The sequence below is a fragment of the Perca fluviatilis genome, chromosome 8, assembly GCF_010015445.1.
Source record: "Perca fluviatilis chromosome 8, GENO_Pfluv_1.0, whole genome shotgun sequence".
NCBI classification, from domain to species: Eukaryota; Metazoa; Chordata; class Actinopteri; order Perciformes; family Percidae; genus Perca; species Perca fluviatilis.
The window spans coordinates 7,393,260-7,518,937 of NC_053119.1; the positions used below are offsets into that span (position 1 = coordinate 7,393,260).

General features: G+C 41.3%; 1 protein-coding gene across 1 annotated transcript; it reads left to right on the top strand.

Moving 5' to 3' along the window:
• The first annotated feature begins 5,927 nt into the window (after positions 1-5,927).
• Positions 5,928-121,159, top strand: cttnbp2 (cortactin binding protein 2). Its single transcript, XM_039808509.1, has 23 exons — positions 5,928-6,300; positions 16,365-16,472; positions 63,432-63,662; positions 72,574-73,981; positions 78,212-78,499; positions 83,918-84,026; positions 86,943-87,093; positions 89,319-89,519; positions 91,919-92,036; positions 92,605-92,895; positions 97,844-97,939; positions 101,943-102,022; positions 103,160-103,246; positions 104,900-104,999; positions 106,302-106,478; positions 107,329-107,501; positions 107,989-108,167; positions 111,391-111,620; positions 111,906-112,097; positions 115,304-115,355; positions 115,518-115,617; positions 116,823-116,921; positions 119,662-121,159. The coding sequence occupies exons 1-23, from the start codon at positions 6,172-6,174 to the stop codon at positions 120,016-120,018; spliced, it is 4,956 nt and encodes a 1,651-aa protein (XP_039664443.1). The 5' UTR covers positions 5,928-6,171; the 3' UTR covers positions 120,019-121,159.
• The last annotated feature ends 4,519 nt before the right edge of the window (positions 121,160-125,678 follow it).

Consider the following 125,678-nt stretch of genomic DNA (forward strand, 5'->3'; position numbering starts at 1 on the left):
TACTGTACAGACAACCCAAGCCTAAATGGGAACTCAGATCATAGTATGTACTATTTTGCACGTGGCTGCATAATTTTGAGAGTTTTTATGCATCCTAAAGTCCTCAAACACGTGTTAGTAAAATGAAAATAAACGCACGAAAACCAAGATGGCCGACTTCCTGTTAGATTTTTATCACAGGAACTTTATCTGAACAAGGGGGTGCATTAGGGGGGCGCTATGGAGCCCGCTGGTCACGCACAAGCACAATCACTACAGGACTTTGCAATTATCGCCAGGTCTGACATAAGTTTTCGAGTATCCTAAGTCCCTCAAAAATGCGATTGCACAGCAGAAAAGTAATAATAATCCCTACAAAAACAATAGGTTCCTCGCACTTTCAGTGCTGCCAAATGTGTATGCAGTTATGTGTTCCCAACCCAAAAGGCAATGACTGAGTACTTTAAAAAGATCTTAATAAATACTAGTTTCATAATTAGAAATGTAGGCGGCCAGATAGCTCAGTTGGTAGAGCGGGCGCCCATATATAGAGGTTTACTCCTCGACGCAGCGGGCCGCAGGTAGGACTCCGACCTGCCGCCCTTTGCTGCATGTCATTCCCCCTCTCTCTCCCCTTTCATGTCTTCAGCTGTCCTGTCAAATAAAGGCCTAAAATGCCCCAAAAAAATAATCTTAAAAAATAAGAGGAAATGTGACTGTCCCCTTCTCACGATTGGAACCAAGAAATTTGAACACGACTTCAACCTTCTGAAGACTCTTTTACCTGCTGATCAGATTGCATTCACACAGGTGTGCATTACCTTATTATGTGTCTACGTGTGTGTGAGCAGTGTTTGGCGTGACAGTCAAACAACAGACAGCTTGTGTTTCTGGCCCAACTGCTCATGTATGTTTCATGCGCTGTGAAGGATCGACTTCAGCAGCTGCCACGAACTGCAGACCGAGAAACCTACTGTGTTGCACAAGCATCGACAACACACACAACAAGCAGTGTGACTTTGATAAAATGTTTACTGTGATGGGTTGTCCGTCTCAAGATGGTTTCTAGTCAGTGAATGTTTATTTTTATAGTGCACAGAAGGCAACGAAGGTTGGGAATGAATCTTAAAAGTCATAATGGCATGGTTTGGAGAGTTTAAAACAACCTGTGTTTACATTTTCCTGACAAACGGTTGTGGGAATAATGACTTTCCTCTCTTAGAAGCAAAGACAGATGCAGCATGACGTTGTTTAACCTCCACAAAACCCTGGAGATTGGATGCAAAATGTTTGACTTTAACACCAGAGAGAGAATCTAGCCTGCAGCAGAAATCAGGAGCAAGCTCTAGTAAGCTCACTTCTCTCTCTAGCTCCACACCTCTTGATGTGTTGTTCATTTTCTAACTTGTAGTCTCCAGCCCCAACAGGCTTGCACCTTTGTCCACACATGTACATGCACAGTAGTAGCACTCCCCAAGACCTGTACACAGACTTTGATGTGTGAAATCAGTGGAATTCCCCTTATAACCAGATCAGAAAATGTTCTCCAATACAAAGAAGGGGTTGAGATCTCCACTTTTAAGCAAAATTGAATTTTTGGTCATCAAACACATAGTTTTCTGCATTCTGGTGTTTTTTCTGCAACACTTTGTGCCATTTCTGCATCAAGTTATGGTGCAAATGTCTTTATTTATGTAAAGAAAATGATAATAGATTTCTAAATTACGCCTATGCCAACCGCCATCTACTGTGGGTAACAAACTGACTATGGAGAAGTACTACACTTCAAATATCTAAACTATCTCTTTAAGGTCACAGGCAACTTCAACTGAGTAGGAGAGGTGGAGGATGAGGTGGGGGTCGTTGTTTCCAAGCCACATCATCCGGAGCCCCCCCCCCCCCCGTAATCACTGGCTAATGACGAGCTTTCTTTCAGAGGGGGAGGGATTATCTCCACATGACAGCTCCGTCTCTGTTGATCTGTTTTCAAATGAAGAAACAGGTTTGGAATTTGACACATGACAAGACAGTAGGGGAAAGCTAGATCTCTGTGGGAAAGACGTGAATTCACGTCTGGAAATCCCCCTTGTGGATAACAAACAACTGAATGACAGCCTTCTGCAGATACGATGTTTAAGGAGAACATGAAATACCCAAAAATAAAGGCTTTTTAAAGCACAGTGGTGTAATGGTTTGAGTCACTTTCAGCTATTTACACCCAAAGCAGACATATATTAACACATCTGTGTTTCTAATTTTCAATTTTTTCCCCCCATTGCTGATACAATTCAGCCGCAGCAGCTCAAACTGCTTTGTTCGTATTCAAACAACTGTGGATGTCTAAATCTGTCCAACAAAGTTAAAACATCTTTTCTTTTCCTTTCTTTTTTTGAGACAATTCTCTTTATTACTCCATAATCCCAACAGTTTTACCTCTTTCAGCAAAGCAAATGCATTACATGTGTTTAGAATATTGCTTTTTATGAATTTAACAGGTGTATTTCAAAAGGCTTTTTTACAATTTCTTCATGTTTTTAAAATTGTCATGTTTTCATTATCTTCCCATTTTTTAAATCATTTTTGCTGCCACTTATTGGGATGTTGCTTTTTTTGTGTAGAGGTTGGGAAAGTTGTTCTTAATAGAATAGAAATAGAATAGAATATATGTAGAATATATCTTTGCATATTCCTGCAGCTTTTTTAGTTTTAAACAGCTACATTGTACATATTTTAAAATAGTATTTTTTAAATGTTTTATTGTATTTTTCTTTCTACTTTCTATTTAAAAATCCCTTGTATGTGAAAACCTACTTGGCAATAAACCAGATTCTAAATCTGAAAGGAATTTAATCAATTTAAGCTAAAAAAAACAACAACAAAAAATGTGGAGAAATATACATCGCTTAAGTCATCACACAGTTATATGTTTTCATTGTAACCATGTCAATCGTGCAACATTTTGACCTAAATAGGGATTTAATAACCTCATTCTGGATGACCAGGCTGGATCAGCGTCCGTTAATCCTAAACTCCACATCTGGGAGCTGAGAGGGCCCCACATCCTCTCTCTGCTTTTCTGGGATAAATAGACCCAGAGCTGAGAGATTTCCACTCTGAGCATCAACTCTGTGTAAGATTAACATTTTGGTTTAAATCCTTTGCTTTTTGGTTTCAGTTGATACATGTAAGGCCATCAAATAAAATGACCTGCAATGTGAGTGTTTGTTCGTCAAAGGTTGTATTTTTAGAGAGCCGTGGAAACCTACGTTGTCGAGCTTTTTACAGTAGGTTCATTATGTGCAAAGAACGTAATGTGTAGCTGTAATGGGGGGATGACAGAGGGTGCCAGATTCCTTCATTTGAAGGAGTTAGACCACATCTCATGAGCCTTTGGTCAAAGTTAAGATATGTAAGATTGTGAGAAAGGTTTTGAGTTTCTATAATAAGCACAGAGGAGGAAATGCTCTTTGAGCTTTGAATAAAACAAACTCATTTCTCAGTGTGATGTTGACTCTGAGTTGAAATGGTTGAAACTACCCAAATCCTCTGGGAAAAAAAGACTCCTGTATGCTTAAAGGCGCTGTACTGTATGTAACTTTCAGTTTGTGTTGATTCTAGCGGCCGCTTTGGACAAAAGCGGTAGTGTTTTTACCACACCTGCTGTTGTAAAGGTCTTTTCTTTACGGTGCTGTATTTTCCACTGTATATTACTGAGTTAGCGTTACCGGGAGGTCATATAGTTGCGATGAATGTTTTGCTCAGACAGAAAATCATTAATTTACAATAAGAGAATAGGTTACAGATGCATTGTTGCATTTCAAGTGTTGCATACGGTAACTTAGCCTACTTTGGATGTCTCGTGAGCTAAACCGGGTAGCACTGTCACTGTGTCACCTGCCAAAGCATTATGAGATTGTTGTAGCAACCAACGTAGTAATAACTTAGATTAATATAGCACATTTCATGAAACCCAGGGACTCTTCACACTAGTAACGTTACAGGAGGACAAGCGGAAAGAAAATAGTAAGCCAACACAACTGTAAATACAGACATACATACCTGAGGGCCAATTCAGGGTTTTGAGTCATTTAAAATCCCGTAATTGTCTCCATCTGTTGATAGCCCGATCGAGTGTGACTCACCTTATCGTTGTCTTTCACTTTCCCGTTTAGCTTTTAGTTCTTCGTTTAATTTCCTTCTTTCCTGTGATGGTCCTGCCCCAGTATTAGCCATAACTACAGCAGATAACTTGTAAAATAACAATTAGGCCTATAAAGATCTGCTTCCTTTAGCTGGCTCAAAAGGATGGATACTTTCCGATGTTACAAAGAAATCTGTGACATCAGAATGTGTTACTGTAGCGCCGTCTACCTGCCGCAAATCATTCTGTGACTTCAGGGGAAAAATCGGACCCGGGCAGAGGACTTACTGAAAACTATATAAAAATAGCGTTCTTTTCAATGTTAGTCTCATTTGCTGTTACAGGTCATTTAACACTGTTGTATGAAAAATGACCAAGCTTCAGAAACATTAAAAAGTTACATATAGTCACTTTAAGTACAATTTGAACATACTTGTAAATCACTTAAGTATTTAGCTGTCACACTGCATAACACTTTTATTCCACTGGAAATATTGTGGATGTTTTACTCGACTTTGTTAATAAGAAATGTGTGGCCACTAGTTGATTTGAAGACTAAAATTTGACATACAAACCATGTAATCATGATACCAAAATATGTTGCATTATTATAGCTTAAAATATCCCACAGCATAAGTTAAAGTTAGCTCCACCTCAAGAACGTTAAACATTGAAATATTGCTTACAGCTTGCATGAATGCATCCACAATAATAATCCAATATATCATACTTTACAATAATATAAATATTACATACAATAGCATGCTTAATATACATACAAAACACACAGGGGTGTGCTTTTATTTTAAAATATATTTTGCTGATAAAACTTCTGTAAGTAAAACATTGATGGTAATACTTTTTAGAATTTTGTCAAACTATGGAATCACTGCTTTTTACTTAAAGTGCTCATATTTTGCTTTTTGGCTTTCCCCCTTTATTGTGTTATATATCTTTTTTGTGCATGTAATAGGTTTACAAAGTGAAAAAGCCCAAAGTCCAGCCCAAAGGGACTTACCATCTCCAACAGAAAACACTGTTCACAAACTGCTCCAAACAGCTCTACTGTAGTCCAGTCTTTACTTCAGAGACAGACATGGTCACTTTGTAACACAGAGATGCTTCACTCTGTAGCTAAAACAGAGAGCTCAACACAAAGGATGAAAAGAGGAGCTGTAGCAATGTGCAGTACAACAAATATATGGTGTTTTCTGAAAATTAAACAACATAAACCTATTCTGGTACAACCTCTAAATACAATTATGAAGTTGAAAATGAGCATAATATGAGCACTTTAAATAAAATAAATGTGTAATCTTCTTCCAACTCTGTCTGGAGACGGACATGCAACAAAAAGCCTCAAACGCAGCCAGAGGCTCCTTCCTACTGGTGCTGGAACTTGTGGAAACGTATAGGTAGGCTATTCATTGAGTAGCTTGTTTGTGGAGAAAGGTTACAAGTTATTAATGGAACTGAGCCATCAGTTTGTTTTCTGCGGTCATGTATTTCTAGGCCCTGCATGGTTTAGTAGGCCCCATGTATCTTTAAATAAACCAAATACAATGTTATAAAAAAAACTGTGTGAAAAAGGTCTCTTCAATATTAGAATCCAAAATGTTAATTTTTTTTTTTTTTTTTTTTTTCTTCATATCTTTATTCACATTTTATTGAGTATAACAGGTTGCTGCAGGTCCAAGAACCTCAGTTTGGAAACCACCCACTGGCTTATTTTATAGCTTCAGAGGCCGACAAATGCTGTTGTCAATCACGGTGTCAGGATGCACCTCCTTTCCAGTCGGGAGCGTACCGGGGCTTTGCATCTGGATTCTTACGCGTCGGTCGGTCGGTCCACGCCCACTAGACTGTCCGCTTCTCCCGCTGCGGTTCGCACACACTCGGCTGAGGGATTTTTCCCCCCCCCCCCACAGCGAAGACCTGCCGTCCTCTCCCCCCTTTTTACATCTCCTTCAATTAGTCAAATCTCTCTTTTCTTTTCTTTTCTTTCCCATGGCCGTGCGTGGCGTGATTTGCACTCAGCAGCGCAATAGTTAATGAGTGCCGGATGCGCCCTCACTCCAGCAGACCGCTACAGTACGAAGATGGCGTCGGAGGGAGCCAGCGGAGAGCAGCCTCCTCCGGTACAAACACTGGCAACCGCCGTGCTGGGAAGTGTCGACACGGTAAGACATGAGGGTTTAAGACAACACTAGCTAGACGGCAGGGTTTATTTGTATTTTTTTCATCTGTGTGGCGTTGAAGTGGCTGCGGTGAAAAAGAGGGAGAAATGCAGTGCGCATCTACTTCGCACAGGCTCGTGAAGCAACAGCGGTGGCCAGCCGGGAGCCTCGCGACAATGCCTGGAGAAAAAAAAAACCAAGGGGTTCGTGCTCGGTATAGGGTAATACATGAGTCAGACGTGCTCAGTCACGGCTCCCAAAACAGACAGAATGTGATGTTTTCTTTACAACTGAACGTGAAAGTGTATTGTTTTGTTCGCCTCTACCGGCTGCTTTCAACATTTATCCCCGCCGTTGTAACGTTATCCTGCCTTTTGGTCGAGGAGAAGTCGTCGCTGGCTGCTCGGGTTGTTGCTCAAATATATCACGGTAAATGTGGTTAATACGCAGAGACTAAAAGCAAACAGTTTGGCTGGCTGCAGGGGAGTTAAATCTGAAAATAGAAGCTTTTTTTTTAATCGAGGTTGGTGGTTGATTTGCTCCCTGAAAACATTTTATTTCACCTTTTTTTTTTTTTTTTCATTTATTGTCAGTTATTTTCACCTGGCCTGCGGAACTGATTGTGGCATGAATAAGGTTATTTACTGAAGTGGTCCTCCACCAATCAGTCCTACATGATTCCTCACAGGCTTCCATAGCTTGTAGCACCTCACTAAAGCTTTGAGAGTCTTACTCCTGCCACAGGTTCACACTGATTGTCAGACCAGATTCACTCAAGAAAAGTCAACCAAGACAAAGTATTTCTTTAAAAAGTAGTAGTAGTCTTTTTGTTGAGCTCCATTTGTTTACACACACACATAGTTGTGATTTCTCACACAGGTTGCAGGATATGTGCCAGGGCTGCAGCTCGCCATCCCTCCAGCCTCCTGTGCAAACTTATCAGTCTGTTTCTCTCTCCCCCCCCCCCCAGAGGTCATGAAACCTTTTTTTCCTTCGCTCATCTGGCTCCATGGTTGTTTTTGTTGACCTGACAACTAATGCAACATGGGCAGCGGTGCTTTTGCCACTTGAGTTTTTCTGTCCTTGTTCTGTTTTTATTGAACTTGGAGTACCACATCAGTCAAAAATCTGGATGTGAGATTGAAAAGGGTAGGCTGGTGGAAATGTGTGAAGTTGCTGGAATAGAAAGCAGCCACGGTCCCTGAGGTCTGTGGGTGGTAGTGTGGGTGTTGAGGTGGGGGTGGCTTTGAGCAGGCGCTGAGGAGATTAGGGCTGCAACTAACGATTATTTTCATTGTCGACTAGTCTGTCGATTTGTTTTTCTCAATTAGTTGTTGGGTCTATAAAATGTCAGAAAATGGTGAAAAATGTCAATCGGTGTTTTCTAAAGCCCAAAATGACATCCGCAAATGTCTTCACAACTCAAATATAATTAGTTTACTATCACAGAGGAGCGTAGAAACTAGAAAATATTCACATTTAAGAAGCTGGAATTAGACTTTTTTTTGTTTTTTTTTCATGAGAAATGACTCAAACAGATTATCAAAATAGTTGCCGATTAATTTAATACTTGACAACTAATCGATTTAATCGTTGCAGCTCTAGAGGAGATGGTAGAGAAACAGGGTGGGAGAAGCGCTGCGGGGGTGGATGGAGGGCCGAGGCAGCATGTCGGAGGAGGGGGAGTGGAGGCCCTGTTCACCAGACACCTTTCTAAATTGGTCTTAATTTCAGTGACTCAGCTGGAATAGCTGGGAGTACCGTGTCAGCCAGCCCTCCTTTTCTGAGCGCGCTCAGAACGGCCTCGAGGCTACTTTACATTTAGCGTTGGGAGGTGAACAGGTGCTCCAGAGACATGGGAGCCGGGCAGCCTCCTCAGCTCGCCCGTCGCTCTGCCAGCACACCCTTCCTTCTTCAGGCTGCAGCCAACGAAAGGAGGCTTCCGCCTCCGTGCCCTCCCACTCCCCACCACCTCCACCCATCATTCCTGCCTGCCGTGGTTAAATAAAGCACTTTGCTCTTTGCTCACCCCTGTCAGACCCTCTGTTGTTGGCCCAAGGTGGGGGGAAGTTTCTCGTTTGTGAAGACTCTGAAGGCCCGGCCCTCATGGTCTTGAGAGGGGGGTCAGAGGTCAATTAAAAGCACTCTGCTGGTCACCCCCGACTCATTTACCATAATACATGTTAGTTTGGCACACAGCGCGTTTGCCAAGTGTTGAAGTTTAAGGAAAACTGATTTTGTAGATAATTAGTCGTGTAGGGCTGCAACTAATGATTATTTACATTGTCAATTAGTCTGTTGATTTATTTTCTCGATTAATCGATTTAGTTTTTGGGTCTATAAAATCTCAGAAAATGAGAAAGATGTCGATCGCTGTTTCCCAAAACCCAAGATGACATCCTCAAATGTCTTGTTTTATCCACAACTCAAAGATATTCAGTTTACTGTGACATAGGAGTGAAGAAAGTAGAAAATATTCACATAAGAAGCTGGAATCAGAGAAATGTTGAACCGATTTTATCGATTATCAAAATAGTTGGAGATTCATTTAATAGTTGACAGCTAATCAATTCATCTTTGCAGCTCTATAGTTGAGTTTTTAAAAAGTTGATGACCTCTTTGGATGCGGCAACATCGTAAGTCCAAGAATCACGAGCAGTCAAATGATAGACATTTATTTGGTTTACCCTTCAGTGTTTGCAAATAACTAAAGGCTAAAATAGCTACCTGTAACTCAAAGCTGTCTAATCACCTGTTGTTGGCTAAGAAGGCCACGTTTTGCATTATCCGCTGGATCTCGCCAGACGTCGGCTGCTCTGCTCAGCTGGAAGCTCTGTGCGCTGCCACCATGGATGTATTGTAACACCTGGATGCAGCGGTAATGGTGGAGTCCCGTTCATTCCTAATGAGAGTTGCTCAGTGGCGCATCCGCCAAAAATCTCTCATTGCGAAGAAACTGTGTGCGCACAACTACGGTAAGCACAGTAGGTCAAAGTTGAAGCAGGAAGTCGAGCTGCAAAATCTAAGTCTTTATAGAACTGCTGTGATTTCCTGACAGCTTGTGTTCCTTGTCCTCTCGCACGCAGAAATGAAGTTCATCAATAAAAATTATCATAATAGATGGGAATGATGGCCAAGATGAGCTATTTATTTTTCAAATGTCAGCAAGCTCCTCAGTTCGGCCCCATCTTCAAACCTTGCTTTAATGTCTGGCAGGACTATTATGTAAGTGAAGCCTGAGAGTGGTTACCAGTGGTTATGTGGGACATGCTGCCATGTTGGAGGAGTGCCATTAACATAAGTGGCTGTAATGTCATCGCTTCTTCTCCCTGACAACAACATTTCTGTGCTCTGACGGAGGGGGGGGGGGTTTCAAATTACCCTGTAAACAAGTTGGAGAGGTCATCAGAGAAGATCAAGTATAATCATACAATTTAGTAAAGGGCCATTTCACTCAAATCACAAAACAATGTAACCATTTTTGGTTACATTTTTTCCAGGTTTTGAGCTATACAATGGAGGTGAATGGGGTTTTGTTTGTGGTGGTCCCTGCCAGAGTTGCACCGGTCCGATGGATTGGTATTTGTGCCGATACTAACCTGATTAAGTGGATCGGTTATTGGCCATGATGTGATCGATTTACGAGCTTTTACACTATCGGTTACATTCATTCAGTCACAGCCAGTTTCAGTCCTTAATTCCACGGTTATCCCTGGTCTCATGTTATCTTACGTACAAATAATTCTAATGACTTCCACTCAGTGAGATATAAACATAAACATTTTCTAAGTGTGTGGCGTGTTACTTGGCATAATCCACAGTAGAGCTGAAACGATCGATTTGTCGATAGACCGAAATGAACCGGCAACTATTTTAATATTCAGTTGATCGTTTTAATCATTTTGTAAGCAGAAATGCCCAAAATTCCTCCTTCTGGTTTCTCAGGAGGATTTACTGCTATTCTTTTGTTTTATGCGATAGGGAAGTGTTGAATACCTTTTTTTTTTTTTTTGGGGGATTTTTGAGAGGGCTGCTTGAAAAACAAACAAGCAGTTTTAAAATGTGACGTGTCATCATCTGTCCCTATTTTGTCACATTATTCTATGAAGATCACCACGTCTCCAAACTGTGATCTCTGCCCACTTAATGTCCAGGGGTCTTTCTTGCATGTTTATTGGGAGTGCCCCGGCGTGATTAGATTCTGGAAGGAAATATCTCTCACTTTAAGTGACATACTTAAGCTCAGGATCCCAGTTTCCCCAGCCTTACTTCTGCTTAATGATGACTCTTCTTTAAATCTGTCCCTGCAGCATAAATGTATTCTATGGGCCGGTCTCACAGCAGCCAAGAGGATGCTGGCCCTTAGGTGGCAACCGCCACATTCCTTGGCTTGGCAGCACTGGGCCAATTCATTTCTTGAAATTGTGCTGATGGAGTGGTCCGTTGCCCGTATGCACGGGGCCAGCCATGAGACTCTGCAGGCATGGGAGGCAGCATACAAGTTAGTTAAAGAAAGGGTGCAGCATGGCCGACCTTGATCTTTCTGTTGTATTTTTATTTGGGGAGAGATCCTGGGTGGGGGGGATTATGGGGAGTCGCCTTGGGGTGTGGGGTGTTATAGGGGTCCTAATTCTGTTACTTTCCTAATGATGTGCAAAGGACTTTATTTCTGTTGGATGGTTAGGAAAAAGGAAAAATTGTGTATATGATGTGATTAAATATATTTTGTAAATTTTTCAATAAAAAATGTATCACAAACGTCGTGATCAAAACTGTCCACATTGTTGGATACCACAAGAGGTAAATGTGAAAATATATTTCATGGGGATTTCATTTAACTGACCTTTTTAGAGTCGGTGTGATTCCTTCAACATCATGGCATTTTATTCTTTCGCAGTCATCGGTAACCCCTAACAGGCATCTATTTAAAGGCTGTCATATCACACAATTTGGGCTCGGAGTAACGGGACAGAAGTCTGTGAGAAACCTACAGGCCTTAACAACCTTTAGCTCAACAGAACGCTGTGGAGGAGGAACTTGCTCGGAGCGAGCGGTTTCTGTCCCTCGTGGCTCAGGGTGAAATGACACAGGCCTTATTAAGTCGACCGGGGCTAACGGCGATCCTCGCTGCCCGTACCCTTGGCGCTGAGCACACAGCTCATGGAACAAATTAGTGTTCGCTTCCCTCACCTGCTCACTGTGCAGAAATGCCAGAGAGAAGCAGCCGTCCAACGGAGGCCCCCGTGACAGGCCAGCCCGGCTCAGGGTTGCTGTCCATCAAGGCTCCCTGAGTCGTCTAATTCTCTGAGTGGTGAATGCTGCCGGGAAAAACGGGGAGGTGTGGGGGGAAGGGAATCGATTGGAAGGCTCGATGAGAATGAATCAATCCCGTGGAATCTCTCCTGCTCTTATTTCCAGGCTTGCCGTGATGGCATCAGAACTAAAAACGTGGTTTGACTAATCTGAAACATGTGAATTGACGCAACACTTTCCAGCTCCCTGTTCTGAAAAGAAAGAGGCTCTTATTAGGGTGAGCAGACCCAAAACTTCCTTTGTCAAAAAAACTGATTTCTTGATTCACCTGGGGAGGGCTATTTCACAAAACCTAGATAGCGGATTAGGCCGGGATTTCCCAGTTATCCGGGCTCAGTTTAGCCTCGACTCGGTTTCACAAAAGCAGAGGCACCTAATTTATTATTTACAGCTAGCCTGCTCCTGACCATGCTAACAGCCAGGATTTATTAATCCTGGAGCCTTTTCTGATCACTCAGCAGTGGTTTTACCTTATTGTTATCAGCCTGCATTAAAACACAACAGGTGCATGTTGCTGTACAGTTAGGTACTGTTATTATTTAAAGTTGTGACCATTATTTTCTATAATCATGTGTATTCATCGTTACTGTTACATTGCTGTATATTATATATATTGCTGTTCACATATTGTTGTTAGAAGTTTGATGAATATATTATGGCAGTTGTTGAGATAGAAAAGGCTGATAAAGTTACAAATGTGTTTTTAAATGAAGTCTGTTACTAAGGGCAATACATAAAATGCTGTACATGTGTGTTTCTATAGTGGACCAATGCACCTTTTTAAATGATTTTAGTTGATACATTTTTCTGTATTCTTTAACAACGAAGGATCATGTTTGTTCCTCTTCCATGTGCATTGTATTTGGCATTCTTAGCACACAATTTGTGTTCTCCAGTAAACTGGGACTACAATTTGGGAGGATTATACAATTTTAAGAACATATCCTAATTTTACAATCCTCCCAAATTATAGTCTTTATTTCACTGGACCTATATAGTGTTGTAGGCTACTGATCATTCATGTAACAGGGAGAGGACACCTCAATGGTTTTTAACCTTATATTTTGTTTGTTGGGGGGAAATAACTGATGAATATACTCGGTTCCATTCATGTTTACAGTGTGCATGGAATTTCTCACTTAATTATCTTTATAGTTTCTAGATTTTAGAGTCCAATTTCTTCAGTGTCTTTCTTTTCTATGTCCATATATACGAGGGAGCAAATCATATAATATGTGGAGAAGGAAACTTGGCCTCTGTTTATAAAAAAACAAAAAAGTGGCAGATATTAGCGGACCGACTGAATGATATATCTAAAAATATACATTCACAAACTACTGCTCTTAACTGAAACCATTCAATGAGTCACTTGTCAACAGTTGTGCACTTTGCATTAAAAGCGAGCAGTGGAAGTTAATATGACTTAGGTTATTTATATTTTAGAGAGAGAGAGAGAGAGCAGAGAGAGCAGAGAGAAAGATATTTATGCATCATATTCTAGCGTTGTAGAAAGTTGATCTTCGTGGTAAATTTCCTGAGTGACATTATCTTCTGCTTACTTTTAAGGCAAAGAGTACAACGGTTAATTTGTGCAAATGATTAGTGGCCTAATCCTTGGTATGATTATGAGGTTTCAATCCAGAGCGGTGGTCAGTTAATGTATATGTTTAGGCTACATACGCATTCAGTCAGTTTGCGATCGTCTGCCACGCTTTCTCTCGCTAATATGTTTCACGTTATCTTACTTCCACAAGAAGCTGCTGCTCACTCTGTATAACGTATGTACAATGTGTATTCTCCATTTTAGCATCAGTAAATCTGTGATCGACCTCGCGGTCTGTTAAGGAAAGCCATTAATGCGCCATCCAATCCAAATTACTTCAGCCTGGCTCGACCTAGTCGCTCCTCCTCAGCCTGGCTCGGCCGTCGTGAAACGCACCACTCCAGGCTGCACAGATTAGACTAGGTCAAGCCTCGCTTTACCAGTTATCCTGGATTTATAAATTCTGCTTTTGTGAAACAGCCCCTTGAGCGCCTGTCTTGAGAAGGGGTTTCTAGCTTTTAAAGGAGCGAGTGTTTAGCCATATGGATTTATTACCTCTGTTCCCCTTGTCTAAACATGAAGTTTTCCCCCTTGATGGTGAAATAAACCTCTTCGGAGCATAAAAAAGACACCTAGAAGGCGGCAGCTTGTTGAAGTCTTACACCGACCTGTTCAAAGTCATATTCTATGCGAGGGACCTCTGAAAACGGGTAGGTCTTCCTGATGAAATGGAATAATCCTGGCCGAGGTTTTTGATGTAGGCTTGTAAATTGGGCTTAAATGGCCGCCTGACAACTGAACGTCACAGGAATGAGCAGGTAGCAATCCGCCGTCTGTGCACCAGAGGCCGAGGCGCCCATCGCTTCCTCCATTTCCCGCTCCAGTCTTTGGTTTATTAGGGTTTTATTGAACAAATAGCCTGGTGAAAAGCTCCCAGATATTGAGAATGCAGCTGGATGTGGCTTTCTCAGCAGATGGTTGCAGTTGTCGCCAACACGGTATCTGGAAATTCTTCTGTCACCGGCCTCTCTGTGTGAAGTTACATCATTTGTTTTGGACTCCAGCCAAGAATTTCACCTATTTTCCTCACTCAGGTTTTGCTTAGAATGGGTACAATCCCTTTTTAAGGTCTCTTAACACAACAATGGCCTCTTGGTTTGTTGTTGAATTTTACAGCTTAACTCAAGAAAGATCAAGCTTCTGTCACATTTCTGAGGTTTTGAGTTTCTACTCATAAATGACCCCCGGTGACTTTTCTTACACCTAATTTTTGTACAAACCATTTTTATTTTTTGCTCTTTTATTCCTTAAATTAACAACAAAACGCATACACAGCAACCCAGTGATGAAAGAAGTGCTCAGATGCAGACTTAGGTAAAAGCAACAATGCATTACAATATGTGACAAGTTACAAAAAACATATCCTCAAAATGTATAAAAAGTAGGAATTGACCATGTAGACTGGCCCCTTCAGAGTTGTTACTATATTGTAGATTAGGGCTGCAATTAATACATATTTTTGTTATTTGATTAATCTACTGATATTTTACCGAATAATACTTGTTTGGCCTAAAAAATGCCAAACTGCTGAAAAAGAGTCCAAGGTGACTTCTTCAAATGTTTTGTTTGTCCCATAAATCTTCAGTTTATAAAGGTATAATTCAGAGAAAAGCAGCAAATCCTTACAATTCAGAAGCTGAAAACGGAGTTAGGTTTGTCTGGTTTTTATAAGGAATAATTGCTGTATTTTCATAGCACGGACGATGTGATTCACAGTTGGAAGAAGTAATAAAGTTGGAGATGAATTTGACTATACCAAAAACAAGTCATTCCTTCGTCCTATGAAAAGACTAGACAGAGGCCACACACACACACACGTTGCTGTTTTGCTTTTTATAAGTAGACCGGAAAAAAGCTTTTAATTGAGATGAGGGGAAGCATGAAGTGTTTCTGGTCACTCCCAATTACAGTCATCTCCGTTAGCCCCGTGGTCGCTACTGACCAAATTAGAGCTTAATGACCTAGCTAAATGTAATTAGACCTTAACAGCTTTGAGGTAGAATGGGACATCTAGCCTGATTTGAGGGCTGCGCTTAATAAGACCAGGTGGAAGCTGGGAGTGGCACATTTGTCATATAAGCAACTTTTTTTCCCCCTACCGAAATCGGGTGCAATGTTGGACGAGATGTCAAATCTTTGGTTGTACTGATTTTGTGCATAATACAGCAGTAGAATAACCTGTTCATCACGTACAGTGCATACAGATTGTATGTGTGGTGAAGACACTTGACTTTGCTGCATGATAGCAAGTAACAAGCAGCAAGTATCTTCTAAATAGGTTTTTTTTTTCGTTTTTTTTTAGCTAGTGTCATGGCTGTAGGGCTCCTGGTTGGTTAGTGGGTTAATGGTCTCACTTTGCCAGACTTTCCTCCACAGCGCTGCAGAGGAGGGTCTGGCTAGTCCACACAGAATTCTGGGATGGGAGAAAACGTGCTCTGGTTTATTGGCGTTTCTTTAAACCAATCGCAATCGTCACGGGTGGCGCTAAGCGGCGGACAGAGCCACGGTGCCGCTGCAAAATAGCCTCGGAAGGGACTTGTTGTGGTGTACGTGTACATTCATAGGTTGTTTTATTCGTGCAACAGAAAACTCAGATTGGACAGTCTAGCTAGCTGTCTGGATCTACCCTGCAAAGATCTGAGGAGCAGTTAACCATAGTCCTCGCAATCCTGGATATGGAAAATTGTGGATGTGGACTAGTGGGTTGATGATGGTCCATACGTTTTGGGCCAAAGTGAACCATGTTTGAAACTGTTGAATGGATTTTGGTAAACATTTCATCCATCCAGTTCCTTCCTTACTGTGACAGTCACTTCTCTTTCGGATGCTTCTCTATCGTTGTCCATGGACGGGAGGAGCGCCATCTCTCGCTCCTTTTTTTTTTTTTTTTTTTTTTTTTATAAAAACCAAACCAAAAACTAATGTAGATTCGGGTCTTAAGCATTAGGGTAAGCCCTACTCAACATAATGGTTTAACTAAAACAATATCTGGTCAAATCATTTGAGAAACCTTTTTTTTATACTCATTGTCATGAAATCATTGAGTATAAGGTATAAATTATAAGGGTCCAATACCAAGCCCCAAATTTGAAAATGAATTGTTGATTGTATTGTATGCTTCTGACATGTTTGTTTCTGACCTGTGTTGCAGAAATGTGAATTCAACATGGATAACTTGAGCAAGCCAGAGCTGCTCACTCTGCTGAGTATCATGGAGGGAGAGCTGGAGGCCCGCGACCTGGTCATAGAGGCCCTGAGGGTGAGTCCAGACAACACACCAACACACTCCTGCACTCAATAGCTTAGCCTCTGCCATCTTAGCCATTGTCGGCTTGAATCGAACACACTCTGTCGGAGCAGACTGCTTTTGTGAGAGACTTGAGATGAGACGATAAGTTGTAATTGTGACCCAGAATTGAATTGGTATCACTCGGTTTAATAAGTGATGAATGGTCACGAATGCTGCTAAATGAATGCGGTATCACACAATCTGAGTCGGTAGCTTTTTTACCCCCAGAAAATGTGCAGAACACTTGTGTGATCACGAGGGAAGACTCTGCCCCATGGTTTCTTTCCTTGCTTTGTAATTACCCGCTGATAAGCGGTCTCTCTAATTGCGTTTGGTGAATGGGAGCCGGCTGAGCGACTGGTTAGCACTTCCTGCCAGAAAGGCCAGTGTGATCAAACCCTCGTGTCCACCCAGCAACACCTGCTTAACTATTAATATTAGACAGATGGTTGAAGTCACTGCTTCTGGTTCCTTTGTGATTATGGAAAAAAACAATTAGGAAGATGCAGTTTGAGTAAAGTTGTCTATATTTGCTAGTTGAAACTGAGGTTGAAATGCAAGGAAAGGTCTCTCGTGAACACTGCCAAACTATGTATTTAATGAATGTGGAGAAGTACCGGCTCCATCAGCTAGTTCGCAAACAAGAGAAGGATACATAGGGTTTACTTGTTACCTCAGGATTGCATTTATTTCTTTATTTGTTTTAGGACAATCCTGGTTTTTGTTTCTAAATGTTTTTAACATTTTGATCTGTCTCGGTGGGTTTGAAGAAGGTGATTTGCAGAACATTGTATGTCCTATACCAGACGGTACTCTAAATAGTTGAAACTTGGACAACATTGTTTGGGCACACATTTCTGCACAATCTTTCCAAAATACAATTAATTGATCTTTACAGAAACTAAGAGAAGCTAAAAGAAGGGGGACTTGGAAAGGACAGATATTGGCACTTGAACTTGTTCTTATACCCAAAGACAACATTCCTACTCTTTGATTAGTTTATGTTGCACAAATACCCATAGGACACTAGGTCATTATCCAATATCCTAATTAAATCACTTATTCCTTGACCTCCAAACCTAATTAACTTCTTTGGTAGGGACACCAATCGGTAATCTTCCAGCAAACCTGTAAAATATTTAAGAAATTAAAGTACATGTGATGTCTGAAGAGCTTCCAGTAGTCATGCGTGTCAGATCAGTGTATGTGCTGTTGGAACCAAACTGTAGGAGATGTACTGAAGCAGTTTACAGTCTGCAGGTGGATGACCTGCCATAATACTATAGCCTGCTCAGCGTGGTGTGATCTGCACTTCATTTAAACAATATGAAATAAGACATAAGCTGCTGTTACAAAAAATGTAAAGTCCTAAGATGTTTACTGTCCTTGGTGATTTGAAGTTATTGTAGTCTCGCTTTGCCAGACCTTCCTCCACAGCGCTGCGGAGCGGTGGAGGGTCTGGCTAGACCACACAGCATTCTGGGATGGGAAAAAAACGTGCTCTGGTTTATTGGCATTTCTTTAAACCAGGGGTCTTCAATGTTTTTTCAGCCAAGGACCCCTGAACTGAAAGAGAGACGGATCAGGGACCCCACTTCAACATATATTGTATAAGATGAAGTTGCATATTAATCTGGTCCTACAATAACTTGTATTAAAGCATTTATAGATACCTTTTTTGCATAGAATACAAAGCTATTCAAATAATATTGTTGGCATGATTTTATAAATCATGTTATAATGTTAACCCTTAAATGTGAAACGGTCAATCCTATGGGATGAACTGTATCTGTGGCTACACCTTAGAGACTACATTACCTATAGGCCAGTAAGCCTACCATCAGTGGGGATTTATATTTGCTAATAATATGTTGGAATCATGTTAAGACTTTTTAATTTTTGAAAAAACTTTCAAAAATTAACAATAATTTGGAGGCCCCCCTGGATTGACTCGGAGGACCCCCTGGGGGTCCCGGACCCCCTGTTGAAGATCCCTGCTTTAAACTAATCACAATCGTCATGGATGGCGCACGGAGCCGTTGTAAAATAGTCATGCGAGAGAAAACTCCGATTGGACAGATAGTCTAGCTAGCTGAAATGCATGCACCAGGCGGAATTTCCTGCAGCACCGGAGCAATCCCGGAAGTGGAACGTCAAGGATATAGACTAAAGTTATTGTGATGTATTTATATTGATTATACTGCCCACGTTTAAAGCAGAGCAATGAAGGTTGGGACGTGTTTAAAATGGGCACGTATTGATTTGCAGTTACTGAACACTGATGCTGCACAGACGATGACTTTGTGGCGTCCCGGACGACCCGCCTCACCTTCGAGTTGGAGGTCATTTACGAACAAACGCTTGCATCTCTCTCTCTCTCTCTCTCTCTCTCTCTCTCTCTCTCTCTTCTCTCTCTCTGCAGCTCTCTCTCTCTCTCTGCAGCTCTCTCTCTCTCTCTCTCTCTCTGCAGCTCTCTATTTAGTTCAGAATTGGCGCCTAAGTTTATCCACGCTCTACTTTAAGCCCTCTGTGCAGGCATTTTTAATAAGCTAAGCTTAATGTGCAACTCATTCACAGTGCTGGGTCTCCAGGGAAGCAGAGAGACGTTATCAAACGTTCAGTCTTAAGGTTTGCAGGTGATTCTCCAAAACAACAAACCTATCCTCGATGACCTTTTTAGTTGCATAGCAGCTTTCTGTAGCTGTTGCTGTTGTGTTATTTTGCGGTGGGAAAGCTGTTTTCCGTTCATCTGTGCAGAAATATATGTCATTCTTTATAGTTTGTTTTTTTAATCTTAGCTTCAACTCTCATCTTCTCACTTTCCTTACGACTGTCTTGTTACTCTGCCTCGTACTACTCTCTGTCTCTTTGTGTTTCTGGTATTGGTTGCTTTTGTGTTCCACCCTAACCGCCACTTCACCCGTGTTTTCGGCCGGCATTAAGAATCCCCACTGGCCCCCATCTCCCCTGTGGATGGATATCCTATCCAGGTTTGAATGAAATAAGCCTCCCCTCTGCCGCCCTGACGGCTCTCGTAAAACACAATGAGCCTGTTTGTTCTGTCGCTGATAAGCCCCGTCCGAGAGAGAGAGAGAGAGAGAGAGAGAGAGAAAGAGGGAGACGGACAGAAAAAGGCAGGGGGAGGAAGAGGGAACGAAGAAGGGCGAGAGAAATAAAAAAGCTAAAGAAAGATATTGAGTGAGAAGTCCAGATCGTCGGTTTGAATCAGAGCGGATGAGATGCATAAGGAGAGAGTGAGAAATGGAGCCCTGATATTGTCTTTGACAAAGCAGGACAGTGTGACAGAGAGGATTAAGCCAACTCTTCCCCCCCCAATTCACTCGCTTTCCAGTTCTCTATCCAAATCCCCCCGAACAGCCAGAAGAAAAGCATCATCTGGCCACCAGCTGCAGGGCTATCGATATCGCGGCCCAATCAAAGTACACATCAAGCTAACCAGTGTTATTAGTGTCAGCATTTCCAAAGCACCTTGCAGAAGCACAGTTACAAAGAGCTGCACAGGAAACTGGACCCTCGGTCCTGGCAGTTTTAGTACAGCTCCTCTTATCTACATAAAAAAAAAATACTACATACAACCCACCGTACCACTTTACTGCTCCCACTCCAAAAGCTTGGACCGAACTTCCACGGCTTGGCACGACTATAAAAAGATTGTTTGTGGCATTTGGGTATTATTAAGAGGCTTTGGTGCCGCAGATTAATTAGCGTGTGGCTAAAGCTGGCTGAGCTGCCGTATCAGGTTTCATCCTGGAGAAAAAGAAAAGAGGCTGTTGGCAGATTAGCCAAACGACAGCGATATCACATGATTAGCGTGGCTGGCGGCTACACAACTAGCCCATTCTTCTGCGCCAAGAGCTTTTCAGAGGGCATTTGGAGAGTGCATCTTTACACAATCCTCAGAGTAGGAAGCAAACGGTTTCCTTTGTATTGACAAGTCACAGGTGTAAGGTGCATTTCCAAAGTGATGAGAGCTTTTTTCACTATTTTACAGACGGTAGATTGTAGAGTAACGGCTGAGTAGCCAGAGCCTAAACACATAAATAGTTTTTCAAAAATGGTGTTGATGAGAATGAAAGTAGAAAATATCAAGGTGATTAACGCCCTTTTTAATGTTCTTGATATTTCAAAGACCCTCTGCCATTCCCACACTGACAAGAAGTAAATGTTTATGGGAAATGGAAAAAAATTTGGCCACCAGTGACAAGGAAGTGGTAGTATATGATAGGGCTACACAATATATTGTTTCTTTATCGTCATCGCAATATCAACTGGTGCAATAAACGCATCATGAAAGGCTGCGACACATTAGTGAAAGTGATTATCAGTACAAAACTGCACTTAAAATGTAACTGTCACTCTTTTTAGTGCTGCCTTTTATATTCAGTTCATTGTTCAATTTGTTATAATATAAAAGAATGTTGGAAATGATTTCCTTTCATTTGTTTTAAATTCAAAAAGCTATTTCCCTCTTATCGTGCAGCCCTAGTATATGAGTAGAAGAAGATGCAAATGCTTTTATCTCCGGTTTGCTCTCTTGAGAGACTTTTTTTCATTAGCTGCTTATGTTTAAATTTCTTTAAATTTGTCCTTTATTTCCACTCTCAGCTTTGTCCTTGCTGGGCAGGTAGGTTAGTTGTCTGACCTGACATAATTAATAAAAAACCGACATTGATAATTTAAAATGAATCTCAGATGAGGCTCTTTGAAATCTGCTTTTTATGAGGTCATAACAAGAAGGGTTTTTTTTTTTGTTTGCCCCGAAGAGGGGGGGGGGCCAGGGGAGGGGGGGGGGGGGGGGGGAGGGAGGGGGGGGGGGGGGGGGGGGGGGGGGGGGGGGGGGGGGGGGGGGGGGGAGAAAAAAAAAAAAAAAGAAAAAAAAAAAAAAAAAAAAAAAAAGAGAGAGAGAGAGAGAGAATATTTTTTTTTTTTTTTTTTTTTTTTTTTTTTTTATTTTTTTTTTTTGTTTTTTGTTTTTTTTCCCAACACCTCCATCCCTCACCTACTCTCCTCCTCAATAGCTTCAGACACAGAAATGACACATCCTAAGGAAAGCTCATTGTGGGACTGGCTCTAGTGGCTGTAGTTCTGCACCAAAGCTGAATTTCGGGAAAGAGACTTCAGATACAGTATTAGGGGACCACTAAGGTCTATATAAAAGCATCCAAAGAGCACCATGTCATGGGACCTTTAAGGTTGTACCATAATAGGTTTACATGGTTTAATTTTCAAAAAACACTATATTTTTGTTGTACTGCACAGCTCTCTCTCACTGCTGCAGATCCTCTTTTCACCTGGTTTCTGTTTTAGCTACAGAGTGAGACCTCTTTTCTTCTTCTTCTGTACTATCTTTGATTGCACTTGCACATGCTCAGTAGCTCAGATGTAGCTCATGTCAGCTAGCTAACTCTAGAGACAGTAAAAGAGAGCCTGTTTCTCCAACTTCAGTCAGTTACAAGGCAGGATTAGCTGGGAGACTTCTAAATGAGGGCGCACATGTAAGTAGTTCTTTTGTAGATTATGGTGAACTTGTGTGTGTTGTAGCAGTGCTTTGCTATTGAGAACGAGGTAGCATGCTAGCGCTAGCATGCTAACGGCTGTGGTTAACCAGCTCGTTTCGGCTAGTGATGTAGAAAGCCGTGCAGATTTTGACCAACTCACCCGGAGACTGAAGCCAGGACACATTCAGAAACCGTATCTCACTCAAAACACCATGGATGGATTTTTTTTGTCTAACTGTGTGTCAATCACTTCTCATGCACACACATTCATTCTCCCTTGTGGGGGGAGGGGCTTAGGAGACCGTTTTGGGCTTTAGCAGAAAGGGGGGAGGGACTGCGAAGTTGTCGATGTTCAAATCTTTTGGCTAAGTCTTGGATCTTCCCAATCCTACCTACAGCACCTTTTTAATGCGGGTGTAACATGCAGTTACATCCTGTCCTGGACAGTTGGGACAGTTTGTCAGCCAGTTTAACTGTTGGGCAGTTTTGTTCTCTGAGCCTTGGTGTCAGCGGGAGAGAAGGATCGTACAGACCGAGCTGTCCAGATTGGACAATCTGTGCTTTTGTGAAAATAACTTGTTATGATTTCACTGGCAAGGAGTGCTCGGTAGAAGGCTGAAATGGTCCCTACGATCCCAGCCGGTGAAGCGGTCTGTAGACGAGTGTTAACAGTGCGTTCACATAAAGATACATTCCTCTCCATGAGCTTGATGCTTTGACTTGAGCACAGCATTTTCATACACATGGCAGTCCTCTTCTTACTTTGCCTGTTTACTGCTGTGCGATGAAGTAGTTAATTTCCCGAGTGATGTGTTTCCACGCAGAACACAACACATGCCCCGAGCCATCAGGCTTTCTCCAGCGTCATGTTATCTCTGACCATCTAGCTATTTCAGGCATGCCCTGTTGCTGGGCTTTTCCAACTCTCCCTCCTCCGCGCACGCTCACACTCAAAACACACTCAAAACACAGCAATGTCTCTTCTATATCTCTGTTCATCTCCTTTTTGTTCCCGTAAATCTTTGTTTATTCCTATCTCTCTGGGCAGACAGTATGGCAGCTCATTACTCACCATTACTGTTTTTCTCACCGTCTCCCTCCTTCCACATCAATCTTTGAATTGCTGTCCTTCTCTTGCTGTACCTCTGCCTCTCTCTGGGGTTGCACAGCTAATCCGAAATATATTAAGAAAATCAAAGTCACACTCCCGGAGCCGCAAGATGGAAACGGGATGCTTAATAAAAGCTTCTCCCCAATGACTTCAATCATGTTCTTAAAATTCTGTGACCCTACATATCAAGAGAAATAATCTTTTCATTTTATTCAAACCAAACAAAATACTAAAATGATCCCCACCTGACCCATCTTTTTTGTTGGAAGGTTTTGTAGATATTGAAAATGAAATTGGGATGAGAAAGCCCTTCAACCGAGAAAAGTCGTGTGTGTGTGTGTGTGTGTGTGTGTGTGTGTGTGTGTGTGTGTGTGTGTGTGTGTGTGTGTGTGTGTGTGTGTGTGTGTGTGTGTGTGTGTGTGTGTGTGTGTGTGTGTGTGTGTGTGTGTGTGTGTGTGTGTGTGTGTGTGATTTTCAGTCGAAACAACTGTAGCAAAGGCAGTTTGCCAAGCAAATTTGTATCTTTTACACAATTTGGAACAATTTTAGTTTGGAGACCTGACACAAAGAGCACACAGTTAGCAATTTCTGTGATGTCTGATTATGCAAATATAATGCAAAATATTTAAAATTCCGTTGTAGCATGAAGGACAACCCTTTGTCTGTCGTTTTCCTCTCTCCTACACAATCCAAAACCAGATCTACACTTCTTGGGTTAACCCTCTCACCAGATACATACACACACCAATCAGCATCCGGCTCTGATTGCTCTGCTGCTTAGCAACCAGACCCCCCAACCCGGACCCTTCTTCACAAGCTCCCAGGCTCGTGTTTCACTGACATGACACTTAGGAATGAGGGTAAAAAGACTCAGCCCCCATTTCAGGGAAAGTGGCACGACCTGTTTGGACGTCTCCAGAGTGCCTGTTTCTTATGACAGTCTTTCTTCTTTTTTTGGTGGGGTGGTTTTTGAAGTGCTGTCAGTCAGCGCAGAAGACGGGACCACTCCCAAGGGGGGTGGACTGTCTCACAGTTGAAAGAGCATGTCTGAGTTTTTGTGTGCATGTATAATGCATAAAGAACTGCAACTAAGGATTATTTTTCATATCGATAAATCTGTCAATTATTCTCTATATCTATATCTCTAAATATAAATATAATATAAATTGTCCAAAAATGTATTTATTTTTTTTTTACATTATTTTTTGGGGCTTTTCCGCCTTTTAATGGACAGGACTGCTAGGTGAGAAAGGGGAGAGAGAGGGGGAAGACATGCAGGAAATTGTCACAGGTCGGACTCGAACCCTCGACCTCTGCGTCGAGGCATCAACTTCTATGTAAATGTGCGCCTGCTCTACCCACTGAGCCAACCCGGCCACCGAAAATTATATTTTAAAAGCTTTTAAGTCTTTAGTTTGCCTCTTCAAATTGAATTTTCCATTCCTATTTGGATTTGCTTTGCTTGAGTAAGGTTTTAAATGATTTATTAAATCAAAATAGTTGTTAATATATTTTTTTTGTTGGTTGTTGTTACAGCACCAAGGTCGCGTTCTGACAACAGCCCCCTCTATCATGCATTGTCTTCCAGCTAAAAAACAAAACAAAGGTTTGTCTGACAGTACAGTTGAACCTGGATTATTGCATCAAAGGATATGGAAATTATCGTCACAGTGATAGCTTAATAACTTTGTGTCTGATCAGCCTTCAAGAGAAGGGCTGGGCGACGTGGCCAACATCTTTTCTCTCGATATAGGTTAATTCATATCTCGATGACGATATATATCACGATATAGTAGGGCTGGGCGATATGGAGAAAATCAAATATCACTATTTTTAACCAAATACCTCTATTGGTACCACAACGATATTGTAGTGTTGACTAATGGTGCTTTCAGAAAATATTTACACAGAGATTTTTGATGAATAATCATCAGTAATGGGGATATAATGACTAAGTGGGTAAAGGTGAATAACAGCTACAACAGTCTGGTAAGTTCAGAAAATGACATAACTTTACTGTAATGCAGCCTTTAAAACCAGGAAAAGACACCACTTCGTCTTAGACACCACAGTCTAAGACGATATCTAGTCTCCTATCACGATATCGATACATTATCAATATATTGCCCAGCTCTACGCTATAGCATGTATTCTGGCAACTTGATTACATAGTCTGTATGAAATAACCACATGGTAAAGCCTATTTTTGTAAACTCCTGTGTAAATGAAATACTTGACAAATGTACGGAGTATGTTCTCCTTTTTATTAAGAGCGTTGGTGCAAAATGAACATGGCGTGCAAGGATCTGAACAAAAAGTGTCGTCCAAATGACCTAACTATTGCCGTAATGCAGTTTGGCTGCTGGTTTTTCAACATCGAGATAGAAACGATACAGAAAAAATACATACAATAGATATTCTTTCATTGTTTTGGCAATTTATATATTGTCACATCGCCCAGCCCTGTTCAAGGGTCATGAATCTGTTACTCAAACTGCACTTCCTTGAACAAATTTTATTGTCTCAACATGCTTCCAATAATGCAGCCTCTTGCATTGTTTTAACGTTGTTTTCAGAGTGGCCAGTTAGTGTATGTTAGGGCCGGGACACATCAGGCCGATTATCGGCCGTGGGACAGTCTGGCGAGGTCAGTGACTCAAATCTGTTCGGTGTGTCCCGTGCCTTCGTCCGTCTGGGGGGCTGTCGGCGTTCATTTTTGCCGACCTGACATGTTCGGTCGGCGGAAGGGAAGTCGGGACTCACCCCGAAATGACGAGCGCAATGAGATGACTAGAGTCTCTCAAAATCTGATACAAATCTGTTAAACTGACCTTTGTTGAGCTGAAATGAAGACAGATTCAGCAACTGCACGGCCTATTTCTCTCTTCAAATGTTTTCAGAAACACGTTTCAGTGAACTATTTTAGTACAATATGAGATCGTATTCTGAATGGCCGCCATGACAGTCTGGCTTTCAATTTCCGGAGAAAACAAACCCATGTGACGCGTTCGTCCAATCAGCTGCCGGTTTTCATTTCTTGGGCAACATTACAGATTAGCGCCGCCTGCTGTTATAGAGATGTATTACGTCTCGTCTCCTCTCGTCTTTTTGGTCTGTTCTGTGGCCGTTTTTTGGACCTCGGGGACGCGACTGATATCGACGGGTTTTCTGTCAACGGTCGGCCGTCGGCTATATGTGTCCCGGCCATTACAGAAAAGTCAAAAATCCGGGAGAAAAAAGGACAAGAAGTCTTTATTCAGTCGGTTGCAGAGGGATTCTCAAATGTAATGCCTCTGTATATCCAGGTTTGAGTGAACACATGGACTATAACAAATATTATTCATAATTACAAAGATGAATTCTTAATTGCACCTTTTCTATTGGGATTCATCATACGGCATGATATTGGATATGGCTCTTATTTTAATGTGCTCATTGTATTTATATTTCAATAACATTACGTATCGGATGTAATCCATCTGTTTTATTAGACTGTGTGGTTGAAACTGGACGGCATTTCCAACCATTATTATGCCTGACTGAATAAAGGCTTTTAAATAAGTCGCCCTTTCTCCTCACTCTGTGTAACCGTGCCTGCAGAACATTTATTTTCTGTGATTCCTTTTTTTCTTCATCTTAACAATTTCTTTGAGGTTCTTTAAGACTACTTCTAAGAGTTCTTTTTGTGCTTGTTGGATCACTAAATGTACGCATTTAAGCACTTTTCTCCACGGTTTGTCTCCTTTCTGTGTACTTGGAAGTCCTGTTTTTGTGTATTTGTGTCCGTGCCATGTGTGTGTTCACCGTGTGTGTGTGTTCTGTGCATGCTAAAAATCTTCACTGTGAAACCCAGCGATTGGTGAAGTGCTCAGGAAGTAGGTCATGGCAACCATCTCTCTCTCTCTCTCTCTCTCTCTCTCTCTCTCTCTCTCTTTTTCTCTCTCTCTCTCTCTCTCTCTCTCTCTCTCTCTCTCTCTCTCTCTCTCTCTGACTGTAACCCCCCCCCTCTCTCGTCCCCTTCGTATAGGCCTATATTTCACTCTTCAGCCTCCCATCTCTCTCCTCCGTTCTTTACATAATTATATAACGCGTGCCCTTCGGTGGAGGCTTTTATCTTAAGTGCCTCACAGTGCTGCGAGCGCAAACGTCTATAACATGGGTGGCCCCAGTGGGAATCGAACCCCCAACCCCGGCAGTGATCGGCCTGTTTCCCCCAAACAGGAATTGTGGGATGTTCTTGTGAAGTCAGAAACCTGACTGTATGTTTTTCTGTTTCTGGGTCAAAACTAAAATTATGGGAAGAATAAAGTGTATTTCTGGCTACAGCTGTTAGTTCCAGTATTTACTGTATGTGGGAGGGAAGGAGGCAGTGATGGGATTTATCACCGTTAGGACTGAAACTCTTCCTTTAGTTGATTATCAACTAAATAAATGATTAATTGCTTAGTCTATTATAATATCAGAAAATAGTGAAACATTTCTTTTTTTTTTTTCTTTTTTTTTATCCAAAGATATTCTAATTTATAAGGATATAAAACTGAGAAAAGCACCTCTGTTTTGTTAATGGTTAATGCCTTTTTTTTTATTGATGGGGATAACCGTGATGTATCCTGGGATTCATTCAAAACTTTTTTTTATAATGCAAGTGTTTCATGAAGCAGTTCAGTCCAATATCCACACTGTTCCACTTTTCCTTCTCGACCTCTTTCACCCTCTCTCGCTCTCTCGCTCTCTGGGTCTCTCGGTCTGTTGATTTGATGACATGGCTGCTGTTTGATGTGGGCTGAGAGCGTTACGGACTCACACACTCGCACACACAACTTGCACTCAAACACACACTCCACGTGATGAGAAATGAAATGAGAGACTGTGATACAAACACAGAACTAGTTCACTCTGCTTGTCTTACCTGATCCTATATGAAGGAATTATTGGAGCAAAACCTCTGAGCACTTGCACAATAGAGTTTGGATGTGGAACAAAGTGTGTGTGTGTGTGGTGTGTGTTGTTGTGTGTGTGTGTGTGTGTGTGTGTGTGTGTGTGTGTGTGTGTGTGTGTGTGTGTGTGTGTGTGTGTGTGTGTGTGTGTGTGTGTGTGTGTGTGTGTGTGTGTGTGTGTGTGTGTGTGTGTGTTCTAACACACATTCATGTTTCTGTTGGTTGGTCTGTCAGGAGTTGAAGCAGAAAAAAAAGAACCACAGGTGGTAATTGTAACATACATACAGAGAGTTCCCGTAGAAGATAGCCACATGATGACTACAGATGTTGTAGGTTCTAATTAACTCGCTGATCTTCCCCGCAATGTTGCAACATGCAATGCATTCTCATGAATGGGTTTGAATGATATCGTAAAAAAACAATGTATGCACAACAATTTGTATAAAATTCTACGAAATTATGGCGAGCGCCGGCTGGTCATGTGACAACGGTCTTTACAGTTGAATAAAACTGAGAAAAGGTGACTGAGAGCCGGGTATAGAGCACCGCGAGGCCCCGGGCATTTAAGCGGCCATTGCATTTAAAGGTGCTGTAGGTAGGCAGGCCTCCAGACTAACTTTTTGCCTTGGTTGCACTGGTGCGCCTAACTTTTTTTTTTATTTAGGTTCACCAGCACAAAATTTAGGTTCATCCAAATTTTTCCTCGCGTTGCCGTTAACGCCACAATTTCTAGGTCACCTTTTATCACTAAAAAAATATAAAATAAAAAAAATATAAATATAAAAAAATATAAAAATATATATATATATATATATATATATATATATATATATATATATATATATATATATATATAATGTCAATTATTTTAAACAAGAATAAGGAGTTGGTACATTTTTTTTTTTGAAGCACAATTATACTGTACTCGTCTAGTCTTATAGCGGGTCCCCCTTTGCTGTCTAATGCCCCTCAGATGGCCAACACCTGTAATTTGGCCTTCTTCCCCTTTGGCCTCGGCTAAACCAGCTTGCCACATTCCCTAGCATCAAAATCCTCCAAGCTGGGCCCCTCCACACTGATTCTTATCAGATCTTCCACTAGTCCAGGACTAAAAATCATATCTCTGTATTATTTGTGTGTGTGTGTGTGTGTGTGTGTGTGTGTGTGTGTGTGTGTGTGTGTGTGTGTGTGTGTGTGTGTGTGTGTGTGTGTGTGTGTGTGTGTGTGTGTGTGTGTGTGTGTGTGTGTGTGTGTGTGTGTGTATTGTGTGTGTGTGTTTTTATAATGTATATTTTTTTTTAAAGTGGACTAAATGTTCAGTTTTAAGTCAAAGCCACTTTTCACAAGCTCTTTTATTAAAACAAATGTGATTAAATGTGGTTTCCTTCCCAATTTGAAAATATACAGCTGCAGCACATGTAAATTATCTGAAATAAATAGCCTGGGATATATTTAAAAAATATATATCTCTGAGAAAGCTCCTTCACTTGTTTTCAATAACAGACCCGTATAGCCCAGTAGCTCATATAGGGAGAGAGGGGGAGTACGATGGACTGAAGCTACTCACAGAGGGACGGCTGACTCATTATGAACGGGTCCTGCGCGGATCGAATGCGGGTCAGCGGCGTTGCACACATCTTGTGTAGGCTATGAAATGTCTGTATCGTCACTGCGCTGCATTTTTATGAACTATGATAATGTGGCCATGGGTCACATCTCTCGCCCAGGTCCAGCAGGCTCCGTCTCACACGCTATTATTCAACGAACTGAAGTTAGTTCCGTTTAATAACTTCTAATGTGTAGAGAGTTACCAGCAGAAACACTGGTACCAATACAGATTTCCCTCTCATACTTAACAATATACAGCTGTGTTAATAACAACTAAAACTGTAGACAAATGTCAGCATGTGGACCGGCGGCGCTGTGTCTCTCCATGTTGCAGGTGAGCGGTGTGTGTGTGTGAATGGGGGGGGGGGACTGCGCACAGGCACGGCTTTACAGAAGGAATGGGTCATGTAACGTAACATTAAACCATATCCATAGAAACAACATCGCTTCGTTAGTGGAAAGGCAGCGGATGCGCAGACGTTAGGTGCACCATTGCGACCTAGGAAAAATCTTAGTCGCACCTTTACAGATTTTGGTAACATATGCGACCAAATTGGTCGCAATCTAGAGCCCTGGTAGGATTGTGAAGATCCAGGACTTAGCCAAAGAATTTGAACATCGACAACTTCTCAGTACCTCCCCCCTTTCTGCTAAAGCCCAAAACGGTCTCCTAAGCCCCTCCCCCCACGAGGGAGAATGAATGCATGAGCAGTGATTGACACGCAGTTAGACACCCCACCCCTAGCCCTGATGGGTGCATCGGAACAGGGACCGGTTGATTTTTGCTAATTGCACTACAGGCTGTAGGTGGAGCCAGAGGAGCCGGACTTCATGTAGTTCTACTGGAACATAGGGTCCATTTCAGCAAATATGACAGAAAGTTAGTTTTTTAAGTTGTACCTACTGCATCTTTAAGTTTAGCTGACAAAAGGCGATGACGACCGTTAGATTTAGACACCAAAACGACTAGTTAAGATTAGAAAAAAAGATTGTGGTTTGGGTTGGGAAACGAACACCCGTTTCCTGGGTGAAAGTCTTATGTTTTCTCCTTCTTCTTCGGGACTCAAACTCCACTCCCCTGCTTGAAAGCCCGTTTGCGTTTTTTGTTTTATGTGATGAAGTCATTTATCAACCAGAAAAGCCCCAAACTGACTTGCTGCAGTTTCACAAATGTGGGAACCTTCTGACCTTCTATTTGGGTTTTAGACAGTTGGTTGGACCTAACATCACTACAAACTACAACCGCAATGAAAAACATATAGGTAAAGTGTCAATCAAAACATGAATGGACATTATTAGGGTTGGGCATCGTTTGGATTTTAACAATTCTGATTCCAATTCCTATTCTTCCTTTCGATTCCAGTTCTTATCGATTCGGATGGAATCGTAATTTTTGGATCAATGCCCGATCCTAGACATTATCTTTGAAAAGGTCGACTTTATGGCTGAGCCGTTGTATTGGATTGCATTAGATTTTGCAGGTGTACCTAATAACTCACATCGCGTAGTGTATGTCCTCATATTGCTTGACCCCTGCAGATGCTATTTCAGTTAACTGGCATTTTGTTTAGCTACTGTACATGTGTGCGTGCGTGTGTTTTTAATAGTGTGGGTGTTCAGCTGGAGCAGAATGAGAGCAGCAGCTGTGAGTGGCCGACTTCAGGTTAGCAGAGAGAGCGAGACAAGAGAGGAGCACTAAAAATATGAGCGACCCTGTTTAATTTTTTTCATCTTTTCAGCACTTCTATATTTCTCTACATAAATAACATTTGTGGTTATGTGTTCAGCCTGTTAACCTGCTTTTTCTCCCCTCCTGCTGCCCTTGCTGCTGTACCCGGAGGCAGCAGAGAGGAGCGTGGGAGTTTTCCAGCTGCAACAGGAGGACGAGAAGCTCAGGCAGAACACAGCTATAAAACTTAACTGCTCTTAGCTATTGTGGAAATGAGAAAAAGAAGCATTCAATACATAATCACAAAACTAGAACACCCGCTATGACGCCATGTTTGTAGCGGTGTCACTAGTGATGGGGGGGGTGGGGGGTTAATCAATGCACCTAAAATACCGTATGACTTTGTGTTTAGTTGAATCTTTGAACGATTCTTTTTTTTGTATTTTTTTTTTTTTTAGCTATTCGACAGCTCAAAATCACATTTTCCTAATTGAAGTATACATAAACTAGCCTGACGTGGTCCTACTCAGATTCTAGTCAGAATGTGAGTCTGAAACCGCTCCATTGGGCTGTGATTATGGGGCGTGTTCCAACTGAACCAGATAACCCTGATAACCATGTATTTGTGGATATGTTTTTTTTGTTGTTGTTCTTTTTAGATTTTTCTTTTTTTTAACTCTCAAATGTTGGCCTCAAAAATTCAGTATTGGTCTGGATGTAATTACTATAGATGAAGGGTTTATTTTTATTTATATTTTATTTTTTTGTTAGTTTTTCGTTATAAATTGCCATTTTGATTTAAAGGGAATCGCCTTATGGCACAAAACCAGACGAGGAGGCTCTTTCTACCAAAGTAAAGTTTTAGGTAATGAAGCCACACTTTTAGGACCAAAAAGTTGATATGCTGTACAATCGCTTCATGTTTATCCTTTTCAGTGACCGCAAATGAGGATGCAACATCCTTTTTTATGCTGGGACTCAGCAGGGTTTATGAGAAATTGAACATGGCCAACACTGGCAATACAGGGTCATTTATACCATGTTTTTTTTTATTTAAAAAAAAAAAAGAAGCTATTTGCCAACAGTTAAAGCATTTTTGCAAACCATTTCATTCTTTTGTGCTCAGAAATGTTTATCTTTTAATGATTTAGTTTAAAGTGCCCATATTATGAAAAAATTCCTTTTTCTGGGATTTGGGGTGTTATTTTGTGTCTCTGGTGCTTCCACACGCATATATAAAAAAAAAAAAATCCATCCATGCTGTTTTGAGTGAGATACGGTTTCTGTATGTGTCCTGGCTTCAGTCTCCGGGTGAGCTGTTCAAAATCTGCACGGCTTTCTACGTCACTAGTCGAAACGAGCGATCTATACTGCGCATGTGCGAGTGCAATCAAAGATAGTACAGAAGAAAAGCTGTCTCACTCTGTAGCTAAAACAGAAACCAGGCGAAAAGAGGAGCTGCAGCAGTGAGAGAGAGCTGTGCAGTACAACAAAAATATGGTGTTTTTTGAAAATGAAACCATGTAAACCTATTCTGGTACAACCTTAAAATACAGTTATGAACCTGAAAATGAGCATAATTTGAGCACTTTAATATGCTATAGGTAGAGTCTTAAACATAGACAGGAAAAGAGTCCTGTTGTAGGTAGACGTCAGGGTCTCTCAGCTTGCAGCTGTTATTGAACAGGTTAATATGTATAGGCTTATCCCTGCTGAAGTACCCTTGGCCAAATGAACTGAACCACCCACCCATTCTCAGTGCAGTCTAACACCTCAGCTGAATGTATTGGATGTGTTTTGAAGGGGGTTTTGCCAAGAAGCAGATTTGTGTGTGAGTGAGGTGGCGACAGAAAGATGGCGACTGAGTCTTTAACATGTGTGAAATGATGGGAGGAGGTGTGTGAGAGGCTGTGAGTGAAGAGACGCTCTCATCTAAATGTCAAAGAACGGCTCTGAGTCATTACAAAATGGAGGCCAAGATGTCAATGGTGTGGGATTCTGGGCTGAAGCAGAGTGATCACAGGATGTTAGAAAGACGGCACCAATTAAGTTTTTTCTGTCGGTTGGTTGGTCGGTCCACCGCTTTGGTTCAGACTAAAATGTCTCAGAAGCTATTCGATGGATTGTCATGACATTTTGTACGGACATGTATGTTCCCCAGAGGATGAATCCTACTGACTTTGGTGATCCCCTGACTTTTCCTGTAGCACCTTCATCATGTCAAACTAGTTATTTGACTTGTCCAATACTTAAAATTGACACCAGTCTCAGCTCTGCTTTGTGTCTACTGTACTGCTGATTAGCAAACTTTTGCTTGCCAACCTGCTGCACTAAGACTGACATTGATAAGTAGGCCTATACCTTCTTAGCACAAACGGCTGCATCAATATCAGCATGTTTGCATCGTCAAGTACAACCTCACAGAGCCGCCACACCCACTGTAGACTGGAAGTCTTGTTGAATGACAAATGCAGATATTGAACAATCCTTCACATCTTTATAGCATTCGATCCAATGCCAAAATGAACCAAATTAGGTATATTACCCCAAATATGTAATCTCTTAAAATGCCAATATTTGTCATAGAGCCTCCCCCAAATTTCTTATTGGTTAAAGCATATCCAAAATGTATTGTTACAATCCCCAAATCTGGTGTATGACCCCCAAAATGTATTTGTGATGATACCAAAATTGGTATGCAAAACAGGCGCAAATTCGCAATAGCTGCTACGACATATGACAGAGTGAGCTATAGAGCTGCTAAAAAAAGCTAAAAAAGTTGTCATATAGGGCCCCTAAAATGTAGTGTAGCTCCTTGGTTAAAATCCATATATTTGTTATAGCAACCCCCAAATCCCACCCACTAGCCTCCCATTTGGTACAGTGCTCCAAAAATCCAACAGTCTGTAACACTGCCCCCTTTTTATTTGGTCCACAAATACCAAATGAATAGAGCAAAGCATGTAAGCTGATAAAAAAACTGGTTGTGTGAATTACTGAAACTGTGCAAATGGGGAATTGAGCACAGTTATAAAAAGAAGAGCCGCCAGTCAAAGGGAAACCAACAAATAAATGTTGGAAGTTTATAGCATATTCACCATTGTTTTTAAGCATCAAAGCGTGATGTTCCTGAGTGCTGGAGGTTTTAGTTGAGTCAGTGTGGGAATAAGGGCCTCTACCTCCTATTCCATTTCAGCCATTAATCGATTACACCTCCCTCCAGCACGACTTACTCTCTCCCTATTGGCTTCACAGTAATGCATTGCAGCGAAAGCAATTAAATTTACAAGCATTCAGCAGCTACTACAGCGCTCCCTATGCGTTTTTTTTTTTTGGCTCTCCTATTCGCCATTCCCTCTCCAAGGCAACGGCAGTAACAAACACCCTCCCCTCCGTCTCCACTTTAATGTTCTTCACGGTGTGAACTTCATGCTATTCTTTTGAGGCGGGGGGCAGGAGTGTGCGCGGCCCTGGGGGCTGGACGTGGTGTCGGATGTGGGCGAAGAAAGCGCTGTCGAGGGGGTCGTGAGTTCTGCTTCAACACAGCTCCTGCTTTGTCTAGGCGTCGAGTTCTTGAGACACACTGGCTGCTCTGTTCTCGCCCTCGACAACGATTTCTGGTCAGATCAGCAGAAAACAAGGTCTGTGTGTGGAAAATAATGGACTTTTACATGTTGGTTGCTTTTCATCCCGAGGCATTTTGTATCTGACATTAGAGACGGGGGACATCGGGTCACACCTGTTGGACGATACAGACCAGGGTTTTGTTTCTGAAAAGTACCCAGAACAAATTATATATACAAAAAAAGTAAATACATTAACACATTGCAGATGTTGTCGCCATGCCTAAGTGAGAATCAAACTCTTAAAGGTCCTATGACATGCTGCTCTTTGGAAGCTTTTATATAGGCCTCAGTGGTCCCCTAATACTGTATCTGAAGTCTCTTTTATATAGACCTTAGTGGTCCCCTAATACTGTATCTGAAGTCTCTTTTATATAGACCTTAGTGGTCCCCTAATACTGTATCTGAAGTCTCTTTTATATAGACCTTAGTGGTCCCCTAATACTGTATCTGAAGTCTCTTTCCCGAAATTCAGCCTTTGTGCAGAATTCCAGCCACTAGAGCCAGTCCCACAATGAGCTTTCCTTAGGATGTGCCATTTTGAACGGTCGACTCGGTACAGGTGTTATTAACCCCTAGGTTCATTTTGCGCCGGATTTGTCCTTTTAACAGTACAGCTGAAAAGCAGGCTGGTCAGCACACACAAGACAGCTATATGAGGATAACCGGGAGGAGAGAGTACAAGCCCATACAGAGCCTGTACGAGCAAGCTGTCAGAAAACAAGCGGGAAAAACACTGCAGACTCTTAGCACAACAGAGCAAAAGTGCAATAAATCCACCAGCACTTTTTGCACTTTAATTATTACAGTCACTTAAGATAAGATGTCGTATTGTCTGTACAGTCATATGTGTCCTTCCTTTATGTCCTATGATGCTTCCTTTAATCTGTTCTAATATGTTTGTTTTAATGTTGATTTCATGTCGATTTTAGACTGTTTTTTTTTTTGGTTACACATTTGTGTTGTGAAGCAACAGATTGTAGCACTATGCCCAAGACAAATTTCACCTTGGGGACAATTTAGTGAATTCTATTCTATCCATTTTATTTCTATGACTCCACTCTTCTGTGCATTGGTTCTCATCCTGGTGCAATTGAGGTCTGACTCTATACTGTGTGCAGACTATTATTCCATCCAGCTCATTTCACTAATTAGTTTGTCCTCCCTGGATGAAGACTTGCTAATCAGTGGAAGCAGCCACTGTGGTGGTTTGTTTGAGTAAAAACCTGCAGACTCCTGGGCCTTAATGGCAACAGGGACAGAAAATAACCGTTTTAGAGAGTGCCAAGTCTTCTCTGTACGACAGGCACAGATTAGAGGGCGTACCTGCTGCTTCGGCTGCTGGTGTGCCAGTGACCCTCTAGTTTCACACCAGAACAGTCTCTCGCCTTGCTAACCGGCTGCGTGGCAGGACGGGACTGTGCCAAAGCTGGTTTGGATGCTCAGGTCCTGGCAGAGGAGAAAACCCCAGCCTGCAGAAAGGATGATTCTAATGCACCATTATGGGTGGACTACTTCTGCCCATAAACACTTTTGGTTTAAACTGGAAAATGAAACTCATAATATCCTGTCAGATTCAAACAATTTCATCCCGAAATGAGATAAACACTACCAGAAAAATGTATAAATATACTTTAAGATACTTGTTGGCAGGAAAAAGGGCAGAAAGTGCACATTAGGGCTTGCTGTTAAGAATCTGAAGTCACCTCGGGAGCTTTGTTTACATTTTTGGGGACGTAATTGTCTTATTTTTATTTTTTTTTGATAATTCTGTTGGAATTAAAGCCCTCCTTTTGAATGGAGTAGTTGGCATCAGTAAGTAAGTAGTATACAGGAGATGACTGAAAATATCACTGGGAATTAGAGAAGTAAAGGCACCAAATAAGCGCTGAAATGATAAAGTTTTCATCTCAATGTTTGCTGTTTTTCTATTTTATATGATTGTAAATTGAATATCTTTTGATTTTTAAAGATAATATTTTTGGGGGCTTTTTCTCTTTTGTTGTGAGTGACAGTAGATAGACAGGAAAGGTGGGAGAGAGATGGGGGATGACCCGCAGCAAAGGTCGGACTAGAACCTGGGCCGCTGCAAAGGCCTCAGACTACATGGGGCGCACGCTCTTACTGGGCGAGCTAGAGGTCTCCCCGAATATCTTTTGGATTCTGACTGTTAGTCAGAAAGAAATAAAAGTTTACTGACGTCACTTTTGGCTGTGGGTAATTTTAAATGGCATTTCTCAGTTTTTTTTGACATCCTGAAGACTAATCTCCTAATTGAAAACAATCGACCGATCAGTCGATATCAAAGAAAGTAAACCTTTCTTGCAGCCATACACCAAATGCCCTGTGTAACAATGTCCATTCAAAGCAATTCCAATATCAAACACAAACCCAGATTTAATAAAATAGTTTTCCAAGTTTATTGTTTTCCATGAAGCTGAATACTGGAGAAGACGTTAAAAACAGTTTATGGTCAAAGCCAACGCCTTTTACTGCTCCGTTTACACCACAAGCCTTCATCATCGGGGTTGGTTTTATTCTGCCCTTTCCAGGCTGTTTTAATTTGGCTCTGAGAGATGTTGTTTTTAACGGTGCCAGGAGGCACCGCGTCATTACAGCTTGGTCTCTTTATGGGAAGCCCTGGAATGTACATTAGAGGTTTTTTAGGAAGGGAGGAGGCATCAGAAAAGGGTTTTGGGGGTGTTTGGAGCTTAAGTTTGGCTGATGTTGAGTCACCAGGGGTTGTTTTCTGTCTGTGTATTTCAATATTTCTATCTTTCTGAGGACCAATTTTGGGCTTAACCTGCAGTGTGGAGATTTTTGTTTTGCAAAGTGATGCTTGTGTGAATTTAGTAATTGAAACAGTCAAGTCAGTCTTAAAAGTATTTAATAACTATTAAATTTAATATTCTAAAAAATAAGGCCTTAAAAGTATTGAATTTTGTTTACAAAGTAATACATTTCGTTTACACAGGTCTTTTTTGTGTTGTGTTTGTAGGATTAAATAATGACCGTAATGTTATAACTAAATATTTTGTGTGTGTAACCTTTTTTATTTACTTTAGTTTGGTGTGACTGGGATGTTATACAATCGTACAGGTACTGTTTACGCGCCTGCGCGACCCGAGCTGCAATGTAACCTAATGGGGCAATTGTGCACCCTCTATTTTTGTCTTCTAAAATTATAATTTTTTTGCTACTGACAGGCTCAGATTGTTATTAAAGGTGTCTGACAACATTATGTTTTGTCCGAAGACAGAGGTGTGGAGAGTGGAACGCGAGTCGTGAAAAAGGCGTTTCGGGAGTCTGTTGTTTCGGAGTAGGCTACAGAAATGATAGGCTCCGGTTATCTAAAAGCTTGGCAGTGCCATGGCTAAATATTTAAATGATTTTGACTACGTGGATGAGGTCGTTATAATTCCATGACCACCTGTATTGACTGTCGGTGGCAAATACAGTCGCTTTTAGTGGACAAAAATCGAGGGTGCACAATTGCCCCATTCGTCACTGCGTTCTCGCTCAGTACTGGAGCAGTTTCAAAGATTTTAGGTCACATCGGTCTATTAGACACAAATGCATTGAGGAAAATGGGATCCAGGTTGAGGAAAAAAAAAAATCTAAATTACTAGGGGTGGGAATCACCAGAGGCCTCACGATACGATATCATCCCGATACTTATGTCACGATACAATATTATTGCGATTTAAAACATATTGCAATATTCTGCGATATATTGCAATGTATTACATTTTTTCCAACTTCAGATTTTACCCAATTTCAAATGATGTCCCGAAAAGGACAATTTTGTCAACATATGTTTTATCTAAAAAGATAAATTTCTCTGTTTGGTCATCTCAGTTAAATTTTATTGCTGCAAAATGTGATTGTCAAGCAGACATACTGACCAACACATATGTCAAAAGATCGATACTTGGCATCTGTGTATCGATACAGTATTGCCACGAAAAATATCGCGATACTATGCTGTATAGATTTTTTTCCCCCATCCCTAAAAATTACCTTTTTGAGCTCTTAACCGTGGAGTTTGCCCGAGGTTGTAATCCCTGGCTCTGACACGAATCGGCCAATTCAATTCAATTTTATTTATAGTATCAAATCCTAACAGGAGTTATCTCGAGACACTTTACAGATAGAGTAGGTCTAGACCACACTCTATAAATTCCAAAACCCCAACAATTACAGTAATTCCCTCAAGAGCAAGCATTAGCAGTGGCTGTTGCGACAGTGGCGAGGAAAAACTCCCTTTTAGGAAGAAACCTCTGCAGACCCAGACTCTTGGTAGATGGTGTCTGACGGGCCGGTTGGGGGTGTGATGAACGGTGGCAATAATGGTCACATTTAAAGATAATGGAACAGTGACTTCGAAGGTCATCGTGGAAGTTCATGTCATAGCAGGGCACATCGTGTCATAGAGTAGTGCAGTCTCCTATACCGGATCCTGACTACTCTGTGCGTATGAACATCGCAGCAGGGCGTTGCGGATTGTAATGTGGCGCTGCAGAGCACGGGTGGATGCGGCGGACGCAGCAGGATGCGGCCGGATTGCAGAGAATCACAGAGCAAAGAGTTAGTGTGTGTGTGTGTGTGTGTGTGTGTGTGTGTGTGTGTGTGTGTGTGTGTGTGTGTGTGTGTGTGTGTGTGTGTGTGTGTGTGTGTGTGTGTGTGTGTGTGTGTGTGTGTGTGTGTGTGTGTCACTTTATGAGCTGCTGGAAAGGAAATTGTGACCTGACTAGCATGCGATGGTATGTAGAAGTGATGGTATAGTCTTTTTCATTATAGAGAAGGCAAGAAAATCTTGGTTGAGCATTAACCTTTTTAAAGTGCCCACACTGATTAGTAGTTGAGGAGTGGTCAACCACCAGTAGTTGCCACTTTAGGGAGCCTGCAGTCAGCTGTAGCACCATGTGGTTACTGACTGAAGTCCATGTCTTCACTTAAGAGCCATACACGCTTTACAGATTTACAAGAAAATGTGGGCTGACGTCTCCTGAACTCCTGCGAACGTGTTTATGTGTGTAATTTTAAAACGTGATGTTGCGTGAGTGCCCACACTTAATTTATCTGAGTGGGCAAACGGTTAAGGAGACATTCAGTTATTATTTCAGTCTTCAGCCCACGATACGCTGCTGTTTTTCTTTTCTCCTACGTATTGACTACATTTAACAGGCAGTCCAATGATCCCTCTGTAGGACTGATTTTAATTTCTGAAGACTTAAAAAGCTGGAAACTTTCACCCAGCCAATAATCTGAATTCCTTCCCTCCTTTTCCTTGCAACTCACAGAAAAGCAGTGAAATGTCATAGGCTGGTAGAAGATCCTCCAAAATAGCTGCAAGGGAATGATCCAGACGCCATTTCTTATTTTGTCTTTCTCTTACTACAAAGTTTCTTGGTGAGCCTAAATTCTCCTTTTTTGTATTACATTTTTACAGTTTTCTTCCACCCTCCCTCTTTTCCTAACCTTTACTTACTGCACTGTGTTGAGCAATGATTGAGTAAGCTTTAAATTTTAGATTGCTGACAGCCATCATTTGTTGAATAAATGCCTACCTGTGTTTGTAGAAGCACAAAGAAAAGTTATATTTTGAAGGATTTGCTAAAGAAATTCTCTCAATTTTTAACCTTTAACAGTTTAATGAGGTCCAGGATGGATTTGTATTTGCCAACTTCTGCAGAGGTTTATTATTGAAGTGCTTAATTTATGCTCATTTCAGTAGGGCTGGGTAATAATATATAGATAGATATATCGATATCGTGATGAGACTAGATATCGTCTTAGATTTTGGAAATCGTAATATCGTGATCACATGAGTGTTGTCTTTTCCTGGTTTTAAAGGCTGCATTACAGTAAAGTGATGTACTTTTCTGAACTTACCAGACTGTTCTAGCTGTTCTATTATTTGCCTATTATGTCCACATTACTGATGATTATTTATCTAAAATCTAAGTGTGAAGATTATTTTGTTAAAGCACCAATTATCAACCCTAGAATATCGCCGCAATATCGACATCGAGGTATTTGGTCAAGAATATCGTGATATCTGATTTTCTCCCTATCGCCCAGCCCTAAATTTCAGGTTCATAATTGTATTTAGAGGTTGTACCAGAATAGGTTTACATGGTTTCATTTTCAAAAAACACCATATTTTTGTTGTACTGCACATTGCTGCAGCTCCTCTTTTCACCCTGTGTTCAGGTCTCTGTTTTAGCTACAGAGTGAGGCATCTTGACCAGCTCACCCGGAGACTGAAGGCAGGACACATTCAGAAACCGTATCTCACTCAAAACAGCATGGATGGATTTTTTTTCAAAGTTTGTATGTGTGTGGAAGCACCAGAGACACAAAATAACACCCCAAATACCAGAAAGTGATTTTCTTTTCTTTTTTCATAATTTGGGCACTTTAATTCAGGAAATATTACATCCAATAATCAGTAAACACTAAGAATTAGTTTTGACTTAAATCAAAATGCTTTCTCAGTTTCCAGCTTCTGATATGTGAAGATTTGCAAAATCTTCCTGATGAAGGTCTCGTACAGACACGTCTGTATTACTCTTTACTTTTTTCTTTTAAGTTAGACAGTGTGGGGGAGTTTGTTTGCAGCTTTGACCCACTCGTCCCCCCTCCTACGCACTTGTCTCATGGAATAGATGTGCCAAGGTTCGGTTATGTGAGGATTTGCCATTTTTTATCATATCTTTTGGAGTTTTGGATGGTTGTTTAGACAAAGAAAGAGATAAGAGACCTTTTTACCCAAGGAACTGCACTTCTTTTTAAATGTTCTAGGGTTGGAGGGTGAAGGTTTTCTTTTTTTCCAGAAATTGGTTACTGGAGAATCGCCTCTCATTACATCGTGGGTCGGAGAGAAACGTATTTTCAATTACTCTGTATGTCTGGCACATATTGCAGAATTGACAATAAAGTTGACTTGACTTGACTGTGCGTGCGTGTGCGTACGTGCATGCGTGCATGCGTGTGGGGTCAGGTGTCCAGGGTTGCTGAGCTCTGTGATTTTAAACTGATGTGTGAAATCAGAGGAGCTGTTGGACACGAGCCCTTTGGCTTGTCCCTCCACCTTTTTTCACCTCGCCTCTCTTGCCAAGCCGCTGGCAGAGATGTTCACAAGTCATTTTTTTGGAAGTCCAAGTCAAGTCTCAAGTCTTTGAGGGTCAATTTCAAGTAAAGTCTCAAGTCTTTTGCCACAAGTCCAAGTCTCTTGCCATCTGATATGTCCCTAACACTGTATTGTTAAATCTTATGAATTCAAAGCATGTCCTGTAGCTACCATCCATACAGTACAGTATCCAAATCAGTTGTAGGATAACTTTATGGGGTCTACTTAACACATCCCTCTAGCCCTGGGACCGGGTGAAATATTAAACTAAGTCTGTCACATCCTATGGATACAACTATGAAGATACAATGTGCCTGTTCCCAGCATTAGCATAACACTTTGCGATGGTTAGCTTGTTACCTGTGACGATATATGCTAAATGTAACGTCGCTTTCACTCAAAAAATTTTCCAGTTTTCGCGTGTGTGCGTGCTTGCAGGATTTTTTCCCAGCATGGGGTTAAATCAGCTGGATATAATGTGCTGACACACATTTAATCAGAAAAAAGATATGCATGCACATGACTGCACACACACACACACACACACACACACACACACACACACACACACACACACACACACACACACACACACACACACACACACACACACACACACACACACACACACAGTAAGTAATAAACACACTTAAGGCCCTATCAGATGTTTGGGGGGGGCTTTTTGTGCCTGTGCCCGCAGGGACTATGAGGTTTAATCAAGCAGCAGGCCTGTGTTGGTTTACTGTGGCATTAAGGATAAAAATAGGCTGCAAGGAGCTGACTCTACTGGGCAGCATAGCCCCTCCACACAGCTGCAAGTCATGCTCTGTGTGTGTGCATTATCTGAAATGTATTGTTTGTGTGCTCACTGTGAAAGCGTTTGCCTCCGTACGTTTTGTTTGAAGTTTTATTTCCTGCATATGTTTTCAAAAACAACATTTGCATATAGCTAAGGGTGTGTGTGTGTGTGTGTGTGTGTGTGTGTGTGTGTGTGTGTGTGTGTGTTGTGTGTTGTGTGTGTGTGTGTGTGTGTGTGTGTGTGTGTGTGTGTGTGTGTGTGTGTGTGTGTGTGTGTGTGTGTGTGTGTGTGTGTGTGTGTGTGCCTGAACGGCAGATATGCACGAAGAGATTTATTGGCTTTATTTGACCTTTTTTTTTTTTTTTATAACTGGAGGTCAGAATTTGTGTTTTTGTTGGAGTTGCGCTTTTATCCAATAACATTTTTTTAATGAAGCGGTTTGAATTTTACTGCTGTATTTTATTTACGGTCACTGTCGTCTTTAATAAGTAAATCTGAGTTCATACCAAACTGCTCAATGCATTGGCATTAAAGGATTAGTTCACCTATTTGAGAAATAGATGTATTGCTTTTCTTTCTGACAGTGAGATGAGAAGATCAATATCAATGTCCCTGTGTTAAGTACAGAGCTGTTGTCGGGTAATGTTTAGCATAGCATAAAGCCTGCAAGCAGGGGTAAACGGCTAGCCAGTCTTTGTGCTAAGCTAATAAGCTCCATACTTGAGGACAAGGTTGGTATCAGTCTTCTCATCTCCCTTTTGGAAAGACCGATCATAAGCATAATTCCCAAGATGTTGAATGGTTACTTTAAATGTCCTGGAAACATTGAAATCTCACTTTTTACTCTGTGGGACCTTTTAAACATTACACTTTAGCTGAGTATCTAGTAATTAGTCTGTGTTTTTGCCGAAATCTGACTTCACGTCAGGGTGGAAAAGCCTTTTAAACAGCATTCACACCATCATCTTACGCTCTCTTAAAAAAAACAAACAGACAAATTAAAACCTAAGGCTGGAGCTATTGAAAGACCAAGACCATTCAAAAGATTGAAATTCCTCTTAAACTGTGGTGAAGGAGGAACCTCCGTCTCTAAGTCGGTGGGTGATTGGCTGCTGTCCAGCGTAGGGTTTCACGGTATCGACAAAATGTGATATTGAGATTATAAATTATGAATATTGCGATATAGATATTAATTTTGATATGTTTAAACGTATGTAAATTTACAAACGTTATGGGAAAACGCATCAAAATAGATTCACAACAATACAGTGCACACTGAGACTTATGGACGGCTCCGTGGTGCGGCTGGACCACAGGTCGGTTGTGGATGAAAAATATTCAATCTGTCTGACTCCAAACTCTGCCTGCAGAGCCTTCCTGCACCGTTTCTAAAGTTGCGGGATGGGGTTACTTTTGGCCACTAAAGTTTCCTCTTCAATCTCTATTTTGTCATGTGTTTCTTTCTTTTGCTCCACTGACTCCCTTCGCTCTCTCTTTAGGTCCTTTTCTTTCGCTTCTCTGATTTGTTCCATTTTTTTTTTGTGTGTCTATCCATTTCTTCACTTACACTGTCACTCTGTCGAAATACGCACTCCCGTCCCGTGGTACGCTCCATAGGGTTTGTCACGTAGTGGACCCGTGCGCTGACATGCACTAACTGGCCTATGAAACGTGATCATTGTAGCGTTCAAGCGGGCTCTAAATGAAACACAACTAAGCCACACAGTCAACGGACGGGACACATCGCTCCACAAAATATTGCATACTTATTGCACACTTTCGATATATAATATTGTGCAACGTCATATCGCGATAACAATATCGAGTCGATATATAATGCACCTCTAATCCAGCTTCTCATAGAATTGATTGTGGCTGTTATATATTGTGTGTTTCATTGTTGATTTAGAATAGGAGCGTTAGGAAGTTCTGGGAATCGTGATTTTCATCGGTTACCGTGTGTAGAGAGTGAGAGACACTTCACATGACAGTTGAAGCGAGTCTCTGTGCTGGTTCACATGAGGATTATTTATCATTAGATCTAAAGCTACTCTTTCACACAGCAGATAACTCAGCCGCAAGCTGTGTTGTGTGTGTGTGTGTGTGTATTTTCTGTCCCCTGTGCGATGTTGTTGCGTTTTCCTGTGCGTGCGTGGGTGCGTGTGCACCGGCGGGCGGGCATGGGGGCGTACAGTATCTAGGGCTTCATCAAACTTTCATTGAGTTTATCAGCTGATCTCATTATACACGAGTGAAGAAAGCTGTCACCGCGTGGGATTCTGGGAAACGATATCACCGCGTTGGGCTTTCCCTCAGCCTCTAGTCTGCATAGTAACACATCAGCAGTGTATGAGTGTGTGTGTGTGTTTGCACTTCTGTCTTTGGCAAACGTTCTCACAAAAGGAAAAGCCCTTAAACCTCACAGACGGACACTTTGCAGCCAAACATAGTTCAGACCCACAGAAGATATTCCATTCAAGTGGAGATCCCAAAGTTTCCAAGGATGCCAGGCATGTCGGGCTGAATTTGGGGGGAAATTAGTCTAAAAGAAGAAAAATAAATCGCTTCGGAGAACTCCACACATAACGGTCATTTGGTTCTCATTTAAAACAGTTGCTCATTGATAGTCAAATCTGTCAGCACTTAAAAAAATAAAACTTTCTTTCTATTGCTGCCATCTTGTCAGTCTTTTTGTTAAATCGTCTCCTCTTTTTCCAGTTACTGTACTTGCATGTGCTGCCCATTGTGGTTGCGTTTCCTTTCCTGTCTCTGTTCTCATATGTGTAATTTATCGGTTTTAATGTGCTGTATTGTAATGTTCTGCCCGCATGCTTCTATTATTATTTGCTTAATATTCTGTTCCTTGCTTCATGTGTTTTATGCTTTCTAACGTCATTATTTGTCTGATGTAACGTCAGTTTTAGAAATGGTTTACCTCGAGTTGGTGCTTTCTCCCCATTTCAGTATTTGTCTTTTATCTTTACCTTTCCTTTGTTTTGTTCTTTTACTTTTAGGGAGTCTAGTATAGCATCTAGCTATGATCTAGAGATGAAAACTAGCCTTTTGGCTAATTCTGGCATATTTTTATTGTGATTTTTATTAATATGCACAGTTTTATTTTATTTTTTTGGGGCTTTTCCACCTTTAATTTTTGACAAGACAGTTAGGTGAGAATGGGAAGACATGCAGGAAATTGTCACAGGTCGGATTCGAACCCTGGACCTCTGCGTCGCGGCAAAAAGCTCTCAGTATATGTGCGACCTGCTCTACCACTGTTCAACCCGGCCACGCCTGTCGAATAAATATTTGTATTTTATGGAATGGTGTAGGAATAAGAAAAAGATGGAGCCATGAGTTAAAATATTTCACTCAGTGTACACTTCTTAAAGCTCCAAAAACGGGCTGGAACAAGTTGATGAGAGCAGCAACTAATGATTCTTCTCCTTATCGTCGATGATTCGCGCGATTGATCAAGTGGTCATGGTTTTGTCTGTAAAATGACAGAACATTATGAAAGGTTATTCGCTTTACAATGAAAGAAAAGAAAAAAAATCCTCATCTGACCAGCTAAAACCAAAACGTGTTTAGCATTTTTGCGTGAGAAATAACTTTGATACCTTTTCGGTCTATTAGCTAATCGACTCATCATTTCAGCTTTATCTTCCAAGTTAAGGAGATGAGGCGGCTTCTCACTTTGAAAAGGAAACCATTTTAAGGGTTCTTTTGAAGTGACCCCCTTTTCAACAAAACTAGGGGCGTTGAAATTAATCATTGCATCGATGCGGACCTGGACGATTCTGCATCGATACAGTGACAGACCATAATCGATTATTGCCTACTGATGGTACTTGTTGATTTTTCCGGTCACTGCTTTTTTTTTGCCTTTTTGTCTGCGGTGTTCAGACTTTTTTTTTTTTTTTTAAGAGCAGATACAATAAAAAGGGGAGTTCCTTTTAAATCTGATGGCTTGAATTTGTTGATAAACCATGTGTAGCAATATAGAATATTTAGGAGGTGATGCATCGTGATATTGATTTGAATTGTTGACCGGATGATCATCATCTAATTGAATCGTGAGACCCGTCCAGATTCACAACTCTAAACAAAATCATGTTCTCTAACTGTTAAATATGACAAATGAAGCAGCAACCCTCTGATAAAATGATTCTCTGTGAATTGAACAGTGATGGCCATCTTTAATTCTGCTTCTCATAACTGCCTCTCATTAAAGTGTCAAAGTCCCAGTTCTGTCCTTGCCCTTTGTTGGCTTCTAAAGCCGAAGTACAGCTGCAGACACCAGGAGCTAACCATTGCTGTCCTGTTGGTTATATAAGAATGGCCTGGCTCCTTCCTGATGTCACACTGATGTAAGCCCTGCGCTTCTGTGCTGACAGCATCGACGCCCTGGGGGCAACACAATGAACAAACACCCCCCCCCCAGAGTCAGAGGGAGATAAATGAGTGATGGGTTTTGGAATCACTTCCACAAGTCGGGCCGATGAAGTTGAATAGTTTGCAGACATGATGCCACAAGCATACACAGAGGTTTTAGCTTGTACAGTACAACCATCAGTCTGAAGCAATCCTTTTTTAATAAGAAGAAGAAGAAGAAGAAGAAGAAGAAGAATATACTTTATTAATCCCGCAAGGGAAATTGCACTGTTTTCACGCTGTTATTATGAGTTACATACACACATGCTCAGTACCTTTTACATGCACTAAAGAAGAGATGTCAGAGTAAGGGGGGCTGCTCATGGAAAGGCACCCTGAGCAGTTGGGGGTTCGGTGCGTTGCTCAAGAGGTGAACTGGCACCTCTCCAGCTACCAGTCCACCACCATACTTTGGTCCGTATGGGGACTTGAACCAGCAACCCTCCGGTTCCCAACCCAACCTCCCTACTGCTTCGCTTCTAGGATTTCTGTACTTAAGCCGGCTAAATCTTTGTATCTGTGTCTTCAAACAAAAAAATGTTAAGCTAGCAAGTTGTACAAAGCCAAACTGAGCGCTAAATCTTAGCACCAGAGCACCTGCTGTACACACATCCGTTTCCCAAAAGCTCACACCCTCATTGTCGGGGGATCCATCAATACCACTTTTCCACTGCCATGAGAGCACGCTGTGTTTTGCCTGTCTGTCAATATGGCACATTGGTGTGATCCACCGCATTGATTACAGGGATAGTTCCCCATTGTATTTGATCTAAGGTCAGGATGAGGTTAGGGTTAGGTTTTTGACCATATAAGTCAGTTTGGGGAAATGGAAAACAAGTGCGTAATGCATCACAATGGAGTAGCAGAATGTTGTTTTTGCAGCGTTTGTATGATCTTAAACTCAAGAATGTAAAAGCCTTGAAGCAAAGAGATGATTATTCACCTGTATTGTGAAGCAACTGAACTTAACTGAACTTGTGACTGGTGTCTTTGTTGTTGCTGTTTTTTTTCAGTGCATCACTACGACGGTAAGCAGCTCCAGTGTTTTAGTCTGATGCACAGAGTAGAGCTGCAGGCACTGATTGTGGTTTTAGTGAACCTCAAGCCTCCGGAATTGTTGTGCAAACGTACACACCTTCATTATGTTTGGGTGTTTTACTTGTCTTGTGTAGCTCTGAACTTTATTTATAGCAGCCAAAAGAGGGCACTGTAATTAAAAGTCACTATTCTGATTCAGCGTCAGAGGCAGAAAGTAAATATGGTGCACTGAGGATGAAGATAGACGATCTGTATGTATGTAGTATATCCATGTTGTTTACACACTAAAAAAATCGCGGTCTCTGTCTCAACAAAAACAACCTGCGCCAACTTGTACCACCAAACATAACAAACAGCGTTCCAGCCAATAACCGACAAGAAGGATTTGGGGGTTGGGGGGGTTAGTGCGCGGAAGGGAGGGGGAGGGGACAAGATCAGGAGGAGGGAGGGGCGAGCTAGCCTCGTTTTGTTTGACAATACTTCGAACGTCAACAAGAAGTGACATCACCCAACATCGCTTAGAGCACCTTTTTAAATGGAAAGTCATTTAATTTTTTTTATTTATTTTTATTACTTTATATATTATTATTATTATTATTATTATTTTTTTTTTTTTACAATCCATTAATAAAGTGGTTGTAAGAGTCATTTATCAAGTCACACATTCCGTGGATACAGCTTTTTAAATATCTTTCGGTTTGTTTAATTGTGGCTCAGCAATTAATAATGAATTAGAAAGAAATAATCAACCCATGAATAAATATAAGGATAACTGTTAGTTGCAGCTTTCTCGTTGAGCTGAAGTAGTTGCACGCAATCTCCAGCCAGGAATTCCCGACTTTATCGTCTAGACTGCCGCCTCTCCCACAAGATGAAACGAAACCCGATCGCTGCGTTGGACGAGTTTGGGGGTGATAAAAAGATGATGGCGTTCAGGCTCAGTGACACCTTGAACCGTCAACACGTTGCATAACTGTGAGGGGGGGTCTTAGCCGAGTGTGAACGCAGCCTGCCAGAGGAGGCAGTAAATCGTCTGTTTTGCTCGTTCTCGCTCTTTCTCGCTCTTTCCCTTTCATCCTTTCTTTCTCTCGCCCTCTCCGACTCTACACCGGGCCTGTTTCTCCGGTTTCCCCTTAATTTTCTCTCTCAGCCTCTCTTCTTCCCTTTTATCTCGGTCTAATTGGTCCTGTTCCTCCTCCACCTCCTCCCCCGTTCGTGCTGTGGCTCTGTTATCTGTTTCTCTTCGTCAAATCAAATCCTTTTGGCTCATATTGATCCCTCCAGCGAAGTGAAATCCCACGTGATTGCAGGTCATTGAGTGTCAGATGCTCTCTCTCTCTCTCTCTCTCTCTCTCTCTCTCTCTCTCTCTCTCTCTCTATGTCTCTCTCTCTCTGTCTCGCTCACTGCTGGGATAGTTACAGTTGCCACCAATCATCACTCTGCATACTGATTAAGATTTATGTGCTGTGTGCGTTTTAAATGTGAAGGGTGCCCCCTCAAAGTGCTTTCCACCTACGCTTTACCTACATTTGATCATAAATAAATGTGGTAAATACACTTTTTCTACTTTTACATATTTAAAAAAACCTGTAAAAATATCTGTAATATCAAATCTGGCAGTTAAGAATGGGGAATAACTCGATGTTATCACTACTACTACAGTGACTTTTACGGTCTGTGGAATTGCATTGTGGTGATAGACAGACATATATGGCCTTTTTAACCTGCCATTGGTTTCTGGGGCAGTAATGAGCTGCTGTGACCCTTTTGACCCAGGAGCATATAATAGTAATGTTAGTCTGTTGCGGAGGTGTCTCAGCCTCGTTGCTCCTTCTAGGCCAGAGGGTTTCAAACTGTAAGGAGGAAGAGACCTAGGACAGAGATACCGTGTGGTGAGAGAAACGGGTGCATGCCAGTGTCATGAAAACAACCACAACTTTCGTTATTGTAGTTTGGACCCCCCCCCTGATTCGGACCCATTTACCAACCCAGTCGGCCGTCTTTCTCTCTTTCTCCGTGAAATAATGCTGCATTCAAGTGCGGTCAGGAATGCCGGTACAGTAAAGTCCAAAGTGCTTCACATCAGGAACTAAGAATAGACAACATATCTTGCAATAAGAAAAAATGAAACGTAGAAAACAGTAAAATCATAAAAGGTTACATAGAGACAGGAAGAGGAAATTGTCACACCACTACTGCGTATTAAAAGCCATTCTAAACAAGTAGGTTTTGAGTTTAGACCTGAAAAGAGCAACATCTGTAGTAGTGCGAATATCAGGAGGTAACTTGTTCCAGAGTCTCAGGGTAGCAACCGCAAAAGCCTGATCACCCCATCGTTTGTACCTTGACCTTGGGACTTCTAAAACCAGCTGGTTAGAAGACCGAAAGACCGGCTGTGCTCACGCAGGGTTAAAATCTCAGATAGGTACTCCGGGTCCAGGCCATTAAGGGCCTTAAAAACAAACTAAAATCTTGAAATATGACTGAAATAATTAGTTTATTCAGGAATGTGGTTTGTTTCTGTGGTCATTAAATGACTAGAAGCATTACTAAATGCATTTGAATATGATGAATATAAACTTTGATTACAGTATATATTTAGTTGTTTTCATTAATTTGGCAGCTGTTCTTGGCTAATTGAATGATAAGGGTTACAGCATCCTACTGGTGGAACTGCGCAGTCACAATCTGGCCCTCAGGTAGTGAGGATAACATTTTTGTGGCCCCCTTTATCACAAATGTTGCCCATCCCTGTCGTAGCTGGTGACCTTTAGGTTCAGTTTTCAGGTGCCACCTTGTTAATCCTACGTCTCGCAGGTTTGTTTTATGTTCCGCGGTTTATTGGGTTTTAATGTCTGCGGCCACTTTAGAGCTCATTGGCTGATAATTTGGGAGAATGCGCGTTGAAGTGCAGATGGGTTAATTGGGGTGTGTGTGTGTGTGTGTGTGTGTGTGTGTGTGTGTGTGTGTGTGTGTGTGTGTGTGTGTGTGTGTGTGTGTGTGTGTGTGTGTGACAGATGGGCCTCAGGATCGCTGCCATCATCCCCAGGGTCAGTGCCTCCCATAGGACTATCTACTCCCCACTCTCACACACACACTCTCAGAGAGTCCTCCAATGTTTTGGAGGCTTCCATATCTCCAGAGACCAGAAATGGATCCAAAAAGGTTGCACCCCCCTCCCACTCCCACACACACATTCTCAGCCAATCCCGGCTCCGAATGCGCTCCTCGCTCGATGCGGTTTGTCAGCTCGCCGCCGCTCTGACCTAGAAATCCAAATTAGGATTGGAGTCAATGAGGAGGCACCTCAGGATGGAACTTAAATCAGGTCGGTTCTCATGCAGAGAAGCTGATAGAAATGTGGATGTTATTTCCCACATTTGTACTTTGAAATTTCTTGCGGCCACGATGGCACAGATTTGTGTTGGCGAGTATGTGAAAGGAGGCTCAAAGCAACGTGGAAGTCTGTAAATTCAGTACAGAAATAAGGGTACACTGAATTTAATTCTTTATGTTAGACTACGCAGATAATTTTTTTTTTTGCCAATTTTTCAACTTCAAGGAACCCACATTCCTTTTTTTTATTAACTCCGAAACATTTTGAACAGAGGAGTGTTGAGTTTTAGTTTTTGGAAACCCCCAAAAAGTGCTTGTTCTAGAGGCAGTACTGCTACTTTTTAATCAAGCATTGGTCTAATCTTTTTATCAATACTAGTGCTCAGCATCACACTGTGACAATATGAGCTTATGATTTTTGTTTCTTGATGTCACGAACTCCGATACAAACCAAACTGTTCGTACACATTCAGACTTTCAAATCTAATTGAATACTTTCCAAATCCGATTCAACCTCTCGCCTACATTCACTCCACTCCTCTTATTCTTGGTATCAAACAAATCCATAACATGAATCCAGTCTCACGAAGGCCACTTTCTACCTTAAATTGTATACATGAACAAAGAGAAATATACTATAACACAAACTTGTTTGTTAACTTGAAATGCAAGGTTATCGGTCAGGCTTTAAGCACATAATTTGCACTATTGCAAAATCGTACATGACTCTCTCTCTCACACACACACACACACACACACACACACACACACACACACACACACACACACACACACACACACTAAACGTTATCAATTTGTTTGAGTCAAGTGTATTTGTACACTCTGTAGTCATAGTAACTAAGTCAAAGAGTGTCACCAAGCCATGTTGAAAAGAACACCAAGTAAAAATCTCTCATGAAGGAAATGGCACAGAACAAACTGAATAATAGCACTTGAGCGGACATTCAAATGTCAAGTGTCCCTGAGCGCCGCTGTCACACACCACATCAGTCACAACACATGTCAGAAAGGGACCAACGTGAGCGCTGCTCCAGCTTGAAGGTGGAGGCTGCACTGAACAGGATGCAGTTGACAACCACGCTGACCCGACCCTGTGGGACTGAAACGAGAGCCCGCGGAGGGGAAGGTCGATATATTGATTTATGGCGTTACCGGCAGCACGGCGACTGACAGGAAGTGTTGATTAAAAGCCCGGCGGCAGGAAAACCGGCACCACTTATGACTATTTGCACGATAAAACACTTCAGTAGCGGTTATTGTGCTCCTAAAGGCTCTTTGTTTATTCTATACGTTTCCATCATCTTCAGTGCAGATGCTCTCTGCATGATTGCACACAGAATGTGTAGTGTGAAAGGACATTTACAGGTTGTTGAACAAAATTCAAACTGGGTCAAAATGTATGTTCTTAAATGTATTAAAATGTTTCCAGTACAGTTGCTAGAGAACAGCTTTCTCCACAATCTCTCCGCAATTAAATTCTCTTTTTGTTGAGGGCCATCCAATATACAACCTTTTGTGCTCAAGACTGTCTCTTTTAATATTATCACAATAACACAAGTTGGACTTGCATCCCAGCGTTATAACATTAGTCAGTATCTAGCTGACAGAAAAGGGTTTTCACCGGCATTTTCATAGAGTTTTTAATGTCTTTCAGGCAACCGTATTGACTTTTTTTGCTATTGTTTTAAAGCACCACTAAAGAACTTTTCTGCTTCGGAAAATGCAGTAACAAAAGCGTGTCAATAAACTCTCCATGTCTGGCCCTTGGTGTGATTCTCTCTTTCCAGTGTGGCCCTTTAGTGAAAATGAGTTTGACACCCCTGCTTTAAGGTTTAACTTGGGCTGTAACTACTTTTTATTTGCATTATTATTAATCTCATCTATTAACCAGATTTAAATTTAGTCCAAAACCCAACAATATTTAATTCACAATGATATCAAATATAGATGAAACTGCAAATCTTCCCATTTAAGAAACTGGAACCAGAAAGTTTTGTGGTATTTTTGCTTGAAAAATGATTTGAAACGATAAATCAATTATTAAAATTGCTGTTAACTTTCTGGTGATGTGCTATTCTTAAATCAATGAATCATTCCCGCACTAGTTTTAACATGATTTAAACTGAAGTGTGCTTAATTTGAAAGTGCAGTGAACTTGCTGCTTTAAATTAGGGGGGTTGCCTTTGACGTGGCACCTCCTAGATATACCATGACCTGTAAGACATCCCTCATCCTACATCCACATCACCATTTGAATTCTTCTGTACATTTTCTATACTCAGCGTTAATGAATACTGTGATGAAGACGTTGCTGCTGGCAGTGAGAAGCAGGGAGCTGATGAAGAGTGTCCGTTTGGAACAAGACGCCTATTAGACTGAGTGCATGTCCGATAACGACAGTCTTTATGCTTCCTGCGAGACATCGTGAGAGACGCTCTTAAATGCAACGTTTCCTTTTCTCATCTAATTTCTTAATTAGGTGTAGGGTCGGTGACTTGCTCCAGAGCCCCTCGACAGGAGCGACAGACAGACGGGAGTCTCTCTCTCATTCACTCTGCCTCTCCTGCATTTTACTGTCCGACGTCTCCAGGTCGGTTGGTTGGTCGATGGGCTCTTGTCCAACCAAGTTGTAATTGGTCGGACAATCACTGGTGTTACTACTTCTACTTAACCAAAGTTGAATATTCTTCAACTCTCTGCAAACGGAACCAAAAAAAAAAAAGTGGAGCACTCAGCCCAGAATAGACTCTTCTCTTCACTCTGCTGGTGTTTGTAGCATTGCGTGAATATGCTGCGCTTCCATTGCAAAGCATGAAAAACGTATAGTGGTCTCAGGATAAAAAACACTTTGATGGACCACAATGCTACCAGTTACAGTGCACTGTGGACGATTTATTTAATATAGAGATAACGTGCAGATTTTCCCCCCCATAGACCAATCCATTGGTTGAAGAGTAGGTAGGCTTTTAGTCGACCAAGCTTCTTTGGTTAAATCCTCGATTCAAGGTTTTTCCCAAACACTTCCAGCTCTTTCTTTCTTAAACCTTCTGCTGCTGCACTCTGAACCGAGCAGCACCTCGAACATTTGACACTTGAATGAAGCACCCTCAAGCGCTTCCTGCTCTTGTGATCTGATGTTTGCTTGTGTATTCCCCCCGACATGAACGGCTTCTCTGTTTTGAACCGATGATTTCTAATATCCGAGCTGGAGATTGGCAGACGGCCACCGACTGGTTATTCACACAGTCCTGAATGGAGTTAAAATGAGACACTTGAAGACATGCTGCTCTTTTCTCCACCATGTAAAGTTTGGAGGGCCCTCTGCTTCTTTCTGCTGAGGGCGTTTTTGTGCCCCAGTTCCTAGGCTTCACTGCTTGCTCTCTCGCTGTCTCTCATTCTCACTCTCTCTCTCTCGCTCTCTAACTCTTTTCTATTTTTTTGTTGTTGCTCCTGTCCTTTCCTCGCAGCGTTTGTCATTTCCCCACCTCTCATCTGTCTTCTACTCTCCTCCAACTCCTCTTGCAGCGATCCATCTCTGATTCTCAGCTAAGACAAATTCTCTTCCTGGCTGTGTTCCCTGAACCCTCTCACCCACTGAGTGCAGCATGCCTGTAAAGGTTGATGCTAATAATACTGAGGTCTCACTCAGAGCCCTCCACCACTGCTTCACTTGTAAATACTATAGTATTACTGTTACTCCTCTTGTAAATACATTACCCCCCTCCAAATCAGTAGGTAAACATCTTATTTAAACCTTAACTGTTTGCTGGAGGTCTCAGTTTGTTGAAATGTAAACCGGTTGAGTTTTAAATCTGGCCTCTTTGCCTAACTGTGCCTTCAGAGAGATCTGTGCCAATGAAATGTATAGTATCTTAGAGTTGGCTTTGATTGAGTTGTTACTGTTCTGTCATCAGATGTGACGATCCAAAACAAATGTGAATGAATGTGATAAAATCGCTGCTTTTCTTGAGTGTCCAGATCGGGGAAGAGGACAGTAGCATATTCTCCCAGGATGCCGTGCGTCAACCCACATAAGAAATTATAATCGCAGATGTAATTTCAGCAGTAGTATACTTCATGTTAAACATAAATATATACTGATTTGATTACAGCAAAGACAACATCGGCAGTATTGACGGCAAAATCGGCTACAGAATATTTCGCTCTGTGTTGACAGGTGCAATATTTGAAAATCGTTTTTTTATTACATTTATATCTGCATTTATGTCAAAACCCAGAGACTTTCAAACATCAAAATGTCATTTATTAAATGTGTTTGTGTCAAAATGACATATAAACATCTTTTCCTATTCTATTTTCCAACATGCTTGCGTGTCGTGTGAAAAATAGGCGTTGGTCCTATTTCTAGCATGCACGTGTTTTTGAGACGTGTGTGCGTGTCACGCAGGCAGTGTGCAAGCTCTAACCTGTTACCATGGGAGCCGAAATAAAAACGGACATGCCACGCAGCTGACACGCTCACACCACACAGCCATTGTGTAGCCGCCCTTAAGCGTCTGTGTATGATAAGCATCAGGCTCTCAGCTATCTCCAATTTAAACCCATCCGCACCATATTAGACGCTTAAAGCAACTGACGTAGTTTAAAGCGTGAGAAAGTTCACGTAGATGCAGATGGGTCAAACAGACTTTCACCCATGAGGCCGCTTTTTGTGTCCCGCATAAAACCAAAAGTCAACGCATTTTAACCCAAACCGTGATCTTTTCCTTAACCTAACCAAGTTAACCTATATCGGAAAGTTCTTTTGAAAAGACACTGTATGCATGTAACAAGCAGAAATTGGTTCCTGTGAACACAGAGGTTTATTTTGAAAAGATACTGTCATGCCGGCCCTAGTCCATATCCACGACGTTCCACTTCCGGGATTGCTCCGTTGCCGCCAGAAATTTCGTCGGATCTCGCTATTTTCGCCCGGTTGTCCCCTTCCGCTTCCTTTTGTGTTACCGTTCTAAACTCCGGTGGATTTGTGAGGACTATGGTTAACTGCTCCTCAGATCTCTGCAGGGTAAATCCAGACAGCTAGCTAGACTATCTGTCCAATCGGAGTTTTCTGTTGCACGACTAAAACGACTTTTAAACATACACGTGACACAAAAACAAGTTCCTTCCCGAGGCTATTTTGCAGCGGCACCGTGGCTCCGTCCGGCGCTTAGCACCGGCCAAGACGATTGTGATTGGTCTGAAGAAATGCCAATAAACCAGAGCGCGTTTTTCTCCCATCCCTGGAATGCTGTGTGGACTAGCTAGGCCCTCCTCCGCAGCGCTGTGGAGGAAGGTCTGGCAAAGCGAGACTATGCAGTCCCTGACACAGAGGGGAACCTAGAGCGTTATAGTTTGAGGCGTAGGGAACCTGACCAAGTGTCAGTATTTGATGAGTTGGGATTGAGAATGTCGTTTTTCTTCAAAAGTAGTTTCAAAGGCTTTACTGCCCTGAAAGTGTCAAATTCTGACTCAGTAAAAGTAAGCAGACTCCATAAAGAAAAAATTATTTGATTGAGATTGATTGGTATCATAAGTTAGTACTATCTATATTGTGTTTGATCCTACGCACGTCAATAAGACGTTCCAAAGTGATTGTGATTAAAAATAAGAAAATTAAGATACTGAATTATTATATAAAATGTTTTCTTTTGGAAGCTTCAGTCTAAAAAAACATCGGTGTCTCCCTCCAGAAGCTGCGCTGGTCAAACTCTCCTGTATGATGTACTGTAGCTTTCCTCTAATGACAACCAATGGATCTCTGGGATCAATAGAGCCTCAGGGGAGCTTAGCGTTCCACAGCTGATGAGATCTCAAAGGATTTGGCTCTGACCCGGACGCTGTAATGGATGACCCATGACCCCCTCACAACCAGCAAATATTGACAAATCTTTTCATAGCTCCAAACTCGCCAAGCAGAATGAAGGGGAAGGTTTACTTGTGCAACAATAGTTTGTTTAGTCACTGGCAAAAGAGGTTAAACTCTTTGCACACTTTTTAAAGATGATTTTTTTTTTGGGGGGGGGGGGCATTTTAGGCCTTTATTTGATAGGACAGCTTAGACATGAAAGGGAAGAGAGAGGGGGGGGAATGACGTGCAGTAAAGGGCAGCAGGTCGGAATTGAACCTGCTGCGGCGAGGACTGAGCCTCTGTACATGGGTCTAATGCTCTACCAGATGAACTACCCAGGTGCACCTAAACTTAAGAACTTGTTTACAAAATGTAACAATTAGATTTACATATCCATTTTACACCACTCATATGTTGTAATACTGACTTGTGTTAGAAAAAGAAAGTCTGAGGACGGGAGAAGCAGAATATTTCACTCAAAATTGCACAAAAACTTCTTCCAGATGAGTTTAGTTGGCACAATGAAACACTTAATTAATCATATAAACAATCAAAATAAAGAAGCAGGAGCGAACCAGGATGTCGAGTTGTGGGATACGGCAGGATTTGAAATGTCTTTTTACTACTTTCTTCTCGATAAAAACTAACACAGGAATACACGTTAACAAATAAAAAAAAAACTTCAATCTGATAAGTAATGATGGTAATGTGAAAGTGAAGAGCTGCAGCAGCAGCAGCTGCCTGACAGAGCTGTAATGGTCTGGTTCTGTGTAAATATTTACAGCAAGATCCTGGGAGTATAAGGGCAGTTTAAAAGGATGGCACAGCATCGCTGGCGATTGATTTACTTACCGATGGATTCCCTTCAGACGGTGCATTCACTGCTGCTGGGTATTTCAGCTGTATCCGTTCAGCTTAGAGCTCAGTAATTGGAAACTTTCCTGACAATTTCTAAGTCATTTTCCCAACAGACAAACATTATGGTTCCCGCTTCTTAATTGGGAGGATTTGCTGTTTTTGTTTTTCCGAAAAAGAACAAAGGAGACCACTGTATTAATCCTAAAAATAGAAATTCAATAAAAACACACACACACGCACACACGCACAGGTCCGAAATACACACACTTGCACACAGGACCTATACACATGCATTAAATGGAGAGATGTCAGAGTGAGGGGGTTGCCCATGGACAGACGTCTGGTGCCTTGTTCAAGGGCACCTCGGCAATCATTTTGGGGGTTTTGAGCTGTTGATTGGACAAAACAAGTTATTTAAAGACATCTGCTTAAGTGTAACAGGCATTTTTCGCTGTGGTTCACATTTTATGGCCCAAATTATTAGTTTATCTATCCAAAAGGGTTAGTTGCAGCCCTAGTTGACTTCTTGATGTTGACTGAGCGGTAAATGTAGGCAGCAGATTGATTGCAGGTAACAAAAAGTGACTAATGGTTGACCGTGAGGAGAGTTAAGGAGCCAAGGCCGAAGTAAACGCACACTGCAGAGAAACGTGTGTGTTTTTGTGTTTTAGATGTTTGGAGATACATTTCAGTTCTCAATTTGAATACCCTTTTCCTTATCTTTCTACACAATTTCTTTTTTCATGAACATCTTCTGAATGATTTTATCTTTTTATTGTTTCTGTTACTCTCTCTTACACACAGACACACAGACACACACACACACACAGCTCTCGAAGCTGATGGCTCACTGTGAGCAGGCCAATATAAACTGTGTGTGTGTGTGTGTGTGTGTGTGTGTGTGTGTGTGACTCTCCAAACTCCATCTCCTTCTTTGGCCAAGCATCTCACAAACACCTTCCCGTCACCGGTTCTCCTCTTTGTCCCTGCTGTCTGTTTCTTCAGTCTCTCACACTCTGGGCTCTTTGTCTTCTTCTCGCCTCCACGTTTCATTGAAATGTCCCTCGCGCCCAGTTATTAAATTTTCCTCCCTCACTAACCTGCTGCTGCCAATAGGTATGAATCATGACTCTTTAAAATACAATCTTCTTCACTTGTGGAAGAGAAAGCTGCTCACATGTTTGGCCTTCACACTTGACTCGACTGAAAGATTTTATAGAATTTGAAAACCTGCAGCTCTGGTGGTTATTTATTTAGCCTACCTTTTTTATAATAGTTAATCTCCATTTTAATGGTTTACAGCTTGCTGATTTATTACTGTGTATTTCTGTATCGCCATCTAATACTCTAAATTCTGCATCTCTGTTTGTGTGAATTAGTTTCTGGATGTTTCAGTTATTCTCTCACCGCGCCTTATGTTCAGAGGGTTTTGGCCTGTGTGCAGCTGCTGTTCTGCAGCCAAGTGCGTTTTGGTCGGGTATTACTTGACCGTTGGATTACTGCATGTGGTCATTTGGTTGCGGTCAGAATGATTTAAGAGCAGGTTTGACAAGGCTAATGTTACTGAACTGTACTCGGGGCCAACCGATGCCAGCAGCTTCTGCTTGGAGCAGCAGTTTGGATAACACTGGATTTTACAGTGACTTTATCCCATTTTACTAATCCACAGGATCTGATGGAACCATCTCTGGAGTGGGAGTTTGGCAGAGAGCAAATATGTTACTGACAAACCAGTGTCCAACATAAACTTTTTGGAGTGCCTTCCAACAGCAGACCAAAATAATGATCGTATTTTAACATCTTTCACCATAAACTCTGATCTGTACCAGCAACTAGAGAGTAGACATATAACCGTACTGCTGTAACTGTTTAATGTACTGCATGCAAGTGTAAGCTTTAGTTACTTTACTGCATTTGTTTTAGTATGGACCCCAGAAAATGGCGGCCGTGGCTCAGGTGGGAGAGCGGTCGCCTACCAATCGGAAGGTTGGCGGTTCGACACCTGGCCCTGCAGTCCTATGTCAAAGTGTCCTTGGGCAAGACCCTGAACCCCGAGTTGCCCCCGATGCTGAAGTGTAAACGTGTGTGAATGTTTATCTGAGGAGCAGGCGGCACCTTGTACAGCAGCCTCGGCCGCAGTGTATGAATGTGTGTGAATGGTGCCTGGTGCCTGTACTTTGTAAACATACTTGCAAACTTGTCGCTTTTCGGCGAAAATCGCAGTTTTGAATGGGAAAATGTCATCCACATGAATCGTGTAGATCCGAAGAGTTTTTATTTGGGGGGGGGGGGTTTGAGACCCGGTGCTAATTCGGCACTGGTGCCTTAACGACGGTGGGAATGATGTGTCACCTTTTTCAACCCTTCTGAGTTTGCAGGTATGATGTAAAAGCGCTTTGAGTAAGTCGTTAAGACTAGAAAAGCACTATATAAATACAGTCCATTTACAAAATGTAGTTGTTGCTGAATTAACAACCAAAGGGGATCTAAAAACAAATCCTACATCCGCCTATTTACAGTTTTGGGTACATAACACAATTCAGTTTAGGTTTATTGTCCCCATATTTGCAAACAATAAAACATACACTCATGCATCACTCCTTGTTTTGCATCCTGTTAGAAAGTTTAAAATCTTAAAGGTAAAAGAAGAGTGATAAATAGTGAATGAATGAATAAATGAATAAATAAAAGAAGATGCTGCATATACAAACCGTAAACTTGGTACTAGACGATCCAGTGTTTTAAGGTTGAACTTGCTCATTCGATCCACTGTGTGTATCTGTATTGTCAGTTTTTTTTTTTTGTTTTTTTTTCAGGTGTCTCCACATGGGAATGACGTAAACGTTGACCCAAGTGTCAGCATCCAATCATTTGAGTAACAGGAGGAAATGTTTGCACGAGTTCTGATGCCGCTGCTTTGTGTGCAGCCACTTGGCTTCCTGTTTGATACAGAGCGGTTTCTTTTTGCGTTAACTTTATTTATTGGTTCCAATATTGGCCAGTGTGGCTAATAACTCTTATTCCAAAAAGCATGTAAGTGCACAAGAAAGTTAGCATTTATACAGATTATTTCTACCACAAAAGGTTCTGTGCAGATTGGTCTGAAATTTGATGTCAAATGACGTTTTCTTTGTTTTCGCTTTTTTTTTTCCCCTGCCGTAACCATTATGCAGCAGCGTTCATGTGCTGTTTGGAAAGCTCGCCATCTTGGGCTTCCGATTCATCTGCTGAACGTCATCACTCTGTTTACATTCTCCTGGATTTCAAAGCTAGAAGATGAATGATAAACATTAGAGGCTGCAGCTGTGCAGCTGAAGAATTTCTCAGCCATGATGGCAGTTTGCAGTCAGTCGAGGCTCATGTAGTTAAATTATCCACCAAAAGGCAATTTGTTTTAGCATTTGGCAGGTCCTCAGGTAAGGCCAAGTATGAAAACCGATTTATACCTGGTCTGGCTTCGATACCCATTTTCCTGTGATCTAACCACGGGCCTCCTGCTCTCACCTCTGACCGGTCAGAGGACTCCATCTCCATCTGTCGGTGTAACCTGAGAGCAGCCGGGCCTGCTGCAGTGCTGAGTGTTGCTGGAGTCAGGCAGGCGGGCTCACAGCGGTCAGGGGCAAGTGGTGGTGGTGGTGGGGGGGTGTTCAGGGTCCACAGCGCGGCCTGACAGACCGGACTTCCTCCTAAACAACAGGGGAGGGGAGGGAGTGGAGGCCTGGGGAGGAGGGCGATACAGGGGCTGGGTGCTGATGCTGCTTGGACTTACAGTAAAAGAGTAGTAGCACCATTAAAGCTGTATTATAACTATGAATCAATGAATGTGGTTGCTAGTGCTGGGCAATCTATTAATATTATATCCATAACGTAAAATCAGACATGATATCGTCTTAGGTTTTCGATATCATAATATTGTAATATGGTTTAAGTTTTGTCTATTCCTGGTTTTACATTTACACACATCCCTGTCGAAGTTCAAATATTGTTGCTTCTTTAACATTAAATTCTTTATAAGTAATACTCCCTGATGTTTTCCCCCCTGTGATTTTCGTGAATATTTAAATGCTGAAAACTAGTTTTGAGGGACTTTAAAATGCAGCAGTGTCTCCTTGTCACTCCTCATCACAACTTGTGTGTCTTAATTGGAGCAGTTCAGCTAAAGAGATTTTTCCTTCTTTGTTTGGTCGTCCATTTGAGAAACCTTTCACAAGAATCAAAGCAACAATTAGAAAAAGTTCTCACAAGTTTGCTTTTTTGAAATCTGCTTTCACAGTGCTTATTTAGTACTGGTACCGGTGACTAAGTGATGAACATGTTTTGAAACATAGTGCTTTTGACAAATAATTGATCCTGCTTAAAGTGCTCATATTATGCTTTTAGGCTTTTCCCTTTCCTTTATTGTGTTATATATCTTTTTGTGCACGTTTATAGGTTTACAAAGTGAAAAAGCCCAAAGTCCACCCCAAAGGGACTTACCATCTCCAACAGAAAACACTGTTCACAAACTGCTCCAAACAGCTCTATTGTAGTCCAGCCTTTACTTCAGAGACAGACTTGGTCACTCTGTAACACACGTTATAATGCTCGCCTAGCTGCTAGCGCGGCACACCCTCATACTCTGCTTCTGACTGGCTAGTAGTCCTTACCTAGCTACTACGCATGTGCGACTCCCAACAAAGATGGAACAGAAGTGAGATGCCTCACTCTGTAGCTAAAACAGAGAGCTCAACACACAGGGTGAAAAGAGGAGCTGCAGCAATGTGCAGTACAACAAATTTTTGAAAATTAAACCATGTAAACCTATTCTGATACAACCTCTAAATACAATTATGAACCTGATAATGAGCATAATATGAGCACTTTAAATGAAAACCCTGCAACATTCCAGTTTCATTTTAACATTCATGATCCAAATGGGGTCCAGTGTTTTTGATCCACATATTGAACAAGGTAAATAATGTTTTTTTTCCCCTCCTCCTCTCTTGTCTCCAGGCTCAGAGAAAGGAGGTGTTTCTTCAAGAGCGATACGGTCACTACAGCCTGACTGACCCCTTCCTGGCACTTCAGAGGGACTTTGAGCGCGGGGTCCCCGGAGGAGACAAGGAGCGGCGGCCCCTGGGCTCTAGCCCCATCTCCATCCTGGAGGCCGTCATGGCCCGCTGCAGGAAGATGCAGGAGCGCATGTCAGCCCAGCTGGTCGCCGCCGAGAGCCGCCAGAAGAGGGTAAGACGACAGAGAGGAAGGAGGGGAGGAGGAGGGTTTCTATAAGTGGATGATGTTTGAGTTGGGAACGAAAGGCTAAATAATCATTAGCCTTGTGATCAGTGCTGTGCTTGTCGCGTCAAAAAGCGGTTATTAGCTTTTACCTTTTTTTTTAATTTTATTTTACAAATACGCTTTAGGTTCAGACCGGAGCACACATTACAATCGAACCAAAAATGAATACGATTCTTCCCCTGTGGACCATGAATGTTTATACCAACTTTAATGGGATTCAACAACCACAATTCGACAATTGTATGCCATATTTTTCTCTCTATTGGACCAACAGATGAACCAACCTCACCATCTTTAGTGCCATGCAGCTTCAGTACTATCCCATTCTCCAAAGTGCCTCCTTTGTGACCTTGTGTTTAAAGAAGTTGAGTTTAATTGCTGTGAGTCACATTGAATGAAGGTAACTGTTTAGATCAGCAATATGTGGATCACAGATTTGTTCTGTTTAACCACAGATTGTGTTTATTTACACACGACTCAAATCTCTGTGGCTGAATTTCTCCAGAGGAAGAAAATCATATGCTTGCACTACTGTTTTTGGTGTAGGCTAAATATTTTGTGTGTGTGTGTGTGTGTGTGTGTGTGTGTGTGTGTGTGTGTGTGTGTGTGTGTGTGTGTGTGTGTGTGTGTGTGTGTGTGTGTGTGTGTGTGTGTGTGTGTGTGTGTGTGTGTGTGTGTGTGTGTGTGTGTGTGTGTGTGTGTGTGTGTGTGTGTGGCCCTGAAAATGGGCCAGAATGGCCCTGTCCCGTTCTCTCTCTCTGGATCTGTGAAAGTGTTTGGATGATATGCTGGCAGAATGAATGTGGGTGAGTAATAAAGAAAATACTGTATGAATGTGTGTGTCCTATCCCTGACCTTTATTATAATAATAACAGAGATGATGTAGTTAAAATGGAACATTTAAACACACGCACGAAGACGAGGTATGGAAGGAGTGAGTGGAAGGAAGGGAGAGGTAGGAAGTGGTATGTTTTGACAGGAAAGCTGGTTAAATAGATTTTGGTCCTGTGTTTTAAGGTGTAAAATAACTGTTTTTACTTCAGTGATTTTTTTTTGCCTGATTGTGATCACCTATCACACGACTTTGACTTTTAACTTGCGGGGTTTTTGTTACCTTAGTTTGGACATTAATCCGTATGTAAGAGGTTTCCTCAAAGGTGCCCTGCCACACGTATGTCATTACTTTGTGGTGATGTCTGAAGTTCTACCATGGACTCTGTAACATTTTTTGTGGAAAAACTGCCTTGGTTACCTTGTTTCAAGCCATTCTAGCGTGGTATAGAAAGCCTGCAGGAAGACTCAGCTCAATTTCTGCCAGTTCTCATTAATATTCAACAAGCTAAGCTGTTTGAATCTGATTGGCTAACAACTAGCAAATGAGAGCCTGGCTATCAGAATCATTTACCCAGCCCAACTGGGCGAACTAATGAATAGTAATGAGCTTAGGCAATATGATGTCAGACTGACCAGCTTTTGTAATTGGCCTGATTTCTCCGCTTATTTCTTTTCAGTGGCTAGAGCTGACAGAGGAGGTAGCAGTTCATTTTCACATTCACAACATAACATACATATTATATATAAAGTAAAAACGGTTTTGTATGGCAGGGCACCTTTTTTAAGTAAAATGTATTCTAAAGTTAAAAGAAGTTTCCTAGAATACTTGGATAAGGAAGAAGGATCAAATAATAAGTAAACAACCCCAAAAAGACCAATCCTTCAACACCCACTTTTAGTACTTAAATGCTACGGACACATTTCAGTCGATGCAGTTATCGGAGGAATGTTGCAGTGTGGACCGTGTTAAGGTGTTTAGATCACAATGATTGGTCTGACAGACACTACATTTCTGGATATGGAAAGTTCTTAACTGCTACACTGGCACGGCAGTTATATCTTGATGAAGCTTGGCTGATGGATGAGGATGAGGTACATCTCAAGGTTTCAGTTGATACATTTCTGTGCGCGATGGAAGCGAGTTTAGTTTGAAACACAGACACAGTTCAAATGGCTTCACATTAAGGGACAGAAATGCATCTCAGTGACATTTAAAAAATAGGGAAATCAAATGCAGTGTTAGGCTTGTGTGCAGAAGCTACAACAGACATTAGGTCATACATTATATCTTTTTCTGATTGCCTTTGTACCGGCTGACCTTTACTCAAGCCATGGGATCTGATTTAATCCCATCCACCAACTGTTTTCCTGTCATAGATTGATTATAGTTCACACTATAACGGTGACACAACATCTCTTCTCTTTTTGATCTCCGAAAAAAAAAAAAAAAAAAAAAAAAAAAAAAAAAAAAAAAAAAAAAAAAAAAAAAAAAAAAAAAAAAAAAAAAAAAAAAAAAAAAAAAAAAAAAAAAAAAAAAAAAAAAAAAAAAAAAAAAAAAAAAAAAAAAAAAAAAAAGAGAGAGAGAGAGAGAGAGGGGGAGGTGTCAGAAAGTTAACATTTCTGCTACTTCAACATGCCTGTGAAAGCGGTGTTTTGAAAAGCTTAATTTCCTTCTGTCAGCGTTTTTGATTTGGAAAGAATCTACAAAGTGGCGTTCTGGGGCGTTGCAAAAAATAATGTATTGTGGATTGAAGGCAAAAAAAAAAAAAAAACGGAGAGGAAAAAGGATAATTTAGTTTTACCTGCATCAGTGTGGACATAGCCTGGGTCCTGGGCTGATAGGAAACCTGACTCAGATACAGAATAAGTTGTGAAGTTGGAAACCTTCCATGGGAAATAGCAGGAAATACAGGGAATACAATGGAAATCTAGGAATTATTATAGGTGGTATTAACCATATCATATACAGATAGAAACTTTTTTTACTGTGTCAAGAGCAGACCTAATTCTAAACCCTTGTAATATAAATGAAAAAAACAAGTTTGGTAATGAACTTTAATTAGATAAGTTGACTCATTTAACAATATATTGAACAACAAACAAACAAAACACCCAATACCCATTGCCCCCTCCAAAATAAAAGACTTCTCTCCAAAATGAATTTTCCTCTCAGACCTCCATTTTCTCATGAACTTCCTCAAATGTCAGATGTGTATCCCCCCCCCCCCACCAAATAAGTTTACTATTTAAAAGTAAAAAATGTTTCCCCCCTCAAATTCCTGAGCTTTACTTCCCTTAGAAGATTTCCAGGAAATTTACAGACTGTTTGTAACATTCTTTTAACCAAAATGTGCCTTAAGACCTAGTATTACTTTTTATGTGCATCCCCCCCCCCCAAATGGTAAAAAGGTAGCATTTTTATATTGTAAAAATGTTGGGGTTTTTTTCTCCAAAATTCCTGAGTTTAACTTTCTTTGGAAAATGTCCTAAAATGTACCAACCCCATTCACCTTCACAGATGTTTTTGGTTAAAATGTTTAGTTCCACTCATTCTCTATAATCACTGTCCACGCTGATCAGAAACCTAGCGATGCAAGATGACACTGAACTTGAGATGTTTGACAATATATATGTGTAAAAGGAGGGAACCACAAAACAACGGTTCACCCTCTTCAGCACAGAAAGAATCCCCACGTCACCACTGATTGACCAGCTGTACCTAACTTCAACAACAGGGTAGGAACCTGGCAGGCAGCGGTTCAATGCTAAACACTACTTGACCCTCCTGTTGTCCTCGGGTCAAATCGGACCCATTTTTAAAAAGTTTCTGTATCAGAAAGGTGGGTTTCTTTCAACCACATTTTAAAACAAAATCACGTGGATGGTTCCATACGACGCTCTTCACAAGTTAAATAAATAAGTTCACCACTTTCATTGAATTTGGGTGATTTACTCAAATTTATAGCATGTAAGAAAAACTGATAATAGAACGTTGAAAAACGTAGGAAAAAAATGCCAAAAGTGACTAACATTGGGAAAAAGGGGCAAAAATGTCAGGAAAAGTGACAAAAACATGTGAAAAGCAAAAAACAAAACATCAAAAAAGCGCAGAAAAATATTGACCAAAACTTCAAAAAAAGTGACAAAAAAGACGACCAAGACGTTGGAATTTTTTTTTAACTTTTTGACCCAGAAAAACAAAAAGTTGCATGGTCGACGGGGAAGACAGCACAAGGGTTAAAGACCCCGTGCTCCGTCTACTCGGAGGGGTCTTCTGGTTGCTGGGTAGAGTGAATTACACCCGGATTCTCTGTGCTATCTTTATCCCCCCCCCCATCCGTTTCCACTCGTGTCGTTCTCCTGTGAGTAAGCGGCTGAATTATCCATGAGGTCTTAGGCAAGCTGAAGGCAGACAGGCAGTTATACGTAACACTCTCTGAATGGGTTCATGGGCATAATGAAGACACCCCCACTCCTTCCTCTCCTCCATGAATTAGTCATGAAGATGAAGGAAGCTCCCCCCTCCCCCCTCCTCCTCAGATAACACTCACAACAGTGACGAAGACACTTTTTTTGTTAGATTTTGTGGGTAAACATGCCATAATGTTTTTAGGCTGAATTTGGAAGTAAGCAAGGTCACGACCGCCGGTTGCTGAAATTCCTTTTTTTCCTAAAATAGTCCTCAAGCCTCCTCCTCCTTTGCTTCCTTCTTTTTCTCATCCCCAATTCTCCACAGTAGCTGAATAAGCTGCTTTAGTCTGACGTGATTCTAGCTGATAGCTTTTCAGGTGTAAGATAGACCTTTAATTCTACTTCTATGCTTTTCTTTTTTTTATATTTCATTAAGCAGTTGGGGGTGGGGGGGGGTGGTCTCAGATACAGGAAGTACCAGTGCTACCTGAAGTGCCTCCAATGTAATCTCCCCAAAAATTAGTTGTCATTATTTCTCTCTAGATGATGGAGAAAGAGCCCATGCATATGAGTGACAAGCATGAGCAAAGATTTTACACACTTGATGGTAACTGCACACACACACACTCAGTAAAGAAGGTCAACCATTTCATTATGCTGCATTTTACCATATCAAACAAAGAAAATTGTCCCACAAGAGGTTTTTCTCGATGCACAGTAGGATTCTGCAACCAAACATTGCTGTTTTTGCTGGGTCATCCAGTAAAAGAGCCGATCCGGTTTTGCCACAGCGGAGGTTAGAATACCTTGTATCGTTGTGTTAAAGGGGCGCTATGCAGTTTTGGCCACTGTTTTCTCACTTTTTGCTCGCAGGTTTCTCTATAGAGCTCCCCCTACAGCTTCGGAATAGATATTTGGCAGCTCCTATGTTTACTTGTGTCCGAGTCCTCCCTCGGTCAGTCTGCCGTTTCCTCTTTCTCTGTTCCTCCGACAATGCTTTCCTAGCTTTCTGCTTCTTTTTGCCGGCTCAGCCATGACGATAGTGTGGAAAAACTCCATCGCTACCTTGTTAGCCGGTTCCTGAATGCGCGTATGTGTGCAGTGCCGTGAAGCAGTTTGTTACATCGCGAGACCTGATATCACGCCATACTTCCTGACGCTGAGGCCGCCGGCTCGCCGGCCCAAAGCTGCAAAGGTGGTTTTTCAGCTCACAGGCGCTAGGGGGGAGCGAGACGACGACCACCGTTCAACTCGAAAAAAGTCATATAACCATTCTAATGACTCCGAAGCTGTTCAGTGAAGGGAAATTAAGCTAAACAAACTACATAGTTCCCCTTTAAAGTAACAGTTTACCTTGCAAGTACATAAATTGGTAAAAACCCTGCCTCAAAGAAAATAAACACTTGCTGGTGGACTGTTGTCGGTCTGGACATGGCCTATTGTAGAGCCTTGGATTTAAAAAAAAGTCTAAAGCTTGTAAGTTTGCTATTTCTGAACCCTGTCCTGGATTCAAAGGGGGCGGAAGGTCCCTCTGTCTACAGTTACATCTTAGAGGAAGTTATGTAGCTGCTACTGCTTTTAGACCACTTGTTATTCTTGGCATCTCTCAGCTTGGATGTGTTGAACTGTATGTGAGGCAGATGCTGAAAAAGAGGCTTCATGCACTTTCCTGTTTCAAAAAAAGAAATGATTTAGGGGCCCTGGTGACTTCTAGCGAGGTTATGCTTTTAAAAGCGCTAGTTCGTACAGTACGGTGTGCCGTCCAACCACATCGGAGGTGTTTATAGCTGTTACAAAGAGCCACACTTGACAATTGGGTGAAAAGCCTCACACTTACAACCGGTCTCTCCTGGATGGCATTCACAGGGTTGAACTCGTTTTGGACACATCCAAAGTGACAGAAATAGCTTTGTAAAGAATACCAAAGTTTAAACTCTGCTTACTTTAAATTCTGCATACTTTCCCACCTCCACACACACACCTGACCAGTCACTTCGTCAAGTGGGTGTGAATTCATTTCGGAAAGTTACAGAAATTATCGGGCGCAGTCAAAATTCTTCTGTTCAAGCATTACCGGCACCTTCAGAGATTAAGAGGTTGAAAGATTTTCCAGCAGTGCGTTAATGTACTCAGTGGTGGTGTATTTTAAACTTGTCTTCGTCCTGTCTAGGTGTTTCACTGCCATCACAGCATCCCTAAATGTGTTCTTGAGATGCATTAGGCTGATTTACAACCGCCATAATCCTCACCCAATTAGCAGCTAGTAGTAGCGCCTCCTTTAGAGTAACGACTGGCGCTCCTCCTCAGCATCAGCTGGTGGTGTTATGTGATCCCTGATGGTTTGGAACAGGGGAGGTGGGGGAGGACCCCGAAAGAAAGGGAGGGAGTCTCGTTTGGGACAGGGGTGGCGGGGTTGGCGACTCTTTTGTTTGAGGCTTGTTAGAGAGCTAGGGCTCTGCAATTGGGTGGAGAGCCCCAGTTGAGCCTTGTTACCCTCTGTGAAGCCAGCTCGGAGCTAACAATAGCAGCGACGCTCCAGATATAGAGGCTTTGACAGGTCATCGAAATTCAACCGTATGCAGAGACACACTCTGAAAAGATAAATTAGACTCCAAGCTACCCCGTTCATTAATAGCGTGTGTCTATTTGTGTAAATAGCCGCTTATCTATCTTGCCTGTCTATTTAATCGAGCTATTTTGTCTGGCTCACTTAATTACTCTGGATTGTCTACGCTCTTCTTCAGAAAATTGTTTCCAGGCTCATTCTTAGTTTTGTGACAAACAATGATTTCAGATTTGGATTGTTGCATCACGGCAGAATGCAAGCGGTCCATTTTCTATCTAATGCTCAATTACAGATTATATATAGCTTGAATCTGTGTTTCTATCCACAGTTTTCTATGTAATTCAGGTGATGGATGATATTTTCTGGATGAACGTGATGCCCAGTGTGCCTGGATTGGCAGTAAGACAGGTGGCATGATGTATGGGAAGTATATCTGTGAGAGATATTGCATGTTTGACATTGAGGCCCATGGAACAAGTACAGCATGTACAGTCTGTGTGGGTATTGGTCTGTGTGTTGGCAGATGATCTGAAAAAGATGTCAGCGGATGATGTCAGTGTGTCACATGTACAACACATTCATTTGGTAATTCTGTAACTGGAGACACCTGATGAACTTATTCATGCACTCTTGTATCGGCTCACATGTAAAGCTGAGGCTAGGGCTGCAGATAACTATTATATTTCTTTAGTCTATAACATAGCAGAAGATGGTGACAAATGATTCAAATTGCAATGAAAAGCAGCAAGATCTACCAAGCCCAACTCTGGTATTTAAAACTAGAGATGCACCGATAGACCGGCCGTTGACCGGAATTGGCCGGTTTTCACATGCTCAGCCATGACAGTCTCAGTCTGACATATGCCGATTTCATGCCGGTCAACGCTAGCCTGACGTGGTCATACTCAGATTCTAGTCAGACCTCGAATTTTGTGGGCGGGGCTAAGTTCGGCTGGCATCCAGGCTAGGTCAACGCTACAGTTAACTGACGACGTAAGTTGTACGAGTTGCAGTTCTCAAGGACGCACGCACACACGGACGCAACCGTACAGTCTCTTTCCCTTTCTCTTAACTTTTCCGGCGTGTGTCACGTGTACCCGCTCGCGGTGTGAAGCGCCTGTCCGCGCTATTCTCGCACATGTAGGGAACCTCGTGAATTAACCTGCAACATGTCAGCTGTTTGGAAATCCTTCAGCGTGTGTGCAGAAGAGAACAAGTTTGCAACATGCAACACCTGCAAGGAAAAAGTAGGGCGTGGAGGGACGACACCAAAAACCAAAATCAAATTAATTTTTTTTGGGATATTGGATGTGAAAAGAAGGAAATGGTTCTTCCATAACATTGCACTTTAGATGTGTGTGAATTTCCCACACCAGGAGTAATTCATATAGTTCTATTTTATAGTGATCCATTATCTGTTCAAAAAATGTTCTATGTTCTTTGCAAAATGTTCTATTAAAGAAAAGATAGAAAATAAATATTTGCGGTGCTGTAAAGTGGTTAGAAAAAATGAAACTGGAATCGGCTAAAATCGGTATCGGCTGGTCTAACTCAAAGAAAATCGGAATCTGCCTAGAAAGTTTTAATCGGTGCATCTCTATTTAAAACCCATGTTATGATCTGTTGGTACCTGTTTTGTGTCTTTTAGAGCTGCAAAGAATAAAAAAAAAAAATCGATTAGTTGTCAACTTTTAAATTAATTGGCAACTTTTTAAATCAATTCAGTTTGAGGGAGAACACCCTGATTGCAGCTTCGTTAATGTGAATGCTTTCTAGTTTCTTCACTTCTCTGTGACCGTAAACTGAATATCTTTTTAAATTGTGAAGAACAAGATATTTTAGCACGTCATCTTGGGCTTTTGGAAATTTCACCATTTCCTGACATGTTATACTGTAGACCAAACAACTAATTGATTAATCGAGAAAAGAATCGTCAGATTAATCGACTATGGAAAGAATCTTTAGTTGCAGCCCTAGTGTCTTTGTGAAAATACTGCCTTGATCTATGCTGCTGTCCCTTTACTTTGTGTGGGTCTTTTCTTCCAGCTGGAGATGGAGAAGCTGCAGCTCCAGAGTCTGGAGCAGGAGCACCGCAAGCTGACGGCACAGCTGAAGGACGAGCGGGAGAAGAACAAGCACATTGTCATGATGTTGGTGCGCGAGTGCAAGCAGCTCGCCACGCGAGTCGTGGAGGAGTCTCAGCGCTTTGACGAGCTCCAGGCTCGCCTGGACGAGGAGAGCCGCACCGCTGGCCGGCTGCATGAGGAGCTGAGCGCCGAGCGACAGCGCAGCCAACAGATGGAGGCCAAGATGGAAAAGCAGCTGTCGGAGTTTGACACGGAGCGGGAACAGCTGCGTGCCAGGCTGGGCCGCGAGGAGATGGAGAGCCAGAGTCTGCGGCAGCAGGTGGAGCAGCTCAGGACTGAACAGGGCGATAGGAAGGATGGTGCCGCTAACGCCCAGCCTGCTGCTGCTGCTGCTACTGCCGCCGGCACGCCACCCAAACCTAAAGCTGTGATGTCTGTTTCTGTAGCCACAGAGCCCGTCAGCTCTCGAACAGCGTCTTGCCAAACGGACCTTCCCCCCACTGAGGTGGAGGGTCCCAAGAAGAACCCCCTCACCATACCCGTCAAACCGACCCCTGCCAACTACGTGGGCCTGAGTCTGCCAAAGACGAGTGGTCGGGGGATCGTCCACAGCAGCTCAGGAGGACTGGTACAGACAGAGAACGGCTCAGAGGGCCAAGCCCCCCACGGTTTACCCACTGGAGTCAGCCCCCGTGTCCAGGCAGCCCGCTACAAGTTCCAGGAACAGGACCAAAATGGCACGTCGTCCCAGAGTCCTCCGGCCCGGGATCCGTCCCCCACCAACCGTGACAACTTTGCCGCCAAGCAGCAAGCACGCCACACGGTCACGCAGGTCCTTTCGCGCTTCACCAGCCCTCCAGCAGGAGGAGGTGGACCCCTGCGTCCAGGCCTGCCACACTCTGCGTCGGAGGGAGGCCCTTTTCCCGGCCGCCTGTGCCATCCGATCGGCCTCAAGTCGCCCACGGTGGCCAGGATCGACCGGGGAAACCCTCCCCCTATTCCTCCCAAAAAGCCAGGGCTTTCCCAGACCCCTTCTCCTCCTCATCCACCCATCAAGGGGGTGGGGGACAGCAACCGCTCTGGGGCTGGGCTGAAACCGGCCACGCCCCAGCTGCCGCCCAAACCTGCCCTGGATCTGGTCCCAGCCCTGACGGCCTCTCAGGTGGGTGCCTGCTCCCCGGGGCCTGGCCGGGGCCCTCAGCGGCAGCCGGCAGCAGCATGTGCAGAGTGCCCCCCCGTCATCAGCCCTGCCACCACTGTCAGTAGCCCCTCCTCCATAAACCCCCCCTCCACCTCCTCTTCCATTAGTGCTTCATCCTCCCGTAGCCCCCGAGCCTCAGCAGGCAGCCCCCTGGCAACAGCATCAGGTAAAGGGGCTCCTCCATGCTCCACCTCCCTCCAGTTCTCCCCACTGCCTCTTTTCTTCGACTGTCTTTCCACAGCGCAAGCTTAGCATAGCATAGCATAGCATAGCAATCAGGCCACAGAGACTGGTATAACCACAGGAATGCAATACAGAATAGCAATTCAGTTTGTCACTGAATCCCTAAAGTACCTCACTGCATCCTCTCTCTACTTACTCTCCTCCTCTGCCCTTAATATGTCCTCCCTGTGGGCACCTTTCGTCTCCCATGTTGTCACGTTAGCCCTGTCGGTATCTGTTTCAACAGAGGCTTAAAGGTTATCCTTCAGGGTCAGTTGAGGCAAAGCAGACGTTTCCCCTTCTCGCGTATTCAGATTGGTGCGTAGCTCTCCCCACCAGTAACCCCTATCCTCTCTGAAGCTGATGCCAGAGGCTGCTCTCTCCTCCCCTTCCCTTTTCCATCCTCCAGTAGCATGCCATCACCACTCCTGTACTTTCTGCACTCTTTCTGTTTCAGCTTCCATTAACTTGTCCCACTGGCCTTCTGTATGTAATTTAGTTGTTTTGATATAAATGTAAGCATGTATATTTTACCTGGTGATGTCCGTTGCTTGATTGTACCGTGTAGTATGACTACAGAATAATTCCAGTTTATAACAACTTTGGTCTTATTTCCATAGTTTTTGACATCATTTCTATCTCTAATAATAACATTTCACTCAGTTTGATCTCCCACATCTCAGCAAGACAGTTCCTGAGATCAGGACAGCATCAGCCAGGTGGGGAAAGAAACAAGAGCAGCCAGATTGTCAGACCGGTTTTAAACCAACCCTGAGGTTAGCCAAACTTATTTAAAAAATAAAACCAAAGCCAACCGAAATGATTACCCAAACGGTTTGTTGCAAAACACAGTCACAATCACAGTTTACAGAATTACTTTTTCTTGGTTCCTTTTTCCCCACTAACTGCACACACCTATGTTTTACCTCCAGATAAGCTGGTTTAGATCATTTGTCTTAACTGACGCTCGCTGTTTATTGCCCAGTCTGCTGCTTGTTAGTAATTTTACTGTGTTCGCAGGTATTGAGTGAAACATATAATGACTAAGCCTATAAATACAAAGCCCAAGTTGTAGTAAACTGGAATCATCCTGAAATGTAGCTGTGAAATGTGACAGAATGCATTTGCATCGTTTGAAAGTCTTGTTCTTTTGCATGAAAATGTATCCCGATTTGAAAAATATATAGCTGCTCTATTTAGTCACATAACCAAGTGCTTTGCAGGAAACCTACAATGACGTAAAAAAAAACAACCAAATCATTAAGAACGTGGCTCTCATTGAAACTTACCATACCAGACAGTTATACCATCATATCATTGATTATTGCTCCTCTAGAATAAAAGTCCTCAGATCAGCTGATGTGTGCTTATTTACTGATATTTAAAGGTTAGATGAAAGCCTCTTTAAGACTAAAATAATGATATATTTGTTACCACACACTGATCTCAAGTCAACAACCAGTGTTGCCGTACAGTACCTTTCAGGTTTTATTTGATTGCAGTAGTTCCCACTTACAAATGGGGGTTCTGCTACTTCCCAGACTTATTTATTGCAATTTCAGTCACCAGCTATTTTTTGTAGCTTTTTGTTCCCGACCGCCACCCGCTGACGGACAGTAAGTGCAACCATAACGGCTGCCATTATCTATGTCCTTGAGAATCTCTGCTGCACTTTTTCTTCGGTCTCCGTTGTATCTATCTATTCAGTCTGTGAAACAAGTTTCTGCACTGAAATTCTCCATTCTGCCTTTTTTAACTCATTTTATTTGTGGTTTTAGCAAGTTTTTTTTTTTTTTTTCGTTCTTCATCCATTTGTTGTGCCTAATCATTTAAAGTAATGCTGTATAACTGCAACAGTATCCTACTAAATGTGTGCATTTCTATTTGTTCACTGTGTGAATACTGTGGGTGAGGGATTGTACTGAAAGACTAATTCTGTCCATCATCTCACTGTTAATCGGATGCGATGACAGACTCTTCTGTCCAGGCTGCAGCGCCCGTCAACTGCTGATTCAATTACAGACAGATTTTATTATTGGGTTCCTGTGTTGTGAGAAAGCTTTGAAGTTAAGTTTTATTTCCCAGAGCAGGCAAAATAGTTGCGCATATTCCAAACGTTAAACTTATGTAGATAGTAAATACAAATATGATCTATTACCACAGCAAACAATGCATGTTAAAATTAACAAATATCTTAAAATCCTGTTTCTATGAAACTGCAAGACTGTAAACATCTTCCTTATGTTTGGGATGTTTTGTCCTGTTCTAACTAACCGTCTACAACACTGAAAAGAGATAGAAAAATATTTATTAATTTAATGATTAAATAAGGTAGTGTCTCCAAACTTACCTCAGTTATAACTTGTCTCCTGCTAGTTATACTACAGCACTTACATTTAAAAAATAAGCATATGCCTATTTTTGAAAATACTTTTGTATCGCTTTTCGGTTGTAGTTTGTAGACGGTCCCTAAGCACTCGTCTTGCCGTACACCGGAACTAAACAGAGCTGAATTAGCACAAATTGTATGCATTTCTTTCACATCTACTGCAGTCAGATACACGGTTCACTAGGAAGGAATCACTTCATATGAGTAGGCACTTGTAATGACATTTTGAACACGTTAAGAGGCTAAAAGCAAATTAAAACTTGCCCTGTTTCAGCCTCCTGGGTGCTAACGCTAGCAGGAGGATAACAGGGTTTAGGCAGCACCGATTGTTTTTGTTTTTCTCCCTACCGACACCACTCCAAATTTACAAACAACAGAGCTACATGTTGAAATCGACCGGAATTCTCCTTTTAATTTTTTTTTTTTCTTTCTTTTTTTTATTCTAGTGGTGATCCCAAAGTGTCCAAAGATGCCAAACATGTCAAACATGTCAGGCTGAATTTCACAGAAAACAAGATACCTGGAATAATATATAACCAGCCATAGAAACATTGAATTATGGGTTTGTATTTTAAATGAAAGCTAGGCAGATTTGTTTCCGATATAGAAGCATACACAGTAGTGACATTTTTATACTTTTATAAAAACTAAACATATAAAGAACTTTAATGAGGTAATCAGGAGTTTTAAGAGGTTTTAATAGAAGGTAAAAAGGTTGTTTTATAAGCCACACATTAACAGCAGATCTGAAGGGAGAGATCATCTCCCAGGTTGAGCTTTAACCACGGTTTTGCTGGATGAGTTCCAGCTGAGGCTGAAACAAAACCTTGGTATGTCACTTTTCTATTCTACTTGTTCTTCCCCGTAATCCTCCTGTAATCCTACTGGTATGTTCATAACATAAACCATCCACCAAATGGGATTTTGCCAAGAATAGCTCCAGGCTACAGCAACAGAAACCACCTGGGTTGCTTTTATTTATTTTTTTAAGAGGTTCAGTATTTGACTTTGGTAGAACTAGCTGGTTGTGACTAGCTGAAATTAGTGCACCTACCTTTAGTAGCAGAGCACTTCACTCATTTTGTAGGTTCAGTAAATTTCAAGTTAAGCTAGCCTCAGTAGCAGATAGCCTGGAAGCTAAATAGCTAACCTGCTGCCTTTCAAAATAAAAGCTCTATCGTTGCCAGTCAGCTAACCTTTTTAGACTTCTCATTTTGTTTCTTCTTAAATATCAGTTTGTGACACGGTTTGACAATATTACACTGTATGCATTACATCCTATATCATCTTGTTCCACGTCTTCATCAAAGTTCAGTTTTACCCAAGTTCTTATTTTTTATTTATTTTTTTTATACCTGCACAATTCCATCAAATGGAAATTTTGAACTCAATTTTGTAGATGTCTTTTACCTCATCTTATAAACATTTCAGCCAACTTCAGCTCGACATATCTGGCATCTTTGAAACTTTGGCATCTCAACTAGAATTTAAAATAAAAATATGGGGGTTTAAACAATATTTGGCTGCACAACATGAGCTCATTGGAAACGTTTATTTAACTACAACTCGTATCCCCTGCTTTACCTCCTGCCTGCTGCTCAGACAAAAGAGACTGTACTACGATATGCGTGGAATTGAAATGTGCTCTCCTTCCCTTCCAACCCGTCCACCTTTTCTTACACCCTCGCTCTCCCATGCTCAGCGCTTCTAGACGCTTCCTCTTCCTCCTGCTCTTCCTCCACCTAGTTTAACCTGTGCTGCTCCTGCTCCTCCTCCCCCCTGCAGGCTGGTGTCCCTCCGTAGTCTCCTCTCTCAGCGGCGGAGGGCCTGCTGCCCTGGACAGCGGGCGCCCCCTGCTCCCCCAAGCTGCTTCCCAGGGAAATGTCACTTTATTGTCAATGCTGCTTAACCAACCAGACCCGACCACCACTACCACCTCCAACAACAACATGTCCACCAACACCACCTCTACCACCGCCATGGACAACAAGCCCAATCATTTTGACCAAGACCACCACCTCTACCACAACCACACCTCTGCCTTGTTTGCTGCTGCTCAGAACGGACACACAGGTAACTGGCATTTGATTCATCAATACTGGCTGGGTGGTTGACATTTAAGGGGTAATGTTAAAGGCACCGCAGGTATTTATGAAGCTGGTAATGGACTAAGGAATGCTGCGGTCTCATTGCTTTAAAGGGATAGTTCAGCGGTAGACCAGCAACTCGTGTTCGGCGAGGTAAAGGAGTCTGGTGACTTTGAAGACAGCAGAGATTTCAGTTTCAAGGAAAAGGGGTGAAAATATTCTAAATCTAGCGTACACATAAACGAATATAGGTTTTTAAAGTGTATAATACGTTTAGCTACTACCCCCGTCCACAGCAGTACATTGCTTAGCTTCCGTGTCGTTACCTCCTGCCTGCTTCTCCAAACCTGGGGTACGCCGGGCGCCATCTAATGTAGGTAATGCTCCGACTATGGAGAAGTAGCTCACACAACCCCACTGGAAAATATCTGAACTATTCCTTTGATGCAGACCGGCCGGGGCTACCACTAATGACAGTGAGGTCATGTTGGGATTTGTTTTCTGGGTATTTGGGCTCTTTTGCAACCTGGGGAAAAAGTTTTTAAGTCTACAATTTTTCATAGGCTAATTCCAGTATTTTTTAGACTCAGTATATTTAATCTGACTACTATTAACAGAAATTAAATCAATTCATTATTCTGCATTTTCCTATCTGAATTGAGTTCCTGTCAAATTAAAGAGGGATTGGAACTAAATCTAAATGCTTTAGATCTTCATTTTTGGGGGGGAAAAATATGAAAATGTCAAATAAGTAATAACTAAAACATTGTATAGACTTCATATTTGGTGGCTGGTCATCATCGTTGGGGTGGATGTAGTGACACTTGTGACCTTCAAAACTCATGGCTATGGCCCTGAATGCAGATATTTTTCTTATAAGTGATTATGATCTTGTGACCCTCACAAAGACACAATTTCACAAACTCTTGACTACACAATGTTAAATAAGTGTTTGGTTAAATAACATGCAAATCAATCAGTGTGCTCCAGTTGTTTTCCTTTGGACTTTTCTGGCTGCTTCTGTCCAAAGCACCAATGTGTACGTTTATTTTAAAGCGGCGTTGAACTTTGTGGGAATTGAATCCCTGTCTTGTGGTTTCGGTCAGCGGCTGGCTGGATGATTGATTTCAAAGAATAGTCTTCAAGGAACGCTCGGAGGCTTTTATTGATTCATATTGATTGAGAGAGAGAGAGAGAGAGGGTGATACACTAAAATACAAACAAAGGTTTCACACAGGATTGATTGTTCCATGAGCGAGGCTGATATAAATGAAATATATGCATTGTTTACATGTTCATAAGACACCACCGTGATAATGACTATGAAGTCAATCTTTAAATACATATGACCAGAGATTAAAGTCCTCATGTTATGCTCATTTTCAGGTTCATAATTGTATTTAGAGGTTGTACCAGAATAGGTTTACATGGTTTAATTTAAAAAAAACACCATGTTTTTGTTGTACTGCACATTGCTGCAGCTCCTCTTTTCACCCTGTGTGTTGAGCTCTCTGTTTTAGCTACAGAGTGAGGCATCTCACTTCTGTTACATCTTTGTTGGGAGTCACACATGTGCAGTAGCTAGGCGAGCATTATAGCAGCTAGGCGAGCATTATAACGTGTGTTACAAAGTGACCCACGTTTGTCTCTGAAGTAAAGGCTGGACTACAGTAGAGCTGTTTGGAGCAGTTTGTGAACAGTGTTTTCTGTTGGAGATGGTAAGTCCCTTTGGGGTGGACTTTGGGCTTTTTCACTTTGTAAACCTACAACGTGATAGGTGTAAACCGAGCCCTGGGTATCCTGCTCTGCCTTTGAAAATGAAAGCTCAGATGGGCCGATCTGGAATCTTCTCCTTATGAGGTCATAAGGAGCAAGGTTACCTCCCCTTTCTCTGCTTTGCCCGCCCAGAGAATTTGGCCCGCCCATGAGAGAGAGAGAGAGAGAGACATCATGGCTTTCAAATGAGCAAAGTGGCAGTTGGTCAAGGCCATACCCCCACCCTCCACCTTCCCCCTCTCATCCTCAATAGCTACAGACACAGAAATGGCACATCCTAAGGAAAGCTCATTGTGGGACTGGCTCTAGTGGCTGGAATTCTGCACCAAGGCTGAATTTTGGGAAAGAGACTTCAGATACAGTATTAGGGGACCACTAAGGTCTATATAAAAGAGACTTCAGATACAGTATTAGGGGACCACTAAGGTCTATATAAAAGAGACTTCAGATACAGTATTAGGGGACCACTAAGGTCTATATAAAAGAGACTTCAGATACAGTATTAGGGGACCACTAAGGCCTATATAAAAGAGACTTCAGATACAGTATTAGGGGACCACTAAGGCCTATATAAAAGCATCCAAGGAGCACCATGTAATGGGACCTTTAAGAAAGTACATGTTGTTTTCTCTCGTTTTGTTTAAACATATAACAGTTACGTTTGTGAAGTGAAGACCACATCCGTCTGCTCTACGTGTTATGACTCATTTGCTTCAGTTAGTACGATGTGTTTTTACGCAAAGCCACAGTTCTCTTCGAGGACTTGGAGGCCAGGTGAGCTTCAGTTATATTGTTCTCACCTGCCCAAACAAACGGCGTAAAGGCTGTGCTATAAAGCTTCCCCCTCTTGTCAACAGCGAGTCACAGAGTGGCATTTTAAATAAGGCCATGAAGTAGTTTGTAAAACTGCATATAAAGAACATATAAAGAAGATCAATGCTGAAGAGGAGCCAGTTGCTCAGTTGACTTCCTATTATTAAATAAAGTGTAGAACAAAGGTTCATAGTGATAAGAGACTGGACACTATATGCCTCCACAAAGGAGACTTCTTTCTGTTTTAGTCATTAAGTTGTTGCCCTTTTCCAGAGCAAATCACAGTGATTCAGGTTTGAATATCTTGTGAAAGAAACCTTTAGGGGGAACATGATTTCAAATGTTCCAGACATCAAACCTGTGACATTTCTGTTTCGAAGAAAGACTCGAACCACAAAACCTCCCTGCCACCTGCTTTCTTATCTCAACTAATAGTCTCTGCAGAAAAACGGTCTGAGATTGTCACGGCAGCTAAATTAAAACATGACTTTGTGCTTTTGTTGGACTTTAGTGAGAAGAAAATGAGATGCTAAGGTTCAGTTTGGTGTCACTTGGAATAAAAGATCTTTTCATGCATACATTGAACTTGTAGTTCATGCTTTAGGGATGAAAATTCAGGCCGAGGTTCTGTAAAGGTTTAGCATCTCATGTATATGCATAAGGAATCGTTAGGTTAAGTACTCAGATTGACTACATGAAGGGAACGTGTCACAAACTTGCAACTGGTTCAAGTGCTGTAAGTGTCTGATTATCACAGATTAGGGCTGCAACTAACGATTATTTTTATTGTCAATGTGTCAATTATTTTCTTGATTAATCCATTAGTTGTTTGGTTTATAAAATGTCAGAAAAAGGTGAAAAAATGTCGGCCGGTGTTTCCAAAAGCCCAAGATGATGTCCTAAAATGTCTTGTTTTGTCCACAACTCAAAGATATTCAGTTTACTGTCACTGAGGAGTGGAGAAACTAGGAAATATTGACATTTAAGAAGCTGCAATAAGAGAATTCAGATTTTTTTTTTCTTCTTGAAAAATGAGACAAACCGATTAATCGATTCTCAAAATAGTTGATTAATTTAATAGTTGACAACCAATCAGTTCATCTTTACAGCTCTACAACAGACAACGTGATTAAGATACAACATATTTAGCATACATTAGCATTGCCAAGCAGCTAGTTGTTGATGTGCTTTTTGCAGTGAGAGGACAAAGACCTGGTGCTGATGAACACTCTCCATTGTGTTGTTTTAAAGTCTGTAATTGTACGAGAGCTGCGGCTTCTCCCATTATGTTGGCTGCCATAAAATGAGCTGGACTGTCATGTCAGGGCTGTACCCTCAGCACCGACGTCGACCACATGCTCGTTACGCTGACACACAGCGGCCGTGCCGTGCATACAGTCGCACACGCAGACTAATTAATGCATGCAGACCCCTTTACACAAACACACCCATAAACGCACACTGCGGGTCTATCAGGATCTGCTTCCCCGCTGAGATGTTTAGTAACACTCAGTCGAGGAGCGATGATCCATGAACACGACTAATGCAGCTGGAGGACACCTGGGCTGAGGGCTTAATATAGTAGGCGGGACCTACACACAGAGGACACACACTCGCTGACACACAAACCCCTCCCATCAATATTTCATTGTCCGTTACTTTTCCCGAGAGCTTTTCTTCTCGTCTGATCCCCGTTTACCTCTCCTCCATCACTTCCTTCATTTCCCGAAACAACCGACATCAGTTTCTACGTTTAAAACCACACGCAGATGGTTTGATGTGATAATGTGTGTGTGCAACAACAGGAACATGAAACGCACGTCGAGTAACGAGCAGTAGGAAGCCACTAAAACAGACAGCCGACTGTTATAAAACAGCAGTTTGAATATAAATGTTTTGGGGTTGTAGTTTTTTTTTTTTTTTTTCTTCTTCTTTCTTTTTTTATTTTACATAAAGAAAGAGAACTTGGATGTATTCCATTTAATGCAGAATTCACCCGGTATTCATTCTGTACTGTTTTTCTGGTGGCTCCATAATACCTGATATGCCATACAAAGATAACTATTTTTGTATTCGCGGCTGTCACTTGCACCACAGAGAGCTGGTCTCCTGCCCCACTTCTGGTTTACTCCACTGGCTTTTCATGTTCAGTGTTATTTCTCATAAAAGGGTTCTTTCATCAGTCTTTCTGAAAAGGTGGTACGTTTGTCTGTCTGGGGATTTCGGTCCATATGCTAAGATAAATGGGTACTGTACTATTGTACTGGAGAGTAACATTTGGACGGCTTGGCATTTTATACAAAGATAAAACGCCACTGAAAGCTCTTGGGAAATGTAGTAGCCGAATGCTAAGACGAATATATATTGTTGATTCATCTTTGTTGTTTTAAAATGAGGAGGGGCTGAAATTGTCTTTATTTCATCATATTGGACAGAACAAAGGCAGAACTGTATCATGTTTCATCTTTTCAGAACAGCTAGTGTTAGAAACACAGACTGGCTGACGCTCATGGAACAGAAGGTGGCACGACTCTTTTATACTGATTTTGGGGATTATGCTTAGTTCCGTACCAACTACTTTACCTACTGTAGAGTATCCATGGCAACAATAAAAAGGGTTTGCTCTGCTGTGAACAGTGTACGTTTGTACAGTTTGTAGTCATTTACTCTGACATGTTTTTGCATTTTGTTATGATGTTGTAGACTGTAATTATTGTATTTTTGTTAATTCTCTCTGCTCACGGCTACTTTCTGCCTTCCACGGCGTACAACAAGAAGGCTGCAGCATTACCATGTTTCTGTCTCTCTCTGTCAGAGTGTGTGAAGCTGCTGCTGCTATCGCTGTCTTCGGGATCGCTTGCTGACGTCTCGGATGAAAATGGATTCACACCTTTACACTTTGCTGCCGCCCACGGCCACAGCAGGTGAGCTCCCGTACTGTAACAACGTGTTTAATCTGCTTCCATCGGGAAAAACGATGGATGCTCACGCAACACTTAGTCCAACTCGCCGGGAAGTGGGCAAGTTATAGAGCGTTGGTACGCTGCGGCCAAAACAACCACCACGTACTGCATTGATGACCCATTTTCCCGTTACGTTGGAAGCGTCCGGGCGCATTAAACTAAAAAAATATGTTGTCGAATGCGTCCAAGACAACTAAATCATGGTGGCCGTTTACACTTTTATTTAGCCAGATCTAATTGCCCTTTTTTGTATTTTTTTTATACAGTTTTCATGCCTTTTTTCAGATTCCGTGTGGCCCTGCTGAGTGCTCAAGACACATTTTAAAATCCAGTGCAAGCAGGGTCTATGATAACCGTGGTTGCATTTTCAAGACTTGACCTTTTTCTTTTAGTGAGTCACGTTGGCCCAACAGTAAATGTTAGTTATTCTGTATGTAATGTGCTTTCAATAAATGACTCATGGCACCTATTTTTCTGCGAGACGAGCATAGCTGGAACCTGCCATGCGTGTAATACGACCGCTATACCAATGCTAGTGACTGCGTTGGGTTTCGGTGCCAGCATGTCTGCTCGGTAGCGTCACCAAACCAGTATTAACTGGTGGCTTTGTGGCATACGCTATGGACTGTGAAGCTTTATGGGGTGTTTTTCCTACAGCTACAATCAGCTCAGCTCAGAGCTTTAACTGGGCAGCTGTCATTAATGTTTGCAGCTTGATTTCATCTCTGCTGATTGGGAGCTTATCTCCGAGCTCTCATTATAAATTATTTAAGACATCTGCTCCTACAGTACACTCAGTTCTGATCACACGTATTGATCCTGGTGTATCATGCTTACAGCAGGAGAGGCTCTGTGAGCTGTGTGTGTGTGTGTGTGTGTGTTTTGTCAGTGTTTGTGTGTGTGTGCGCCAAAAAACATGATCCCCAGGACCAGCTGGGGAATGTGCAGTGTTGTAATATCTGATCACAGTGTTATTTATAGATTGGGGATATCCAAAAGGCATGCTGACAGACACACACACACACACTAATTTTCAGGGGTTGACAGTTTTTTCAGTGGTCGTGTTAGCAGACAGGCTCAGTTTTCCTCAGATGATTGGCTCTCTCTTCCTACTGGTTGGAGGGCTGATGGATGTCGTCCCTTGTCTCTGAACAGGTGGTGCTCCAACTCACAACTTTAGTGTGTACCAGTGCAGTACCCATTTGGAGCGTGTGCCTGTTCTGAATGGGCCGATTGCTCGGTTCCCAGCTTTTTCCCCCACAACGTAATCAAACTGTAAGGCCGGCCACACACTGGCTGCGTTGCGTGAGCGTGGTGTTTCTGTTGTGTGTCGGCTGCGTGGCGTTTTCTACGTCTTTGCACACCAGAAACGTGTCTGACGCGGCGCTGCTGCTCCTAGCCTCGTCTGTACACATGGATGTTTCCCATTGATTTACTACACTCAAGCAGTAGTATACTTGATGTTAAACATAAGTATATACTGATTTGATAACGGCAAAGACAACGTCGGCAGTATTGACGGCAAAATAGGCTACGGAATATTTCGTTCTGTATTGACAGGTGCAATATTTGAAAATCGCTAATTATTATTATTGTTTTTTTAAATTACATTTATAGCTGCATTTATGTCAAAACCTAGAGACTTTCAAACAACGTGAAAAATAGGCATTGGTCCTATTTCTAGCATGCGCGCGTTTTCGGCGCGGCTCGAGACTCGGTTCCTTTTAAGGATTCAGGTTATCCTGAGTCACAAACTAAACTGATCCGGGTTGTGCGAGTCACTTGAGTCAGTATTGATCTATAGCGAGCCAAGGCAAGCTTGCAATGTTTCGGATGGTCTGCTCGACCTAATTGCATTTTAACATACTACATTTATACACCAAAACCTACAGTAGGCCTAGCTAGGCTATGTGCAGAACATTGTATGTTATTTCAGAAGTGAAAGAATGGCTCTCTCTCTCACTCGCTCGTCTGCTACAGAATGATCCACTCATGACAACGTAGCCGGCTGACTCGTGCGGGAGCTCGCGGGTCGTCGAGGACTCGTGGGTCGTCGAGGGCTCGTTAATTTCATCTTTGGGTCATTCTCTTTCAATTTGCACGCAGGATAGACGGCAATCAGTTTTTGGCGGATGGCCACTTTTTGGCACGGCGCCGGTAGCCTGTGAACCGCAATCAGTGAGCGCACTAGGGAGGTAGCAACTCCTCGCCTCCACTACTATACTGCGCATGCGGGAGACACGCACACTCTCACACACACGCATACACAGAGATTCCTCGATTGATGGTAAGATGTGTGCAATCAATGCATGTATTGTGTCATATAAAATGTCTTTTTGGAGTCTGAGCTTTTACTTTGATTTGTCTTTTTTATGCCAATATCAATATTTAAGAATTTAAGAATGATGTACATCTAAATCTAAAAAGGTTTGCAAGGGGAGTTTTTGGAAATAATCTTTTTACAGTGGAGAAAAAGTGGAGAATAGTGATATTATAATAGGTACATATTGTACATACAACGAATATTTATTTTATCCTTTTCATTAAAAATAAATGAAAATAAACCTAGGTATGCTCAACATCCTCCTTAATATAAGAATTAAAGCTTTAGTGCGTAACTTTTTGACTATCAGCTCCACACAACTCTCGTTTCCTCCTTTGGCTACTATAAAGTGCATGGAGGGGGGGGGGCGGCGTGTGCGCGCGATAACCTCTTCTTGTATCATGTGGATGCGCCAACAGTGTTGTTGTCATTACTTAGAATTCCTCATGGGGGGGGCGACAGAAACTACGCACCATAGCTTTAATGCCATACATTGTGTTTATTTATGTGTATGTTAGTACTTGTTTTTCTGACGTTGCTCCCCCTCCCTCCAGCTGTGTGGAGGTGCTGCTGTCTGCAGGAGCTGCTGTGGACTCGGCGGCGGCGGGGGGGCTGACCTCCCTCTTCTTGGCCTGCGAAGCAGGAGTCCTCGACTGTGTCCGGGTCCTGCTGAGGGCCGGAGCCGATCGCTCGCGCACTACCACGGTAAGTCTGCTCCACCATGCTGGCCATTGGTCGCACATGTAAAGTACTGCATCAGATTTAAACATCAGGAAAAGAACTTTGTTGACTTGTACAGTAAGAAAACATGTCATTATTCCCCCATTGAATAATAAAAGTAGCTCTACATTGTGCTTGGGTTCTTGTTTCTAGATTAGATTGTGAGTCATTGCTCTAATGTGTTCGACATCTAAGGTTTTCTGGTGAGTTTAAAGTTTGAAAACTTCAGGTCAAATTGTAGAGCCTCAATCTGACTAAAAAGTGTTTTTTGTTTAGTGGCAACATCTTTTAAAAGTAGGATTGGTTTTGTCACTGGTATTACAGAGTGAAAACACTGGCCTGATCATTAATAATTTAAGCATAAAATACAGACAATAAATTGGAATAGAGACACAGTAATGTAGCTTTGCAATTAAAATGTTATGGATCTTTGTGCCCTTTGATCAGTCACTGTCCCCTGCTCCAGAAATGTACAAATTTTTGTTTATAAGTTCTACAGGTAAAATACATTTTGATATATTTGTGGCATTTGTCACATTTTGTTGTTCAAGAATCGTTCCGGGCGGGGCCTTTCTGTGTGGAGATTGCATCTTCTCCCTGTGTTCGCGTGGGTTTGCTCTGGGTGCTCCTGTTTCCTTCCACATAAATAAATAAATAAATAAATAAATAAATAAATAAAGCCATACATTCTTGCCCTTGATTCAGGTAATGGCATTAAAACTGGAGTTGGTCCCCGGGCACCGGACTACGGCTGCCCACTGCTCCTAATTAGTTAGAATGGGTTCAATGCAGAGGATGTATCCTCGTATGTGTAAACGTACTTGGCAAATAAAGGAAATATTATATTATTACTATACTCTGAGCGAATATTGGTTCAATAAAATCCACTAAATGTAATTACTTCATGTTTGTTCCTTGGCATTTCTCACATTTTGTCACTCATCATTGTTTCACACTTCTTGCGGGGCTCAGTCGTCTAATTGGTGCAAGCTAATTGATGTATGGGCTTCCCGGGTCTCCATGGTAACCATAGGGGCCTGTTTGTTGCCGTGGAAGCATGTGGTGACACCGTATATATTCCGTTACTGTACCTGCTTTTGTTCTACATTCAGCCTGGCTCCCCTGCTGAGCCACAGGAGCTGCCAGAGTCTCTGTAGCATATCTGACCTCTTCTGCACACATGTATTTTTAGACACCTGAAAACGTTGGTGTGTGTGTGTGTGTGTGTGTGTGTGTGTGTGTGTGTGTGTGTGTGTGTGTGTGTGTGTGTGTGTGTGTGTGTGTGTGTGTGTGTGTGTGTGTGTGTGTGTGTGTGTGTGTGTGTGTGTGTGTGTGTGTGTGTTAGGTCAAACACAATGATTTAACATGGAGAAGGATATCTGAACTTGGTGAAGAGAATACAGTCTGAACCCTGTTTTTTTTTACTACTCGGCTGTGTAATTAACACCTGATTTAGCATTTTCTCCCTTTTTTTAATTTATTTTTTCAATGTCTATTACCAGAGCCAGTTTTGGTGCTGCTCAAGAATTCTGGGCATTTTTTCAGTGAAATTCAGTATGAACTGAAATCATCAAAAGTTGCAGTATATTATTATGTGTGCTTGAATGTGTATGAAGTATAGCTGAAAATCTAGTTGATAAATTGTCGATCAACAGAAAATGACTCAACAATTCTAATTAATAATTATAGCAACATTTTGAGCAAAAAATCACTAGTTCACTCAATCACTGGTTAGTGCGCTGAAGCACAAAAGGGAGGGGACGGGATGAGGAGGAGAGAGTAGCGAGCTAGTCTTCGTTTTGTTTGAAGATACTTTGAACGTTAACAAGAAGTAACGTCACCCAACGTCGCTTAGAGCACCTTTTTTAAATATGTTGATTTGTGCTCTGGTGAAATTTGATGATTGGTTTTATTGATGTTTAATATAGAATATCTGACATTTTATAAACCAAACTCTTAAATCACTTCAATCCAGAACGTAACTGGCAGACTAATCGATAATGTAAATCAGCATTAGCTAGTATGAACCTGAATGTGACATTAGTGGTCTTGAATCGTTATTAAATGATTGCGTGAAGTTCCTCCCTGAAAGTCACATTGGTTCTACTTTGCACAAAGGTGAATAATTTGAAATCTATGAACTTCAGTCAGAGTTTTGTATTTAGTGAGCAGTGACACTGTGTGGACATCAATCGCCTCCTCCTCTGCAGGACGGCTGCACGGCTCTCCACGCCACGGTGCGCTCTGGACACGTGGACACGCTGCGTCTCCTCCTCTGCCACCCGACTCAGGGTGACCCCACTGTGACGCCTGACCCCCCCACCACCCTGGCACTGCCTGCTGCCCTGCTGAACCAGGCCAACAGCGACGGCTGGACGGCTGCACACATGGCTGCTTCCCTGGGCCTCAAGGTGGGAATAAGCCGCAAATTAGGATGAATTACCTGACTATGCTTAATGTAAAAGGGTTGTTACAGGGCTGTAACTAGGGCTGCACAATTAATCACAGTTTTATTGAAATCGCAATATGGACTAGTGCAATATCCAAATCGCGTGGGGGGGGCGCAATATTTGTTAAAGGCAAAATATGTGTCTAACCATTCTAAATGAAGTATTGTGGGGCTGAAGAGATGTCTTGGGCCTACAAATCCTATCCTACAGACTCAAGGAAAACATCTTTGATACAGATTCTTGCAAAAATCACATTACATGACTATAGTACATTTTTATTTGTGTTTCAATGAAAATAAGAGTGATGAGCCAAAAAATGGATCATTCCCTCCAATATCGTGAATCATATCGCAATCGCAACATCAGTCTAAATAATCCCAATTTGACGTTTTCCTCATGTTGTGCAGCCCTAGCTGTAACCACAGTTTATACTGTGCAAAGCTGTAGGGCTTTTCAGCCTCTTTTAGCTTACTTATTTGGTTTCATTTACTGTGCGGTTTAAGCTCTGATAATCCTGCTGTACCTACCGAAAGACAGGCAGAATATTGGCCTTACGAACATTTATCAGATGGACATAAACTCAACTCTAAATGAATGCTAATGTTGCTCTGTGGCTGCCGGATGTGTAAACCAGAGGTTGATGCATAGGGTACATCCCAGGTTGTTCACAAAGATGGTTTCTGTCATTTTAGGTAGCTCTGACCACGCTGATGTTTGTTCACGTATTTGTTTGGTTTTTATTAGTTATTTGATGCTATAAAAACGGAGGAGGAAGTGGAGATGCGTTCACCATGTTTATAGATTGCATTGCTCGCTAACATATGAGCAATATCTTTATAAAGCGATAATGTATCAGGACGGTGTGTCTTCTGTCCCCCTGTGGCCAAAAAAAAAACGCTGCTTCAGCAGCTTTAAAGTGATGGTTCGGAGTAACTCACCCTAGGGTCCTTTGCACCATGACCTCGAGCCAAACACCCCCCCAGAAGCTTTTTTCACCTGGGTCGAACATTGGGAGAGTTAGCTAGAGTAGCGTTATCAGCTGAATAGCTTAGCGCAGGGGCTAATGGACCCACGTTTGTATCTTGTAAGTTACCCCACTAATAATGCCCGAAATGATACCAAACGTCTACAAGTAGTACAAATAGGTTATGTACTCATAAAACGATGGATTGGAAAGTTTGTAAGTACACCAGAAGTTTATGAACACTTGCCTGCTCTCTTCTGCTCTCTGCTGCTGCTGCTGCTACCTGCAGTTAGACAGTGCTTAGGGCCGTCTACAAATTACTACACCGAAAAGAGATGCAACAAAAATATTTATTAATTTAATGATTAAATAAGGTAATGTCTCCAAACTTACCTCAATTATAACTTGTCTCCTGCTAGTTATACTACAGCACTTACTTAAAAAAAAAAAAGTTAAATTAAAAAATATTTTTGTTGCATCTCTTTTCGGTGTTGTAATTTGTAGACAGCCCTAAGCACTCGTCTTACAGCAGCAACAACAACAGCAGAGAGCAGAAGCCAGCAGGCAAGTGTTATTTACATAAACTTCTGGTGTACTTACAAACTTTCCAATCCATCGTTTTATGAGAGCATAACCTATTTGTACTACTGTAGACGTTTGGTATCATTTCGGGCATTATTAGTGGGGTCATTTACAAGATACATATGTGGATCCATTAGTCCCTGCGCTAAGGTATTCAGCTGATAACGCTACTCGAGCTAACTCTCCCAATGTTAGACCCAGGTGAAAAAAGCTTCTGGGGGGGTGTTTGGCTCGAGGTCATGGTGCAAAGGACCCTAGGGTGAATTACTCCGAACCATCACTTTAATCATAATGTCGCTATATTTAGTCAACCTCCTGCTTTCACTACTGATGTGCTGCTATTCTGAAGTCTATAATATAATGTCTGAATGTCTCCACTATTGGCTGCATTTCTGACCCTAACGTCCAGCCCTGCCGTCCGTCTCCATGGTGGCAGGATAATGGGACCGCTGACCTTGCTGGCTGAAACGTCCCACTCAGCTTAAACGAATGCAGGAGACACCAGACTAGACTACACCGAGTGTCTGACTTGAATATAAATGAAGAACGCCGCTCATTCATCCATGCGTTCATAACACACAAGAGCTTGTGTTGCCGAAATAATCTTGTATGTGGTTACACACCCTTTACCGTACACATGCTTTTTACTCACAAAGGCTCACAAAGTAACGTGTGTGTGTGTGTGTGTGTGTGTGTGTGTGTGTGTGTGTGTGTGTGTGTGTGTGTGTGTGTGTGTGTGTGTGTGTGTGTGTGTGTGTGTGTGTGTGTGTGTGTGTGTGTGTGTGTGTGTGTGTGTGTGTGTGTGTGTGTGTAGGAGTGTCTGGAGGTGCTCTGCAGCCACAGTGAACAGGACATCGAGCGGAGGGATAAGTGCAATCGCACTATTCATGACGTGGCAACTGATGACTGCAAAGATCTACTTGAAAACCTCCGTGAGTGTGTGTGTCAGTGTGTGTGTGTGCACATGGATGTTATGCCTTAAAGTAGAGCTGCAAAGATTTATAGATTAATCAATTATCAACTAATTGAAGTCAGCTCCATTATTAAAATACAGTATAAAAATGTATAATAATACATCATGTTAGCTGTGGTGATTTATTATACTCTTTATACTTTAAATTAATCCTAGAAGTAACACATTTACTGAACTACTTTATAATTTAATTACTTAAAGGTTGACAAACAGAAAAGGAGTAGGCAATATATAAGTATATAGGGCTGGAAATCAATATGACAATCCTTTTTTTAATTCACTTTTATTTGCTCATCATTCATTTAAACATCTAAACATTGAATATTCTGAAGTCCTGTAACATGATGTGACGTTTCATTGGAATTTGATATATGATACTATTTAGTTATGTGCACAACTGTTTAACATGTTCACGTTCAACTTGATTGGCCACCAACTATTTTCAAGAATTTCCAATTTTTCCATTAAATCGCCGTACATACTGTGACATTATTTTCTCTGTTCCCTGTCCCTCTGCTCTCCTCCAGACTTGTACCGGGTCCTGGTGCGTCTCCAGTGTTCAGGTGGAGGCGGAGCGGGGTCCATGTGTCCCGTGGAGGCCCTGGAGGAGGAGGCGAAGGGCGTCACCAGCAGCCAGTTGGTGCTGGGCAGAGTGTCGGTGGACCGCTCGATGCGTTGGTCTCAGCTGGGCTCTGCCCTCAGCCACACCTTCACCTCCTACCTCCAGACCGTGTGTGGGGAATCGCAGACTGCCAGGGAGGAGGCGCAACGCCCCCCGCTAGGCCTCAATGCCGCCAGTATCGCCTCCATCCTTATAGGTGTGTTCTTATATCCCTTTTTTTGCTTCTATCCTTCCTTTCTTAATTTTTCATCACTCTGTCACTAATCACCTTTCCCTCTCCTGTAGGGCTGTGCTCGATTGAAGAAATTATTAGTCGACTAACACTCGATAACTAATCGATTAGTTGATTTAATCGACAGATCTGTAAATCTGAGTTTCTCCGCAAAGAGTCATGCAAAAGCACCACTTTAATTCTTTTGTTTACCAGAGATGTGCTCGTACGTTTCTTGGAAATAAGTCATTCAGCGTGAAAAAAGCATCAAACATGACTAATCGTCTAAAGAAATCTAAGTTGACCAAGACCAAAACGACCGATTGGTCGACTAATCGACTAAGAGGGAGCAGCCCTACTCTCTTGCATCCCTCCTTCTTTACCTCATCCCTTCTTATCTTTCTTTTCCTTCCTCCTTTCTTTCATCTTTTAGGTTTGCCCTCCATTAAACAGTACTCTTATTGGCTTCCTGATAATCCTTCCTGCCTTCTTTCTTCCATCCTTGTCCATCTTGTTGACTTCATTAGTTCTACCTCGGTGTTCCTCAAAAACTGGCAACTAAGTGTATATTGATATATTAAGGCAAAACCTTTGTGAAATATGGGTTTCTCAGACTGTTTGCTTTTATTTTACATGATAGACTGATTTGTGTTTTAACTGTGAAGCTTCTGCAGTTTAATTTAAAGCTGTGTGTTTGGCTGGAACGAGACGTCAGGCGAGATGGTGTTTGTTTGGCCGATGGTCGGAGCTTCACTCATACAGCTATTCTTTTCTTTTTGAATTGATGAATAATTAATGTGCTGGAACATGTGGAGAGTGCATGTGTTGCAGCTGTGTTTCTGGCGATCAAATGTCCTCAGTGTGTGGCTGGTTCTGCTATCTTACTAAAGGCCGGTTTAGTGGGGGGTGGGGGTGTGTTGGGTGTGTGTGTGTGTGTGTGTGTGTGTGTGGCCGTGCAGGTCTGTCTGAGTCCCAGACTGATAAAAAAGGAAATCAATGTCCTTGGCCTCAAACGGCGAGGACTACTTCTCTCTCTCTCTCTCTCTCTCTCTGTCTCTCTCTCTCTCTGTCTCTCTCTCTCTCTCTGCCTCACTGTCTACTGTTTGTCTATCGTTACACCTCTGTATCAAATGTTTACTGTCTCTCACACTGTGACCGTCTTTCTCCAAACAACATGGGAATAGACTGGTGTGTGTGTGTGTGTTTTGGTGGATGACGATGAAAGAAAGCACGAGCAGAGGAGGGATGCATAATGGATGAGATGGGATGGAGAGAGAGGAGGAAGACTCCAATTTAGGAGAAAATGTCTTCTGTGTCAACGTGGATCAAACTGCAGACATCCAGACACTCTTTGGTCTCTGGCTTTGTGTCTGCATGCGTGTCTCGTTTGCTTCAACATGTCTGCATATATTTTTCGTGTGTGTGTGTGATTCGTGCAGTTTTGCGGTGGCCTTTTGACAGCATCTTCTGACATGTTTCATCTAATGCTCAACCCCTGTAGTCGATTAAATGTAAATTAGTAATCAGCAGAAAATCAGGCAACAATTTTGATATATAGCTTTATTCATATTCTATTAGTCCCTCATTCAGATAAAACAATCTTGATTACCTGATTAAGACAGCAGCACAAAGAACATAGAGGTTACACAACATATTTGAGCTGAAATGATTAGTTGATTGAGTAGTCAATCAGTTTTGATAATCAATTTATAATGCAAGTCATGTTTAAGCAAGAATTCTCAGACTTCCCTGTAAAAATGCAATGATTAATTGATAAGTCAGTCGGCAGAAAATGAATTTGCAACTGTTCTGATTGATAAACCGTTTAAGAAGGGTTATTTATTTTTTTTTTTTTCTTCAAGCAACAATTCCAACCATTTGGTGGTTTCAGGGAGGGCTGGACGATGAATCGATTATTTATCTACATCGATTATCTGTTATCGACGTATTTTTCCCATGACGATAATTCCGATAATTTATTCCTGTTGATAGGCCTACTTTCTCCTTAAAAACATTCTACCACATGTGTAGTGGACCAGTCAGCCGCATTGGAAAGCATAATGGAGGAGAACTCCAACACAGACTCCCAGTCAACTGAGCAACTCATGCCCAATAAAACCTCCAGTATCCGTCGTCTGGAAACATTTTGGCTTCAGAAAAGATGCTTTAGAACAACGTGATTAATTATCGTTCATTTATCTTTATTGAGGTAAAATGTGCAATTAATTGTGATTTAGATTTTAGGTCCTATCGTGTGCAGCCCTAGTTACAGGTTTTAATTGGGAGACTTTGCTGCGTTTCAGTGTCTTGCATTATAGAAAAATGATTCGCTTTGGGTTTGTTGGTCAGACAAAGCAAGACGTTTGATGACTTAATGTGGATAAAGATCAAAGAGAAAGTAATAGGCAGATTAATTAATAATGAAAATAATCGTTATTTGCAGCCCTTATTTATTCACCGCTGGTTCCAGTGGGAATACAACCAGCAACCTCTGGCAGCATTAGTGCCAAACTCTGCACTCTGAGCTGCAGTGGTAGCCTTTTGAGACTTCCCTCTTAATGCATTTGCTGCTTCTATGTTGCGTTTGCTCTGCAGTTACTTATTACAGTACAGCAGGATTAGTTCCCTGGGGGGTGGGGAAGTTCGATACGATACAGCTTTATTGTCAGCCAGGGCTGAAATTCTTTTTGCATCCCTCGGTAGCTCATATAAAAAAAAAGAGGACATAGACATAGATACAGACAAACATAAGATGAATAACACCAAAGGACATACATGAAACATTACCACAAATGACCTAAACACCCAAGTAAGGAAACAAAGCATACATGTAGAACAACAGAAAATGACATGAACATACACACAGACAAGGTGTAGTTTAAAGTTCATTTTTCAAGTTGGAGGTTTAATTTGTAAGAATAACCTCAAACCTTTTCTTTTAACAGTTTCTCTTGGGGATGAAATGAAAGTGCAGCAATAGTTTGGGAAGTTTTCAGTACAAATGGAGACTTCTGCAAAAGCTATACTGTATGTCACCTCAGGGGAATTAAACCCCCACTTCTGGAAGTTTTATGAGTTTACAGTGGAGTGGAGAGCTGCCCCCCTTAAAGCTGCTGGTTGAATTCATCTTTCACTGAGACTCTGGCTGAATCATTAGCCCCTCTGTGGCCTTTTCTTTATTTCCTCAATGTTGCTGTTCACAGAATAATGTTGGAAAAGCTCTCCAGTATGTGGTGACTAATTAATTGTAAAGTTCTACATTGTGTAGTGACTTACTCATTGTGAAGTTCTACATTATGTGGTGACGTATTCATTGCAATATATTAACTTTTAAATTTGTACTTTTAAAAAAAAAAAATGTTGTGTATGGGTCAAACAAACACAGGACTTTTACCCAGGAGACCGGAGTTCAAGTTGCGATTGTCACAGGGACACATAAACTGAATACAAATGAAAAAAAAAAAAGAACTATCACACTGATATATGTATATTTATTTCATAAGCAGACCTGTGTCTTCAAAGCAAAAATATAAACTTAAACCCAATCATTGTTTCCTGTTCTAAAGTGTACTGGATAGTACAGTTATAGTCTGGGAGCGTGCCGGCCAGCATGGTTTTTCTGTGTAAGCTGCATGGACATCTACTGATTAGCATGGGATGTTGAGTTTAGGTTTTAGAAGTATAGTTTGTCCCATACATAGATGAAATAGACAAACCCGTGCTGACCAGTTTGCAAAACAAACCTTAATGTTTTATAGTGATTGACTTTATGGTTTTATTTATTTATTTTTCCAGGCTGTTTCCAAAACTGGCTTAAGAACCCAGCTGAGAACAGGGATTGTTTTAAAAACTTGATGCATTCAAGTGCTTGTGGGAAGGTAAAACAAACCTTCTACCTATTAGATTTGTTCTCAGGTGCAGAAGAATGTTTGATATCATGGTAAAGACATGATGTCTAGTAGGAGAAACAGCATAGTATTGCAATATATTTCACAGCAATACAGTACCGATACAGTCTTTTATTGTATAAATTGCACATGATAATTCAACTTTTTGGCATTAGAAAAAGCCATTGATGTTATCGATGGCTTTTTCAGTCGAGTTGTTGAAACAGTTGAGTTTTTTTCCTGGTGACCTTCAGCGTGAAAGATACAAAATGTTCCTTTGGGGACAAAATAAATAGCAAAAGGTAATAAATTGCAATATATCCGGAATATCACAATATGTTTACAATCCCATATCGTATTGTGACATAAGTATGGTGATGATATTGTATATTGGGGCCTCTGGTGATTCCCACCCCTGGGAGAAACTCCTACATAGCACAATCTTTCTCAGCCTCTTATGGTTTTCTCAAACTATAGTATATTCTCTAGTTTTTCTGGTTCTCTCTTCTTGAGTTTGTAGGGTTTTGCTATTGAATGCTTTTCAAACACCAGAAAAAAAAGACGTGCTCCACTCTGCAGAAGAGGCATTTTACATTTTTAATTGCTAAAACTCCTCCTCATGATGCATCATGTTACCTATCCTAATGTGATGTGTGTTTACTCTAATTAGACCCTGTGAGAAAAGCAGTCCCACTTCCAGTCCTGCTTCATATATTAGAGAAGGAGAATGTTCTGTGTATTAATGTTTCATCCCAGCAAAAGTACATTCTTGTGCTTTAGAAATAATGCGGGCGTGGCAGCAAAAATGCCTTTATGCCACGTTATATAGGACATGCAGATAAATTATACATTGCGGTGCATATCATTTATGCATTTACTATATACAGTATACTATTTTGTGTTTTTGTTAGCCAACAGCATTCTTCATAGTATTTGTTATTGTGTGTTCACTCATTTACACTTTGTACAACAAGTGTGTTTACAGTTTGTGTGATTTTTGTCTAACTATTGGCTCTAATGCGGCTCTGCTTAATCTTCTCTTCCAGGCGATGCTGAGTGGTTGCCAGATCAGGAGCTGCCTTTATCCCCCTGGGACCTGGTCAGAAAGCCTCTCAGCCAGTGCATCACCATCCGCCTCAAAGGTACAAACCTGGCAACCAGAGTCTGTGTTCATTCAGCAGCTCTGAGCCAAAACCAGAATCAGAGCTACCATTACTGATAACAAATGGCATTTTGTGGATGAAAGGGCCTTACAAATCAGTTTGGATGCATTTGCAGTGTGGGCAGCGATGTACCAGGATCTGCCCACTGAGTCACACCGCATGAAGGAACATTTAAGCCAGGAAGAAGTATTTTTGACTTAATTAATTATCCGCCTAAATCAGAATTAACAAATGACAGTAATTTAATCATATGTATTATTTTGATTGTCCGACACTAACAGTGACATAGAGCAGGTCTGTCATGTCACATTTCTTAAGCTACAATCCACACAAAGACGGACTTTATTTTATTTTTTAACAAAGCTGACAAAATAGATCCATGGTCCAGATGAAGCACATGCAAAACACACCATTTGCGGCTCTTCTACTTAAAAAACATAATGAGATGCGGATGTGGTGAGACATTTTGGGCATTTTCGTGGCCACTAGGCACACATGCAGTCTATGGCACACCCAGGGAAGATTGGTAGGATTGAGAGGAAATGATGCCAATCAACCACAAGTGTGACTGACACATAAAGTCAGACTTGACGTCGCTCCATCCTGAGTTGGGTTTTCAAATGCCAGATTCACTGTGATTACGCTGATCTATTTTATTTAATTTTTTTTACCAGGCTGCTGGAAAATAACTTGGGTTATGCCAGCTGCTGTCGGCTTCATCTTCTTCTGTGTTCTTCTTGCTTTATGTGGAAGAGCAGACTCACGATGGCTCACTGTAGTGACAGAATTATAACCCTGGCTGGTTAAAATGAACCCTGATAGGAAAAACAGAATAATCTGCAAGTATGCTTACATAGAAATAATTAATATAAGAATCCATACAAGAATCTTTTACAACTTAAACAGATGTTTTGTTTCCAGTTTCGGTGTAGCGACTTCTTGCACGTGGAGACAACCTAGCTTGATAATTAGACTGTATTGAGGACGGGGGACAAGTTCAGGACTCATTTGGAAATAATTGACTGTGTCAGTCAACACGGAAGCTGTGGTTAACATTTTCCACGATGATCAAAGATGATGTCAGTTTAAGAGTCACTTTAACAACCTGCACAGCTGCTGTTTTTCTGTGTGTATGGATGACTTCCCCATTCGTAATCCGGCTACAAAGCTCTGATTGGACAACTGTTTCTCCAGCCAAAGGAAACTGTCATCAGTGAGCACACCAAACCCCCAAAAATATGTATTGCAACCTCGGCCGCTTTCAGCTTTTACACCTGATCATGTGACCCTAGTGGAATTTTTGGTGTGCAGTTTTCAGTGGTGATCCAGATTAAAAATCTGCGGAATTGAGCGGACTGTCTTTCTGCTTGGTGGTGGATGTGTGTTAACATTCTGATTTATTTTTTAATTTTTATTATTTGTTTAAAATCTGCTTAGAATTCTTGCTGATAATGATCCACTACTGTTTATCTTTTAAGAATGATCATAGACAGTGTAGTGGCAATCTGACCACAAAAAGTGCCACTGGAGGGAATTTGAAACCATTTCCAACGCTTGCTGGTGCAAATAATGAGGTCCGCCATCGTCTTAAGGTTAATCCTTTATTTCATAAATGCATTTAAAAACACCTACAAAACGACTCACTGTGAATGATTAACAACGAGCAGACGAGATCTAAAAAAACATCACTCGCACACAGCTGAGGTTAAAAAACTGCATGGCTTCCCAGATCCTAATTCCTCCCTCCCCCTCACCTGTGATTCCCTTTCTAACTTCTGATTAGCACACATACACACAGGTGTGCAGGTGCCGTAGTGAACAAACCATTCGCACAAACCTACCACACGCACACTCACTCACTATACACATAATACACGCACGCAGCGCATGTCAAAATTGGCTACAACAGACTGTATAATGTAATACGACATATGATACGAGGGGTGTTCAGTAATATTGGTACTGCAATGTTGAAGAAAGCCGTATATAAATGAAAATGATCTTTGCTTCACACATTTTTAAAGACATAACGAACCAAACCAGGTCTGAAGATACTGTAGATCCAGGACGCTTCCTCAGACACCCCTGTTAATGATGATAGATGAGTCCCAGCAGACCGCTCTACAGATATTAGAGTAACGTTTCATTCAGTCTTCTGCTGCTGCTGCCGATGCTGCTTCTATTTGGCTGCCTCTGTGCCTTTTTAAATGGCTTTATCTAGTGTATTTCTCGTCTCAGTGAGTCAGGAAACAAATGACTAAACAATTGTCTGGCGCCATGAAAATCAGGGTGAGCAGCAGCCTAAACTCTCCTTCTCTCTCCACCGCCCCTCTTCACTCGCTCATCAATCCATTTTCTCTTTGTCTGCCTCTCCATGCGTCTTTCTCCTTCTCCGCCTTCATCTCCGTCGTTCTTATTTTCTCTTCAGTCTTTCTGACCACCTTCCTTCAGAAGACGTCTCATTAAGCGAGGGGGGGGGGCGGCTATCGACCTGTCCGCTCACCAATGACTAGCGCTTCGGTCTTCACCCTCTGCTTGTTCGTCTGTCTCACAGGCTTCACTGGAAAGAAATCTGTTACTAAATGCTATAACAGCTGTAACATATTCATCAAATATTTATTGAAATTTGATTAAGAGACGGTGTCAAAAAGAAAATGGTTGATTACTCGTACTCCAAAAATCCGCACATATTGTTATTATTCGCTTTCTGGGCAATTTGAGGAAACTGTGAGACAAATGTGTAACAAAAAATTCATAGGATGGCTCCTGGAAAGAACTATGTACGGTAATTCAGTACTAGTTAGAGGGGAAATGGCGATAGTTTACATACGCTTCAATTAGTTCATTCAATGAATTGCCACCTTAATCTAGAGAGTCTTGTAGGTAGTGCACAGAAGGTCAGCTGAATGTGGATTTTTTGAATTTGTTTACAAGTACATATTCAACATATATGGAGAATACAGTTTGCAGTACCAAATTTAAATCTAAAATGGAGCTTTTCTCAAGAAAATGGATCCTAAAAACTGACTTATCTCAGTAAGAAAATTGTAATTTTGTCTCTATTTTTCCCATAATTGGTGAAAAAAATGACACAGTCCCTTCCAGAAAACTAGGCAATTACAGACCTGTAAAATAAAACCTTACTGTTATATTTGATAAGATGAACTAGTAGCCGGGGTACATTAGCTGGAATGTGCCCAAATTGGCGGGACAAATATATAAAATAATAAAATGACTGCTTATCTAAGGATGTAAATAAAGATGGTGGTAACATTGCCGGTGTTGCCGTTTTTATACTGTGTAAAAATCTTATTTAGCGTTAGTTTTACGAGTTTCGGGAATCATTTGGAAACTGGTCAGCATCTGTAAAGAAGGAATAGGACATTAAAGGACAAACTGGAATAAGGCAGACACATCTGGTATCAGGGGAATTATTCTTGATTCTTGCAACAAACGTTGCAACACAAATTTGCATTGGAAGCAAGTGAACACATCATATTGTCACATTTAATTATAAGGAAGATTTTGAAATGAGATTAATCAACATCTAAACTGATGTTTACCAGTGTATGGAGCCTAATTATAACCGTTTTCACATTTAATTGTTTGAAATAATTCTGTGACAATCTGAAAATCATGTTTAATGAGAATCTTTGAGGAAGGATGAGAAAGTGTTTTTGATTTCCTCAGGAAGCAGATTAAAACCTCTCGCAGCTATAATTCACCCTACTAACTGATAGGAAGCTTTAAGAGCTATTACGTGAGTGAGTGTAGACCAGTGCTTACATCTTCAGAACAAACAGCTGTTGAATGTTGCGGTGTTTTTAAGTTCCAGTACAGTCTAACCACGAGGGCACCTTGAGGTTTGCGTCTGTGTGATGTAACTGAAGCTCACTGCGGTCGGTTGCTGACACTGAGCATGTAAACCAGAGCGGATTTGAGGATTTATTGTGTGAATTTTGTGCGTGTGTGTTTTTGACAGGTCTGTCTGAGTCGTGTCTCGATGAGTTGGCTCTGGAATACCTCTTCCCCCTGCCGCTGCTGCACAATTACGTCCGCCTGGTATACACACACACACACACACACACACACACACACACTCTCTCTCCCACTCTCTCTCTCATGCAAACACACACATTCATGCAAACACACACACTCATGCAAACACACACACACATGCAAAGACACACACACACACTCGATCTCTCATGCAAACACACACACGCGCAAACACACACACGCGCAAACACACACAAAGGACTGCGGGGGATTGACTGATTAGATGAGTAAGACGTCGAAAAATAGGGAGGAAGCTAGAAGACTGCAGCAAGAGAATGGTGAAGAAAGGCAGAGAAAGAGAGAGACAGAGCTGAAGTGATGGACAGATGAAAGAGAGGAATAAAGTGCTACAGCTCCCCCTGCTGGCTGTGTCGAGGTGAGGATGTGAAGGGCATCAAGATGGCCAGTTTACATTTTCAAGATCAATAAAACAGGCGATAGAGCCTGCAGATGAGAGAAACCTCGGCGACCGCTCACACTAAGAGACCGAAGCACCGCAGGGCTCCGATTTGATCCAGCAGCATCTGTAAATGTTTTAAATCCCACTTCTCATGACTGATTTATATTTTTTTGACAGTAAGCTGATGCTTTTATCCGCAGCGACTCAAGTCTGACAGTGAAATATGTTTCACAGCTCAGATCATTGCTGTAGCATGCACCTGAGTTCTATTGTAGTGTTGATCAATCCATGTCATTTTCCACTCAAGTATTTTATTTACAAGAATATATTAAGGAGGAAGGTTATCTTTGTGAAGCTGTAACCAACATATTTCTATTCTTACTATTGACTTCTATAAATCAGCTTATTGATTAACTAAGAGTGAGTTAGTAAACCTGTTAAAGATACTATTTACTGTAGCATAGCTAATTACAGGCTAATTTTCTGCCCAGAAAACATTTCATTCTCTCTTTACTAGAGATTATTTGTCCGTTCATGATCACATATTACATTTAATTTCAGGTATTTGGTTCACGCTCTTAACCAGAGTGACTTTCAAAGAGTGCAGCAGCAGGAAAAGCCACAATTGCCACATCATCAGCATCACTCGTATTATCACGTTATACACTTTTGTTTGTCAGTTCATTGATCAACTAATTCATCCCTCTGTTCTGTCCTTCTTTCTCTCTCTCGGTGTCCAGGTGGAACAGTACGGAAACCTCATCTTTCAAGGCCTTGAGGGCAGCTGTCAGGAGCACATCGCCAATCTGGTCGCTCGCTGCATCAAGGTGCGTCCACCAGTTCACAAACACCGATCCAGAAAGCGACAGTCGTCCGTGACGCTTTCAAGGGAATCATTCATCTCAAGGAGATAAATATAAATTGGTCGCTACCATATATAGTTCTATTTTAAACCTTTGGGAAAACATACAGGCTAAGAGGGCTGACGGCAATGTATTTGGGACTTCTAAGATAAGATGAGATAGTCTTTCTTAATGTTTATTAATTTATTAATTAATTTCCTGTGCTACAGCAGCTCAAAAGAAATAAAATGACACACATCAGAATAACCCAAATACACACAAGTAGACATACACGAACAAATATACATAAAGTATAAGAAATAGAAAAAGTAGAATTAGTATAGTATATTATAATAATAGTAATAAAACATTTACACAATATACACCCTTCTATAAACAGACAGTATATAAACACAGATGGACAGATGAGTAAGGTGCAGATGAATATTTGCTATCTAGCTGCAGCAAATGAAATGTGCAGACCCTGTCCCTGGTTAGGTTTTTAAGAAATAAAACACATACTAAAATACATAGCAACTTTAACAGCTTATGTTGCATTAAGCCTTTTTTGTCACCCCAAATATTGTAAATTTAGAAAGTGATTTTTGCAAATGGTTTGGGAAAGAGTCCCAGAACAGCTGTTATGGGCTTCCAATTGAAAAATGTGAAAGCCATAGAGTATGAGTGAGTGGTGCGATGGTCCAGTCAGGTGAAGTAATGTCTGGGTGAATCAGAGCACTGTCGTACAATAAGTTAAGAGACTGAAAAAAATCGGAAAAAGTGACAAAAACATCGGAAAAAGTGTCGAAAAAGACAACCGTAACATTTTATTTTGACCCACAAAAACTAAAAGTTGCAGGTCGACAGGAAACGCAACACAAGGGTTAAAGCGAAATTAAATTTGGCTCTGTTGCACAGTGTGATGCAATGATAGGGAAACTGGATGCAAACAGCCAACCACTACAATATCTCACCACAACTCGGGCAGTAGAATTGATAAATCAATAGTCGTGCTATTTTCATTTCATTACATACTGTGCTGTAAATATCGGAGCACATTCAGTATTGTTTTCATGCTGTTAGAGTCACTGCTGTTCAATCTCAAGGGTTTCCATGGTAAAGGCATCAAATGGAGGTTTTCTGCAGTGGCACAGACATCTGATATATCTGATATGAGCAGATGAAGAACGTGTTGTAGCATGACAAAATTGAGGTTATAATGATTAGGTGTTTTATATATATATATATATATATATATATATATATATATATATATATATATATATATATATATATATATATATATATATATATATATATAATTTTTTATTATATTATTTGTCATCTGTTTTGCCACAGTTCAGTACTGTATACCTCTACCTTTTTTATACATATAATTGTGTACATGTGTATATACTGATATACTGCACATTTAAAAAGAACTAAAGGAAGGAGGAAGGGAAATGTCTTCAGCAGCTGCATGTCGACTGTACTCTCCGATGTGCTTGGAAAAGCCCTCTCTGCTCATTCAAATTCTCCTCTTGCTGCATTCCTCTCGGCGCAGAGTAGTAGTAGTAGATTTTTCTGTGTTTCCATGACAACGTGCTCCGTTCCTACCTCTCCCTCTCTCTCCACCAGTCCAAGCAGGAGACGGGGGGGCTCGGCTGTGACGTGGTGAGGGTGGAGGTGGACGGGAGCCTGACCAAAGAGCAGCTGCTGGAGACTTTCATCACCTGTGGTAGGGACATACTGTACTTTCTTTGAATTTTTTGACATATTATACAATGACATTTGTCCACAACATACAGTATACTATGACTTATTCTGACTTTTCTCGACATGCTATACTATGACTTTTTATTACATACTATACTATAACTTTTTTCTTAATTTTTCGACACACTGACTTTTTTTTATGACTTTTTATAACTTTTCAACATACTACACTTACGTTTTGATGACTTTTTTTCAACATAATATATTATGACTTATTCTGACTTTTTTCGACATACTACACTGACTTTTTATGACATGCTATAATATGATTTTTTTTTTATATATATAAATTTTTTTCAACGTACTATACTTTTTTCGACATGCATAAAAACAGAAATAGATTTATTGCCAGGTAAGAAGCACTTACTAGGAATTTGCACTGGTTGGTGCATACATAAAAACAACAATAAAATAAACAAACAATAACTACAGAAACAAATAACACATAAATAAATACATATTTAACATTAAGAAGGAAAAAAATCCTGTATGGTTAGTGCAGGATGTGCAAAAAGTTCAAGAAGGAAAAATGATATAGAATGTGCAGAGGACAGGATGTAGGATTAAGACATACCATACTATGACTTTTTTCAGTCAGATTTAGGTTTTATTCCTAACTCCAGAAATAAACTAACATAAGGGAATAGAATACTATAGAATTTTTACAAAAGATCCAATGACAGAAACAATAAAACGATGTAAAAGTAAATTTTGAGGAAATAAAACATTGGAAAAATGAAACGGTAGAACCATGAATGATTGTTTGCTGAGTTCACCCTCTCGGTTTCAGCCTCCCGGTCTGTTGCTAGGTGATTGAGGTCTTCAAAAACTGCACTTTAGTCCTGCATTTATTATATTCAAATCAATGTTCAATTTGTTCAATAAAAGATTGTTGGAAATGATTTCCTTTCATTTTGTTTTAAATTCAATTCAAGCAATTTGTTGAATTTTAGCAGAATACTGAAATTAGCAGTAGCTCAGTTCACTTTAACATCTGTTTATTTATCTATATTATTTATATATCGTGCGGCCCTAATTATTAGTATTAAATCAAAGCTTAAATTGTTATAATTGTACGATAACCTTTGGAAAAATGTAACTTTTTGTCTCAAAGAACACTTAACCATCGCTTTCCTGTTCATAAACAATGTGCAGTATGTAAACTTTACCAACCGCCACGTCAACTTTCACAGCAACACTTCTCATAAGCTCATAAGTTATTATTCAAAATCCCGCTGTTGGCTGGTGTCTCTTCCTGCCTCAGGTTTCCTGGTGCCGGCGGTGGGGTCAGGGGTCAGCGTGCCAGCCGGTAACACGGCCCACTGTGTGGTGGTGCTGCTGGAGGGACTGGAGAAGGCTTCATCCCTAACAGGGCTGCTGGGAGACCTCTGCCACAGTCTGGACAACAGGCGCTCTGCCTCCCCGCTGGTTCTCAACACTGGTACGACTCGCTGCAGCCGGGCTTGGACTTGAACCATAATCAAACGTATATTATATTCTCAATGATTTTTTTTTTTTAACCAAAGTAAAAAAAAAAAAAAGTTCAGTTAGCTTTTTAAGATTTTAGAGTTAACGTTAAAAAAAAAAAAAGCTGGGTGCTAGTAAAAAAAGCAGGTAGCTCACCTGGTAGAGCAGGCGCCCATATATAGAGGTTTACTCCTCGACGCAGTGACTCCGCCCTGCGGCCCTTTGCTGCATGCCAATCCCTCTCTCTCTCTCTCTCTCCCCTTTCATGTCTTCAGCGGTCCTATATAAATAAAGGCCTAAAATGCCCCAAACATAATCATAAAAACATAAATAAAATCAAAGCTGATTTATTTGTGGAGGAAAAGATAAATACAGTTAAACTTATTTAAAAAAAAAAAAATGGACACAAAAATCCATTAAATGTGCCTAATGCAGCTTTAATATAACCAGAAAAGCTCCTCTTCCAATCATAAATCTAGAACATCTTTATTGTGTTTTAAATATTCTACAAAATATATAATCCAGCGTTGTGTCCTGCTAAACCTTTCATTGATATAGCATGTTTATGTAGGTTATAGCCAGGATTAGTGTCTGATATTTAAATTTGAATGTAAAATTTTGATTAAAATAATTTTAATAATGCAAACGTCACTGAATCAGAATAACTCAAACCAGTGCGATAAATATGCAAGGATTGGGCTTCGTGGTTAAATAGCCCTCCAGCAACAGATGTGACTTTGAGTGTCATCTTATGAAACCAGATGAGCACCAAATAAGTGGTTGACTTTCTGTCCTCCCGTCCCTTCCATTTATTCATCCCTCAGGTCCCCACCACTTCTGCGAAGGCAGCTTCCTGATTGCGACGCTGTCAAAGCCCCGCCTGCAGGGTTCAGAGCTGCGCCTGCAGCAGCATTTCCGCTGGGTAACGCTGCGCTGGGATCAGGAGCCGCTGCACGGCCTGCTGGGAAGACACCTCCGCAGGAAGCTGCTTCATAAGGTCAGTGAGAGGTTTAGTTGCAGCTGCCTAAGACACACATTGTGATCACCGTTAGCAAGCAGTATAATGCAAAATCACATCTGGATTTGCTTCAGTGGTCAATATCTATAATGATAAACATGGCTTTCCTTTTAATGTTTGATATTTCCTGGATATTTACATTTTTCTAGTGGCTCAAGTCCTTTCTGCTGTCTCTGTGACAAAGATAAATGCAAAGAAGTTATTATAAATTGGAAAAAATAATCAAATAAATGATGGTTGGTAAAGCGATTTATTGAGTGCTGTGACTTTGAAATAAAATAAAGAATATACGCACAGAGAAATCCTGAGAATACATAACGAGAGCTGTTTTGTTGTCAAACCGACAGTTTTAATTGTTTCAACTGAACTGAAAGTAATCTTTTTGTTCCATTGCTTAGTTCATTTCAGTTGTGTAGACAAAAGCAAAAAAAAAATTCTAATCTCTTCCTCCACCAATCCACTCCAGATGGGGACTGGAGTTTGGTCACCCGATGGCGTCATGGAGCGGTCGGTGTTGTGGGTGAGCCAGGTTTGGCAGCAGCTCAACGCCTGTCTGTCCCGTCTGGGGACCCATGAAGCTCTGCTGGGCCCCCAGCTCTTCCTGTCCTGCCCTGTGGTCCCAAACAACACACAGGCAGTCGTCAGGTGTGTGTGTGTGTGTGTGTGTGTGTGTGTGTGTGTGTGTGTGTGTGTGTGTGTGTGTGTGTGTGTGTGTGTGTGTGTGTGTGTGTGTGTGTGTGTGTGTGTGTGTGTGTGTGTGTGTGTGTGTGTGTGTGTGTGTGATATCTTAAACTGTATGTTACCACAGAGCAAATACAGATTAAACACCCATATTTGAGAGTGACAAAGGCCTGTAAAGTTAAACCAGAAAATAGTTTTATTTTTTATTTATTTTGTGATCAAGGTTTGGGGATTTTTCATTAAATTTTGGGTGTAACAATATATAACAAAGTATAATCATAAACAAGACTGTGTTGGGCAAGTTACTTCCAAAATGTAATACATTATAGATTACTAGTTACTATCATTTGAGAGTAATCTGAATTGTAATGCTTTACATTACTTTTGATTTACTTTCACCAAAATAACAGTGGAAGTTTGACTTGGCAGGTAGCTGAATTTCACCACCGGATCAATAAAGTCTCCTCTTTATCTACAGTAAACCGTACAATATGCAAGTAGGAGAAAATAAATACTCAAAAAGTACCTTACAGTTTTATAGAAGTATGTCGTAGTTACTTTCCACGGCTGATAAAATGCAGTGATATTATGCCTTAACATTAATCCCCGACATGTTTCTATCTGTCAGCAGCTCGGACACACTACTGTCCGCGCTGACGTACCGTCACCTGTTGGGACTAGGGATCGACCGATATGTTTTTTTTAGTGCCGATACCGATGTTTTTTTTTTTCCCATCAGCCTTAGCCGATGACCGATACGGGCTACCGATTTTCTTGAGTCGATATTTGGAGCCGATACTGCTTTTGCTCCCTGAATTTACATCATAAAAATGTAAACCCTGCCACACTGGATTTGTTTTAGGAATCTGCTCTGCCATTTCTTTGAAAATAATACACAAAAACACAGATCAGTGTCACTCTTGCAATCATCTTACATTCATATCACCCAAATGATGTGTGCAATGTGCATCATATGGATGGGTGCACTGCATGTGGTTAACTGTGCAAGGGTAAAAGGCTTTCATCAACATCTACAACACAGCCTTGATGATGCATTGCTTGCTGACATATTATAAGACAGATATAATCAGGTCATCACAAAACGTCCTTTGTCAACACATTTAAATAATTTAAGGGGGAGGGGCAGCGCATGGTCTGCACGTGAACTGCAGCGTCTCCAGCAACACAGAGCTGCCTGTGGACGCCGGTCTGTAAATAATGGCGGGAAAAAACTTTCGGCGAACGCAGCAGCCGCGTATCGCCCGATGCCGATACACGTAAAAACGCAAATATCGGCCGGCCGATAAAATGGGTCTATCACTAGTTGGGACACAGATGTTGTCTGTACCGTCTCTGGTTCTGGCTCTGACCACGGGAACAGAGACGGACAGCTCACAACGCCTGAAAATAATATCCATCTCGCAAATGTATCTGTCTCTGCAGTCATCTCAACCATTGAATACAGCAACAGGAAATGATACTCACGGCTTTTCTTTTCCTGTGAAGAAATGTTTCGCGGTGTTCGCGGGGAATTCTTAAAAAACAAAACAACTAAATGTTGTGTTAAAATGTGTTGTAAGGTATAATATTACCGAAATTTTATTAGTAATGCGTTATATTACTGCGTTACAGCAAAAAGGAATACATTACCTTTTTGTAACGTGTTACTCCCAACACTGAAACCAGACATAGTCCAAAATGCAAATACGTTGGTCTCCTTTCTCATCAAAAGTTGTTATAAAAAGTACAGATAAATACAGTGTATGTCTTGAATTCTGACCTATTAAATATACTATTACCTCCATCACCCTCCCAACCCCCGCCTCTCCGCCCGATCCAGCCAAAGTTCTTTTAAAGAACCAAATCATACTTCATTCTTACACCATAAATTAGAATTTTCAAACTTGACATCAACATTACCCTAGTATTATTTTTTACTCGCAGTATTTTATGTAGTGACAGATCATTCATAGTGTAAATAGACATTATTAAAAAGAATCAAACAAATTATAACTACTCCGCAGCGATGGTCGGAGCTGAGCATTTTAAATTTGGGGGGGAGGTGTCCAAAGCACAATGGTTGCATAAGATGTGGCATTGTGACAGTTGAGCTTTGAACTCACAATCTTCTGATCCAAAGGCAAACGCTGATCTCAGTGAGCTATTGTCCAGATGATGACTCCTCTAGGTATTTGGGCTATATTTTATTGAGTCAGCCTGGGTTGACTCAATAACATGACTTTCCTTAACTGGAACTGGACTGATTGTAAATCAGAATCAGGTGTGTTAACACAGACCCACATTTAAAATATGCAGGGCAGCTGTCCACAGCACAATACCTGATTAGATATGTGTAGGATCATCTTGCAACACCATGGGCTCGAACTCGGAACAGCTGAGGCCGTGGGCAGGTTCTGATCTCAGGGAGCAATTATCTGGGTGATGTCACAAGTGGCATCGCACCACCTAGTAGACAAGGATCAGGCTTGCCTGAAATGGCAGAGTTTAAAGCTGCTGTACAAAAAAATATTTATCAGAAAATTCTGAGAATTTGTGTACTTGGTTAAGACAAGATAGAGATGTCTGTAATTTATTTTCAAAAAGATCAATAAATGCCAAACTGATGTTTAAAGATGCTCTATTTTGCATTGACTACAATGCGTAGATGGGGACACAATTAAAAAAAAACACTTCACTTTTTGAGATAAAATTCTGAATATTTTGCACAGCAAATTTGGTGTCAATTGAAACAAATGTGGGAGGAGATAGGTTTAAGAAGTTTTGCAGTTTTCACAAAAAGTAGCGTGATGGACTTCAAAATTGCTACAAGGTAACAGCAGAGCATGGTTTCTGCTCTATTGGGGCTACAGTTTGGTATACGTTGCGACGATGAAGCATGTACAGCTGATTTGTTATGAATTTTTAAAGTAGAATTTTAGATGGCTGTTGTAGCGCCACCATCAGGACAATTGGCACACAAATCTCACTGATTAAGTTTAGCATAGGACTGGACTAATGTGCAAAGTTTGAGTTTTCGTGCATGGGAACATGGATTTCTTAGGAAGAAGAATAATAATACAGGCGAATACAATAAGGTCCACGCAGCTTTGCTGCTCGGCCCCTAAGAAGTAAATTTCATAGCAAAAAAAGAAAATAAAAGTTTTCATAACGTGTGTGTTCACTTCAGGTGGCTGGCTCGCCTCTGGAACGCCGTGGTCGTCCCCCGCGTGGAAGAAGCCATCATCTCGCGGGTAACTGCCAAGCGCTCCACCACCTCCTCCTCCTCATCGCCGTCGTCGCAGCGACTGTCTCCTAGCAACTGTGGGCTGAGTGCCGGCCAGCAGGCAGTGGTGAAAGCCGCCCTCAGCATCCTGGTCAACAAGGCAGTACTCCAGGGCTGCCCTCTGCCTCGTCACGGTGTGTGTGTGTGTGTGTGTGTGTGTGTGTGTGTGTGTGTGTGTGTGTGTGTGTGTGTGTGTGTGTGTGTGTGTGTGTGTGTGTGTGTGTGTGTGTGGGGGAGAGTGGGTGGGTGTGGGTGTGTGTGTGTGTGTGTGTGTGTGTGTGTGTGTGTGTGTGTGTGAGAGATCATTCAATGAAGAGGCTTAATTTACATGTTTCACCCGCTGTAGGGAACCACCTGCTGGAAAATAGAAAAGAAAGTATGACATTAAATGATAATGAGGTTTAATTTTTTACCTGCAGAGATTGACAGGTACCTACTGGAGTTTCGGGGCGGGTCCTTCCCTTTGTCAGCCATTGGCTCCTATAAAGGAAGTGGCGGTGGAGGAGGTAGGAAGGGACGGGACAGCGGCAAGTTGAGACGATCCAACACCAGCCCTCGGAAGAAAGGAAGCCCCGCCTTAAGCTGGAGCTCTGGCGGTTCCTTTAGAGACGGTAAGATGGCTGCCCTGCCAGCAGTGATACAAGCCGTGTCCCAATTCAGGGACCATGAAGCTACCCTTTACAAGTAAATGACACGGTCGGCCACTCCTAGTCAATTTGTAAAGTCATCACCAGGAAGTTTCCCTCACGTTTAGTGTAAAAAGTGAATGACTCTCTTTGAAAGTTAAAGGGTAACTTCTGTTTTTTTCAGCCTGGGCCCCATTTCCCCATGCATTTGTGTCTAATAGACTGATGTGACCAGAAATCTTTGAATGAGATCACAATGACGGGCCGGTGCAAACCGAGCTGCAATGCAACCTAATAGGACAATTGGAGAGCCTTGCTTTTTGTCCAATAAAAGTGATTTAATCACTTTTATTGGAATATTTTTTTATGATTGCTACTAAAAGTGTCTGACAACATTATCGATCTCAGGACGTGAATTTTTGTCCGAAGACAGCGGTGTGGAGAGTGAAACTTGAGATGAGAAAAAGGCGTTCAGGTAGTCTGTTGTCATGGAGTAGGCTACAGAAATTATAGGCTCCTGTTATCTAAACGATTTTCAATGTAATTGCTCAATATTTAAAAATGTGGATGAGGTCGTTATAATTGGATGGCCGCCCATATTCATTTGAGCCAGTACAGGCTATGGATGAAGTAGGCTATAGGCTACGCATGAAGAGCAGGCGAGGGGAGAGGCTATAATACATCCATGGTTTCGTGTTATCTAAAAGATTTTCAATAAAAACAATGGTTCGTATTAGCTCATGTCTCACAGCCCTGTTGATTAGAGGAGGAAATCCTCTGACACGGTGACACATCACTGGACACATCCAGACCACAGATATCTGGCAGCAACAGGTCCCACTCATGACAATGTATTCTTTGGGCATATAGGGGCACAGCACCCACGGGAGCAACACCAATATCCAGAGCCCCATAACCCTCCGCCCGCTGCCTCACCCTCCTCCGCCCGCTGCCTTTCGCAACTCGCGCTCTCTTGGTCTGTAACGTAGGCTACTGTCATACACGGTCTTTGAACTATAACTACCTCATCCACATTGTCGAAATCAATATTGAGCCATTACAAAATCTTTTAGATAACCGGAGCCTATGATTTCTGTAGCTCCGAACAGACTACCTGAACGCCTTTTTCTCATCTCACGTTTCACTCTCCACACCGCTGTCTTCAGACAAAAAGAGATCGATTATGTTGTCAGACACTTTCAGTAACAATCTGAGCCTGTCATATAGCAACAAAAAGCATTGCAGCTCGGTTTGCACCGGCCCGTCATTGCGATCTCTATCAGTACTAGACCAAATTCAAAGATTTCTGGTCACATCAGTCGTCACATCACATCAATGCATGGGGAAATGGGGCCCATATTAAAAAAAAAACGGTAGTTACCCTTTAAGTGAAGATGTGACAAAAAAAAGTGGTTTGTACAGGTTCCATGATAACAAAGTTAACAGTACATGAGATGTTATTCTAAAATACTTAATGAAGAACAACTGGCAAACAATGCACCAGGTAAATAGAACATATATCCATGTAAATTTCATTTTAACGACATATGCAAGTTGCAAATACAAAGAGCAGTCAAATCCTGACTTTCATTATTTACAACCCTGCGACTTTACAATTAGGGTTGGGTACCTTTCGCACCTGAACCAATACCACTACCGATACCGGTACCTGGAATTCGGTTCCCGGTACCCAGCGGTACTTTTTTTGGTACTTTCCCTCTGTAATTACAAAAAAATATTTCAGTTGTAAAAATAATTCCAAACCTATTTACTTAGAACATTATGTAATTTATTTAGAATATTTTACACGGACAGAAATTAAACAAAAACTAAAATAAAACCTCTCCCTCTCTCCTTCCAAACCTGTCCTACAACCTATTAAATTGAATAATTATTAATTTCTTACTCACTAACTTTTATTCTTGTATTTGTATATTATTTTAGCCTGTTTTATTTTCATCGTGACCGTTTTTAATTGCTCTTTAATGTGTCATGTAAAGCACTTTGAATTGCCTTGTTGCTGAAAGGTGCTGTAGAAATAAAGTTGCCTTGCAACCTCAGCCTGTCAGTCAGTCATCAGGGTATAGAAACCACTATTGTGCCTGCTCGTCGCCGAGCTTTCGGCTCACCATTAATATCACATCGGAGTGAATGGTGTCTGCGTGAAGTTTTGAAAAAGTGTAACCACACTTGAAACCACTTTATCGGCATCGCCGCGACTCTCTGTGACTTCAACAAAACCGACGTAGTTTGCTCCGTCTGCAACGCTGTAACGCGGTGTGTGTGTGTGTGTGTGTGTGTGTGTGTGTGTGTGTGTGTGTGTGTGTGTGTGTGTGTGTGTGTGTGTGTGTGTGTGTGTGTGTGTGTGTGTGTGTGTGTGTGTGTGTGTGTGTGTGTGTGTGTGTGTGTCGGACCTCTGCTCTCGGTCAATATGCAGAGAGGACTCTCGGGTACCGAAATTTGGCACAGTTTGATTTTACGTGAACCAATACTCGGTAGTAGGGATGTGATTGGGTTGGTACCGGTAAAAGTACCTTGTTCGGTACCCAACCCTATTTCCAATACACAGCATGGGTTCATTTCTGACTAACAAGATGCCTGAACAAGTATTAAGGGCTGGAAAGGATACACCAGTGTTGTCCTCAATGCATTTTCCAGCTGCATTTGGTTTGTTTGAAAGGGGACAGGCTTTGTTGAGCCATTGTAATGTCTAGGGTCTAGAAATGTGGATTTCAGAGGGTCCAGCCCTGAACTGGGGACACTGGCTTTGTGTCAGCAGCATCCACAAGGGGGCATTCTTTAACAGGCTTAACATTCACTAAATGCTGCTGTCATTCAAACAAAATGTCCCTGTTAATTCACAGACCTGAGTGGGGATGGTTTAAACCACACTTTACCTTTGCTAGCAAGTTGTTTCTAATTAAACTACTGACAGAAAAGTCTAAGATTATCCTGAGTAACTGGAAAACTGTGTTTTAAATGTATACGACTAAACTCTGAGTACAACAAAGTAAATTCCATTCACCTCCATTGTATTTGGGTGGAAGCAGAAATCTCTACAAATGAAACCAAAACTAGTTGCTTGTTTAGATTACAGATGTGTTAAAAAAATAGTTTTTTGCGATTTGAGTGAACCGACCCATTCGAGTCCTGTTACTAACAAGTTTGTTGGTATGTGCTTGTGATTGCAGGTTCACTGTCTAGCACTGATGTCAGCTTCATCTCCAATGGCAAAGTCCAGAGGTTTGTGTTCTCTAATATTGATTATTAGCATGCAGTACAAGTAGTAGCAGCGGTATTGGTCTAGCGGTGTAGCGCCGGTACTATAGCAGGACAGCCAGCAGAGAGCAGACCTGTATGAAAAGCTAAACTATGTCACTAAATTGAATTTCATTGTGTTTGTAGGGAGCCTGTAGGTCTGTCTGTGTTCTCTGATGACGAGACCGATTTAATCAGAGAGCTGCAGACAATGTGCACCAGCAAGTCAGAACCTGACATCAGCAAGGTACCCCCCCCCACACACACACACACACACTTTGTATAACACTTGAGTAATCTTCAAAGATTGTTGGTAGAGAGCAAAAGCAATGAATGTGTGAATAAGCAACTGTCTGCTAAGCTACAGTAAAAGTTCATCATGCCAACTAAAAAGCTGATGTGTATGTAGATTGTTGTGTTCACAACTTGCTTTTGCTGCCCCCATGTGGCCAAAGAAATCGTAGGCAGATACAGGTTCAGTAATATTCTTCATCTTTATAGCAGTGTAAAGAAATTCAGATCCATATTATCTAATACTAATGTTTGCTATGACAAATTCACATAAGTAGTACAGATTCAACTCCTGAAGGAAAAATACATAGTGTATCTTAAGGGACCTCTGACTAGAACTGTGTCTCTGTCATCCAGTGAAACACAAAATATTGAACCTAACCTTAACCACTCAGGTCTTAATTACACTGCCATTTCCAAACACTGCTTTTGGGTCACATGTTTTGCCTCATTCCTGGCTCTTTAATTCATCGCTGTCATCCTTCCAAATATAGAGACTGTGTGTGTGTGTGTGTGTGTGTGTGTGTGTGTGTGTGTGTGTGTGTGTGTGTGTGTGTGTGTGTGTGTGTGTGTGTGTGTGTGTGTGTGTGTGTGTGTGTGTGGCACTGCACTGGCATGATGATGACATTTACCTTAAAGTAGCCTGCCGGCCAATGTAGGTTTAAAAAAAATCAAAGTTTAGCATGTCATGAAAAAAGTCATAGTACATAAAAGTCATGTAATAATCTAAAAGTCATCGTATAGTATGTCATGAAAAAGAAATAAAAAGTCATAGTATGCCATAAAAATGTCATAAAAAAGATTATGCTGGCTCCCTAAACTGGCACTCAGTCATCAAAACTTTGGGAAGTCCTGATCTAAATACAGTTTTAGAGATATTTCCACCCACGTTCTGGTGAAAAACACTTGATTTGCAATTATTTAGAAATGCAGATCGCCTTAAGAAATACTTAACTATGTCAAAAACATAATCTCTTGAAAGCCTTGTTTCTAAATTATTGGTATCCCACCTTTGAAAACTAATCCCAGACTTTGAAGTGCTGATGACACTTGCTCACCAACATCCCAGCCAGTAATTTACCCCAAATAATGACCTGTTGCACAGAAAAGAAAGATGTGTTTGACCTGCTGCTTAACGTTCATCTCCCACATATCTCTCAGGCCAAAGACGACTTGATCCTCTTCTCCAGCTCTCCCAGCGAAGCGACGCCGCCCCACAAGGCCGAGCAGGAAACTGCCGTCCAGCAGCAACCACAGACGGTGAGAGGGGAAAAGAAAAAAGTAGAAATTCCTCGATGACTGGCTGCTCAGCATGGAAATGATTCAAAGTTACTGCATTTAAACTGCGTAGAGAAGTGTGTGTGTGTGTGTGTGTGTGTGTGTGTGTGTGTGTGTGTGTGTGTGTGTGTGTGTGTGTGTGTGTGTGTGTGTGTGTGTGTGTGTGTGTGTGTGTGTGTGTGTGTGTGTGTGTGTGTGTGTGTGTGTGAAAAAGTAACAATAGCGACCTGACTGAGCCACAAGTGGGTGACGCAAATTTATAATGAATGTGTGCGATTGTTTTGTATAACTTTAACTCATGTGTCTCTTGTGTGTTTGGTGTTACCTCACATAATTGACCTGTCCAGTATCAGCAGTTGTGGGACAATACGTCGTCATTACTGCAGGTTTAGTCGTAGCTCTAATTTTGCACTCGATGTACAGTAGCATTTTTTAGCTCATTGTTTTGGTGTTACAGCGAATTGATAGTATGATTCAGCTCGTTAAATATGTCAGTTGAATTTATGAATTATTAAAACAAACAAAAATTGAAAATTCAATTTTCTAAACCGTTTTCAGAACCCACTAGAGCCATGTCTGGCCTGCAGGAAAAGACTTCTATACCAATAAAGAAAAGAGTTGTGAATCATTCTAATACCAGACCTTAGCAAAGCTTTACAATTATTTCAAAGTCTTATCAACTTTTTTCGTATTTGTTATTTTGTGTTGGTCCCAGGATGAACTGAAACAAAGTGTAGAAAGTGAAATATATCCTTTAAAACAGGGGTGTCAAACTCAACTTCACTAAGGGCCACACTGGAAAATAAGAATCCCATCAAGGGCCAGACATGTTTAGTTTATTGATAAGCTTTTATTTAATTGAAAAAGTAAAATATATTTTACTGTATTATTGCATGTGTCATATAGTCTTCCCACTTACAGTTTGGTCGACCTAAAGTCCTAAAGAAGTCAGGAAAAAGTTCCTCAGCCATCCTAGAAAAGAAACGCCCAAAAACGTCGGAAAAAGTGACAAATGTTGGCAAAAGTGGCAAAAATGTCAGAAAAAGTGACAAAAACTAGGAGGGCCAAAATGTATTGTGAACCTAAATTGATATGCGGGCCGGATCATAATCTGAGAGGGGCCGGATTTGGCCCGCGGGCCTTGAGTTTGACACGTGCTTTGAAGGGAGTATGTGTCTTCCTACTGTAAGTGCTCGTGAGATCATCCAACAGTAAGTGAAACCCCTTCCCTCTGAGGGTTGCAGTGGTATATAGCATGGTATGAAAATTGATGGTTATGATGTACATTTGCTGATCTACGGTATTGAGTTGTTGTTTTTTTTCAGCTGTAATTTCTTTTGTTCAAACGGGAGATATACAGCTTTCTCTTATTTTCAAAAAGGGAGACTTTTTACAAATAAAACAATTATAATAAAGTGTTTGTTGAACCAAAAAAAAAAAGTTCATTCCTTCAAGGGTCATTGTAATTGACAATTGTGTATTACCATGATATTTTGGGAGATGGTTATCGTACCGTGAGTCTCATACCGTTGCAACCCTACTCCCTTCACACCTTTCTCACGTTTGATATGACGGAACTGCGTGTGACAATTTAGGCAGCAGACAAGCTCTTATGAAGTGTCGTCCATTTTTCCTAGAATGCATTCATGCATGCAAAAATGGCACAACTATTTGACAGAACTTTCTCACCTTTGCACACCTGGCCAATCACAGCGAGGAGTGGGTGGCATTAATGTCGATCAGCCTGGAAACAAGCTAAGAAATCTGGCTAGGGCACGTCTACAACTGTAGGTCTTAAAGGTCCCATGACATGGTGCTCTTTGGATGCTTTTATATAGACCTTAGTGGTCCCCTAATACTGTATCTGAAGTCTCTTTTATATAGACCTTAGTGGTCCCCTAATACTGTATCTGAAGTCTCTTTTATATAGACCTTAGTGGTCCCCTAATACTGTATCTGAAGTCTCTTTTATATAGACCTTAGTGGTCCCTTAATACTGTATCTGAAGTCTCTTTTATATAGACCTTAGTGGTCCCCTAATACTGTATCTGAAGTCTCTTTTATATAGACCTTAGTGGTCCCCTAATACTGTATCTGAAGTCTCTTTTATATAGACCTTAGTGGTCCCCTAATACTGTATCTGAAGTCTCTTTCCCAAAATTCAGCCTTGGTGCAGAATTCCAGCCACTAGAGCCAGTCCCACAATGAGCTTTCCTTAGTATGTGCCATTTCTGTGTCTGTAGCTATTGAGGAGGAGAGAGGGGGGGGGCAAGGTGGAGGGTGGGGGTGGGGCCTTGACCAGCTGCCACTTTGCTCGTTTGAAAGCCATGATGTCTCTCTCTCTCTCATGGGTTGGCCAAATTCTCTGGGTGGGCAAAGCAGCGAAAGGGGAGGTAACCTTGCTTGTTATGACCTCATAAGGAGAAGATTCCTGATTGGCCCATCTGAGCTTTCATTTTCTCAAAGGCAGAGCAGGATACCCAGGACTCGGTTTACACCTATCACCATTTCTAGCCACTGGGGACCATAGGCAGGCTGGGGGAACTCATAGTAAGGTTAAAAAACCTCATAAAGTGACATTTTCATGCCATGGGACCTTTAAGCTGCCCTTACTTCCCTTTTGTGTACATGGGGCAAGTTGTACAGACCTGCAGTTGTATAGTCGTGGTTCAGTAGGTGATTAAAATGGCTCCAACTCACCAAACTCTGTTTCTTTGTCCAGACTGTGGTCCGTCAGTCCAGCCTCGGCTCCAGCCATGCAGCCGCCCAGAGCAGCGACCGACGTTCAGGCTCTCGCGCCAAATCTCAGCTCCCAATCCCGAGCAGCAGGGGGCAGCAGACACGATCCTCCAATGCTGCCTCCAGCAGCAATAGTAACGGCAGCAGCAGCCCCAGCCGAACCCAGACGCCCCCCAGCCGCAGCAGAACCAGCAACAGCAGCAGAACAAAGCAGGCTCCTCCCAGCAGCAGCAGCAGCAGCAACAACTACTACTACTACCGCAACCTCAACGAAAACAACCAATCACACGAGGACATCTGGATCCTCCACAGAGACCTGCATGAAAACAACAACAAGTAGACATATCCCACCCCCCTCCCCCCTCCCTGATTCCGCTGTGAAAACCTCCCTCCATGATGTAAAGACTAGGTACTGACGACCTTTGACTTTTAGTATTTGTACTTGTTATATCCGTACTTGTTACACTGTACTACAGTTGTGTACTTGGGGACCATAGTTTTACTCTATCACAGTATTTGAAGTATTTGTTTGGTTTGGTAAGACTTTAAGTGGGGAAAAAACAACAGAAGGTAATGCAGCAGGTTACTTCCTGTTGCCTTATTCCAGTATATCAACCTGCTTTTTATGGGACAGTGTTCAGTAGACAAGATACATTGTAAGAATTTACTGAAATAAGTTGAGATATAAAGTATTTGACTGGTGGGAACTGCCTCAGAACAGTACTGACACAGTATTTTTGTGCACTTAAAGTGAAATACTGTACTTGTCCTGCTGGAATAAGGCCTTTGGAGAGTAACTGAAGGAACTTACAGGTGTTACCTTTTTAGTGAAAAGTGTTTCGGATCAAAGAAAGAAACAAGCAGGTTTTTCTTTTCTTTTTGTTGTTTTTGCTATTAAGTATTTTAAGATATTCAAGTGTTTTATCTTTAAATAGTTGGTTGGTTTAAATACTGTTGAAATTAATCAGGGTTTTACCAAATATATTTGTAAATAAGAATTAGTACGTTTAAATGCTCTATAGATTGGTGTATGTGGTATGATGCTTGTACAGTGACGAAACCTTAAGGCAAAACTGCTGAAAAAAACAAAGTTTGTACATATTGTTTGTAAAACGAGTTTGGTTCTGAACTCTTCACTTGTTTCAGAGTGAAGCGGCTGTGGCAATAAGTAATAGAACTGTATAAACACAGGATGTCCTTTCAACTGTAAGCCATAATAAATATTTTAAATGCCCATCAGTTCCCCCGAGTCATGTTTAACCCCCGCTGAGCCCTACAGTGTAATGTCACTTTCTTGTTCTCCGTACAGTTCTACTTTTAAGGACACTTTTTATGTTGAGCAGACATTGTTTATATATAAATAGCTATACATATGTACAGGAGAGATTTTAGTCATCCTATGATTTTGATTTGTAGGATAGCTGACGTTTAAAGAATTGTTTCAAGCACAAACATTAAAATGGCACGGTTAAAAATCCTCATCTGACTTTGTTTTTTTATTTCTGTTCTATTATTTTTTTTTATTAAAACACAGAACCACAGGAATATGATTTTGTAATATCTTCTATAGTAGCCAATCCCAGTTAAAGTAAAAATCCCCCTTGATGTCAGTTTTTGTTCACCCAACTTTCTTGTGTTAAATTAAGTGTAAACATTTCCTACATTTCCCAGAATGCTTTTCTTTGAACTTCAAATAAGGGATATGGAATTTTTGTACTCATGCTGCATCCACGTGGTGTCGGAATAATTGGAAAAATAAGTTCCCGATTAGGAAGATTAACATGAAGTCGGAACATTTCCTAAAGTTATTTTGGTGACAAGTTGACATCGTATTACGCAACATTGTGAAACAAATGTGGCGGACAAAAGTAAATGGGTTAAGAAAAAAAAAAGTTTAATTCATGTATTGCATATCAGTTATTTGCTCAATTTCTAATATGGTACAAGGTTTTATTCGTTAGTTGCTTTCCACTAGCGTGACCTAGATTAGTTTTCATTAACCCTGATAAGTCAGGTAAAGCAATATTTTATACTGGTTAATATACTGGTGCAGCAACAGGTCTGGGACAACATTACTTATAAAGCTCATGAACTCGCCAAAGTCAGAAAAGCAACTTTGGAAATAGGACCATCATAGAGAAAAACAGAAAAAGCAGTATAGAAATTTATACCAACACAAACACAGTATACTCTTGACTAGCACATAGCACATCATGAGTATGGAATTGGTATACAGTTTATAATCTGTTGATTATAGTAGAAATTAGGGGTGTGCAAAAAAATATATAAAAATCGATTCACATTTGTATCGTGATTCAAGCTCAATTCAAAATTGATTCATAGAATTCCAAAAATCAATTTTTTTTTTTTCGTTTTGTAATGGCATGTATACTATTGTCCTGAAATGAGTTTAGCTCGCCATTCCCATAGATAGCGCTGCGTCGAATTCACACTGACGCCTGAGCGCTCTTGTCATAATCAAAAGAAGGAGCGCAGCAGAAGTAGTTTAGCTGGCGCAAACAATGGCAAACCTCACAGAAAGAATTCTTCAACCTGCTCCATCCTCATTGAAGGCGAGCGTTTGGGCCCATTTCGGCTTTTATAACCTCGAGGGGAAGAAGGAACTTGATAGGAATCATGCTACATGCAGGCTTTGCAAAGCGAAAGTTAAGTATTTTGGAAACTCCCATGGTAAGCCATCACCCGGAGATTAACATTAAAGACGTGGACGAACAACAACCTAAAGTACCTAACATGTCAGTCAACCAACGCACTCTTTCAATGCTCTAAACTCCCACCCAACTCTGACCAAAAAAAGCTCTTTTTATAACTTTATAACTTTAAACTTAACAGTTTTATACGTGATTTAAATGTATTTGAAAGCTGGCCAAAGCTTGGCACTGGTTTACAAGTATGAACCTGAAAATAAGCATGATATGGGACCTTTAAGCCACAAACAACTCCTGAACAAGACCCAAAACAATCCTCTTCCTCTAACATAACTGACGCACACCAATTTTTATAACAAATGACACAACAAACGACATTCTCAAAATCTTTAGTTTTATTGGAAATATAATTGATTGAACAAATATATTTATACATATTTTGGACATCTGTGTCCCTTTTCTATGAGTAAGAAACAGCTTTGTTCTCAATTTACTCTGTAAAAAAAATCTGTTGTCACAGTTTACATATAAAGGCCTTTTTTTTTTCCATGGTACCTTCATTTTCTTCATCGCTGCTTTACAAAACTATTATACAGTATGAAAGGAGCAACGCACTCGTCCCTCAACCAAAGAAAATGAAGAGATATAATAGAATAGCCTAAATGGTTTCCAGTTTCCGAGGGAAGTACAGATATAACTTGGAAAATGACACAAAAAAGAAATGCTTAATGTTTGCTTTGTTTGTACAGCAGCGGCTCTATTACTGCCTTCTTTCTAGAATTAATTCACAGAGGCTGAACAATTTAAATAAAAAGCGTAATATGTAAACAAAGGTCAGAATTCTACATCTACACTTTTATGGAGGAATTGAAAAACAAAAACTTGACTGTTTCCTTGCTGTGAAAGCGGATGAGTACCTCAGGGAGTCTCTAAAGTGCATAAGGGTTTCGGAGTCATCACTCGTTAGTGTCAGCCAATGGCGTCACTGTTCCTGGTGGTGTGTGTGTGTGTGTGTGTGTGTGTGTGTGTGTGTGTGTGTGTGTGTGTGTGTGTGTGTGTGTGTGTGTGTGTTGACGCCAGTGAAGTTACTGCAGGGTCAGACTGATTAAAGATACAAAAGCAAATATTTAGAAGATACTTCAACACAACACACATGAAGCCACTGTAGAAGTCTCCCTCCTAGCTGCAGTTTGCCTTAATTCTGTTTCACAATGCTCTGATCTCTTCTCATCATGTAGGATATATAGAATTTTAAAATGTTGTCTATTTCCAGCCCATCAAAGTTTGTACTGAAATGCGTCTTAGTGTCGAGTGTGTGGACAACTTTTAGAGCAGTTTCACTATGTGGCCAAACCAAACTCACTATTACATTTTTATCATTTACATTTTTAGGTTTCTTGTATGAAAACTAAATGAGTATATATAAAAAAAATAAAATAAAAAACACATGTTGCTCATCAATCCTACATGTTCACAACAGCAACATTGATCAAATGCTTATTTAAATGGTTCAAAGTCGTGTTGTAACATTAAATACACGTTAATGACAACACCCGTGTTGTGCGATTGACTATTTTGGAATTCAAAAAGTTGTTTTAACATAAAAATTTTAGAGAAGCTTTTTATTCAAACTGGAGTGTTTCTGAAAATTGTTTTTGGTTGTGAAAAGAGGCTTACTGGAAACTCCCATCAGACGTCGGACGCATACATCCCGTTAATCTACAATGATTCCAACCTATGTTTGTCCAACGAGTGACTAACAATAAAAATGTCCCGGTGTGGACTGACTGCTACGGTGGCCGGGAAGTGCAATGCAACATTACAAAGAATGAAACACTTTTACATTTTGGAAAACAAAATAACATTTTGGAAAACAAATTTACATTTTGGAAAACAAAATAACATTTTAGAAAACAAATTTACATTTTGGAAAACAAAATAACATTTTAGAAAACAAATTTACATTTTAGAAAACAAATTTACATTTTGGAAAACAAATTTACATTTTGGAAAACAAAATAACATTTTAGATTAGAAAACAAATTTAACATTTTGGAAAAAAAAAAAAAAAAAACATACATTTTTGAAAATAAAATTAACATTTTCGGAAAACAAATTTACATTTTAGAAAACAAATTTACATTTTGGAAAAACAAAAATTTTAACATATTAAAATAAACAAGATGCACAAGTTAAAACACTCCCAAACAAATTTGCAAATGACAGATTCTTCACGGAAAGGGAATGTACCACATACCGGAAGTGATGAGGTTTTGTATACATGTCGCCTTGACTACGGCAGTTATGGATCGAATGCGTCAATAGAGCCGCCATCTTGGAACAGGGAGGCACTGCCTTATATACTGTCTATGGGCCGTCCTTAATGCATCAGCGTCAATGTAGGCAAAGGTCTAACGGAAATAAAATCACTATAAATCGTCAAAATCTCATGCGATGTTCTAGTTTTTTAACAAAAAGACAAAGAGACTAATTAATGTGTTAATACAAAGAATATTTATTATAATCAGTTCACAGATATGAGTACAAACGGAAACTTCACCCTTCTGAACTAAGAGGTTCTGCTTCAAAGTGAAGTTTAAACAGACTGAAATGTCTCAGGCTCACTCCCCCACTAATGATTCATTTATTTCTGCATGTATTTATTTATTTAACGAGACTTTAAAGTCGTGTTTTCGTAGTCCACAGTCCGAACCCGCCAGACTCCCTTTAGGAAACCTGTGATTTAAACTTCAGCAGGCTGTGACAGTCCGCTCCGTTCAGTCCTGGATCTGATTCTCCCGGGCTTCCCTTCCCTCCAGCGGGCCCAGCAATACGGCCTGGGTCTCCAGCTGCGTGGTGTCGGTTTTGGCTCCCAGGAATGGGCAGTGAGCTCCAGGTCCTGCAGCTGCAGACGGACTCAGCTGCCCCCCTGCTGTAGCTTCGATCCGGCCGCGGCTGTCGATACGTTCCCCGTGTTTCCGTCAGGTCGCGTCATATAAAAACTCCAAACACCGACAAACGAAAAGTCACCATAAACTTCATTCACGCCATATAATCCTCACAACAACACAAATTGACTGCGCTCACCAACAACACCTCATCACTTCCGGTATGTGGTACATTCCCTTTCCGTGAAGAATCTGTCATTTGTAAATTTGTTTCGGGACTGGTAAAAGTGTTTTGCATCTTGTTAATTTGTTTTCTAAAATGTAAATTTGTTTTCGAAAATGTAAATTTGTTTTCTAAAATGTTATTTTGTTTTCCAAAATGTAAATTTGTTTTCTAAAATGTAAATTTGTTTTCGAAAATGTTATTTTGTTTTCCAAAATGT

Coding starts and splice junctions, on each gene's coding strand:
- cttnbp2 (XM_039808509.1), top strand. CDS start 6,172: ATGAGTGCCGGATGCGCCCTCACTCCAGCAGACCGCTACAGTACGAAG. Junction 102,023..103,159: donor TGCACAATTACGTCCGCCTG/GTATACACACAC, acceptor CTCGGTGTCCAG/GTGGAACAGTACGGAAACCT. Junction 106,479..107,328: donor CCCGCTGGTTCTCAACACTG/GTACGACTCGCT, acceptor TTCATCCCTCAG/GTCCCCACCACTTCTGCGAA.